Raw genomic sequence first — 144,179 nt, forward strand, 5'->3', positions numbered from 1 at the left:
GAAATGAGTTTGATCTAGATGAGCAGGAGCTAAGGAAAGAGAAGTGGGTGGCTTATAAGAAAACCTTGGATTTTGTGCATCAGTTTGATGCCAGCTATGACCCATTGTCTAGCTTTTTCCCACTGGAGGAGAAAATAAAGTTTTTGATTGTTTTCTTTGAAGATGTGATGCAGACACTGAAGGAGAAGAGGGAAGCTGTAATCAAGAGCAACCTTGAGAAGGAAAGAATGATCCTAAGTAGGACAGCTTCCAGTAAGGCAATCCCTCTTGGTGATTACACACTACATAAGAAATCCAGTTATAGTGTTTTGATGCCTACAACAGGGGAGCCCTCTACCTCCAAAGGAAAGAGGAAGATACAAGATGTCATTGACATCCAAGAAAGACCAAAGAAGCAAAGGGTGGGGAAAGAAGTACAATTAGATACACATTTGTATTCTCCATCCCAATCCCCTATCCATATAGGAAATGAGCAAGCAGCAGTTGAGCAACTCCTACAGTTAGGTAGTCTAGAGGAAATTGCATACACTTATGATGAAGTGGAGGAAGGAATGCAAGAAGAAACCATTGCTGCTGAAATGGATATGACTACCACTGAACTCAAAGGCCAAGAGTGGGATCCTGAGATGAAACAGTCAAGTAGTGCCTTTTTAGCTGATAACAATTTTGTCACATCAAAAGCATTTATGCAGTTTATATGGAAACAACACATAGATAAATATAATGCTAGATGTGAAACGAGAAAGGCTGAGCAGCCCAATAAAGATCCAGCCCTGGTGGAAGAGGAAATAAAACAAGAGATGATGGAAGAATTCAAAACCATCACCTCTGAGCAGGGAAGAGATATGGTAGCACAAGCTGGAGTGCTTATCTTACCCGAATTGGATATAGCAGATGCCTTGGTACTAGATGCAGTGAGAAAAGAGACTGAACCCATGGCGGGGATTACTTTCAATAAGGACAATGCTGCACTCATCATGTGGTCTCTCAAGAGAAATGAGAGTAAGAAAAGAAAAGACACCCCAGGGTCAAGTTACCTTGGTGGAATGATGGTGAAGAGAGTGCAGAGTACAGGGGTAGTGGAGGCTGCTAGCACTGTGTTAGAGACTGCAAAATTTAGTGTTGCAGTAGCAGAGAATGAAGCCAAAGAGAAAGAGGCCCTCCAAGTTAAGTTGGAAACAGTTTTGAAGGCTTATAACAATGCCAAGGAGGAGGTAAGAGGTAAGGATAGCATCATTGCCAAGCTGCAGAGCCAGTTGACTGGACAATACCATCAAGGTGAGTCTTCAACACTAATGATTTCCTCTTCTCCTGCAAGACCTCCACCTACCAGCCCTATCATTGAGTTTCCACCGTCACCAGCACCCTCCAGCTCTCAAATGGTTGAAATTACTCCTCAAGAACTTTAAAACTTGAAACAGGCTCAGGCCTTATATGCAAAGAAGTATGAGGAGAGAGTAAGAGCTGCAATTTCCAATTTTGCAGATACAATAAATGCCTCATTGCTCTACAACAATGTAGGTAAAATTATGGATATATGGAATGAGCTCAGGAGAGACAAGGTCGTTTTGACACCTATTTTTGATAAATGGAGGCCTAGGGAGCAAGATTTAGAGTTTATGTGTGTATCCTGCGATGAGGAAAGGGCCAATCCCATCATCAAATCCACTTCTGATGTCGCTAAAGTCTTAGTACAATTAGCAACAGAGGTGGATAATTTGGGTAGGAAGGTTAATTTCTATAAGAAGGAGTACACTGATCAAGTTTTTGAGTTGCTCCCAGGAGTTTTTGCTAGCCCGGATCAATTAAAGGACAAACAAATGTGGCTTAAGGAGATAGAAGCTAAATTGTCAGCAAGAGTTAAAGGAATTATTGATCTTGATGATGCTTCTTTCTTTGTTGTGACAATACAAGAGATAGAGAAAATTAAGTCACATTATGGTTTTCTCAATTCAGAAGTCAACAAAATGAGAAATTCTTAGAAAAGCTTGACTAAGACTAAAGATAAAGTGATTAATTTTTCATGGCCGACAGAAGAGGTGTATGGTGAGTGGACAACTAAATATGCCACCCATGATCTAGAATAGTTGGAGAGCGCCCCTGAAAAGGTAGAAGAGGTTGCAACTGAACAGCTTGTTGAAGGAACTGCAGAGGCTGAAAAGAGCTTGTAACTGTTTTTGCGAAAACCTTGTAACCTCTTTATTTTGAAAGAAATGATTGTAACAAACTCTCCTTGAGAAGTTCAAAGCTTTGTGCATCCATGTTTTTATAAATGGATACCAGGACTAGAGGAAAGGGGATCGCAAAGAATTGTAAGAAAACGTTGCAGAAATTTATCTGAGCTTTTCTAAGTCTAATGGAGAATACTCAAAATTTCTTGTAATATTTCTTGAGCCAAATATCAATATACAGACCATCAATTTTGAGTAAAGCTTTGTGTTGTCTTCAAGTGTTTTTACAAATTTGTTAACTGCTTTCATTCTGAATAATCTAGGGTTGTTCTCTTTGAATGGAATTGCAAAGCAATTTTAGTAGAAGTGTTCGTTAGCTTTTCTCTTTAGGAGGGAAATTAAAGATGCGGGGATCGCTTATACCAGTAAAATCTTTGGAAGAGATTTTGAATTTTGATGATCATAGCTTAATTTGGAATGCATAAATTCTTGTAGGTGTCAGGAATATACAAGGATTAATAGGAACCAAGCCAACGGGAAACATAAAGATATTTTGTTTGAGGAGTCTTATTTGAGTTTAGATAACTCTGTGACCTTGGATAAGGCACTAGTATTAATTGAAGTTGTTTATTGCATGTTTTGTTGATTGAAATGCTGAATTTAAGTACAGTTTCTATTCTTTGCTTTCAGTTGTTTTCAAGGTGAATATATCCACTAGTTTTCTGGACTGGTTTGTTGTGGGTTTATGTTTGAAAGTGTGAATTCAATTCACAAAGGTATACCCACCTGGGCTTTGAGTAAGTTTGAAGTGTAGAAGGTTCAATCAAAACCTTGTCATATGTTGTCTTGAGAATTTCCTTATCTTTAATGTCTCTTCTGCACCAAGTTTAACCATATTATTCTAAGGATGTTAAAGGGAATCAAATTTTGAAGACAACAAAAGTGGCGACTCTACTAGGGAGAGTTATAATAAAGATATCAGCACAGATCTGTGTTGAGGCTTGTAAAGAAAATTATTGTGTGTTTGTTGATAAGACTACTTGTTTTCATTTTTCCCATAGTTTTGTGGGTGGCAACTCTGTTACTTTTGAACCAGTCCTTGTGAGATACAAATTTTTCTGAAAGGAAGACAAGCGAGATGCAAGGAGCAAAAAAAACAAGATCATTCATGAAGAAACATCCTCGTGAAACTTTGCAAGAAGGTCTACCAAAACAGTCATGGAGAGGCCAGAAGAGATCTGTGTTGCATGAGCCATCAAATGTTGCTTGGGTGCAGAAAAACAATAATATTGGTAAGATGCCTGATCGACCTATTTATGCAAAGTCTAATTCATCTTCCTGAGATTCAGAGCATGATATTTTAGGTTTCCATTCGGGATTGTTTGGAAATATTAATGATGCACCTATTTTAAATCAAGATCTATCTTATGTTAGTTTTTCTGCAAAAGATAGAACCATTTCAAATGCAATTAGGCACTCTGTTCCTAGGACAATTGATGGAAACATTAGTCTGATTGACATAGATCAAGTTAATGCATCAGACTCTTAAGAAAACTTCCCTGATGAGGATAAAGTGTCTCAATAGATTGAAGATTTAAATAGAAGAGTCCATCATTTAATATCCTTAAGACCCCAAAAGGAGGCAAATAAGGAGAAGGAAGTTAAAGCCAAACTAATGGAAAGGGATAGGCTTCTTAGACAGATAGTTGATCTTGAAGTACTTGCTAAAGAGAAAGAAAAAAGTGATGAGGAAGGCCCTGTGATTAGAGAAATTCTAATTCCCAAAACTAAACAAGCTTGTAAGTCAGTAGCCCAGCCAACTAGGGAAGTATTTAATGACTCCCAGTTTCCTAAAGCCAATTTAGATAAAGGAAAACAGAAATGGGTAGATGATGGAATAGAATCTAAAACTGCAGAAGAGATTTCTCATAGGATTATAGCACATGAGAGAGAGATGGAAAGGATGAGGAAGGAAAATGAAGATCTCCAAATGGAACTGGAAAAGGCTGAGTTAGAAGCAGCGAATTAGGAAGTTAAAAGAAAGATTAATTACTTAAAGGCTCCCCCTATTACATTCCCATCAGAGGATCTTAGCAAGCCTAATCCCCAACACATTTCCTTTCCTCAGGTTAATACTCAACCTGCAGTACAAGCTAATATTGCCTCAGTAAGCCAAATACTTGTGAATAAACAATATACCCAAGCACCTCAATCGACAATCCCAAAAGCTAAAATGACCATGGGAAATAATAGTGCTATTACCCCTTTTCAAATAAGACCAATCAATTTAGAACAATATAGACAATTGTTCTTTGATGGGATCCCGGGATATCCAAATCATATTCCCACTGAGTTAAGAGACAGACTCCATAAATTTGCTGGGAACAATGCAATTAGTGTTGAGGAACATCTGAAATCTTTTGGGGATCTAATAAATGATTATGAGATAGCAGATGAAGATGTTATTATGAAACTGTTTGTTCAATCTTTGGTTGATGATGCAAGAGATTGGTACAGAGGTCTTCCAGTCAATAGCATAGGTTCATGGGAAGATTTTAAAAATTGCTTTCAAGAGCAGTATGGTGACAAGACTAATGTGAGTTTCATGCTAAATGAGTTCAACAATATTAGAAAATCTGAAAATGAAATCGTCGCTGATTTCAATGCCAGATTCCAGAAGGCCATGCACAGATTGTATCAAGTGATAAGACTAGATGATAACATGTGTCTTAATACATATCACAATGCATTTGATTCCAAAATGGTCTATATCTTGAGAGATAAAAATCCCCATAACTTGAGAGATGCTTTTAGAATTACCATAAATGTAGAAAGTAACAGAAAAGCATCTGGAAAATTAGGAAGAAGGATAGATGGTAGATTATGGCAAGAAACCAAACAACAACCTAATAAAGTTGCTAAAGAGGATGATAAAATAGAGAAATTGGTTGCTGCTATGAAAGATTTGACTGCCAAGGTTAACAAAAATGATAAACCTCATTATAACTGGCAAGATAGACCCCCTGGATTACATGATATGCCCTATAATACCAACTGGAAGGATGGTAAACCCCAAATTTAGAAACCCAAAATTACCCAAAGTCAAGACACACCGGATCCCTTGAAGGGAAAACTGTTCACAATATAGAAAATACTCCTTGGTGTATTGCTTGTGATGGACCACATTATCCTCATCAGTGTGCAGTGGCTCAAGCTCTTGAGGAATCTATGAGACCAGAAGCAGAGCCTGACATTAATATGTTTGAAACCATCATAGAAAGTGATGAGGAATCTGTGCAAAGTGAATACAGTGATGTGCTGGATAGTGAAAAGATAGTGCAAGGACAGTTATCCTTAGGTTGGCATCCTACATTGAATGTGGTGACAATTGAAGATGAAGAGGTTCATCTTAGGAGGCCTAGTGAGGAAGAAGTTATAAATCTCACTAAGGCTACAATTGCCAAAGCAAAACATAACTATAATCTAAGAAGCACTAAGAGAAACACTGATCAGGGTGAGCTGAGTTCTATGTTTGTAAAGGAAGTTAAAAAAAGGGGGGCATCAAGTAGTGCTACTACTGTTCCTAAAGTCAGTCAAGAGAAAGGAGAACAAGTTAAATATGTACATAAAGGCAAAGATAATAAAAATGTTGGTGATGTACAACGAGCAGAGACAGTGAGAAAGGCAAGTCAATTCAAAACAGAAAAAGTTAGGGTTAATACTGAAAAATGCATTAATTCTACATTTGATATGGCCCAAGCTTTAACTCAAATGAAAGTCACTGTTCCATTCATAGAATTGCTAAAGATTAAAGAACATAAGGATACAGCTTTGTCTTTATTCTCTATTATATCTGATAGTGACACAGTATTACCCACTGATTTAGCTAAAGTTGGAAAGGATCAAGAGTTCCGAACCCCAGAGGTTTATGTTGGAACCACTATCACTCAGGAGCCTTCTCAGGTAGATCCCTTCTATGTTACCTTGTTAGTCAACAACCGGTTGATTAAAAAATGCATGATAGATTCAGGAGCTACTGCTAATGTAATGCCCTATGGTGTTATGAAAGAATTAGGGTTATCAGTAACCACTGTGTATGGGAAATGCTATGCCATGGATAACAGAGAAGTACCTGTGATAGGTACAATGAAAGATGTAGAAATAAAAATAGCAGCATTTCTTGAAAACACTTACAAAATGGATGTTATTGTTACTGACACTAAACCCCACTATGGTATGTTACTTTCCAGATAGTGGGCAGCAGCAGTAGGGGGAAATGTCCAACTGGACTTATCTTATGCTACCATTTCTATTAGTGGTAATCAGGTCAAATTATACAGAGAGCCACGAGCTCCTAGGGTAATTGAAAATGTAGACCCTAGTATGCTTAATTGTATGATTGATGTAGATTTAGATAATTTTAGACTTCAACCAATTTCACCTCAATTGAAGAATACTGACCCTATTGTGATTGAGCTACAAGCACATCAGTATGGGTTGTGGCAAATGTATTTTGATGGAGCTTGCTCTAAAGAAGGATCTAGAGCAGGGGTTCTTTTTGTGTCCCCATGAGGTATAACTTTAAAGTACTCATTTTTATTGGCATTCTAGTGCACAAATAATACTGCAGAGTATGAAGCCCTATTACTAGGACTTGAGGTTGCAAAAAGGCATGGAATCCAACTGTTGAAAGTAATGGGGGATTCAGAATTGGTTGTTTCTCAAGTGAGATCTAAATATGCATCCAAGAATGATAGATTAAAGTAGTATAAGCATGTTGTTTGGGATGTTATTGAGCATTTTGATGCATTTTCTATTAATTGGATAGAGCGAGCAAAAAATATCCTGACAAATTTCCTAGCTAATGTTGCTTTGAAAAATGATGATGCAACACTAACCGGTATTTCCACTATGGAAATAAAATCTAGGCCTACTATTCCTGATAATGTGTACAATTGGCAAGTTTTTGCTGATGATGAAGACATTCTTAGGTTTATCCAATGTGTTGATGATTATGATGGACAAAAGATTGATTGTAATGCATTGGTGGAAGTGGTAGACAACAGAGAGACAGTGTTTGGAAATGATGTGGTCCAGTTGGAAACCAATGAAATACCTAAAGGGCTGGTGGAGCTAGAGAGCATGTTTAGTTATAATGATAGTTATTTAGATCAACAGTCTACCACCAAGTTCAAAGAGTTAGAGGAGGTAAACCTGGGGACAGAATCATCCCCTAAGTTGGTATATATTGGAAAGAAACTACCCCCTCATGTCAGGACTAACCTTGTTAATTTATTGAAAAGGTATAAGCATGTCTTTTCTTGGTCTTATGAAGACCTAAAGTCGTATAGACAAGATCTTTTTCAACATGAAGTTCCTTTACTTCCAGATGCTAAGCCTTTTAGACAGAAACAGAGGCCTATCAATCCCTTGTTAGAAACTAAGATGCAACAAGAGTTGACTAAATTGAGAGAAGGGGGGATTATCAAACCAATAAGGCATTCTTCATGGGTCTCCAATTTGGTCCCAATGAGGAAGAAGAATGGAGATATCAAATTGTGTGTAGATTTTAGGAATCTAAATGTTGCTTCTTTGAAAGATAACTACTCATCCCCAAATATGGAAGCCATGCTACAGAGAGTGACAGGATGTGATGTTTTATCTATGATGGATGGTTTCTTAGGATATAATCAAGTGTTGGTAAAGGAGTCTGAACAGTTTAAGATAGCTTTCACTACTCCATGGGGAACTTATGTATATGTGAGAATGCCATTTGGATTAAAAAATGCAGGAGCTACATTTCAAAGAGCTATGGATGTTGCCTTCAAAGAATTCATAAACATCATCATGGTGGTTTATCAAGATGATCTAACTTGTTTCTCTAAAAGGGGTGATGATCATTGTGGACATCTAGAGAAGGTGTTCAATAAAGCCTTGGAATTTGGTGTATCATTGAATCCCAAGAAATGTCATTTTGGGGTCACTGAAGGAACGTTACTGGGACACATAGTCTCTAAGGAGGGGGTAAGAATAGACCCTGAGAGAATTGAAGCAATCAATAGAGTGTCTGAACCTAAAAATGTGAAAGGTATCCAATCCTTTTTAGGTAAAGTAAATTTTGTCAGGAGATTCATTGCAAACTTCGTAGAGATAGTGAAGCCTATCGTCAAATTGCTTAAGAAGGATACAAAATTTCATTGGGATCAAGAAGCTTCAAAAGCTTTTGCTGAGATTAAGAAGGTAATCGAGGAGGCACCAGTGTTGAAATCTCTTGATTATAGTAAGTCTTTTTCTCTATTTTCTTTTGCTTCATATCATACGGTGGCTGCAGTATTACTACAAAAGGACAATGAAGGATATTAACATCCCATAGCCTTCTATAGTAAGTCTTTGCAGATGGCAGAACTAAAATATTAAACCATGGAGAAACAAGCTTATGCCCTAGTTAAAGCTGTTAAGGCTTTTAGGCCATATTTAGTGAATGCAAATATCATTGCCTATGTCCCACATGTTGCAGTTAAAGATATTTTGTCTCAGTCTGAGGTTACTGGGAAGAGATGCAGATGGATTAATAGAATTCAAGAATTCAACTTGGAGATAAAGATCACCAAATTGGTGAGAGGTTTAGGTTTGGCTAAGCTCATGACTGATTCGAATCTCATGAATGTAGAAATACACAATGTTGAGGTTAGAGATGCTTTGGTCACTAGTATTGAGAGGCAACCCTGGTATACAGAGATAATCCATGTTATGAGAGGTGATACCCTCCCAGAAGAAATGACATACAATCAGAAAAGAACTCTAAAACTCAAGTCCCAAAAATATGTGCTCATTCAGGGTGATCTTTTCTAGAGAAAAAGAGATGGAGTGTTACTAATGTGTTTGGATGAATTTCAAGCTAAATAGGTGTTGACTGAAATGGATGATGGAGTATGTGGAGGTCACTATTCTGCTAAGACTATTGCTAGTAAGATAATTCGAGCTGGGTATTATTGGCCCACCTTATTTAAAGATACCCATGCATATGTTTGGAGATGTGACCCATGTCAGAGATTCTCATCCAAGCTCAAGTATGAAGGAGCCTTACCCCTAAATTCAGTCTCTGTAGAAGCTCCTTTTGTCCAGTGGGGCATTGATTTTATTAGAAATATTGTTGAGAAGTCAAGGAGAGGTCATGGATGGATCATAGTGGCCACTGATTATTTCACCAAATGGATAGAAGCCATCCCTATAAGAAGAGCTACTAGTAAAGTTGTCATTGATTTCCTGATGGATAATATTGTAACTAGATTTGGAACACCTGCAAAATTGGTGATGGATAATGCCATGTGTTTCAGATCAGAAGAATTTGTAGGCTTTTGTACTAGTCATGGTATACTCATGTCATACTCTTCACCTTATCATCCTCAGGGGAATGGACAAGCAAAATCTAGCAATAAAAGCCTGTTGAATATCATCAAGAAAATCCTAGAAGAGAATAAAAGATCTTGGGATTAAAAGTTGAAGTTAGCTCTGTGGGCAGATAGAATAATAGTTAAGAAATCCATTGGAATGTCACCTTTTGAATTAGTCTATGGCGCCCAGGCTAGGTTGCCAGTAAATAACCTTCTTCCAGCGTATAAGTTTTTGCAAGATGAGGACATGGAGGTATCTAAACCAATGGAAAATAGAATGATCCAAATTGTAGAAATGGAGGAGCTTAGGACTTCTGCCCATAAGAAAAATCAGAAGATCCAGTTGCAGTCAAAGTATCTTTTTGATAAAAGGACATCACTAAGGATGTTTCAAATTGATGACATGGTTCTTCAGTGGAATGCAAAAGGACAGGATAAGGGAAAGCATAAGAAATTTGAATCACTATGGATTGGCCCTTTTGTGGTTTGTGACTTAAATGGGAAGGATTCATATTTCTTGAAGAATATGGATGATGAAATGCAGGAATTTCCAGTGCATGGACAATTCTTGAAGCATTATTTCTCTTAATGTTCATGCACGGTAGGTCCTTTGTTTGTACATATTTTGTTCATTTCCTGCTTTTTTATCTTGGTCTGTGTTTTGATCTATTCCTCCAGAGTTTCTGAGTTTTCTTGTGTTGACCTTGCGATCAACCATCCCCAGTCAGAGCCGTTGTTATCACTGATTAAAAATGGGCTTCTCTTTTCCCATGATTGGCTATGGTTTGTTCAAATCTTGAATAGGAAGCAGTTTCAAATGCTTTAGCTTTGTTCTAGACCTCAGAGGTTTAAGGGTTTTTTTTTTTAGATCCTCTTGTGTTTGTTTTAAACCTCTGATTTCTAATCTTTCATTACTTTATTCACTTAAGTAATGGGTCATGGGGTCGTAGGAAGTGTCCCCCCTTGTTGTTTGCCTAAGTGGTCATGTTAATTAATCAAAAAATTTATGCCTCATATGTTTTTCTCCTAAAGTTGTCGGGCCCAGTAACTAGTGCGCATCTCACGGATGGATCCACGGCTCGCGTTATTTCGCTAGGTGAAGTTGTGCATAGTTTAAAACCAGCGAAGTTGCAAAAACCACATGGCATGCCACATAGACGGTCCAGCTGGTTGTTGACAGCGAGTGAAATGGCGGCATGTGGCACAAGTCACAACAGTCAGCGGGTCATGATTAAAGGCTAAAAGGCGGGCCCCAGAGGTGAGTCAGGTCGCAGATGGAGATGACCTGGCAGGTACAGCTGTCAATAACTTACTGGGGCACTGTTTTTTTTTCTCAGCCAATGCAAAAGTGATGAGTCAGCTCTGAAGGTGATTGGGCGCCAGGTTTTCACAGTGAGTCAGCGGGCCCACCCCTCCTGAGAGCCTTTTCAGAATATTAAAAGCCGATCAACTTAAGAGATGATCCGACGGCCCGTGCTATTTCGCAAGGGTAAGATGATCATTCTTTATACCCCACGAAATAGCGAGAGTGCACGAGAGTCGTCCACGTGTTATGATGGCAGCTATGGAGGATACAGCTATTAAGAGTTTGTTGGGGCCCCGTGGTTTTCTCTCGGCAAATGAAAAAGTGACAAGTCAGCTCCGAAAGTGACTGGACGCCAGGTGTTCATAGTGAGTCAGCGGGCCCACCCCTCCCGAGAGCCTTTTTAGATGATTAAAAGCCGATCAACTTAAGAGATGATCTGACGGCCCGCGCTATTTCGCAAGGGTAAGATGCTCGTTCTTTATACCACACGAAATAGTGAGAGTGCACGAGAGTCATCTACGTGTCTGGTGACACGTGGTCTAAGAAGAAAGTTGTGGGCCCACCAAGGTGGAACCCATAGTATAAAAGAAAGACACGTAGCCAGTATCAAGTGGAATGCAAAGGAAATTTCAAGGCCACTGGTTGGGTGCCACGTGGTATCATATAGCCAATAGAGAAGCGGGACCCCATGCGGAGCCAAAATTGTTAGTTAATCTAACGCTTGATCAAGTTTCTTTTGATCGGACGGTCGACGCTATTTCACAGGACTAAGCTGCCCAATAGTTATGCTTCGCAATCCCAATCCCCTATCCATATAGGAAATGAGCAAGCAGCAGCTTAGTAACTCCTACAGTTAGGTAATCTAGGGGAAATTGCATACACTTATGATGAAGTGGAGGAAGGAATGCGAGAAGAACCCATTGCTGCAGAAATGGATATCACTACCATTGAACTCAAAGGCCAAGAGTGGGATCCTGAGATAAAATAGGCAAGTAGTGCCTTTTTAGCTGATAACAATTTTGTCACATCAAAAGCATTTATGCAGTTTATATGGAAACAACACATAGATAAATATAATGCTAGATGTGAAACGAGAAAGGCTAAGCAGCCCAATAAAGATCCAACCCTGGTGGAAGAGGAAATAAAGCAAGAGATGATGGAATAATTCAAAACCATCACCCCTGAGTAGGGAAGAGATATGGTAGCACAAGCTGGAGTGCTTATCTTACCCGAATGGGATATAGCGAACGCCTTAGTACTAGATGCAGTGAGAAAAGAGACTAAACCCATGGAGGGGATTACTTTCAATAAGGACAATGCTGCACTCGTCATGTGGTCTCTCAAGAGAAATGAGAGTAAGAAAAGAAAAGACACCCCAGGGTCAAGTTACCTTGGTGGAATGATGTTGAAGAGAGTGCAGAGTACAGGGGTAGTGGAGGCTGCTAGCACTGTGTTAGAGACTGCAAAATTTAGTGTTGTAGTAGCAGAGAATGAAGCCAAAGAGAAAGAGGCCCTCCAAGCTAAGTAGGAAACAGTTTTGAAGGCCTATAACAATGCCAAGGAGGGGGTAAGAGGTAAGGATAGCATCATTGCCAAGCTGCAGAGCCAGTTGACTGGACAATACCATCAAGGTGAGTCTTCAACACTAATGATTTCCTCTTCTCTTGCAAGACCTCCACCTACCAGCCCTATCATTGAGTTTCCACCATCACCAGCACCCTCTAGCTCTCAAATGGTTGAAATTACTCCTCAAGAACTGGAAAACTTGAAACAGGCTCAGGCCTTATATGCAAAGAAGTATGAGGAGAGAGTAAGAGCTACAATTTCCAATTTTGCAGATACAATAAATGCCTCATTGCTCTACAACAATGTAGGTAAAATTATGGATATATGGAATGAGCTCAGGAGAGACAAGGCCGTTTTGACACCTATTTTTGATAAATGGAGGCCTAGGGAGCAAGATTTAGAGTTTATGTGTGTATCCTATGATGAGGCAAGGGCCAATCCCATCATCAAATCCACTTCTGATGTCGCTAAAGTCTTAGTACAATTAGCAGCAGAGGTGGATAATGTGGATAGGAAGGTTAATTTGTGCAAGGAGTACACTTATCAAGTTTTTGAGTTGCTCCCGGGAGTTTTTGCTAGCCCGGATCAATTAAAGGACAAACAAATGTGGCTTAAGGAGATAGAAGCTAAATTGTCAGCAAGAGTTAAAGGAATTATTGATCTTGATGATGCTTCTTTCTTTGTTGTGACAATACAAGAGATAGAGAAAACTAAGTCACATTATGGTTTTCTCAATTCAGAAGTCAACAAAATGAGAAATTCTTGGAAAAGGTTGACTAAGACTAAAGATAAAGTGATTAATTTCTCATGGCCGATAGAAGAGGTGTATGGTGAGTGGACAACTAAATATGCCACCCATGATCCGAAATAGTTGGAGAGCACCCCTGAAAAGGTAGAAGAGGTTGCAACTGAACATCTTGTTGAAGGAACTGCAGAGGCTGAAAAGAGCTTGTAACTGTTTTTGGGAAAATCTTGTAACCTCTTTATTTTGAAAGAAATGATTGTAACAAACTCTCCTCGAGAAGTCTGAAGCTTTGTGCATCCATGTTGTTATAAATGGTTACCAGGACTAGAGGAAAGGGGATCGCAAAGAATTTTAAGAAAACGTTGTAGAAATTTATCTGAGCTTTTCTAAGTCTAATGGAGAATACTCAAAATTTCTTGTAATATTTCTTGAGCCAAATATCAATATACAGACCATCGGTTTTGAGTAAAGCTTTGTGTTGTCTTCAAGTCTGTTTACAAATTTTTTAACTACTTTCATTCTGAATAATCCAGGGTTGTTCTGTTTGAATGGAATTGCAAAGCAATTTTAGTAGAAGTGTTCGTTAGCTTTTCTCTTTAAGAGGGAAATTAAAGATGTGGGGATCTCTTATACCAGTAAACTCTTTGGAAGAGATTTTGAATTTTGATGATCATAGTTTAATTTGGAATGCATAAATTCTTGTAGGTGTCAGGGATATACAAGGATTAATAGGAAGCAAGCCAACGGGAAACATAAAGATATTTTGTTTGAGGAGTCTTATTTGAGTTTAGATGACTCTGTGACCTTGGATAAGGCACTGGTATTAATTGAAGTTGTTTATTGCATGTTTTGTTGATCGAAATGTTGAATTTAAGTACAATTTCCATTCTTTATTTTCAGTTGATTTCAAGGTGAATAGATCCACGGGTTTTCTAGACTGGCTTGCTGTGGGTTTATGTTTGAAAGTGTGAATTCAATTCACAAAGGTATACCCACCTGGGCTTTGAGTAAGTCCGAAGTGTAGAAGGTTCAATCTAACCTTGTCATATGTTGTCTTGAGAATTTCCTTATCTTTAATGTCTCTTCTGCACCGAGTTTAACCTTATTATTCTAAGGATGTTAAAGGAAATCAGATTTTGAAGACAACAGGGCCTACCCAGTTAAAGGCTACAGACTTGTCAAAGATGTGACTAATCAACAATTGTTTGATCTATCTAATAGCACAGACTGGTCGGTTAGATCCTTGATAGCTCATTCTTAATGCACTCTTGCATTACTTCAGTCTTCTATACATTCATATTCTTTTCAACTCCTCAACCACTTTAAACCCTAGTCACAACATAAACCCTTACAACAACAACCTAAAACCCTAGACGTGATGTCCTTTTAAAAGAGTCTGATTTCATGTTGGTCCAATAGGATTACATTTCAATTTCCTAGGTTCAATGAATCTAGACATACTCAGTAACATGACACAAGAAGCACCGCCAGTTGGTGGATTGGTAACTCATCACAAAATGCCGATTGGTAACTCAACACAGAGTATTACCGGTTCGTACAAAATACTAGTTGCCGATTTGACAAAAATGAAGACTGGTAAGAATGTGTTATGCCACTTTGCTCCCTCATACCACTTGAGATCTACGAACCGCTTGGGGTCGACATGTCGCTTTAGACCGGGAAACACATTCTGCAAAATCACCAATAGTCTAAAGGCTAGAATACAACATACTAGTTGGAACAGATACCAGTTGAGCTCTAGCTCATACATATAAAGGGGATCTTAATGAAAGTGTGTGTCCATGAATGACAATCACAATATAAACATCAAAAATGCCAACAGTAATTTGCCTGGATCAATATTTTCAAGATTTAGAAGCGTAAGCTATGCTCTCTAAGGACGAATGGTTGTCTTTGCAACAAGATTTCGATCTGTTTCATCTCGGTGCGGCCTGAGTTTTGGTCTGTGAAACCAGTAATTTTTGGTTCTCCTATTCCACAGGCAGAATTTCCCTTGTTAGTCGCCATAAAATTTTCACTTTATTTTTCCCCGGTCTAAGTTTTCGGCGGGCCCGGTTGTTTTCGCTTTTATCCAACAGTGCGGGGCACGAAGGACACTTGGCATCATGACGTTGCTCCCTTGATTCATTTTTGGCATCTAGTTTTTAAAGCAGCGCAATGGTGACAAATGGAAATGCATGCTGACTATTTTCAGCAAGCCCACCTGTTAGCGCAGTATGTGAGCGGTTTCTCACATTTGTGTCTTTTTCAGTAGCCCATCCACGGTTAGCCAAATCTTTTCAATTCATGGTAGTATGCAGAGTGTTGCAGGTGAAAAATGGAATTTCAGGGTCTGTTTTGTTGGGTGTGACCTCCATAGTGACACAGCATGTTTTTTCTATTCAAGGGGGTGATACCATTTTGGCATTTTGGGGGAGTTGTTTTCAGGAGCGGGAGCTCTTTAAATGCTATTTTTTCCCTTTTGCAAGGGGGTTCAGAACTTTGAAAAGAAAGACAATTAAGTTTGCTAAGTAGGAGTCTTTATTTCTAGCCATTTAAAATTATCATGGTTCTACTTGAGGAAGGTTATTCAAATTGTGCCTGCGGCCTTTATGATGCCTCTTTCAGTATGCTTTTGATTGTATTTTATGTGCCGTTGCATTAAAAATCCAGTAACTTTGGGAATATATCCATCTAAGATTTTGCTGATTGAACTATGTCTCGTACTTGTTATCTGGTAAATGCATGATGACTATTTCCTTATGTTGCAGATAAATTTGATTGTAACTTCTGATTATGTTCTTGATCTAGACTTGTAGATTGTTGAATGAGCTTATAGAAGTTGTATGTTTCTTGATTTCTATATGTTCATTGTCTTTTAATGATCTGGCGTATCGCCTCAGTAGTTTAGTTCTATTACTTTAAGGGTGTTTGTTTTCTTTCCCTTTTCTCAAAACCCAAGGAAGAGCTGACTTCTCAATCCCAGAGGTCATTCAGTGTAACCTACACAAATTGGTCCTCAGCATTGAATTTCCCATAAGGCTGTTTGTTTTCGAAGCAAAATTTAGAGTCAACAAGTACATTGGTGTTGTTTGTCTGAGACTGGTTCTTATCAGTTAGTCCTTGTAAAGATATTGTTGGCTGAGCTATGTTCACAATACGTGCATCAACAACTCTGTCGTTTGTGATGTTTTTTTTTATCTTTCATTATTTGTGCTGGTGGTTGGTCTGATATCCTTTTAGTGTTTCAATATCCCTTGTTCTAATAGGCCTTTCTCACATTTGATGCCTTTTTCTGTTATGTCTTTCAAATTATTCAGGCATTGCATTTGTAATGGATATTTAATCAGAGGCATAAGATTTTCATTAAAGATGTTTCCTTGTTCTACTTTAGGGATGTGACTTAGACATCTACGATATAGGCCTCTCCATCTTTGTAAGAATGTGGTGAAAGCCTCACCTTATTTTTTTTTCGTTGCACATAAATTCACTAATGTGATTGGATTATCTATGTTGAAGCCAAAGTTGGATATCAATAACTCAGCTAATTCTCCTCATGAAGTAATTTTTGGCGGAAGGTGTGAAAACCACTCTAATGATGTCCCTCCCAGGCTCTTTTAAAATAATCTCATCAAGTATGTATCATTATGAGCTACTTCAATGCATGTCATGAAGAATTCTCTTATATGATCTCGAGGATCTCCTTTCCCTCTATATTTGTCAAATTTTGGCGTTTTGAAATATGGGGGAAAAGGTGCCATGTATATTTTTCTGTCAAAGGTATAAGGACAAAGATCTTCCATGGTATAGATATTTTTATCATTCCCCGCTTGTATATTGGCCATTTTATTTTGAAGGTTCTCCATTTGTTGAGTCAGAAGTTTTTTTTGGGTTATTGGTGTGTTGACCTGATGAATGTTCCCTACAAAAGGAATAGTATTTGAGTACCTTTGAGCTTGTTGAAATGTAGACAGACTAGGGAACTATGTCCCATAAGTCCCAGTAGGCGGTGTGAAGTATACAAATTGTGGAGTAGCATTTGGTTGAGCCAAGCTCGTTGTCCCTGGATTCATATTCTAATTATTGTAGGTGGAACCAACTGAGACTGCTAGTTGAGTTATATTTGCCAAGGTAGTGGTGTGAGATATTGGAGCTTGCAGTGTCATATTTGTTGTTGTCCATATTGTAAGATTGGCACTTGGTGATGTCACTGTCGACTGTATTGAGGTTGTAGCCATATTTTCATTTTGAGATATACCTTGCATTGTTGTAGCAATTGTTCCTTGTGTCTGCATTGTAATGGGTATTTGAGGTATATTCTAGTTTAATATCACACCTTGTGGCAGTATTGTTGAAATATCTACCCTTGGCAGTAGCTTGGACCCATTTTGTACTAAGAGAGTGAGATATCTATCTCTATCACTATTAATGAGAGCGTTAAGAATCATTGTGAGATTTTGCCAAGATCTAGAGGCAATGGAAAACACAAATAAGAGAGAACAAAATGTATGATAGGAATAAACTATATTCTATCAAGATAAAATACTGATCAACTGGATCATCAACCATTACATACAATGAATATGAGCCTGCTTATATAGGCAAGGCTATATGGATATGTGAGAACACAAACATGACATGTGGCTCAATAAGAAACAAGGGTAGGTAGGATATAGATGTACTAGGTAGGAAAAATAATATAATATTCCACATGAGGTGGATCACCCATCGAAGGTGGAATGTAACAACAAGATAAGACCACAAAAGGTAGAAATTCTCCTACACACACTATCCCAATGTGGCACAAACACCCAAGTGTCTCATACCCAAACTACTATGATATGCATGTACCTAAGTAAACTTAAGTAAGGTGTAATAATATCCAACATGAATAATTAATTACACCAACACCCCCCCTTAAGTGCAACTTAGGGGAATGCACTTAAGTCTGCAATGCAACTAAACAATGCAAGATGGGTCCCTGCTACGAGGCCATGTTAGGTACCCATGTAAAAATGCAAATTCATTCAAACCAATGCAATGGAATCTCTCATAAAGTGGGGAAAGAGAGACAAACCCAATGGGAAAAAACCCTCCCCTAAAGGAGAGATGAAAACTATACAAGAGAACTTTCATAAAATCATGTGAGGAACAAAACCCCATGTGAGGAAAAAGTCCCCCCTATATGAGAGAAGAAGAAGAAGCTAGGTAGCCCCCCTCAATGTAGAATCTACACCAATGATAGAAGCTCAATGATGTATGAAGAAACTACTCCATGAATGTCGAACAACGTTCCTCCCTTTGGGAAGAAAAAAAACCAAAGGTGTATTCATGAAGTCTCCCCAATCATGAAGGGAAGATGTAGGAAAAATACTCATGATGAATGGAATCTCTGAAAACTGCTCAAGTGTCCCCATGTTGATGCTGCAAGATACCCCCTCCAAAGGTGGTAAACTGCTCCACACTGCTGAAAAAGGCACTCCAAGATCTAGTGGAGAAGAATGTAGTGTTGGCATATGATGAAACGGTGATAATGCATGTTTTCATTGATGTCAATAAGTGTTCAAGTAGGTGAACTGATATGAAGATCAGAAGCGGTTATGGTCAATAGGGATGGAGTGGATCAGTGTCAGCATTCACTAAGTGTGACTACAGGTTGGTAGTCTCAGTTCAGCTCTAGGGTTACCGGTTTGGCTTGTGTGGTGCAACTGATGATGTTTTGTGACCAGTTAGTCAAGGAATAAGGATAAGGATTGAGATACCACATCAGTTGTATGCACGTGAAGGATTTCTTTGTGGTTCTTGCATGTGAAGATTGAATGCATTGAATGCTTACCTCAGAAATGAGCATTTTTCTTAGCGGTGTGTGAAGAGCGCGTGATGGGCTATTGATTTTTAGATGCGGTTTAGATGATGCATAATGTCTTGAGATCTATTTTAGATCATTTGATTCTATGTAATGTGTTTGGATGGTCATGATTGGACCACTTGTAAGTGTAAACTTGAAATATTTAGGGTTTACAGTTTATGCTACCGATCTGTTGTTGTCTATAAGGTCAATGAGTTTTGTTATTGTAGTAATTGGGAAAAGTTGTATTTGTGTCTACATGTTGGAGATTTGATACTTGCCAAACTAGAGTGAGGAATCTGCAGAGTGTGATTGCAGAAGAGAGGAACTGAAAAGGATCTGCCTTAGCAAGAAGTGTTGTTATTAGGTTTGTGTTTTACCCGTTGTCTTCTAACCATTTCAACAGAAGGTAAATCCCTTGACTGGGTAGCTTTAACGGGATTTGCTGTAAATCCTTTAACCAAGTGGGTCAAGATTATTGAGTTATTTAAATCCTCTAGCAAGGTAACTCCTAACAGGGTTTCAACCTTTAACAGGGTATATAGCCATCCCTTAACTGGGTGATCCCTAATAGGATCAGTTCCTAACAGGACCTTTATTATAAAGTCTTTAACCGGACTAGGCTCTTAACAGAGCGGATTTCAAAAGAGCTCACAAATAGCTTGTGGGTATTCATTCCCATCGTGGTTTTTCCCATTTGGGTTTCCACGTGAAAAATCTATGTGTTATGGGTTGTGATATTTTCGTGTGATGATTGTGTGGTTTTGATTAAGTTAGATATGCATGCATTGTTAAATGGTTGTGGTATTATTGGTACAACTCATGCATGATTATATTAGTAAAGTAGTTATCAAGGTTTGAAATCTATTGAATGTTGTCTGATGTATTTTTGTTTAACTGGTATAGCTATGGTCAAGTTTAGTGGTGAAGACAACCGATCAGCTGTGTTTTGATATGACAAAGTGTTGAAGCAGTTTTTTTTGTGTGTACTGATTCACCCCCCCCCTCTCAGTACCGGTTAGGACCTTAGTAGTTCATCATTATTCATCAATTGGTATCAAAGCATATCCAGGTCCTCGGTGATATAAGCTTAACCGCTTGAGGCAAAAGATCATGTTTTAATGATGAAAAGGGAAGGTCCTAAGTTGAACAGGGACAACTTTAAAATATGGAAGGACATGATAATATATATCAAGAGTTTGGGTGCACAACATTGGAAATTTGTTGAGAATGCCTATGTAATCCCCTCTGGCACTCTAACTGACGATCAAAAAAGAGAGATACAAGAAAATGAGCAATTCATGTAAGCCCTTATTAGTAGCTTGTCCGATGTAGAGCTCATTTATGTACAAGATAAGGACAATCCAAAAAAGGTATGGGACAAACTGGAATCCATTTATGGTGGTGATGAACATGTCAAGTAGGCTAAGAAAGAAAGCCTTAGAGGAAAGTTTGAAGATATGAGGATGGTTGAAGGAGAGACCATTTAGTAGTATGGCATAAGAATCAAGACGGTGGTTGGAGAGATCAAGATCACTGGTGGAACAATTGATGATGCCACTGTTGTCAGTAAAGTTCTGAGATCACTTTTACCGGTCTATACAATCAGGGTTGTTTCCATTTAGGAGCTAAGGTCTATCGACAAAACCAAGGTATCTTTAGACTCTATTATTGCAATGTTGACTGCATATGAATTGAATAGCTATGATGGTAGTGTTCAGAAGATCGAGTCAGCATTTAGAGTGTCTGCTTCCTCCGCACTGACTAGGAAAGGAAAAGAGGTTAGTTTCAGTTATGAATCTAGTCCAAGTAGAGATATGGACGATGAGGATATTCTGATGAAGTTTGAAGCTGTTCTTGCCAAGAGACTTCCAAAAGGCATCAGAAAATACATAAGTAAGCTTCCTCTTAATTGTTTTTCCTTCAATAAGATAGGACATATAGCTGTTAATTGTCCTAACAGTGACATAAGGAAAAACCGAAGAGGTATAGGAAGTATAAAGGAGTAGGTAAGAGAAATTGTCTTGTTGCAGTGGATGGAGGTGTTACCGATAAGGAATGTAAGGATGAAGAGAATGAGGACATAGTGTTTGTGGTTGTCAAGGAAGAGTTGTCTAACAAGAATACCCTTGTCTCACATACTGACAACTCTAAGGAGTGGATCATTGATAGCAAGTGTTCTCACCATATGACCGATGACCGAAGAAAGTTTTTGTCTCTTGAAGAATATGATGGTGGTGTTGTCTGATTTGGCAACGATGCACTTTGCATGGTGAAAGGTAAAGGATCCATCTCACCAAATGGAAAGAGCAGTGCGGATGATGTCTACTGAGTGGAAGGGCTTAAGCATAATCTTTTGAGTGTTTCTCCACTAAACGACAAAGGACTCATACTGGAATTCAAAGGTGGAGTTTGTAGAATAATTGGAAAGAGTGGTGAACTTATTGCCACTGAGAAGCAGACCAGAGTAAACCTATTTCAGCTAAATGCTAAGATTAGTCAGTGTCTGATGGCAAAATTTGATGACAGTTGGATATGGCATAGGAGACTTTTTCATATAAATTTTGACAATATTGTAAAGGCTACTAAGATCAAGGCAGTAAGAGGATTGCGTTTGCTGAACAAACTAGAGAATGCCTTGTGCAGAGAATGCCAACTTGGGAAGATGTCTTCCTCAACATTCAAAGGTAAGTCTTTTCCGTGGAGAACTTACTTGATCTAGTGCACACTGATCTGTGTGGTCCGATGAACACTAGAATAATTCAAGGAGATCAGTACTTCATGATTCTTATCGATGATTGCTCAAGAGTGATGTGGGTCACATTCTTGAAAGACAAATATGAGGCATTTGGAAAGTTCAAAGCCTTTAGGGAATTGGTGGAGAAGGAGAGTGGTAGAAGGATAAAATGCCTAAGGACTGATCAGGGAGGTGAATTCACTTCTGATGAATTCAATAAGTACTACGAGGAGAACAAGATTAAGAGGCAATTGTCTCCCCCAAGGACACCACACTAGAACGACATAGTAGAAAGAAATAATGGGACTATGGTTGAAGTGGCCAGAAACATTTTGATCCAAGGAAATGTCACTCACACATTTTGGAGAGAAGCGATGAGCACTGCAGTCTATACCATGAACTAGGTACTCATTAAGAAAGGTACAGACAAAACCCCCTATGAGTACTGGAATGGGAGAACTCCTAATGTGAGTTATTTCAAAGTGTTTGGGAAAAATTCTATATCAGGAGAGGTGAGCACCTGAGTAAGTTTGATGCTACGTGTGATGAAGGAATATTTATGGGATATTCCACCAAAAGAAAATCTCTCAAGTGCTACAACAATAGGACTCAGAAGATTGTTGAGAGTATATCAATGTCAGGGTTGATGAATCCCCTGAGAAGCCTGAGGAAACTGATAGTGAGCAAACAAAAGATGAATTGGGTTTAGCCTTCTGGGAACCAGTTAAGAAACAAATAAGTGACAAACATTGCAAAGACCTCAGTGTTTCTGTACCGATAGAAGCTTCAGTGGGTGAAGAAGAAGATGAAGCAGAAAAAGAAGAGGAAAAGTAAGCGGAACCTACTACAGTCATTCCTAGGTATGTAAGACTGCATCATGATCTGAAGCAGATCATATGAGACAAAGATGCAGGAATACTTAGAAGGAGAAAGGTGAAAGAAAATTCTTGCATGATTTCAGAATTTGAGCCTAAGACTGCTAGAGAGGCACTTACAAATGAAGACTGGATAAAGGCAATGGACGAGGAGTTGGACCAGATAGAGAAGAATACAACATGGTCCTTGGTACCCAGACCAGAACACAAGAATGTCATAGGTGCCAAATGGGTCTTCAGGAATAAGCTAAATGAAGAAGGCACAGTGGTAAGGAACAAGGCAAGACTTGTATGCAAGGGATATGCTCAAGAAGAAGGAGAAGACTATGGAGAAATGTTTGCCCTAGTGGCTAGACTGGAAGGTGGCCGAATGCTATTTGCATTTGCAACATTTAAGGGATTTAAGGTATACCAGATGGATATGAAGTTTGCCTTCTTGAATGGAATCCTGGAGGAAGAAGTGTATATTGAGCAACCAGATGGGTTTGATTTGTCAGAAGATAGTGACATGGTGTGCAGATTACATAAGGCCCTGTATGGATTGAAATAGGCACCAAGGGCATGGTACGAACGGTTACACTCTCATCTTGTGAAGATATGATATCAGAGAACAAGTGAGGACAACAACATCTACTTGAAATCTGAAGGTGGTTAGATTTTGATATGTGAAGTATTTTTAGATGGTATAATCTTCGGTAGAGATGATGATATGAGTCATGCATTTGCAGATGAGATGAAAAAGGAGTTTGAGATGTCTCTGCTTGGAGAGATAAAAATTTTCATTGGTCTACCGATTTAGCAGATGAAAGAGGGTATCTTCATTACCTAGTCCAACTATATCAAAGAGGTATTGAAGAACTTTGGCATGGAGGAGAGCAAACTAGTTGGAACGCCGATGGTGACCGACTACAAACTAACAAAGGAGGATGATATAGTGTTGGTGGATGAGAAGTACCGGTCAATGATCGGTAAGTTGCACTATGTGGTGCACAACAAACCGGATATTGCTCATGCAGTGGGCATAGTGGCCCATTTTCATAAGAGTCCAAGAGAATCCCATTTGGTTGCGATAAACAGGATTCTTAGATACCTGAAAGGGATAGTTGATTATGGATTGTGGTATCCACACAATGATGATTTTGATCTAAAAGTGTTTACTGATGCAGATTGGGTAGGTAATGTGGATGACCGGAAGAGCACAACTGGTGGAGCGTTCTTCCTTGGTGGAAGACTAGTCTCATGGATGAGCAAGAAGAAGAGCTATATTTCCCAGTTTACAGCTGAAGTGGAGTATGTGGCAACATTTATAAACTGCACTTAGGCAATTTGGATGAAGCATGTACTGAATGGCTTCAAAGTGATTATATCTAAACCGGTGAGTATATTTTGTGATAATACCAATGCAATAAATGTTAGGTCCCAGAGACAACTGAGAGGGGGGGGGTGAATCAGTTGTCTAATAAATTCAATTCAAAAACCATTAAACCAACTTAATGCTTAATACTGGTAAACCAGTTAAGTATATTGGTAGACAGTGTTAATAGTAAATTGCTATACCAGTAAAGCTTAATGCATGAAACATAAACATAAAGTCATCCACAACACATAACACTAATATTTGTACGTGGAAACCCTGTAAGGGAAAAACCACAGTGGGAAACCTTACCCACAATTAGATGATACTAATGCAGATAGTAAGTGTACATAAATGGGGTCTGCGCATGCAGAAAGGCCAACAGCCTAGAGCTCACTGCTCAATCACAAAATGGGAGTCACACTAACTACAGTTGGATGATTAAATCCAATAAGAATGTACTACACAAAATAGCATCTTCATATGCTGGATTCAGTACTAGTGTAATACTGATATGCTTCTACAAAAACCTAGCTTGACCTTCAAATGATGTCTTCATGTATACCTCTGCTTAATCTTGCATATACCTTCTCACAATCCTTTTTCTTGCATTCCACATTCGATCTTACAAATAAGATCTTACATTTATACCATAACCTAAGACCAATTTTAGTAGGTTGGCTCTACAAGATATTACAATAAAAACATTTTATAAACAATATAATATCTGATGCAATAATTGATTGAACATGTCAGCTTAATGAATTTACAACAATAATAAATCATCTCCATAGTGTGCCATGCTGATCTAGAAAAGATAAACCTATCGGTGTAACCCTAGGTAACCCTGGACCTATTTGCTGGTAAAAGCAAATATGTAAATATGAATATACCAATGATTAATTCTTCAAAACAAAGTGTCCATACGATGTCTTCAACATTACCAAGTGTCTTCCAAGTGTTGGTGATCATTATATCCTATCCATGAACCATATACTAGTAATTGTGCAATAGTTACTTGCTTGTCAGTGAATGCTGCTGGATCTCCAAAGTGCTAGTGTTTTAGTAGGTGTTGACATCAATGACAAAACCATACCAAAAAACCAAAAATCTTCCCCTTTGGTATTGATGGCAACACAAGATGGAAAAACCATCAAAGTGCCAAAACAGAAATGCCAAATACCAAAAATCAACAATCTCTCCTAAACAACAATCTCTCCCCCTAGGAGCAACATGTGTTTATCCAAGGATTTTCAATACCAATCTCTCCTTAAAAGATAATGTGTTTTTCCATAGATATCTCACCCCCTTTGACATCAAATGCCAAATTTATAATAAAACCAAATTCATATACAAAATACCAATCAATTCAATATACCAACCAATACCAATCAATACCAACTACTCCCCCTGAGAAGTAGCTTCCTCATCAAAGACTGGAGTAAAAGATTTGTCTTTTAATTCTGCCAATTGATGACAATCATCAACTATCTAAGTCTCTACCAGTGGTGATATGACTCCAAGCTGATCTCTGAGATATTCAAAAGTCTCCTTAGGCAAAGGTTTTATGAAAATATCTGCAAGTTGTTCTTTAGTATTCACATAAACCAGTTTTATCTCATTTTCTTCAATTTTTTCCTTTAGAAAATTCAGTTTGATAGAAATATGTTTTGTTTTATAATGTAATACCGGATTCTTAGATATATCAATTGCTGCAGTATTATCACAATATATAGTGTAGTCACACAAATCTGTCCAGCTTAATTAAATAAATATTTGCTATTTATTTCATTAAAAATCCACTAGCCATCAGTTAATTAAATAAATATTTAATTAATTCATCTCCAAACATTCTCCTATTAATTAAATAAATTATTCAATTTATTTTAATTAATTCATTAAACCAAATTCACAATCAATTAAATGAATAAAATCTATTTATTTAATTAAATCCCCTTTTCCTCTTTTAAATAAATTAAATAAAAACATTTATTTAAATCATTATCCCCCCCACTTGCATTTTCCTACAAATGCAACTTGCACACATTTATTGAAATAAATGAATTTTTATTTTAATAAAATCCTATTTTTCCTCACCCACCAAATCCAATTGCATTCCTAAATCCCCTTCTAGATTCTTCTAACCCCTTCCTAATTAGCCTAATCCATCCCCTAATTATTGTCACATTCCTAAGCAAAATGGAGTCACTTCTCAAAGACTTCAAAAGTCTTTGAAAAGCATTTAATGCTTTGTGTGTTCAACAAATTAACCCCCAAAGTCTTCCAAGACCACTAATGGCTCTTACATGACCATTTATGGCTCTTACATAACCATTTATGGTTATTTCAAACTTGTCTCCCCAAACATATATTGTTTTGATCATGTTTATCCCTTTTTACATTTGCACAAGAGTTTATCCATTGGATAAAAGCTTTATTCTTTGAATAAAGAGTTTATTCATTCAACTAACCTTGACTTTAAACTCCCAAGGTCATATCAAGCATTTAATGCTTATTCCCTCTCCTCTCAACCTATCTCACATTGACACTTGTCATCCTGAGATTGGGTTAAAAGCCCTCACATGGATTTGAAATCATTCAATCCTGACCCTTGTTGAGATTGCTCAATCTCAACCATCCATTGCTCCATTTTTCTTATAAATAGAGCCCATTTCTTCATAATCCAGATTCTGAAAACTTGTATGCATTTAACCTATAGGCATTTTAGAGAGCATTTAGCATAGCAAACTAAAATCTTGTTATTTTGGTTAAAATCAATCATTTTTATAGCATCTAGTATTTTAGCTTTTCATTTTACATTTGGAGCAAAATACTAAAATCTCAATCCTCCATAAGCATCCATAGTGCAAAAAGCTACTGAGAGCTACACTATTTTGGAACTTGGAGAGGAGAGGAACAAGGGAGAAGGAGCTAAGAGCATGCTAAGAGGCATTTGGAGATGCCTTATTATCTTTGTTTCATTTGTTAAATATATTAGCATGATTTTAGTATCTCTTTTGATATGCCTGTTTAGATTAGTCTTTGATTGACTAACACTAACGATTTCTTGTGTCTTGTGTTGTTTGTCATTTGCTAACCTTGTCCATTTTGCAGAGCATCATTTGGTGAACCCGACGTGAATCCAAACACCAAAAAGATCATTTTTTTTTTAACCAATAACATGTTTGAATGTTGAAATTGTCACACAGGTTGCACTTTAGCGTTATTGATCTCGTTCTAGTGCTATTGATACTTGTTGTTCTAGCGCTATTGTTCTTACAATAGCGCTATTGTATCAAGTTTTAGCGCTTTTGACACTGTTTTGGCACGTTTGACACTGTTTTGGCGCTATTCACCCTGTTTCAGCGCTTTTGCCTTCTCTGTCTTTCTTTTTATTTTAGCGTGTTTGTGTTAAATAGTGCTTCTGTTCAAACACAAACTAGCACTATTGTAATAGAGCGTTGTACAAAGGACCTTGTAACCAAAAAAGTGAAGGTTTTTTAGGCTTGTGGAAGCCCCCCTTAGACATGGATTTTACTAATCGGTTGTTGTTTGTGCAGGTTTAAAAAACTCACCCTTTAAAATCACAAGCTTTATTTTGGTGTTTTAAAACTTGAACAAACAAACTTTCCTTATTTTAGTTAGGGTCACTTGTTTCTTTGGTGCATTAAAACTGAATAAAACAAACATTTGTTTTCTTACAAGTTAGGAAACACACTTCATTCGGGGCTTAAAATCAACACTTCTATTTTTCTTGCATCAAAAGAATTTACAATCCACACTTCTATTTTTGGTGCACATAAAATACACAATCAACTTGTTTAAAAACTTTTTGCAAAGCGATTTTTCTTTATACGTGCTTCAAATTCAGTTGACCAGGATTTCCAATTTCTAGATTACAACACATTTTGCCATTGAAGTTAAAAAGAACACCATGACTGTTGGAGCAACATCTCCAAATAGTTAGATCACATTGCAATGGCAGATTAAAAAGAACAAGTGCTTTTTGTGTTTGGCACGCTTGTGCAAAGAGTTGGTCGAGTGGTCCTACTTCTAACACACACTATCCTCTCCCTTGGCTTTCATGGTCCTAGGTGCAAGAGAAAAGTGTTAGTAACACTCAAAATTTTATCTTTTTAAGAGAGACCTGCCAAGAGACACATCACTCTTGGGAATGACCTCGCGCGGTAAATCCTTCGAGCCACTATAGAAATCAGGTGAGAGGGAAAGCTGTAGCCTTGGGTATAGCTGTTCCTACAGTGTAACTAACCGAAAGGACAAATGGGCCCCACCACTAGTTACAAGGCTCTTAAGTGAGTCACTACAGAATGAACTTATGTCCAAAAACATCGAACATGACTAAACACCTTTAAATAGTAGCCCACCCATTCTATTGATTGAGGATATTTGCGATATAATTTAGTGCAAGAGCATAGATGGTTTTTCTCCCAAGATACTCACCATACATATTTCCTTGAGTAGAAACATAGCTTTTTGAAAAGTCACTTGTGGCTTGATAAAAGTGGTGACTCCCCCATCATAGGGATCATCTATTTTTTATGCTCGTGCAAGACTTAGTTTATCACATCCTTACCTGCCAAGGCGGGATTCATAAGGTATGTAGTACCAAAGTTGAAGAAATATCAAGATGTGGGCTAAATTTATCACAACTAGTGTAATGTCCCCACTTTGAAATAAAATTCAATAACAAATGGTATCAGAGCTATGATCTTGCCATCCTGTAGGGTAAGATTGAATCAATGAATTATTCTAGTCAATAAATAGAGGCAAATACCATGATTGATAAGCAACGAGGGTTCCATCTCGTAAGATGAATTTAAAATATATTATTATCAGCCAAATAGATATTGAATGGGTATGACTTCAGAGTAATTCAAATTAGAATAGTGGATAACTAGGCATATCCATGTGGCATTTAAAATACTTATTATATATATATATATATATTAAGTTGGCATTTAAATTGAGAATAAATTAATCATAAATTCCATATGGACCATTAGTGAGGAAATGGGGTAGAGCAATGAGGTCAGTAGATGTTAGGCCTCTGTCAGGTACATCACCTGCTATGGTGACTGTAGGTCTGCCATTAGTGAGGCCAAGGGGGAGTAAACCACTCTTGGGCCTGATAAGCGCTATGGGCGTCTCGTTGTGTCTAAATATTTTCTCTTTCATTAATGGCGAATAGGGGGTTAAGCATAGTCCATTTAATTAATACTTGAGGCAAGTATCCAAACATTGTGCTATCTATCCTCTTTGTCGATATGGCTAATTAGACTCATTATATTTATTCCACTTTGAAATAAAATTCAATAACAAATGGTATCAGAGCTATGATCTTGCCATCCTGTAGGGTAAGATTGAATCAACGAATTATTCTAGTCAATAAACAGAGGCAAATACCATGACCGATAAGCAACGAGGGTTCCATCTCGTAAGATGAATTTAAAATATATTATTATCAGCCAAATAGATATTGAATGGGTATGACTTCAGAGTAATTCAAATTAGAATAGTGGATAACTAGGCATATCCATGTGGCATTTAAAATACTTAATATATATATATATATAAATAATAAGTTGGCATTTAAATTGAGAATAAATTAATCATAAATTCCATATGGACCATTAGTGAGGAAATGGGGTAGAGCAATGAGGTCAGCAGATGTTAGGCCTCTCTCAGGTACATCACCCGCTATGGCGACTGTAGGTCTACCATTAGTGAGGCCAAGGAGGAGTAAACCACTCTTGGGCCTGATAAGCGCTACGGGCGTCTCATTGCATCTAAATCCTTTTGATCTCACTAAGGAAGTGAATACGAAGAAGGATAATGCATACACAAATATTTATTGAAATTACAAGTCAGTATTGAATTGCATTATTAATGTGATTTTAAGATCACAAGGATTAGTCCCATAAAGAAACCATGGATCAAATCAGATCAGAACTATTATTAAGTTACAGGAAGTAACATCCTTGTTCTTGGTGGTATGCATGGGGATGTGTTTAATAAGTATGCTTAATATATGAAGCCCAATAATGTTCTTATGCAGAATAAATAGTAATATTAATATGGACTGCAATATGTATGACAGTCATACTTAATTTCATATATATATTCATAATACATAAGCAATTAGTATACGTATAGTCTAAAACATGTTATTACTATCAGTATTTAAGAAGTGGGGAAGGAGATGTCCCTAAACCCATAAGGGGACATTACAACTAGCCATTTGACCTTAGGGATAAAAAGTGTTTGAAGTGTGTTCATTTTAGTCAAGACCAAGTGCAAATTGAGCCGACTTTAGGCTTTGGAAATACACCTTTAAAAATACATCTAAAGGAAGGGTTATATACAAGTCCAAGGATTGGGTTGATCTAGACCCATACTCATTTGTGCCTTTTAGGCAACATTCTTGTGTTTGTGTGCTTGCTTTGTTTTCTTGTCAAAGAAACATCAAAAGAAAATCACTTCCAAAAACAAAGTATTCATCCAACCAAACATTTCTCAAACAACCAAACACATCAAAAACAAAGTGCAAACAACAAAAGTATCAAAACTTTATGACCATTCTTCACATCTTGCGAAAGAAGAAGCGTCATCAGAATATCAACTTGAAAAGAAGACCATTAAGCTCAAAGGCTTTGATCAAAAGGAGGAAATTCTTCTATATAAATAGACAAATCTTTGTCTCCCATAGAGTTTTTCTGCATCACATGCATCTCTACCTTCAAGGCAAAACAAATGAATTTGATTCAGAATCATTGAACCGCAGAGCTTTTATGCAATATAGAGCTTTGAGTTATCACAAAAACCAAGGAGGTAAGATTAATCCCAGCTTTTTCCCAAAAGTTTGTATCACATACAACACAGCTCAAGAAATACCACCAACACCTGAAAGAGAAGAGGTAGAGTTTGTCCCATTTGTGACACAAAGTTTTTATTGAAGTTGAAAACATTTCATCCATTATCTTACTCATACATCATCACTTCATCATCAATCCATCCCAGCTCTCAAAACATTAAGAGGTTCTTGTCCCAAGTTCTCTTTTAGATATTGCTTGAAATCAAACACATCACATCACTTTTTAGATTGTTTCTACATCTAGGATAAGCTCATCCTAAGAGACACATCTACGAAGGTTAAAACTAGTTCATGAGTGAATCCTCTCATTACTAGGTAGTTCAATCTGTAACACATCTTAGATTTCTCTACACCTTATCACATCAAAACTTATCAAACAAGCAAGCAATTGAAAGAAGGAATTTCAGTTACATCTACCTTAAAAAGTGCTAGAGATCCACGTACAACACAATTCACCAACCATCAATCTCTCATTTCATCAAAAACTCATCATCATTTTCACACAACTTCAACAAAAGCTTACAAGAAAAATGGCCCAAACCCGATCACAGTCACGGCAACGAGAAATAGAAATGGAAGAAGAAGAAGAGGAAAATCTCAATGAATTTCAAGAAGCACTTGGAGGAAATGCGAATGATGAAAACCCAAGTACTCCTACTCCTGCAACAATAGAAAGGGCTCAGCATAACCCTCTCTTTAACAGACTATTTGATGAAATACTCAGGAGCAATGCGGATACTCACTTTTTAAAGCTCGCTCAAGAAGGAGTAAAACTCCCCTCTGACTTTGATCTTGCCCAATTAAGACAAGCATTAGAAAGACAAAGTCGCCATGAAGAGGAAAGAGGTAGAGATCCCATCAGATATAACATTCCTTGAGGTAACCCACCACCTCCTCCTCCAACTAAAATGGAGATGTTGCGGCAACAAGTAGAGAATCTCTCCCAACAACTTCATAGTGGTGTCAAGACCAACCAATTCTCAGTCAATGACATCTATCCCTATCCTTTTGATAGGAATCTTTATATGCCACCCTTTCCACGAGGATTCGAAATACCTAAATTCAAAAAATATAGAGGAAAAAGAGATCCTCGTAATCATGTCAGAGAATTTCATTCCGCTTGTCTCGAAGTGGCATATGAAGACACATACCTAATGCACCTTTTTACCCAAAGCTTGGGAGGAACAACCACATCATGGTTTTCTTGACTATCAGGTGGCATTAGAACATTTGAGGAACTTATCCAGAAATTCCTCGCTCATTACTCTCATAACATTCAACGCCACATCACCATGGCTGATCTGTGCAACACCAAACAAAAACCAGGTGAACTTTTCTCAGTATTCCTGCAACGATGGTGTCAAATGTCTAACAGACGTTCTCTTCAGTTACCTGAATGAGAACTAGTGGAAATATTCATTTCCAACTTAAACAAAGAAATGGAATTTCACCTGGATGTCAAAGACATAGACTCTTTTAATGATATGATCACCAAGGGTTTGAAATGTGAACGGGCACTCATCAAGAAAGGACTCATCAAAATCTTTAATGAACCAAAGGATGGTCCTCGCCTATGCTTCAATAGTGATAAACCAAGCTTCTAGAATAAAAACAAGAATATCGTCAATGATGGGGTTGTGGATGCCAGAACTATACAAAGTGCACAACCTATGGTTCGATTTGTAGGACAAAATCCTCCACCTCAGAATAACACAAATGTTCCTTCCAATCAAGGTCACATCACATCTCACGATGAACCAAGACCTCATCAACAAAAACAAAAATGCACATACACTCCCTTAGGGGAACCCATTGAAACAGTATTGTGACAACTCATTTCTCAAAATTTGGTCACTCTCCCTAAAACATCAAACTATGAACCTCAGGTCAAACCTGCATGGTGGAGAGATACTGAACACTGTGATTTCCACCAAGGGAGGGGACACAAGACAAGTAATTGTCACCGATTGAAAGATCTTATTCAGGACCTTATTGACCAAGGAGAAATTGAAATAGAAGGACATGACAAAAAAACAACAAATAATGATCATCTAATGTTCAAAAATCCACTTCCATCACAAGATCAAAGGGGTCCTTCCACTTCTAGGTGAGGCACTGATACCACTGAGTATACACAGGCTGCATATAATTACACTGTAAATCATCTGTATGATGCCAGTGAACAAGTTGCAACTATAACCTTCAAAAATCCCAATTCAAATTGTAATGTTGCTACACGACGTGGCAAGGTCACCATAAAAGCAGCTCCACAAGGCACCACCTCCATCCCAAAGCAATACAATCTTGTGGAACAATTAGACAAAACCCCTGCGCTTATATCCATTTTAGAGCTTTTGCACCTATCACCATCTCATAAAACTATCTTGGATCAAGCACTCCAAGAGGCGTCAGTCCTTGCAAACCTGAATACAGACCAATTTCAAGTCATGGTTGGAAGTCTAAAGTCATCACCTTGTCTCACTTTTTCTGAAAGTGACAACTCTTCTTTCCAGCAACCTCATAACGCTTTGCTACACATTGAAGGCTTTATCAATCAACATAGGATCAAGCGAGTCTTGATCGATAATGGAGCAGGCCTGAATAAATGTACACTACAGTTGGTCACAGCATTGGGATATGCCACAGAATCAGTGGATCCTCGCAAGAAGATCACAATCAAAGCTTATGACGATGCAGAGCGTTCATCCAAAGGAGCTGTGGTACTACCAGTCCGAGTAGGCCCCATGGTAAAGCACATCATTTGTTAGGTTCTGGACCTTCCTCTGCCATACAATCTATTGTTAGGAAGACCTTGGATACATGCCATGCAAGCTGTTCCATCTACCTACCATCAATGTATCAAGTTCCCACATAACGGTGTAGAGATCACAATCTTGGGCGATGCAAATCCCTTTGTGTATTGCCATAATATCAGCCATCAACCAGAGATTACCATTCCTAATAATAGAGAAGCCATTTCCTCCACATCATATATAAGTCCCGCCTCTCTTGCCAGTTCGAACACCACTATACCAAAGCAAGAAAAGCTTAAAATGAAAATAGTAGAGGAAGGTCCTGGGGAATAGAACTTGAGTCAACTCTTTTGTGTGGGAAAAATGCCCACTTCTCCTAGAACACATGGTAAAGCACAATAGTTACTCCAGCAACCACTAATCACGCCAGCATGTGCTTTGATGCCTTTCATCCTTGGAAAGAGTCAAGAAGAAGAAACCCAAGATAAGGACTTAGCGGACTGGATCTATAAAGATCCCATCACCACTGATATACCGCAAGTTAAACTTCCTACAGATCAGTATGGCAAAGGTCTCCTCATTATGCAGAGAATGGGGTATGATGGTCAGAGTGCTATGGGATATTGCAAACAAGGATGACATGAACCTCTGCTACCGGAATTAAAGCCCAAAGGTAATACAGGCCTAGGCTTTGAAAAAGAGATCTTTCCTAAACTCAAATTCAAAGGAAAACCCAACAAACCATTATGTCAACCTACTACAAAAAAGAAACCTTTCATTATCAAACCAACATCGAGCACCATCACAACTACCCCACCGAGGCTCAGAATCCCAACACAACCATCACCACTGCCACTCATCCCACCAAACGAACCAGTAATCCCATCAACAACATCAGAACCCGCAGCAGCATCTATGGCACCAGCAGTTCCAACAGAAGCCACTGAGTCAATACTACCAATACTCCTTGTACTAGATTCTTTAATCCCCATCGACCTTCCTACAACACCGATCACTGCACAGGTACATCAACCAATCACACCTGCAGTATTTAACTCAAAAGACATCCCAGTATGGTATAGTAATCGGATGCTGGAAAGTGACTCAGAAACTGACTCACATGAGTGGGAATTTGATTCTGTACAGCTTAACACTTCAGATGAGGAAGACACATCACTACCTCCACCACACAAAGACATCCCTATTTATGGAGAAGCACAGATAAAGACCACTTGGGTTCCTGAACTGGAAACATCTTCCACAGACCCCATGTCTCATCCTACACCTGATTCTGACAGGGAGAGTACCATCAACGACCTTCACCATAACATCTTAACTCTCACTGATACATCTAACACACTTAACCTAATCGATGAAGTAATGCCCACTATCCACCCTGAACTCATCGAATGGAACCAACCAAATCCCCCATGTCTTGACTTCTTCCAAAATGATGAGGCCATCATTGACTTTTTGGAATTAAGGGATAACCTACCAAGCGGGGATCACAAAGTTGGATTCGCCATTGAACTTAATAGTGCAGCATACTTCAGGGCGAATGCCAAACCTTTCAGCTACAAAAATATAACAATAAAACATGGATCTTCCAGTGAAAACCACACTGTGGCACTGTTTGATCCAACAAAAGTAAAAAGAAAGAGCGTATCCAATGGTGAAAACCTCTCTGAGGCACCTGAGGATGAAGGGTTTGGCATTCTCCCTTATAGTGCACAATAGGAACGATCAACAATTCTCATCAAGGAAACCAAAGAATACAGTGTGAGGACTCCCGAAAATCCTCATATCATACATCTAGCATCTCTTCTCACTCCAGAAGAACAACCTAAATTTATAGAGTTCTTCCAGAAGCGTCAGATCAACTTTGCATGGTCATATGCAGACATGCCTGGGCTTGATCTTGATTTAGTCATGCATCACCTCACCATAGCAGATGGAGCCAAACCTGTCAAGTAGAAGCTTCGTAAGATGCATCCTCAAATTGCAGTACTAGTCAAAACATAACTCAAGAAACTCCTAGATGTTGGATTCATTAGACCAATTGATTATGCAGAATGGATCTCTAACATTGTGCCTGTCGGCAAACCAAAAGGGGGCATCCGCATTTGTACTGACTTCAGAGATCTGAATAAGGCCTATCCTAAGGATGACTTCCCCCTACCAAATATCAACATCATAGTGGATCTGACAGCAGGACATGCCATGCTTTCACTCATGGATGGCTTTTCAGGATACAATCAAATAAAGATCGCACCAGAAGATCAACATAAGACAGCGTTCACATGTCCATGGGGCACATATTGCTAGAATGTAATGCCCTTCAGTCTAAAGAATGCAGGAGAGACCTATCAAAGAGAAATGACCACCATCTTCCATGACATGATGCATACTATGATGGAAGATTATGTGGATGACTTACTAGCAAAATCACTCACTAGAGAAGGGCATCTCCACATCTTAGATAAAATCTTTGATAGATTGGAACAATACCATGTTCGACTCAACCCAAAGAAATGTGTCTTTGGAGTAACCTCTAGGAAGCTTCTAGGATACATTGTCTCAAGCAAAGGTATTGAGGTCGACCCAGCAAAGGTAAAAGCAATCATAGACATGCCACCACCAAAGAATATCAGTCAGCTAAGGACATTACAAGGGCGGCTTCAATCCATCTGAAGATTCATTGCACAATTGGCTGATAAGTGTCACCCGCTCACACACCTACTACACAAGAACATCTACTTTCAGTGGGATACCCGATGCCAACAAGCATTTCAGATGCTTAAAAACTATCTCATGAATTCACCATTGCTGATCCCACCAGATCCAAGTAGACCGTTGTTACTCTATATCTAAGCAACAAGTACAACATTGGGTGTACTACTGGCACAACATAATACAAAAGAAAAAGAGTGTGCTATTTACTACATCTCTCGCACATTGGTGAGCTATGAACTCAATTACATGCCTATTGAGCGAGCTTGCCTAGCAGTAATCTTAGCAGCTACTAAACTAAGGCACTATCTGTTAACACACAAGGTACAACTCATTGCAAAGGTTGATCCACTCATGTATTTACTCAGCAAAGCAGCTTTTACAGGTTGCTTAGCCAAATGGGTGATGATTCTAAGTGAATTTGACATCGAGTATGTGGACCGTAAAGCTATCAAAGGGTAGGTCATTGCAAATCAGTTGGTTGATGCACCACTCATAGGCGATCATCCTCTCATTTCCAATTTTCTAGATGAAGAGATATTCATGATCACAACAACACAACCATGGAAACTATACTTTGATGGTTCATACACTAGACATGGCTCAGGGGCAGGCATTCTGTTTATCACACCTCAAGGTGATAGAATCCCGAAGTCTTACAGGCTCACATTTCCATGCACCAACAACATAGCAGAGTATGAGGCCTTGATCACACGACTCAGGCTAGCCATACAATGGAAATTACAAGAACTGCAAGTATATGGCGACTCACAACTGGTCATTCGACAAGCAACTAATGAATATAAAACCAAGGATGATAAACTCATGCCATATAAGAAAATGGTGGACAAACTAAAATCATCATTTACTACAGTTACCTTTGAGCAGATGCCAAGAGATCAGAATCAAGTTGTTGACGCCATGGCTACCATCACATCTCTCTTAGATCTTCCACAGAATTCAATACGCTATGAGTTCTTGGTAGAACAGCTTTGGATTCCTGCTTATGATATCCCCGAATCCGAAATGATATGTTGCCTTGTCGGTTTTGAATCCCCATGGTACGGTGAGTTCTACACCTATCTCCGTGATCACACCCTTCCTCCCAACCAATCAAATAACTAACATAAAACCTTCATTTGCCAAACTGCTCGATATACCATTATTGTCGAGACCCTATACCGACGCAGTCTTGATGGTACTCTCCTTCGATGTCTAGAACAAGGTGAGATAACAAAGTCTTTGGAAGAAGTCCATGAAGGAATTTGCTGGACTCACTCAAGTGGTCCATCACTAGCCAAGAAACTCCTACGTAATGGATACTATTGGCCATCTATGGAAAAAGATTCCTACTACTTTATCAGAAAATGCAAGAAATGTCAAGTTCATGGCGACTTGATACATGCACCATCCCAAAAACTGCAACCAATCACAACACCATGGCCTTTTTGTCAATGGGGCCCTGACCTTGTGGGTAAGATTCATCCATCTTCATCCAATGGCCATAAATTCATTATTACCACCACCGAATATTTCACAAAGTGGATCAAAGCTGTTCCACTTACCCAAGTCACAGGCAAGCAGATCGCCTCATTCATCCTCAATTACATTATCTGCCGGTATGGTGTACCCATGTCCATCATCACAGATAACAGTCTTTCCTTCAAAAATCAGGATGTCCGTGAACTTTGAGAGAAATTTCATATCCAACACCGCTTTTCCACTCCCTATTACCCACAAAGCAATGGTCAGGCCGAAGCATCCAATAAAAACATATTGAGGATCCTAAAGAAGACATTCAATGATGTCGGCCGTGATTGGCATGTTCAACTGAATCCAGCACTATGGGCATATCGAACTAGCATTCGAAACCCTACAGGCGCAACTCCCTACTCATTGGTCTATGGTGCAGAAGCTATCTTGCCTATTGAGGTCGAGATACCATCATTACGGGTTTCCTTGCACAATCTCATCAATGATGAAGCCTACAGAGTATCCCATCTTCAAGACTTAGAGTTACTTGATGAGAAATGACAAGCTGCATACAATCACCTCAAAGCCTATCAGCAGCGCATGAGTAGAAGCTACAATCACTGAGTTAGATCTCGTACATTTGAGGTAGGTGATCTTGTTCTTTGAGAGAATCCTCGCAACCAACCAAACAAAGAACATTAGGGCAAGTTTGAATCAAACTGGTGTAACGTCATAAATTGTACGCACTTGCTAAAACAGTACAATTTAACACCTAGTTTAGCACCCGCCTTGGCGCAGTTGCATTTTGCATTGCATTTCCCCTTTAGCACTTAATTAATCAAATTAATTAGGTCTAAAGGTTCTATTTCATCATTTTCCACATCATAAAGTCAGGCCCTTTCATTAAAGCGTGCCCCTTTCATTTTATTCTTCCAATACACTACTTAATCAAAAACCCTAATTAGGCCCTATTCTGAGCTTGGGGGCTTGATTTCGGGGGTCAAAACATCTCGAAATCACCTGTAACTTCGGGATTCTCTCTAGAATCATCATATCTGACGGCCCTGAAAATTTGGTGAAAAGTTGTCAGGACCGTGGCACCCGGAGTGCACACGGTCCCGGACATTTTTCCCAAAATTTGAGTAGCGCGATCCAATCATAAAATAAAGCTTAACCCCAAGAAATTGGCGGGATATTCAATCTCTAGGTCGGCCAAAAGATGAAATTATGACCTAGGGTTTCATACATAAGAGCTCTCTTTCTTCATTTTGAGGGGATCTGATGGGAATTTTGTTTTTAGGAACCTCATATGCAGCGAAAGAGCAGATCTTTGAAGACTTCAACAATATTCAACATCCCTCTATCAAGCATTTATCAAATCCATTCATCCATTTAGGGCTTGGAAGACATTGAAGAACAATAGGAGATTACCGACTGAAGATTGGCTTGTACCCCTCCCTTGAGGGTTGGGTATGATTTCATGTTGTTTTCATGTCTTTGCATAAGCTTCAATATATCCTTCATTCATGCTTTAGATCACTTTGCATCTTGATTTAGAACATTTACATTATCATTTACAAGCAATTAGGGTTTACTTTCTAGGTTGCTCTAGTTTGCTTTCTTGCATTTTAGGACCTTGCACACACACTAGGTCTGCACACACATTACATTTTACAAAACAACTTGGCTATTCATGGAGGTGGAAATCACCGAAGCGGGGGTTTGACTAAGGCAAAACCCTATATAGCCGCCCATACACCCTTTTTCAAATATCAGTGCAGGTTTCGGGACTCGGACGACGCCGCAGGATACAGATCCGGAGAGAACAGGTCGAGACAACACTCTGCATCAAATTGCAGAGCAAAAGACTGGGACAGGGACGCTGGGTGCCCTGGTCCTACCAGGACAGGGGCGCTGGGCACCCTGGTCCCTGGGACAGAGGCACTGGGCGCCCTGGTCCTCTGGACAGACAGCATTTCCGACAGTTTCAGACAGTGTTCTAGAGTGCAAAACAGTGGTTTCAGGTGCAGAATCAGGACAGTGGCACCCACGCCCCCGTCCTGAACATTTCCACTCAGATTTTGACTCCAGGTACACATTTTCATTCTTGTCTTATCCTTGTACTTACAGCTTTCCCTTGTGTAAGTTCAATTCTGCAATCTTGTTGTTAGCTCATACTTGCATTTTAGGGTTAGGAATTGAACTTGCATAATCTTACCTTTCAATTACAACAAAGGAATAGAAATCCTAATAGGTAGCCCATGGCTCTCTCTTTCACAAAAAGAAGTAGCCAATCGTGTGATACCTCTAGGCTCTTTCGTATTCCGTAATGTGTGACAAAAGGTAGGATTAGGGCATGATAACCTAGTCTCGCTTTTTCCCCCACACAACTGGTTGGGCCCATATGTTGTCACTATTGTATTGAGGGCTGGGGCATATCAATTGGCTACATCAGAAGGAGAACCACTCGCAGATCCAATCAACAACATGCACCTCAAACGGTTTTATACCTAAGCTATACAGAGCATCAGGCTCCCCTGCATACCAGAAAATACCAAAAACATTCAGAAAAATGTCCTGAAGAAATACAAAAACATCAAAAAGAAAAAAAAAGTAAAGAAAAATCATGCATCCAAACGGTGAACAACCACTCCAGTGGCACCTTGGGTAAGTGCGATGGTGAAAACCTGGCAAATAGGCGCCATTCATAAAAGCTATGGCTCCATTATCTTTCTGGCTCATTGCGATCACATTCATACATACACACATCCATCCATCTAAACCATGGCTTGTTATTTGATCTGTAATCAAAGAAAGTACTTTATGCATCTTACATCCCGCTTTTTCATAATCATGTCTAAAACTTGGGGGCAATGCCCTTAAATCTAGATGATGGAAGTGGATTCTACATTACTGGTGATTCATTGGGTAAAGCATTAAAAAATGTCTCACAAAATCCAAAGCATTCAAAAATGTCGCACAAACTCCAAAAACATTCAAAAACATCTCACAAAATCCAAAAACATTCAAAAACGTCTCACAAAATCCAAAAACATTCAAAACAATCATCACAAACTCCAAAAACATTAGAAAACATAAAAAAATCAAACAAAAACATGGCAACACATTGTACATACTCATCCAAGTAGACACCAAAACAAACATTGACAAAAACTCGCACGATGATCACTTATCAAAAATTGACCAACACAATCAACATCAACAAATCAGAATTGTCTTTAACAAGGATGCATCCTTCCTTACCAAAACAAAGACAAAGGTGACGTTTTCTTTGACAAGAAAATTATGATTAAGCTATCAAATACTTGGTTGATTTGTCAGTACAATCATTCGTTTATCTGTATCGAGATCTTTCAGCATTATTTTGTATCGTTTGCACATTATTTCCGATGAAGTACTGGGGCATGTACTAATGGTGTCTATGTGGGAAGTTCACCAAGCTACGTGATATTATGCCAAATGCAGTCATAGATCATTATGGCTTGCTGACTATAGCGTATACCTCGACCATATGAGCATGAACTATTACCAAGGATCCTTATTCTTTATTCTTTATGTATATACTATTTGTTTGCAGGTATAATGCTCCTTCTTGGGTTCCCCCCCTCATCCAATTTGGATAAAGGTTTTATCTCTTACTACGGTATGCACTTGTCTCTGGATATAATCAGCCTAAGATCAAGGAGGATGATCCAAGTCATGCATGAACGGAGATAATCCTTGTTTGTTTCGCAAGCAATACTCTGGTCGACTTGACCCTTATATCAAGTCGTTAGTATTAACTTGCTATATAAAATCCATGTAAGGAATACTCAGGTCATCTTGAATCATTATGTCAAGATGCTTGTATTCTCTTCCAACATTTTAAAAAAGCTCAATGATGAAAATAGAGCACTATGGATCATCATTTCATCTCATCTGTTTATATATTGCATTCTGTTGCATATCACCCACCCATTCATTCATTCATATGTAGGATTTATATGCAAAATATGACCATAAAAGCTAGTCTTGGATACAATCACGACCGAGTACTCTGATACATCATCAATGCATCATGCAAATTCTCAAAAACCTTGCATTCCTCATGGTCATATCATCGTCGCATTTAGGTGCATCTTGCATTAAGTACATTCATGTCATTTTTAAACTTAAACATTGCATATAGTTCATTTTTGACATTAGTTTTCATTAATCATTTGCATCATTGCATAAATCATAAATAATTAGATTCATTCATGGGATCAAATTGTCATTGATTATATTAAACCATTTACTAGGCATTCATTTAGTGTCAAATATCCATCATCATTTCATCATTCTTTATCATTTATCCTTGCATACATTCATTAATGAAAAGGTGCATTCATTCATCCATTATTAAAGTATCTTATTATGCTCATTTTAGGATTCATTCACATTACATTCATTATCCTCTTTTTAATTGCATTAAGGTGCAGTTATTAAAACCATCAGTTGTAATATCATCATATTATCATTTTTACTTAAACATATTTACACATTTAGAATCATAAAACCATTTGTTTCCAAAAAACACATTTGTTCATACCATTTTATATATATCCATTTATACATATGCATTCATTTAAACATTATCCTATAAACATTTGTACTCCACATTTTGTTTATCCATATTACATTCATCTAAAAAAACATCTAGATACATATCCATACATAAACATCATTCATTCAAACATTGCATTAACATCATTGCATAATTATCTCATAATTATATCAAAATAGGAAACACCAAAAATCCTGTTCATCAATCATCATAAGCAACATCATCATCATGATATTACATACATAAAGCATTACATCAAAATCAAATAAATCATACACATATATCAACCTGCATTCATCTGTCAGTATCCAACATCATAAATCATCATAAAAACATGCATATAAGAAACATCTCATCAAATGCATACATATACACATATCCATCTAAGCAATAACTCATCATCCTGCATAAACATCCATGTAAATCAAATGCATATCATCAGAATATGGGATCTCCTCATATATATCATCTCATATATCAGAGTACAATGAAGTCTACAAAATCGACTACCAAGAGCCATCCAAGATACAGTCCAAAAAATAAACAATGATACAATACATATATGCAAAAATGCTCTCTCAAATGCCACTCTGGCTAGATGCTGTACCACCATCGCCACCTGCTCCCCCACTGGTGCCCACACCACCTGATCCATCTTTCCGTGGAGGCCTCATCAAACCACCACTCACTCCTGCATCCCTTGATATCTCCCTCCGCAGAGGACCCACCACACCCCCACTGCTCTGCACCCTCTGTGATCGCTCTGATCTAGCCCGCCGCATCTGAGAATAGCTAAGAGCTCACTGACTAACTGGTACCACTTGCTCATATAAACCCTGCCAGTAGTCTATCTCCGCTTGTGCTCGCCGCATCTCTCTCATCACCTCCCCCATAGGCCCCTGTGCTACTACTCCAATCCGGACTCTCTCCTGTAGCTCTGCTAATCTCTCCACTATACTATCCCTCTCCTATAGCACTACAGCTAGCTCTGACTCCCATGCAAATAGCTACACATCCCTAGCCACCACCTCCACCTCCAAATCCTCTACTCGGGTCTGCAAATGTGCTATCATATGATCTCAAAGATCTCCAGTGGCTCCCTCCTCGGTATCCATAGCAGCCTCACCTGTACCACCCTCTCCAGTAGCTCTCTCCCCTCTATCCATCGAGATCTCCCTCTCCATCCCCCTCCCACCCAGTCAAACTCCTCCCTATATCAGCGGTCCCTATGCTATCCATAGTGGTAGTCCACCTCTCCCTCTTTGCTGAATCCACATCCCCAACCCACCACCTCCTCCTTCTCCTCCTCCACCACCTCCTCCTCCTACCCTCGATCCTCGACCTCCTGTCCTCCTCCATCTCCGTCCCCTCTCATCCTCAAAATCTGGAATCGGCTCTGCTAGATCGGATATCCATAGGATCGGGTGCGCCGCCTGGTACTGCGTGTATTCATCTACTACTCCTGGATCCACAACCCTCGGTCGTATGTCCCATGATATCGGTTGTAGCAACCAAAACTCTGCCAATGCCTGGTCATATGGTAGCACTGGCCCCCATGCATACCTCTCCCGAATCACCCGTGCATACTCCCCTAATCCACTAGGTAGTCCCTACTGCCGTCCAAACTGTCTCAGAACTCTCCGAGGCACCTGTCTCTCCACATGGTACGTGGTCCTCTCAATGAGGAATCGGGTCATAAAAACATAGGGCAGTGTCTCTACATCATCATCCCATGGCTCACACTCCAAGTATGGTCGCCATATGACTGCATCTAGATCGTCCAGTGCCCGCCGCCACCACTCTAACTTCCCCAGGTGGGGCTGACTCATCATGTCGCTATGCATAAACATATAAGGCTGATCTACTGCGTGGAACCTCAGACTCACTGGTCGAGTCACTGGTAGGTGCTCCCAAGCCCAAATATGCAGCAGCATCACTCCCACTGCTAAGGAACCCCTCCCATGGTAAACCACCTCATGAAGCTCCTGGTACAGGTGCGCTAGCACACACGACCCCCACGCAAATCGAGTCCCCTCAGTAATCATCATCTCGATCACCTACCCCCACCCCATGGTGAAACCATGTGATCGCCTGTCCGGACACAGAAGTCCTCCCACGATACCTTATAGAACTACTGGTAGAGGATCATATAACGCAACTATCTCCTCGCAGACAATAGAGCCATCATCAATAAAAACATCCTCATCAAAGAACCTCTGAACTAGAAGGGTCCCCCAAGATCTGTCATATGTGACCAGCTCCCCCCAAATCAAAATTCGCAGGATGCGCCACACATCCTCTAGGGTCACTGTCATCTCCCCCTGTGCCAGATGGAAGGTGCACGTCTCACTGTGCCACCGCTCGACTAATGCTGTAATCAATCCATGATTCATCCAAATCATGAGCATGTGCATCACCTCATATAGTCCCGTCGCAGCAATACAATCTATCTCTGCCTCCGTCAATCGATCCCGCAACCCTTGTGTCGCTGGATGTCTCTCGCGTAACTGCAACACGCCTAGATCCTCTTGCACATGGACATTTATCAATCATCATCAGTTGTTTTGTTTCAAACTTTCTTAAGTTTCAACCTAGACTATCAACATATACTTTGATCAAGTATCTTCGGGTCTCAACAGGTAAGCAATCATGGCAACTTCGACTTCAACAAGCATTTATCCTAAAAATGACCTAAGTCTCATCGGACTGATATGGTTCAAAACAACTCCCACTTCACATTGCCATCCATCCATCATTGGCATCAAGAGATTTTCTTCATCCAAACTGGGGCATCTATTTATCCTAGAACAAAAGCGCTATTTTCCCCACAAAAGTGCTAGTTTCTTAACAATAGCACTACAACCCTAACAAAAGCGCTCAATCAGCTATCCAACAGCGCTCCAATTGCAAAAGCACTAAAACAACTACACAGTAGCGCTAAATAAGAACAATAGCACTCAATCTAGCCCTCAATAGCGCTTATTAATCAATAGTGCCTAAACATACATACAATAGTGCTAAAACATTACAAAAGCACTCAAACAATATGCCAATAGCGCCATTGCGGCACCGTAGCGCTAGTTCATTGGGCAATAGCGCCAAAACCATAGTTTCGACGTTATTGCTCTGACTCAACTTAGACTCAGCAAAAAGCCTATGAAAAATGCATAAAAATTCAAAATTCCAATTTGCGTACCGCTGGTCCGTAGTCGTCTGGTCACTGGAACCATCGGACTCGCTCAAATCTGTGCTTTGTAATCGGTACTGGCATCTTGACTGCTGCTCACTCCTCCAAAATGTCACTATCAGAGCTCTGGTTTATATACTAGTTGCGGTCACAAATGATCTTATTTTCACCCCTTTCACCCCATTTAAACCCTTCGCCATCACCATAACTTCCCCCCGCTCACCGCCGTGGTCCCCGTAAACTTCCCGAGCCCCCCATTTCTCCATTTTTCCCCCGATTTCTTCTATTTTTCACCCGTATTACTAACTCCTTCTCTTCTAACACCCTGCCAATTTTCATTCTTTTTCGAGAGATTGCCCAATTTTTTGAAATTTTTCGACCCATCTTTCGAGGGGGCATGCCACCCATTCAATTAATATTTTATGGGGCATTTCTTCATACCTATTTCTCTTTCTTTGAAACGACGTGATAAACCGCACCGTCTCAAAGAGGGGCAAATGTAGTCACACAAATCTGTCCAGCTTAATTAAATAAATATTCGCTATTTATTTGATTAAAAATCCACTAGCCATTAGTTAATTAAATAAATATTTAATTAATTCATCTCCAAACATTCTCCTATTAATTAAATAAATTATTCAATTTATTTTAATTATTTCATTAAACCAAATTCACAATCAATTAAATGAATAAAATCTATTTATTTAATTAAATCCCCTTTTCCTCTTTTAAATAAATTAAATAAAAATATTTATTTAAATCATTATCCCCCCCCACTTGCATTTTCCTACAAATGCAACTTGCACACATTTATTGAAATAAATAAATTTTTATTTTAATAAAATCCTATTTTGCCTCACCCACCAAATCCAATTGCATTCCTGAATCCCCTTCTAGATTCTTCTAACCCCTTCCTAATTAGCCTAATCCATCCCCTAATTATTGTCACATTCCTAAGCAAAATGGAGTCACTTCTCAAAGACTTCAAAAGTCTTTGAAAAGCATTTAATGTTTTGTGTGTTCAACAAATTAACCCCCAAAGTCTTCCAAGACCACTAATGGCTCTTACATGACCATTTATGGCTTTTACATAACCATTTATGGTTATTTCAAACTTGTCTCCCCAAACATTTATTGCTTTGACCATGTTTATCCCTTTTTACATTTGCACAAGAGTTTATCCATTGGATAAAAGCTTTATTCTTTGAATAAAGAGTTTATTCATTCAACTAACCTTGACTTTAAACTCCCAAGGTCATATCAAGCATTTAATGCTTATTCCCTCTCCTCTCAACCTATCTCACATTGACACTTGTCATCCTGAGATTGGGTTAAAAGCCCTCACATGGATTTGAAATCATTCAATTCTGACCCTTGTTGAGATTGCTCAATCTCAACCATCCATTGCTCCATTTTTCCTATAAATAGAGCCCATTTCTTCATAATCCAGATCCTGAAAACTTGTATGCATTTAACCTATAGGCATTTTAGAGAGCATTTAGCATAGCAAACTAAAATCTTGTTATTTTGGTTAAAATCAATCATTTTTATAGCATCTAGTATTTTAGTTTTTCATTTTACATTTGGAGCAAAATAATAAAATCTCAATCCTCCATAAGCATCCATAGTGCAAAACGCTGCTAATAGCTACACTATTTTGGAACTTGGAGAGGAGAGGAACAAGGGAGAAGGAGCCAAGAGCATGCTAAAAGGCATTTGGAGATGCCTTATTATCTTTGTTTCATTTGTTAAATATATTAGCATGATTTTAGTATCTCTTTTGTTATGCCTATTTAGATTAGTCTTTGATTGACTAACACTAACGATTTTTTGTGTCTTGTGTTGTTTGTCATTTGCTAACCTTGTCCATTTCGCAGAGCATCATATAGTAATAGGTTCCTTGCATTTTACCTTTATGTCTTTCAACATTTGCTTAACCAATAGTATGTATGTATAGTTAGTTGCTGCTGCAACATATTCTGATTTTGCTATTGATAAAGATGTACAACTCTGTTTCTTACTCAACCAAGAAATTAATCTCTTTCCAAGAAAGAATGCTCCGCCGGTGGTGCTTTTCCTATCATCCACATCTCCTGCCCAATTTGCATCTATGTATGCACATAGATCAAAATTTTCATCTCTAGGATACCATAATCCAAGTTTTGCAATGCCTTGTAAGTACCGAAAAATCCTTTTTACTGTTGATTCATGATTTTCCTTAGGATTACTTTGAAATCTTGAAACAATACATATTGCATTCATAATATCAGGCCTGGTTTGTGTCAAATACAGTAAACCTCCTATCATAGATTTGTATCTAGTTGGATTAACAGGTGTAGATTCATCCCTTTGAGATAATTTGTCATTTGTAGTCATAGGTGTGCTTACCGGTTTAGAGTTCTCTATCCCAAATTTCTTTAGTAACTCTTTCAGGTACTTGGATTGACTAAAAAATATACCTTTGTCAGTCTGTGAAATCTGCAATCCTAAATTTTTTTTAATTTCTCCAATCATAGGCATTTCAAATTCTTGCTACATTTTAATAGAAAATTCCTTACATAATCCATTTTCTCCTCCAAATATTATATCATCAACGAATACTTCTATAATAAAGATGTCATCATTAGTTATTTTATAATATAAATTATTGTCTGCATTTTCTTTAGTAAAACCAATCTTTAAAAGATACTTATCCAACCTTGCATACCAAGCTCTTGGGGCTTGTTTCAATCCATACATAGCTTTTCTTAACCTGCAAACCATATCATTGTCATCTGTCAAAGAAAATCCATCAGGTTGTTCAATATAGACTTCCTCTTTAAGATCTTCATTCAAGAATGCACATTTAATATCCATTTGATAAACTTTGTAGTTCTTGTGAGCTGTAAAGGCCAAGAATAATCTAACTGCCTCAATTCTAGCTACTGGTGCAAAGGTTTCATTGTAATCAACTCCTTCTTTCTGAGAATATCCCTTACACACTAATCTTGCTTTATTTCTGATAACCTTATCATCTTCATTAAGTTTGTTTCTAAATACCCATTTGGTTCCAATTAGATTTTTATCTTTAGGTCGGGGAACTAATGTCCAAGTATTATTTTTCTCAATTTGTCCCAATTCTTCTTCCATAGCTTTAATCCAAAATTTATCTTCACATGCCTCATTAACAGATGATGGTTCAATTTGAGAAATAAGACATACCTCTTCATTTTCCAATCTTCCTCTTGTCATAACTCCTTTAAATTTGTTTCTAATTATCTGATCTTCAGAATGATTCAATCTTACATACCGGGGTGTCTTAGTTTGCTGTTGTTCTTACATTACTGTGGAATCCTCTGATGGTACCGAGGTAGCTGGATCTTCATTTTGTATCGGTGGATTTAGTGTAGGTTCATTTGTCACAACTTTTGTTGCTGGTTCAGAGTCTATATACCTTGAAGTTCCTCTGAATTGTTCATCAATCTTTACATTTGTACTCTCAACAATTTTCTGCAATCTCTTGTTAAAACATCTATATGCCTTGCTCTTAGATGAATAACCAAGAAATATTCCTTCATCACTTCTAGGATCAAATTTGTCAATATACTCATCTCTTCTAATATAACATTTACTTCCAAAAATTCTGAAATACTTAAGAGTAAGAGTATTACCAAACCATAGTTCATGAGGGGTCTTACTGGTTTCACCTTTGATGTGAACTTTGTTGAATGTATAGATGGTTGTGTTGTCTGCTTCTCTCCAATACACATGGTAAATTGGCTTCAGATAACATACTTCTCACTGCATCCAAGATAGTTCTGTTTTTCCTTTCAACAACTCCATTCTGCTGTGGTGCTGATAGCTGTCTTCTGATTCCATTCACTTCACAGAATGTATTAAAGTTCTTAGATGTGAATTCTCTTCCTTGATTTGATCTTAAACATTTGATTTTCTTACTGGTTTCATTTTCAACCATTGCTTTGAACAGTTTGAACTTTCCAAGTGCTTCTGATTTTTCTCTGCGAAAAGTAACCCAACACATTCTAGAATAATCATCAATAACTAGCATGAAATATCTATCACCTTTTAAGCTTTTAGTTCTAGCTGGACCACATAAATCAGTGTGAATCAAATCAAGAGCATTATTGGATTTTTCTATAATACTTTTGAAACTAGCTCTAACTTGTTTTCCAAATTGACATTCCTTACATATTGTATTCTGAGGTTTCACAATTTTAGGTAGATCTCTAACTGCCTTAGAAGTACTGATCTTTACCATACAATCAAATTTTACATGACAGAGTCTCTTATGCCATAACCAACTTTCATCTATATGTGAAATCAAGCATGTCTTTTCACTGTTATTCAAATGAAAGTTATTACCTCTAGTCTGATTACCGGTTGCAATCTCTAAACCAGTTCTATTCATGATTTTGCATTTTCCATTCTTAAATTGTAACTGAAATCCCTTCTCAACCAATTGACCAACATTTAAAAGATTATGCTTTAATCCTTCAACATAGTAGACATTGTCAGTGTTATGCTTACCATCAAGAGATATTGTACCCTTACCTTTGATTGAACAGGCTTTGTCATCTCCAAGTCTTACTAAACCTCCATTGTATTCTTGAAAGTTCAAGAATTTACCTTTGTCTCTTGTCATATGATGTGAGCATCTCGAGTCAATGATCCATTCATCCTTTACTTCAACTTTAGCTGCTAGGGCTTGTTCTACCGGTTGAGTAGTAGGTGCTAGTTGATCTTCTTTTATAGCAACAAAAACCCATCCATTGTCTACTGGATCCTCATCAGAATCATCAGTCACACCTTCATCAGCAATATAACAAGATTTGTCTTTATTCTTCTTAAATATGTATTTTTGATATTCAGGATTAGGCTTGTATGTTCTTCTAGCTTCTTCTCTTAGTCTAGCATGTCTATCAGGGCATCTTGAAGCCATATGACCAATGTTATTGTAATTAAAACATTTAAAGGGTGCTTTACCTTCGTACTTACTTCCAACTAGACCTTTTGGAATTTTCCTTGCAAATAGTGCTTCAAGTTCTTCAAGCTCTTCATTCTCCTTCCTAGTTTCTTCAAGTTCTCTTGCATAAAAGACTTTCCAATCTGATTTGTCAAATGATGGAGCAGATGATGTTGATGCTTTAAAGGCCAAATCTGTCTTTATAGTAGCAACAAGACCAAATTCCTCAATTTCAAAAGCTAAAAGTTTTCCAATCAATGTATCCCTAGTTACTGATGTATTAGGCATTGTTCTCAACTCATTTATAGCAGTAACCTTCATTTTATATGCCGGTGGCAATCCTCTTCATATTTTTGAAACAATTTCATCATCATTCAAGGTTCCTCCACAACATTTAATACCCAAAACAATTTCATTTACTCTTTCCATAAAAGCAGAAATCCTTTCATCTTCTTCCATTTTCAGATGTTCATACCTGACTCGGAAGCTTTCAAGTTTTGCAATCTTGACTGTGGAATCTCCTTCATTCAGTGTTTCCAAATGATCCCAAATAGCTTTAGCAGTAGACGTATCTGATAATCCCATGATTTGTTGATCTGATAAAGTGCTCAAAAGTGCTTCTCTTGCTTTGCAGTCATTCTCCTCATCTTTAGCTAAGGTAGTTGGTGTTAGGCCCAATATTGAAAGCTAACGTACCGAGAGGGGAGGGGTGAATCAGTACTCCAAAACTTTTCTTCAATAATAACTTTATTGTTATGCATAAACCAAATAGTGTAGTAACATAATATAAAGCTAAAACAAATAGATAACAATCATACATGATTCACTCCATAACACATATATTTTGGTTATGCACAAACTCTTGGTTAGAGAGAAAAACTGCGGTGGGGATGGCACCCACAACTTCACTACTGCAATAATAAAGAGTGCTCGGTTAGAGCTACATGTTTAGCTATTTCTAATAGCTTACCCTGTTAGGAGTAACAAGATCTATTAGATCTACCTTGCTAAAGGATTTTACAACACTTCATCTAAATGTTGCACCTAGTTAGAGGCTTTACAATTTATAGACTTGATTAGAGTCTTTTACCCTGTTAAAGGTTTCTCTTACAACTTCAAAATATTACAATAAAATTATTACAAATATCTGCAACTTTACATCTGGAATGTTATAGCAGATTCTATGTGCTTAGAATAAGATTACCTTGCTTATAGCATACCTCGGTAACCCATATAGTAACTCAGTAAACCCTTATGTTTACTCTATTCTTCGATTGTTCTCTGAAAACCTTCTCGGTGACCTCTGTGTCTCTATAATAGTCTTCTTACACTCATGCACACACCTCTTTAACTCTTAACTCATGTTGTATAATCAGATCTCTTATGATGGTGATCCTTTCATTGCTTCGATCTTACAAACACGATTTATTGAATGAATAACCATGCCAATTATTTCATTGGTTAAATGACATCAAAATCATACACAATCTTTAAGTGCAATTTCTAATGTGATAATGGTTAGATATGCATTGATCTTGTAACACGTTTTCATATGCATGTCTAGGTTCAATGAATCTGGTAACACGTATCAACTCAGTGTGTCATCTTTGCTGCTCGGTAGACATGTAAAGATACTCAGTAGACAGCTCAGTGTATACTGCATTCTGTGATTGCTTTCTTCTGTAACCGACTAGACTATGCATACCGACTGAATATCTTGGTAATAGATAACTGACTAGAGTATATAGTATAACTTTGACATAAAACTAATGGCAATCTGATAAGTAGTAACAATCTCCCCTTTTGACATTAGTTGAGATGTTTGACAAAAACTACTTTCAAAGTTATAACTCAAAAATCTATATACTTGCAAAATTTGACTATACTAACAGTATATACAATAGTCAATAATATAATATATCAGTTATACTCCCCTTATTGATATACTGTACAAAACTCTGATTTTGCATGCTTGGTGATCTGTTCTGTACTTTGCTTACTGTCCTATATACTGTGCGGTTTACTGCTCTTGGATACTCTGCTTACTCTACTCGGTATACTCCCCCTATATACTATACTCTGAATACTATACCATTCTCTCAATACCGTATCACTATGTATTACTCCCCCAAGACTGTATCATATTACTCCCCCTTTTTGACAAACATCAAAAACTTAATTACCATTCGGGGGTGGTAGCTGATCAAAAATGGATTTATACTTGGTCCAAGTGTTGGTCAGAGCGACAGAGAGTACATCCTTTACATTGTCCATTAAATAATTGTGCACTTGAATATCAGCCAATAGTGATATTAAGCTATCTAGAGTGCTTCCCTCTTGAGTAGTAGATAAGTATGTGGCTCAGTTGATCTGTTCTTGGACCGATGAAAGATGTGGAAGGAATAATGTCTGAAGGGTCATTATGTCCATCCTGATCTCGTTTTCTTCATTTCTTAGGTCCAATTGTTGATCCATGAGTTGTTGTAACCTTGTATAAAAATTCTGAACTGAATTTGGCTCTGTGGTCAACTTTCTTGAGAGATCGGTTATCTCTTTCTCAATTGCCTCTATTTTATTCTTAATATCTTTAATGAATAAATAAAATGTGCTGAGTTTCTGAAATAAATAAAGAATGTGCTTGAGTTGAGGAGTCAACTTAGCAATAAATTTGACAAGTTTAACTTTGCCAATAGCTATAGCTTTTTGTACTTCTTCTATCATTTTTGCAGTGAGCTCTTTGTCTTTCAGCTTGCTCAAATACTCTGATGCATCTACTCCAAATGTCTCTATCTTTGTGAGGAGTACATCCAGTTGAATGTGGATGGCTACATCCGTTGATACTATAGCTTCAGGTAGCATATCTATTAGTAGTGCATTTACCTTCTGAAGTACTCTATTTTTCTTTTGAATGGCCATTTGCTTCTCTTGTTTGGCCTTTGCTTTGCACAGTTCACCGAAATCAATGAGTGCTTGCCCTTTCAATTTTGATATGTCTACATTGGGCAACACTATTGGTTTTGACAAATCAACTTTAAAACTATGCTTTTTCATTTTATTTTCTTTACCTTTCACCGATGGAACTAAGACAAGGGCTTGTCAGGCTTGATGACCCTCGGTAGGTTGCTCAGTAGAGGCAACACTTTGATCGGTTTCTTTAGCCTCTGTAGAGTCCTTTGGTGTCTCGGTACTCTTTGTCTCAGTTGCAATAGTCTCAGTGTTAGAAGGTGCTTGAGATGTCTGTTCTTGAGTAGTACCTTCTCCTGCTATAGACTTGTGACCTTCAGTGCCTTGATCTGTATCCTGAGGAGTTTTGGTTGAGACAGGTTGCTTGACCGGTGGATAAGGCTGAACTTGTTCTAAGACTGATTCACTAGATACAAGTTTTGCATATGCAGTGCCTTCTATCATTTCCTGTTCTGGTGCCTCTAAATCCATGACATCTTCATCTATTTGAATGGTGTTAGCAGGGTCTTGTTTGGTAGCATCAGGACCTTGCTCGGTGACATCAGGATCATGCTCGGTGACATCAACAATTTCAACTATAGCTTGCTCACCGGAATCCTTGATTTTGAAGATTTCCTGCCACTTTGCTTTTGTCTCATTTTCCACTTCAATATATATAGCCCATTCATCAGTTTTAAAGCTCTCTGTTTGACAAGAAACTTTGAGTTGTAGGTTGTTAGATGTTCCTCTATTTCAGCTACTGACATGTCAGGAAAGAGATGAACCAGACTTCTCTCTCTGATCTGTTTCTCTGAGTCCATTGCATACTTCCACCTATTATCAATATGCAGATATAGTTCATTTGGAAGTGACTTAGCTAGTTCCAATGGAGCTAATCGGAACTTTAGAAGTGTGCAGATGACAACTTCTTCAATTTGTCTCTTTTCATCATTGTTCCTGGTTTCATACTTGACATATCTAAATCCTCCAAATCCACCATATTCTTTCAGATTAGCACAGAAGTTTTCAACACTATGTATATTTACCTTCTTGCTCTTGACAATCTGGAATTTGCTTGCATCCTCTAATTCGGTATCACTAGACTCCTTTGCCAAAATGAGTCTCTGAGTAGATTTCTTGTATGTCTTTGTTACCTTGGGAGCAGTAACACTTTTTTTTTTCTTACTCGGTGAGGTTGCAGATGCTCTTGTGTTAGGTCATTTTACTGGAGGTGGAGTTGGTGAGGCCTTTGATGTGTCCTATTTCTTTCTCTTCAATACTTTTCCCTTAGGCAATTCGGTGCTCAGTGTTATAGCTGCCTCTTGGGCTTCAGATTCCTCTTCGGTAATGGCAATGGTGCCTTTGACAGGTGTAGAGGAAGATTCTTCTCTGAATTTCTCTGACAATGTCTTAATCATTTTTTATGCCTTTCTTGTAGCTTTGGGTACTACAATGTTCATCTTTACTTTTTCCTTTACTTCCTCATAGGTACCATACCTCAGCTTGGTATCATGTCTAGGCAATGTAAGAAATGCATCAATTTGTTGTTTTGTGATGTCAAAATCAATCTCGTAACCCATTGGTGACAAAGATTGAGTCCTTGGTTCTACAACATTCACATAATAGTAATCAGTGTCAACTTCAAAACATATATCATTTTTGTATTTCTCTACTAGCTGGGGTGGAATCCTATATCTGTTATGCATTTTCTCTTGAAATTTACTAAAGTAATCATCCATAATATCATTGAAATTATCACCTAACTTCTTGATGAAGTCATTTATCTGATGGGTGATTGGTCGGTGTAATTCCCAAACAACATTACCGACTGATGGAAAGAATTTTTCAAAATAGAAAAACATGCATACCAGTAATGATCCAAACTTTAGAGTATTAGCCGAGTTGTTCTTCTTTGGCTTCCTGATGGTGTTCAGATTTTCAAATAGGTTCTTCAGTAACACCTCACATAGATCAATTTTCATTCCCTTTTTCACAATTTTGTATGCCAGGTTTACTGCTGCACAGGGAACACTGTTTTCCCTTGCCGATTGGAAGAAACAGTAGCCCATTACTCTAATGGCAAATTTTAGTTCTTCATCAGTGACATTATTTAGTTTCAATCCTCTGCAATTAGATTCCACTCCGTTTAAACTAATCAATTCCTTTTGTGATATCATCTTCTGGGCTCGGGCATGATCATAGATAGGGTAACCGGTAATCAGATGAATGATTTCCTTAGTAATCTTAAATGGTTGCTCTTCTAGCCACATGAAATCATTGTGAACTTTGCTCAGAACAAACTTGACCCATTGGGGTTTGAACACATGGGGATAGGTTAGGGCTTCAGTTAATCCTTTGATTTTGATGTTCTCATACTTGCTATTCAATTTACCATCGGTACACAGCTCATCATAGGTGTCTTTGATTTCAACATGATCGAGTTCTTCAGCGCGACATTTGGTGAAGAATCTCACATCCTCGACTAGTAACACTCTGTCCGGGATGAGTGAAAAGGCGGTTTTGTCATCTGGTTCAAAAGTGACTTTGGGAGTCAAAGAGTATTTTAGTGAGGGCTTTTCTACATTCTTGACAACTATGGGACCTTGGATCTTGGGCACCATTGAAGATTTCAGATAAAAGCTAACAAAAGATCCTTAGGGTTTCAGGATTTCAAACAACTGACACTTTATACTTAGCAGACAATGGCAACTAGATAAGATCAGTAAACCAGCTTAACGATGTGTTGAGATTGATGTAAATACCTTGAATTTGCTTTGTAGGAGGTTTGATCACCTTAGATTCACTTGCTCTGCTTTCTCGAAAACTTGGTAAGTGAAAATGTCCATGAAAATGCTTTTAAGTACACAAAATATCTTATCGAGCTCTGTGCGGGTTAGGTCAAAAACATTAAATGCACTTGGTTCCTCTTTAACCGATTTACTCTCCTTTTTCCATTTTAACCGAGTAACCAAACTTCCTTTATTCACCGACTAGACAGGTTTCCTGTATTCACCAACTTGACAGACTTCCTGTAAAGTGCTTCAAAAGACTTTGATAGACTTTCAAACTTACTAATTGTAGACACCCAAAAATGGTCAACGCTTGCGAAGTCATACTTTAACATTTGCGCATTGCCTCATTTTAGGTTTTTGCGTCGCATTAACATTTCTCCTATGATTCGCACTTGATCTTTATCATTTGCGAGCATCGAGTCATTCTTCTGCATTCTTCAATCATCTCATTCTCGAATTTGGTCTTGTCGATAACATTATCCAGTCATGATTTTGATCGATTTTACTCTGTCGCATCAATGTGCGTATTCATTTGTCATCATTTTGGACATCGTCAATCCTAATTAGGGTTTTGTCCTCCTGTCAATCTTATCATTTTGGACATCGTCAATCCTAATTAGGGTTTTGTCCTCTTATCAATCTTGTCGATTTGTCATCAATCCTTCAATCTTGTCGTTTTAAGATCGATTTGTCATCGATCGTTGTCATGTTTGATCTTGTCATCTTGCGATCAATTTGTCATTGATCATGGTCGTTATCAATTTTATCATTTTGCGATCGATTTGTCATCGATCGTGGTCATTATCTTGTCATCTTGCAATCCATTTTGTCATCGATTCGTGTCCTTTTGTCAATCTTGTCATTTTGCGATCATTTCACTATCGATCATTATTTGTCTCAATTATGTCAATTTGGATCAATTTGTCATTGTTCCTCGTCAATTGGCGCATCTATCAATCAAATCATTTTGTCGCATTGGTCATTTATCAATTCAAAATCATGACATTAATTATCTTCAATCAAGACCTAATTGTCATTTTCGCATTTCTAATTCGTCTTCTAGGGTTTTATGATTTAGTCATTTAACCTAATGTGTCATTTCTTCCTCTAGGATTAAATAATTTACTTATTTATCCTAAGTCTTCTCATTACAATTAAATCTTTATTTAATTGGCTAATTATTCCTCTTTGTGAATTGATTAATAAATGAAAAATTATTAATTAATTCACTAAATCCTAAATTTCTAATTCCTAATTTTCATCAATTTCAATTTCCTATTTTCTTAATTTCTAATTTCTTTTCCCTCCTATTTCATCTCCTAATTCTATGGGAATGACATTTCAATTTGTCATAAATTGTCATAATTGACAATCAATCAATATTAACTATAGAATGTGTCATAATTTGTCATCAAATTGTCAATCAATCAAATTGTGCATGGAAAGTGCATAATTTGTCATAATTTGTCATATTGATTTGCAATTTCCATTTGAGTTGCATCATGCCAATCTTGTCATTTATCCAATTTCTCTATAAATTGGATGATTTTCAATCAAACCTGGTCCGAATTTCTATCAAACTACCGAACTTTCGTTTCTAGTACTCTTGAGCTTTTTGCTTTCAATTGTGTGAGCACTTGTAGGTGAGATCCACAAATCCATTGAAGAGGAAAGAACAACAATGGAGCCGCATGGAAGAAGCATATGGTTTGCATGATATTTTCTTTTAAATGCTTTGTTTTCATACCTTCATTGAATGTGCTTTGGAATTAGGTTCATTTCAATGAGTGTTCTTTTGATTATGTTATCATGTCTAATGTTTTGATTGATTTACCTATCTTGTGATGATTCCTAATTTCTATGCTACATTAACTGGTGAACCCAATGTGAATACTAACCTTCTAACCATCTTACTATGTTTGGAGTGCTTCTAAGCTGATTTGCAGGTCAAAAACTCAAAAACAAAGCTGTGCAGGGTATTCTGAAGACTTCTGCGCTTGTGTGAAGCATCTTGCGCTTGTGTTGAAACATCTTGCGCTTGTGTTGAAGACTTCTACGCTTGTGTTAGACATCTTGTGCCTGTGTCATGACTTCTGCGCCTGTGTAAAGTCCAGATCAGAGGTGAAAAATGCAGTTTTTACTTGAAATTTTTGATGTTTTTGCATTCTGTTTTCTGTGTTTTGGATTTTGGTACTAATTATTGGTGCAGGATCTTGGCATACGCATGACAAAGACTACAAATCAAACTACTAACATGTGTTATGCAGATTCGATGGTCAAAGACAACAAATCAAACTTCTGACATGTGTTTTGCAGGTTGCCTTGGATAAACAACCAAATCGTGTGTTTGAGTTTTTTAATTAGGCATTTAGTGATTTATAAATAGGTGGAAATGAACATTTGTTTGCTTTGTTTGTTAAGTATGACATTGGAGTAGGAGAGTATGCTCTCATCCTTCAAAGGGTGATCAGAAATCCAGATCTTCGATACCATGCTTGTGTTGTTGATTGTTTGTCTCCATTAGAGGGCCTGCCTTCCCGACCACTTTGCTTTAGCAAGCGAGTGATAATCATGAGAAGGGGACGACCCAAAGTGAGTAAGGCTAGAATTCCTTGGCATTCTAACTCACTATAAAAAAATACCTGATGGGCGAAAGCTTTGAAGGAAGTGTTACGTGGGAATTGCAGTTACTTGGGAAGTGATGACCCTTGAACTCTTTCTCATATCAACATCTAAGTAGGGCCTCTTGGTCTAAATCGCTCTTGCGTGACTACATTTGTTTGGTATCTTGATGGGCTTAATGTCTCAATCATGCTTGCATGACATCAAGGAGTAATGCTTAACAGAAATCCTTATTAAACACCTTGTTTTTAGAGGCCAAAAACCCTTCTAGTTGCTTGAGAAGGACAAATTCGGATACTTGGAAGAGATACTAAGTTCGCCATGGGGAGATTCCATGGGGACTGATGCTTGGCTGCCCTGAGAAGTGAGTGTCATGGAGGGGAGCCCGTGGGGTCAAGCATCTGTGTATTCTCCTTGAATCCCATAATGAGTCTACCTCTCAAGTACCTAATGTCTTTGCCTACCCTAAGGAATGTGGAAATGAGCATGATTTTCTTGAGTCTAAGTTATAACATCTTGTATTCTTTGATTGTCAAAAGTTGAATGTTATCACATTTCAAAAAGAAAAACACATTGATCAAACATAAGATTTAAACACAAGAGACATTCATCCAACAAACATTCAACAAGATTCAAAGATCATCCTTCAAGCATGGTTATCCAACATTGGTCAAAAACTTGTCTCAACTCTTATGTCACTTACGTTTAGGTTCATCCTAGTTTGCATTTAGCAAAGTCATTGTCAAGTATCAAGGTTAGGTTTCACCTAAGTCATACTCTTTTGCATATCAATAAAAGTCATCCATTTGCATATGTCCTCTTGCATTAAAGTCATACCATTGTCATACATTCATATTTCCATACCCTAAGTCTCTTCATTAAGCCTAAGTCATTGTCATATCATATTAAGATCATTTGCATATTAATTATCCTTTTGCATATAGTGTCAAACCTAGATCTTGTCATACTTGAGTAATCCAAATCTTTGATAAACCCTAAGTCATTGTTGGGAAGTCTAGACATTATCAAACTTTTGTCCTTTTGTCATCAATATCATTTCGTCAAACCTAGCTTAGTATCCAAGCATATAGGGGAGACATTGTCATCTTGTCCTTTGCCATTTAAGTCCTTTTGTCCTTTGAGGTCTAGACATCATTCCAATATCCTAAGGGTCTCTCTTAGATTTGCATTCCAAAAGTTTGTCAAAATCTTCAAAAAAACCAAAAACATAGATTGCATTTTCATTTATTTAGGTTGCATTTAATTGCATATCATACATTATACTTGAAAAATTCCAAAAATATTGCATTTGCATAGTGACATGTCTATTGAAACAAGGTTCCAAGCACCAATGATGCAACAAAGTTTGACATATCAACCGACAATGCAATCAAATTTTAATCCAAGGCAATCACAATTATATCCAACCCAACAACAAGGCAATATCGGTCAAACTTATCATGATGATTTAAATGTCCAAATACAAAAACTAGAGGAGAAACTAGCTCAAGAAAAGGAGATATTGGAGCAAAAAGTGATAAACAGTGAGAAGATAAGATCTCAAATGTCCAAAATGTTTCAAAAATTTCCAAGTCAAAATCCAAATTTTGAGCCAATTAATGTAAGATCTCTTCTTGAACGATCAGACATACCAGCTCTCCTCTCCCAAATAGAGATGATGAAACAATTACAAGAAAGGAGACAACATCAATTTCAACATTATGTGCCTCCACAACAAGAACAAGAAGGTGTTTACTATCAATCATATTTCCAACCATCACAACCAATGACACAACCAATTGTTCAACATATGCAACCAACACAACCAATGGTTCAATTTCAACAATATGTCCAACCAACTATACAATGTCAACAAATGGTTCAACCAATGGTGGAATATCAATGTCAACAACCACAATCACCAATTCAAAAACAAAACTTGCAACATGCACCAAGCCGAATTTTGAACATGTCAAACCAAAATGATCAACATCTCGTTCAATATCAGAAAATGACATCAAATCAAAAACAAGTTCAAGTTCAATCAACATATCAATGTCAACAACTGCCACAAAACATTCAAAAACAAAGGTTGCAACACACACCAACCCAAGTTTCAAACATGTCAAACCAATTTGATCAACATCAAGTCCAATATCAAAACATGACATCAAATCAAAAACAAGTTCAAATTCCAAGTCCAATCATGTCAAAACCTAAAAAGAAGGGTGGCCTTATTGCAATGCTCTTAAGGAAACGACTAAGTGAGTCTTTTGAGGAAGATAAAGATAATACACTTATGTCTAGCAATGCCTCATCCCCCCGCAAGAAAATTGACTCTCCAGTGGCATCTATCCCTACACCTTTAAAAGTTTCACAAGAACCTTCCATATTGTCCTCATTAAACAATACACCCAAGGCTGCAATTATCCAAGAGCTATCCATAATTGATTGCCAAGATAATCCAATTCATGATGCACATCCTTGTCATGTTTCAGAAATACAAGACCCAATGCCACCATGCACTTTATTGCCATTACCTATTTTAGAGGACCCCATTCGAAGTCCCTCTTCCTCATGTTCAAGCATTGATTCCTTGCTAGAATCCATCGCAAATGTTCAAAGTGCATCCCCTTCATGCCAAAGCATTGATTCCTTGTCAGAATCCTCCATGCATATCCAAAGTCCAACCTCATGTCAAGAGGATAATTTAGAGCACGAAGAAATGAGTCCTAAAGCAAATCAAGATCAAGATCTTGAAACCTTATCACCCCATCCAATTGTTGACCAAGATCCCATTTCCCCAGACACTCATAATGATTCCCCTATTCTTGTACATCCTATCCAAAGTCCTATTGGCACTCCATTCCCCGGGCAAGATCAAGATATCCCAGTCCATTCGATCCCAAAGGATCCCATTCCATTTAATGAGCAAAATGTCCTTTCAAATCCCATTGACATTCCACTTCCTCAGAAAGATCAAGATATCCCTTCCATCCTTTCCGATGATCCCATTGAAAGTCAAGAGCAAAGCACCTTTAAAGAAGATTCCAATGATCTTCCTCCTTGTCAAGATCAAATCATTCCTTCAGATCCTCCACAAGATCCACTTGTCCCTCCATCTCCACGTCCTAATCCCGCATATCCACTCCAAGATTGCATTTCTTTTGACGATCCCATTATTTCTTCCATTCCATCTCTTGAAGAGCCTATCATTGAACCATGTCTACTACACAATCCTATTCCCCCTCATGATCCTAATCCCCCTCATGATTCTAACGTGGCAGTGCAAGATGTTCATGAAACCCTGACATTAACAATGGGTTCTTCCACTTTGGTCCAATCCGATCCACTTCAAGATCTCATTATTTCTCTCATATCACATCCACCTCATAATGAACTCGCGTCTTCTTCGTAAAGAAAAGAGTATCCTACAAGTCAAGATATTGATAAAGGCAAAGGAGTAGACCTTCACAAGCAAGAACCCCTTTATATCAAAGAATATACTAATGGTCATGGCTACAGAGCTCACACTCAAGGTGTTGGTATCCCTTCAAAGTCAAAATCCAAATGTCCACCTTCCCCATCATCGCTTCCATCCATTCTAGGTCCCTATATCCCTCCATCTCCTATGCAACATCAACAAAGGCACACATCTTGGAGAACCTTCCATCCAACCCACATGCCTCCATATCATTCCCGTCCACACCAACATTCATTCCCTCCTCCAAGCAATTTGGATGCCAAGTATAAAAGTCATAAGTCTAGCAATCCACATGTATTCAAAGATCAACATGTCCAATCTAATCGACATGTCAAAACAAAGAGCAATATGATCTATAAAGAAAAGGAAATATCCAAAAGGCCACAAAGGCCCACTGAGCAAAATAAAGCAAAGTCAAAATCTATATGGGTTCCTAAATCCCTAGTGCAAGAAATGCACTCCAAGGAACCACAAAAGCATGAGAAATCAAAAACCATGTGGATCCCTAAGAAGCTCCTTGAAGCACAAAAGCCTAAAGAAACATCCAACTTGGCATCCAAAATTGCTATTCCTCCATCCAAACCTTCCAAGTCTATTTCTCCACCACCTTCTTCATCAATTTTGGGCCCTTATGTCCCAAAATCCCACGCTATTCCTCCATCAAAATCTCAATATCCAAAACCCACTTTTCCTCCATCAGTCCATCACCCCTCAAGGTGTGTGCCAATGTCGATCTTGCCTTCATTTCCATCCACTCAAGCCCAATTCTTCCAATACCCTATCCATTATCCAATGCATATTTTCCATCCTTCCATCCAATCCTTTGCATAAATCCTTGCCTTAGTGTCATGTCATTTTCCATGTCCTTATCCTACCAACATCTTTGAGCATACTTTTAAAGGTCATGGTCTTTTTTTTTCCAGGCTACTATCCAAACAAAAAGGCGCTTGAGTCCTTCTTCCATTCCCTATCATGTGTCCATCTTCTTCTGAAAAAGTCAAAATACAAAAAAAAAGTGAAAAAAAAAAAAAGAAAAAGAAAAAAAGTAAAGAAAAATAATTCGTCCACTGGTGAAAACTTGGCAAACAGGCGCTTTGGGCAAGTACCATGATGAAAACCTGGCAAACAGGCGTCATGCGTAATTTATGAACTTCTTGCACACCACACTTGGGGGCAGGTTTCCTCCTTCATATCCTATTGCCCTTCATTATCCTATCATATCATGTCATACCCTTCCATTATCCTATTGTCCCTCATGTCCAATTTCCCTTTCCACCTTTGATCTTGACAAGGCTGACGATCATCATGAGCATCACACATCTTGTTTGCAGCTTTCAGTCTATCATAGCTTTTGGTCTTTATCCATTTGCTTATTATAACTTTCATCCATATTCCCTGGCTTATTGCAACTTTCTACCACTATCCTGTAGCCAATCCTGACCTTCAGTCCATGTCCCTTATCCATTCTTGGTCTTGCTTATCCTATCCATATCTTATCACTATCCATACACTCTTTTTCATTCCTTGATCTTGATCTGACATAAGGACGCAAAATTTAAACATGGTTTCAAAAACCTCTTGACATGTCCCTCATGCCATGTCACTGCTTTACATTGTCATATCCAGTCTCTTGTCCCATCATGCCATAGCCCTTGGAAATTGCATCCGTATTGTCTCCATGATAAAAGGCCTTTGTCTTCCCTCTATCCACCATCATTGCAGCAAGCCTATTTATTCACCTATCATATTCCTTGCCTTGCTAGACACTGGGGGCAAAATTTGAAAAAATTCTTAAAAATCGAAAAATGTCCTGAAAAAAATCCTAAATATTGAATAATGTCCTGAAATAATCCAAAAAAATTGAAAAATGTCCTGAAAAAAAAAAAAGTCAAAAAAATCAAATAAAGTCCTAAAAAAAATGAACACAAAAAAATTGTAAAACTCCAAAAACCAAAAACAAACATTTTGCAATAACATTGTTCCTTTTGTGCATCGACAGATCACTGAGTATACATTCAACGACACTCGCAATCAAACATTGTGTTTTAACTAGAATCATGCATTAACAGATGAACCTTTTCAATCAACTCAAACATTCAAACTGATCCAAATTGTCTTATCAATCAAATATCAACATCAAAATCATTTGTCCTTGTCGCATTATCATGGGTCTTATACAGGGTGTGGTATACTCGAAACCAGACTATGTCCTGTCTTAGACGGGGTACCGCATTTTTCCTAAAACCAGACAGCATGATCGTCCTATCAGCACGTTCAACTTTTGACAATAAAGATCAAGATGTTTGTTTGTTTGTTTGAATTTGCGCATCTTACCTTTTTATTGATTTATCTTCGATCATGTTCCTATGTTGCTCGATGATGTCACTGAGTGATTTAGAGTGACCGGGATGGCTCATGATCCTTTTCTTTTTTTGATTGTGATTGTCATTTGTTTATGCTGTGTCTGTCTTATGCAAATCGGGTTGCATTTCAGCTCTGGCCTTCAATGCCATGATGCTACGCATCCATTTTGCTAAATAAAAATAAAGGTTCTCACCTACAAAGTGCATTACTGAAAGCAAGTTTTCATCATCTCTAACTGTCTTCTATCTCATTTCTTACTAACATTTCTTCTGTCAGTCCGGATAGTCAGTTCGGTCTAGTGCTCCGATATCCAAGCACATATGCTGCATCCTGCATTCATTGGTTAGTACATTTGCATTCCATATTCCATCAAGCATTTTATCCATTTCATTTCATAAATCCATAAAAATACATCCATACATGTTCATACAAAGTGCATAAGTCATCCATACATGAAAAATAACATCAGTCATAACACATTGCATCCATAATATTGATGCATATAATATCACATATCATAATAATGTCGGAGTACAAAATCGGACTGTCTGTCCTAAGTATGGCCCGCAGGCTGACTACAAAATGACAAACTACATAATGTCCACTGTCTGTTATACGGAGCACGTGCCTCTGTCACTGGGTGCTCCCTCTGTCCTCCTCATCCCTGCCATGTCTCGCAGATGATGTCCCTCCTGGTCCTGGCTATGGTGGTCTCAGCGGTCCACTCCCTCCTATGCTGCTCAACGACCTCCGAGAGCGTGACCTGCTCTCTGTCCTCGATCGTGCCCAATATGAAGGTGCTCTCCGCTCCGGTGGAACTGCACCCTCATATAGTGTCCTCTAGTACAGTCTCTCCTCGCCGGTCTCTACCAGCATTTGTGCCATCTCCCGTGCACTGGCATCCCTGATCGACCCAATGAACTCAGTGACTCTCTGTCCCTCTCGTTGTGCCTGAGCTAGTGTTGTATCTCGTTCTGTCCTCAAAATGGCATTCTGTCTCTCCAATGTCGCAATATAATCCTGCTGGCTCACTATGGTAGCCCTGTACATGTCCATCTCCTCTGTCCTAGCTGTCTCTGGTTCTATGGGAATATCCTGCAAAGTCTCCTGATCCGCTGCGTCTGGCTCCTCATCATCCTCCCCACCATCATCTCCCTCATCCTCCTCATCACCTCCATCAGCTCCGTCCTCATCTCCATCACCCTCATCCTCATCATCCTCATCATCCTCCTTGTCCTCATCATCTCCCTCCTCTCCTGTGAGTGGGAAGTCCTACTGTCTCCTCGGTACTGGAATGTCAAGATCGGTCAAAGGCACTAGCCATCGCTGTGTGAACCATGTCTCATACTCCTCTGTAGTCCCAGCATCCACCACATCTGACCACCACTCCCACTGTCTCTGCTGTAACTGTGCAAAGTCGGCATATGCTGTGTGTGGCTGAATCATACTACCCCACTGACTCGTCTCTCGGTGAGATCGGGCAAAGCATGCAGTCCTCCAAGGTACATCCTGTGTCTCTCCAAACTGTCATCTGACCCTCTCTGGCAGGTACAACTCAATCACTCTCTGGCGGTTCACTGGTCGCCCAATCAAGTACCTCTCCTGTCTGCAGTATGGTAGCTCATCCTGATCATCTGACCATCCGGGGCAATCTCGATATGGTCTCCATATGAACCCTCTCAATCTATCTAGCTCATGTCGCCAGTATAATATGTATCCAAAAGGACCCTGTCTCAGTGCTCCACCATAGCTGTACACATATGGTCGGTGTGGTACAACCTGTCTATCTGTAATCGGCCAACATATGGCAATATGCTCAAATGCCCATACCTGAAGCAATGTGACTCCACAGCTTAGAGTCTGCACTCCCTGATACGCTATCTGATGCAGCTGGAAATATAACATAGTGAGTACACATGGTCCCCACGCGTACACTGACCCCTCTGTCACCATCTGCTCTAATACTCTTCCCCAGCCAATAGGGAATCCATGTCCTCGTCTGTCACCTGCTAGAAGACATGCTATCACCACTGCTATCACCCCACATCGCTGCTCATACTTGGCCGCCATAGTCTCCCAGCGAATCTCCCTCTTGACAATGTCTAGATCATCTGCGTCACACTCAAACAGCCTGCATAACGCATCTCTACTTGTCACTGGGTCGTACTCTATCATCTCCCCATGTATCAGAATGCGGAGAATGCGCCATACATCCTCTAGAGTCACTGTCGCCTCGCCAGTCGCCAAATGGAATGAGGAGGTCTCTGAGTGCCATCGCTCTGCCAATGCGGTAAGAAATCCTATGTTTGCCCTAATCTCGGGCATATATGTGATGTAATACAATCCCAGTCCAGCTAATGTATCTCTCTCTGTGCTCCTGAGTCTATGTCGTAGCATGAAACAGTCAGGTCGATTCTCCCGCGTGCTCAATGGATATTGTCGAATCTGCATCACAATCGGGGCATCATTTTGTCAGTTTTAGGGTTTGTTCTTATGGGTTGCATATCCTCATTTTCATACCAAATCGGGGTGTTTTTCATCTACATTGACCTATCCCACCCTTGTCCCCCCTTTTCAGGTCATTTGCATGCAGTTTCAAGTCAAAACTAAAGTTTTTCTGAACACTTGCGCCTGTGTAAGAGAAACTGCGCTTGTGTCAGCTGACTTGTGCCTGTGTCTTCCTACACAAGCGCAGAACTCCTTACACAAGTGCAGGTTTAGATGACACAAGCGCAGATGTCAATTTTGGTATCCCCTGTGGGCCCTGCAATGTCCCGTAAGCCATCAAAATTCATGAAATTCAAAACATGGGTTTTTGAGATACATACCGCTGCTCCTGCATCCTCCGGTCATCTGAATGTGCGTACATGTTCTCCAAGGTGATCCACCGTTGGAATGTTCGCCATCTGTCTGCAAGTGTCCTTGTCCAGAGCACCAAATCCTCCTCTTTAGCTAGTACAAATGAGTCATTTTCACCCTCTTGGTCTCATTTATAGCTCTTTGTCATTGCATAGATGGACATGCGTCCTCTCCATCTTATGTTGGTCGCGGTCTTATGCACATTAAATTGATTGTTTGTCATGCATCCGATCTTTGATTGTCAGTCTGTTCGATCCTGTCATTTTTATCGATCAATTGGCCTCTTTTCTGCATGTTTCCGGCCAATTCCTCGAGGGGGCATGCATATGTCATTATTGTTGTCTGGGGCATTTTCGTTATTGTTCTTTGAAACAATGCTTAAAATCGCATTGTCTCAAAGAGGGGCAAAATGTAGACACCCAAAAATGGTCAACGCTTGCGAAGTCATACTTTAACATTTGCGCATTGCCTCATTTTAGGTTTTTGCGTCGCATTAACATTTCTCCTATGATTTGCACTTGATCTTTATCATTTGCGAGCATCGAGTCATTCTTCTGCATTCTTCAATCATCTCATTCTCGAATTTGGTCTTGTCGATAACATTATCCAGTCATGATTTTGATCGATTTTACTCTGTCGCATCAATGTGCGTATTCATTTGTCATCATTTTGGACATCGTCAATCCTAGTTAGGGTTTTGTCCTCCTGTCAATCTTATCATTTTGGACATCGTCAATCCTAATTAGGGTTTTGTCCTCTTATCAATCTTGTCGATTTGTCATCAATCCTTCAATCTTGTCGTTTTAAGATCGATTTGTCATCGATCGTTGTCATGTTTGATCTTGTCATCTTGCGATCAATTTGTCATTGATCGTGGTCGTTATCAATTTTATCATTTTGCGATCGATTTGTCATCGATCGTGGTCATTATCTTGTCATCTTGCAATCCATTTTGTCATCGATTCGTGTCCTTTTGTCAATCTTGTCATTTTGCGATCATTTCACTATCGATCATTATCTGTCTCAATTATGTCAATTTGGATCAATTTGTCATTGTTCCTCGTCAATTGGCGCATTGGTCATTTATCAATTCAAAATCATGACATTAATTATCTTCAATCAAGACCTAATTGTCATTTTCGCATTTCTAATTCGTCTTCTAGGGTTTTATGATTTAGTCATTTAACCTAATGTGTCATTTCTTCCTCTAGGATTAAATAATTTACTTATTTATCCTAAGTCTTCTCATTACAATTAAATCTTTATTTAATTGGCTAATTATTCCTCTTTGTGAATTGATTAATAAATGAAAAATTATTAATTAATTCACTAAATCCTAAATTTCTAATTCCTAATTTTCATCAATTTCAATTTCCTATTTTCTTAATTTCTAATTTCTTTTCCCTCCTATTTCATCTCCTAATTCTATGGGAATGACATTTCAATTTGTCATAAATTGTCATAATTGACAATCAATCAATATTAACTATAGAATGTGTCATAATTTGTCATCAAATTGTCAATCAATCAAATTGTGCATGGAAAGTGCATAATTTGTCATAATTTGTCATATTGATTTGCAATTTCCATTTGAGTTGCATCATGCCAATCTTGTCATTTATCCAATTTCTCTATAAATTGGATGATTTTCAATCAAACCTGGTCCGAATTTCTATCAAACTACCGAACTTTCGTTTCTAGTACTCTTGAGCTTTTTGCTTTCAATTGTGTGAGCACTTGTAGGTGAGATCCACAAATCCATTGAAGAGGAAAGAACAACAATGGAGCCGCATGGAAGAAGCATATGGTTTGCATGATATTTTCTTTTAAATGCTTTGTTTTCATACCTTCATTGAATGTGCTTTGGAATTAGGTTCATTTCAATGAGTGTTCTTTTGATTATGTTATCATGTCTAATGTTTTGATTGATTTACCTATCTTGTGATGATTCCTAATTTCTACGCTACACTAATACATCTTAATTATGTAGATTTTGATGTAAGTACATAAATAGAATAGGAACTGTTAAGATTTTAACCTTCAAAGAATGCAGTCCCTTCATACCTTTATCGATTAATTTGGAATAGGTGCACCTAACTCAGTAGGTAAGGTGCTTTCTTTATTTGACACAATTTCCTTCTTTTTCCAAATCATCTTTAATTTTTCTTTTATTTCTTTAGTTTCTTTTCTAGGTTGATCTCTGCAATCTCCAGCTAAGTGTCCTACTTTGTGACAATGAAAACATGCCATACCAGGACTTCTCCATGATCTTCGGTTGTTCATTCCAAAGCTTATAAAATAGTTGGCACTTATATGTCCATATCTTCCACAACATTCACACCATATCCTTGTATTGTAATCCCATGGTACTGCAGAATACTGTCGGTAAGGATCTGTGTGAGTTCGGTAACCTCTAGCATTTGCTCGGTGTGCATACCACATATAGTTCTTTTGCTTAAGCCAACACTTCTTGGTACTATGTCCATATCTATTGCAGTTTTTACAAAACCCTTTGAATTTTGCCTTCTGATAATTGTTAACAGACTTCGTCCTACATTGATTAGATGTGTGACCATATTTATTGCAATTGTAACAATAACCATTGGACTTAGTGACATATGGTTGCTTACCTTTTCTGATTTGGCATATGTTGGTAGTGTGACCTTGATTTCCACAGTAGTTGCAAATAGGCTTCTTTCTTTTGATGTTATTCTTGTTTCCAGCTTGCTTTGATGATTCTCCTCTCTCGGTAGTATGAATTCCTTTCTGGGTAGAGACTTTTCCTTTGTAACTGAGTCCTACATCTTTGTTGGGTCATCTTGTATTCAGTTGCTCATCTAACATTTTTTATGCTTCATAACTCTTCTTCGATGTTTCTTTGGATTTATTCTTTGTTTCAAGTTCATCAGTTAACTTTGATACTTCAAGTTTCAATGCTTGATTCTCATCATTCTTCAGAATTGCTTCATGATGTGCATAACCTAGTTGATGTGATAGGTTTTTTTGAATTCTAGTTAACCTTGTGATTTCATCATTCTTATCAGATACTAAGACTTCAAGTTGTTGTTTCTCTCTCTATAGATCTCTTGCTTTATCCTCAGCTGTCCTCAATGCATCAAGATTTTCAGTCATCTGTGTGCTGAAATGTTCATGTTCTCTTTTCATTGCTTTCAGTTGATCAGCTAGTGCTTTGTTTTTTTCTTTCAATAATCCAATCATTTCTTCAATCTCTTCAGATATACTATTCTCAGATGATGTCTCAATTTGTTCCACTAACTCTTGAGAGTCCTGCAAATCATCAGATAATCTTGTTCTCACTTTCAGAGATTTTTGTATTTGTCTTTGCATGTCTGCAATCACTTGATTAGCATGATCCAGCTCTTCTTATAGATACACAATCCTCCGAGATTGTTTATAGCCTTCCATTGATAAGATCTTTCTCTTTAGGTAGTCAAACCCTTTTCCAAGATTCAAGCTCTGATACCAATTGTTAGGCCCAATATGGAAAGCTAATGTACTGAGAGGGGAGGGATGAATCAGTACTCTAAAAGTTTTCTTCAATAATAACTTTATTGTTATGCATAAACCAAATAATGCAGTAACATAATATAAAGCTAAAACAAATAGATAACAATCATACATGATTCACTCCATAACACATATATTTTGGTTACGCACAAACTCTTGGTTAGAGAGAAAAACTACGGTGGGGATGGTTAGAGCTAAATGTTTAGCTATTTCTGATAGCTTACCCTGTTAGGAGTAACAATATCTATTAGATCTACCTTGCTAAAGGATTTTACAACACTTCATCTAAATGCTGCACCTGGTTAGAGGCTTTACAATTTATAGACTTGATTAGAGTCTTTTACCCTGTTAAAGGTTTCTCTTACAACTTCAAAATATTACAATAAAATTATTACAAATATCTGCAACTTTACATCTGGAATGTTATAGTAGATTCTATGTGCTCAGAATAAGATTGCCTTGCTTATAGCATACCTCGGTAACCCATATAGTAACTCGGTAAACCCTTCTGTTTACTCTGTTCTTCGACTGTTCTCTGAAAACCTTCTCGGTGACCTTTATGTCTCTGTAACAGTATTCTTACACTCATGCACACACCTCTTTAACTCTTAACTCATGTTGTATAAATAGATCTCTTATGACGGTGATCCTTTCATTGATTCGATCTTACAAACACGATTTATTGAATGAATAACCATGCCAATTATTTCATTGGTTAAATGACATCAAAATCATACACAATCTTTAAGTGCAATTTCCAATGTGATAACGGTTAGATGTGCCTCGATCTTGTAACACATTTTCATATGCATGTACAGGTTCAATGAATCTGGTAACACATTTCACTCGGTGTATATCAACTCGGTGTGTCATCTTTGCTGCTCGATAGACATGTAAAGATACTCGGTAGATAGCTCGATTTATACTGCATTCTGTGACTGCTTTCTTCTATAACCGACTAGACTGTGCATATCGATTGAATATCTCAGTAATAGATAACCGACTAGAGTATATAGTATAACTTTGACATAAAACTAATGGCAATATGATAAGTAGTAACAGTTGGAGCAGTCTGACCAGCTACAGCAGCAGTATAACCATTCTTTGTAACTTCCTAGATGTCTTTACCAATGCAATTCAGATGTGTCTCTATCCTAATCTTCCATATCTCATAGTTGGTTCCATCAAGTTTAGGACTGTCCTTCCTAAAATCATTAGTAGTCATTAGATCTCCTCAAGTTGTTAAACTTTTGCAAAAGAGGACTAAGCTCTGATACCAATTGTTAGGTCCCGGAGACAACTAAGAGGGGGTGGGGGGGGGTGTGAATCAATTGTCTAATAAATTCAAATAAAAAACCATTAAACCAACTTAATGCTTAATATCGGTAAACCAGTTAAGTATGTCAGTAGACAGTGTTACCAGTAAATTTCTATACCGGTAAAGATTAATGCATGAAACATAAACATAAAGTCATCCACAACACACAACACCAATATTTGTACGTGGAAACCCTGTAAGGGGAAAAACCACGTTGGGAAACCTTACCCACAATCAGATGATACTACTGCAGATAGTAAGTGTACATAAATGGGGTCTGCACATGCAGAAAGGCCAACAGCCTAGAGCTCACTGCTCAATCACAAAATGGGAGTCACATTGACTACAGTTGGATGGCTAAATCCAATAAGAATGTACTACACAAAAAAGCATCTTCATATGCTGGATTCAGTACCGGTGTAATGCTGATATGCTTCTACAAAAAACCTAGCTTCACCTTCAAATGATGTCTTCATGTATACCTCTGCTTAATCTTGCATATACCTTCTCACAATCCTTTTTCTTGCATTCCACATTCGATCTTACAAATAAGATCTTACATTTATACCATAACCTAAGACCAATTTTAGTAGGTCGGCTCTAAAAGATATTACAATAAAAACATTTTATAAACAATATAATATCTTATGCAATAATCGATTGAACATGTCGGCTTAATGCATTTACAACAATAATAAATCATCTCCATAGCATGCCATGCTGATCTGGAAAAGATAAACCTACCGGTATAACCCTAGGTAACCCTGGACCTATTTGCCGATAAAAGCAAATATGTAAATATGAATATACCAATGATTAATTCTTCAAAACAAAGTGTCCACATGATGTCTTCGACATTACCAAGTGTCTTCGACATTACCAAGTGTCTTCCAAGTGTCGGTGATCATTATATCCTGCCGGTGAACATTATATCCTGCCTGTGAACCATATACCAGTAATTGTGCAATAGTTACTTGCTTGTCAGTGAATGCTGCTGGATCTCCAAAGTGCTAGTGTTTTAGTAGGTGTTGACATCAATGACAAAACCATACCAAAATACCAACAATAAATATTTGAAAAAATCTGGTATTGCATGCTAGGACCAAGCATATTGAGCTTAAGTATCATTTCTTGAGAGAAAAGGTTCAGAATAAAGAGGTTGTGTTAGAACATGGTTCCAGTAAGGAGCAACTAGCAGACATATTCACTAAGCCCTTACCGAAGACTACATTTATCTATTTGAGAGGTGCATTAGGGGTTCTACCCCTTCATGAAGTAAATTAAAGATGTGTGCTCCACATCAGTCAGGTACTATCATGTTAGATCTTACAAGATTGATGTGTTAATAGATGCTACTCCATAGGGGGAGTAGCATAGTGGAGCCCGGAAGCTTGTGCCTCCACTTTGGCATTGTTGTCAAAGGGGGAGAAGATATATGTTTGAAGGTCAATATGCAAAGGGGAGATGAAATAAGTGGTGTGAGAAGTGATTGAGCAAAGTGCACACTGACCAGTCCAGGTGGTGGTGGTGATCTTTTAAGTTGAACTGGTATATGTTATTGAGAATGGTGTAGATACTAAGCAATGATACACTGAGTATTGCCATCAATGCCAAAGGGGGAGATTGTTGGCATATGATGAAGTTGTGATAATGCATGTTGTCATTGATGTCAATAAGTGCTCAAGTAGGTGAACTGGTATGAAGATCATAAGCGGTTATGGTCAATCAGGATGGAGTGGACCGGTGTTGGGGTTCACTAATTGTGACTATCAGTTGGTAGTCTCGGTTTAGCTCTAGGGTTACTAGTTTGGCTTGTGTGGTGCAACCGATGATGTTTTGTGACCAGTTAGTTAAGGAATAAGGATAAGGGTCGAGATACCACGTCAGCTATTTGCACATGAAGGATTTCTTTGTGATTCTTGCACGTGAAGATTGAATGCATTGAATGCCTACCTCAGGAATGAACATTTTTCTTAGCGGTGTGTGAAGAGCGCGTGATGGGTTACTGATTTTCAGATGCGGTGAAGATTGGATGATGCAGAATGTCTTGAGATCTATTTTAGATCATTTCATTCTATGTAATGTGCTTGGATGGTTAGGATTGGACCGCTTGTAAGTGTAAACTTGAAATATTTAGGGTTTACGGTTTATGCTACCAATCTGTTGTTGTCTATAAGTTTGATGAGTTTTGTTATTGTAGTGGTTGGCAAAAGTTGTATTTGTGTCCACATGTTGGAGATTTGATACTTGCCAAACTAGAGTGAGGAATCTATCGAGTGTGATTGCAGAAGAGAGGAACTAAAAAGGATCTGCCTTAGCAAGAATTGTTATCAAATCGGTGTTTTACCTGTTGTCTTCTAATCATTTCAACAGAAGGTAAATACCTTGACCAGGTAGCTTTAATAGGATTTGTTGTAAATCCTCTAACCAAGTGGTTCAAGGTTATTGAGTTATTTAAATCTTGTAGCGAGGTAACTCCTAACAAGGTTTCAACCTTTAACAGGGTATATAGCCATCCCTTAACAGGGTGATCCCTAATAGGACCGGTTCCTAACAGGACCTTTATTGTAAAGTCTTTAACTGAAATAGGCTCCTAATAGAGTGGACTTCAAAAGAGTTCACAAACAGCTTGTGGGTATTCATTCCCACTGTGGTTTTTTTCATTTGGGTTTCCACATGAAAAATCTGTGTGTTATGGGTTGTGAGGTTTTCATGTGATGATTGTGTGGTTTTGATTAAGTTAGATATGTATGCATTGTTAAATGGTTGTGGTATTATTGGTACAACTCATGGATGATTATATAAAAAAAGAAGTTATCAAGGTTTGAGATCTATTGAATATTGTTTGAAGTATTTTTGTTTAACCGGTATAGCTATGGTCAAGTTCAGTGGTGAAGACAACCGGCCAACTGTGTTTTGATATGACAAAGTGTTGAAGCAGTTTTTTTTTGTGTACGGATTCACCCCCCCCCCCCCCCCCCTCTCAGTACCAGTTAGGACCTTATTATTTCATCATTATTCATCATGTAGAACAATATCCAAAGACTCACATATCTCCTCAAAATATAAAGAGACCTCTTCCAAGTGTTGTACAAAAGTATCTACAATCATGTCAACCTCTAAAGAATGATCATATAGAGAATGCACAAGAGGGTCAAAGTGTTCCCTCGCAACAATCTAAGAAGGATCATCTTCATCAAAGAGAAGATGAATTTCATCAATGATGTCTCCCAAATCTGCAATGTAGGACTCCACAAACAAACCTGCAATGTCTATCAAGTAGTCATCTCATGAAACTGAAGCTGGAAGACATCAAATATTTTGTTGCATTGAATCACAAGAAGGCAAAATTGTCGCACTAGCTGCATCATCATGTGCAATAGGTGGTGTGATATCAATAGGATGAGATTAAATAGAAGGCTCAAGAACGGGGTCACATGTGAGAATCCCCATGTTCACATACCCAAATTTCTCCTCAAAATTTGAATCATCAACATAGGAAGATTCAACCTCATCAATAGGACCAAAATGTGAAAAAGAGTAAAATCGAGATGCATGATCAACCACCCCAGTCACCATGATAGCTCTAGTCTCCAAGTCTCTAATGATAACTGAATTAGGTGCGAACTCCATAGTTTCCTACTTGCCCCATGTGTGATTTGATAGATGGAAAGAAGATTGTTTGTCAAGTGGGGTACACACAACACATCATTGAAGGAGTTATCCCCAATGGAAATAGATCCTTTCCCAATCACATCCATGTATGTATGATTTCCCATAAAAATATTTGGCATGTGGCAAGGCTCAAATGAAGAGAACATAGACTGTGAAGATGCCATATGATGAGAAGCCCCTAAATCTAGAAGCCATGTCCCTGAATCATGACTTGTAGTAGCGAAAAGAGCTTGTCCCTTTCCTTTATCTGTCCCAAAAAAGTGATCCTTTCCTTTATCCTTGGAAGAAGAAGTATATGTAGACATTCTAGAAGGTAGGTTGATTTTGTTCTTCTCAAGAAGATTCTTCAACTCATCAATATCCTTCTTGTAACAATGATGTTCATCATGTCCTGACTTCTTGCAATATGCACAAAAAAGATTGTCCTTATATGATTTCCTCTTAGGTGAGAATGGTGAATTACCTTGTTGTGGAAAGGATGATTATGCTCCATCTTGTTGTGGTTTTGACTTAGGTTGATTTTGATTCTTGCCTTTTCCTTGATTGCTTTGATTCCCTTTATCAGCCACCAAATCTTGTGATTTTGAAGATTTGAGAATCCCCATCTTGGTCAAATTAGATTTCTCAAGTATCAACATCTCCGTAAATGAATCAAATGAGGGAGAAGTGTATGCGGAACCTTGAGCTAACCTATGGGTATAAAAGCTAGATACAAAGGTTGCATACTTTGAATGAAGCTTGTCCAACAAGTTATAAACCAATTGATCATCCTTTTTGTCAATTCCACAATCCTTTAGCTTTGCTCTTAGCTCAATTGCTTTTGTGACATAATCTTGGATTTTATCAAAATCCTTGGGATCCAAAGTTGTGAGTTCACTATCAAGCTTGTAGCGCTTAATCTCATCAACTTGACCATACAATTTCTCATAAATATCCCAAGCCTCTTTAATTATAGTACACTTATTGATGTGAAAAATGAGGTCATCTAATACATACTTTCTAAGAGTTCCAAGTGCCATAGCATTCTTAGTAATTCATTCAATTTGAGCATTACGATCAGCCTTAGGATCAGGTGGTGTTGTTATAGTTTCATTCACATAATGAATGAGTCATTTTTCCATTAGTTTACTCCATGCCTTTATCTTCGATGAAGCATAATTATGAGGAGTTAAAGGTGAAAAGTTAGGAGAACCCATAGCACCAAAATGAAAAAACACAAGATAGAGAGAGTCACATCACACAAGACACCCCCCCAAATTACTCAATCAAGAAACCCCCCCCCCAAAATGGTGATTTGGCACTTTATACTTAGTGCATATACAATGGGCCACTTACAAAAAAAGGCAAGGTGGACTTCTGATTTCAACTTTACAACTTCTCAAAATGAGATATAAGAGACTTCAACAAATACTGCTAGTGATCTAAACTGAGATCCAAGCTAAATACAAGTACCAAATAGGCCAAAAAATGACTAAATATTGAAAGTGCAATTTCTACTCAAAATCATTGCAAACTAATGGCAGATTATGAAAGTAGACAAAAAATTATGCACTTTCAAAAAAAATTGGCACCTGAAAAGGTGTCCATATGAGCCCAAACGAAGCCTCCAAAGTTGTAAAAATTGGGATTTCACGATTTCAGAAAAACCTGTATCCAAAAATTAGAAAATTTTTGCACCACTGTACAGATCACGAAATTCTACCCCAAAACAAAAAAACTTTCTCCAAAAAAGGAGTCTGGATGAGTGAGATATCACTATTTGAAAATTGCCTGCAAAATTATAATTTTTGGAAAATTTACATTGCAGCTTCAAATTTCAAATGCCTCTAGATTTGGCCTTCGAAGTCCGATTTGGATGAAACAAAAGGAAAAACTGACTTTCTTGAACGTCCTCAATCCAATGGTGACCTCAGATTTGACCTATCAAGCTTCAATAATAACCTGCTAGAAAGCTCCAAAATGCAAACCCCAAATAACATCAAATTTCTCTCAATTAGCAAACCAATGGCACTCTAATGGCTTTGATACCATGTGAGATTTTGCCAAGATCTAAAGGAAATGGAAAGCACAAATAAGAGAGAACAAAATGTATGATAGGAATAAACTGTATTCTATCAAGATAAAATATTGATCAACTGGATCATCAATCATTACATACAATGAATATGAGCCTGCTTATATAGGCAAGGCTATATGGATATGTGAGCACACAAACATGACATGTGGCTCAATAAGAAAAAAGGGTAGGTAGTAAATAGGTGTGGTAGGTAGGAGAAATAATATAATATTTCACATGAGGTGGATCACCCACCGAAGGTGGAATGTAATAACAAGATAAGACCACAAAAGGTGGAATTTCTCCTACACACACTATCACAATGTGGCACAAACACCCAAGTGTCTCATACCCAAACTAGTATGATATGCATGTACCTAAGTAAACTTAAGTAAGGTGTAATAATATCCAACATGAATAATTAATTACACCAACAATCATTAATGTTGTAGGATCTTGTTGGGTTGCTTTGAGATCTTCCTTTGTCAAATTATGTCATATTTCATCCAGGGAAGGCATCTTGTTCAGGTTTTTAGACATTGTTGTGGGTGTGTAACCCCGTTTTTGTTATTGTGTGGATAGATCCATATTCCATGTTGGGTTGACCAAGGGGTCATTGTTAGGATCCATTTGATTTTTTGCCTTTTGAGCACGCGTTAATGGCATGAATATTGCTTTGTAGTGATCTTGACTCTCTAAGATATGTATGCAAGACCTTTTTAAATGCAACTACTTATGCTTCTATGACTTCCTAAATGCAAACAATGTGATCTATGAATGAAGGCTTGCTATCTAGGATTTTGAAATTCGGACACGAGATTTTCAGCGTATTGTCGGAAAGCTTCAAACTCAGTCTCTTCTTTAATTCGGTTTTCGAGGTCTATGTCTATTTGTACTGATTTTCAAACTTCTTCATCTATGATAGCCTGGACTATGTCGTATTGTTTTTGATCAATTATTAATTCCTCAGCAAGGGTATTTAAACTATTAATTATTTCTAATTGAATGTTGTTTGCCCCAAGATTTGGTTGTTCAAATGGGAATTGATCATTTCCTTTTAGACCCATGCATTGAAGATTACTATGCAAACAATGCAGACTCCAAAAATGAATGAATGATACCTAAAATGATGGACACTTTTTCTTTTTCTAACACGGTTTGAGGAATGTTGATATGGTCTTCTCTACCAATTGTCTAATGGCTTCTTTTTCAGCTGCTCTTTGTATCTTTTTCCTTAGTTTCTCATCAAGGCGAACAAACTTTCGGATTTTATCATCTATGACGGCCTCAACTGTATCATATTGGGCATGATTGATTCTTACTTCCCAAGCGAGGTTATCTAAACCACCAATTATTTTTAATTGGCCAGTGTTTGGTCCAAGATTTGGTTGTTTGAATGGGAATTCTCCATCTCCTTTAATACCCATGGACTTAAGTATGATTCCTATAGTCGAACGTGACACTAATCTTGAGGTACTTTGGTGAAATGACTTGTGTGAGGACTTTGTGTGATGATTCTAATGGAACTTCTACATGAATTAAATACCTAGGACCTGTGATCACTTGAAAGTAACATTTTCATCAATTTTGAATTTGTCCAAAAGGTTTGGTTTTGACGTTGGTTTTGTTGTTGGCACTTGTTTTTTTTCTTGTTGAACACTGAAACTTTTGACTTTGTTTTGATTTGTATCTTCCAATGTTTTGAATTTGTTGAAGTATATAAAAGGACACAACAGTCACATCAAAAATAATAAAACTATGAATATAGAAATTGTTTAGGAAAGTTTTTCAGATTTCCATGAATGTTGGAATCTTTTTCAAGACCCCATTTTGTTTTCATTGTATTTGGATAATTTGATATCAGATAGACTCTCCTAATGTCAAAAGGTCACAAGTATTATCACAGCCCACATCTTGATACTCTGTCAACTCAAACAGTCATGTCACACCCTAGGGTGCGCCCATTTTTTTGCCTTTTTCTGGAAATTAGATCAAAGAAGATTTCTCCTTAATTGGTCTGTTATCCTGTGAGATTTATGGTGAGTCTCTTGGGAGCAAATTCTTCCTCACCCTTGCACTATGATAAAACAAGTGTCTAGTTATTGACTTGTCTTGGCTTTTAATTTCTATGGTGTTTAGACAGGGTTTCATTCAAGTGGTCACAATTAGTAGCGTTTTACACTGTGTTGAGGGAAGTCTCCCACTCTATAGAGGTTACGCTCTACAAATTTTAATGTACTGTATAGGCATTGATGGAGGCATAACATCGTTGTGACAGCATGTAACATAGGCATTGATGGAGGCATAACATCGTTGTGACAGCATGTAACATAGGCATTGATGGAGGCATAACATCGTTGTGACAGCATGTAACACTCGTCGCATATGATTTTCATCACATACACATTTTATTATAGTGGCTTGGATTACTTGGCTTTAGTCATTGGACACTTAGGTCATTCCCCTCTCACCGACCTTAATGGCACCCTAAGGGCAACTCGGGAGGGCAGGCCTTCTAAAGGATTTAATTGCAAAAAATAAAGGAAAGCATGAATGAAGAGAGTCTATTTTTTTGATCACCCATTGAAGGGGAGAGCATAATACCTATCTCCTCGAAGACACAAAAAACAAAGTTCTTTTTATCCCTTCATTGCAATGATTTTCTATTCTAAGTGGAGATGTTGCTCCACACAGACATGGTGTTCATTTTAACCAGCATAGCAATGATGAAATTTGTTTTGTTATTTTATTAAAGAAGAACCAAAAAGAAGTGTTTCTAGGCCACCCCTATAGAAAAATAATAATGTTAGTCAACACACGGTCGACTATCTAGCCTAATTTTCAGGTTATAGAGTTCTGTCTTTTCATAGACAGAAATATATCCTGGTAAAAACCAGAACTGTAACAAAATAGAAAATAAAAAATTGAATCTATCAAATGCAACTAAACTACTAATCAAATGTGAACTGATATCATATCAAATGTGAAATGACAAACCATCAATTATGAATTATTATATAAGCAATTGCGATATGATGACTGATCAATTGCGATGTGATGTGATAGCAATTACGACTTTTTTTTTTTGTATTTTGAATTTTTTTTATTTTTTTTGGATTTTTCAAACTTTTAACAAAAAAACAGAAGAAAAAGACAAAAGATAGAAGTGTTATTCTGCAATGATATTGTTCCACACTACGCAAGACAACACATCGATTTTGTCAAAGAATTTGTATTTAGTTAAAAAGTGATGGATGGTTCTATGATACTGAGCGGTCTCCTCTTTTTCTTCAATCTCATGGAGCTCCCTTTCAGCCTTTAGAAGTCTTTGATAAGCCTTTTGTTGTATCCTATTCTTCTTTACCTTTCTTTCACCTTAAATTCAGAATGCCACCTTTCCTACCATTGGATTAGATACATTTTATATGCAGAAATCAACTTTTCTAGAGTTTGACAAAATTTTAGGGTTAGATGTGCAAGACAAAATCAAGCAAATACGACACAAAAATTTCTTAATATGCAAAATTTAAGAGCAATTGTGATGTGTTTAATCAATTGCGATATCCTGTCTAATCAATTGTGATATGATGTCAGGGCAATTGCGATATGATATCAGCAATGCAAATTTCTGCGTATTCAATTGCGATGTCCAATTTCCTGTGCACGTACGAATTTGTAAAACATGTCAAAACAAAAAATAAAGGTCAGAGTGATTCACGTTGGGTTCACCAAATGTACTCAGGTAGTAAATAGGCATAAATTGCATAAATTAAATTATCAAAGAGCCAATCACAACTCTAAATCCAATTATTACTCCTAAATAACAATGAAATAATACAATTATCAATTGAATTGAAACAATCTATCTAAGACTCCCTCAATTGACATAGCAAGGCTTCCATTTCTCTTCTCCATTGTTGTTGATGTAGGTAGCTCTCAGGTATTGCACTTGATTTCCTGCATAACATAGACAACAATATTGAAGACTGTGATTCTAACTTGAAAATGAGAAAATGATGTTGAATTTATAGATTTTCAACACAAAGGGGGTGAGAAATAGAACTCAAGTGCTGATCGATAGATAACTGAAATTGATTGATCAGTGAACTCAATTGATTGATTTGTTAACTCATTTGATTAAGTAGTCAACTAGATTCATTGGAGAGTGAACTGAATAGATGGATTAGTTGACTGGATTGATTGATTATAAGACTGAATTGATTTTGAGTTAAAAAGGATGATTGATGAGTTAACTGAGTTAACTGATTAGACAACTGATTTGATCAATTAGTCCTGATTTTAGCATGTGTTGTAGGAATTTGAATTTGAATTTGAATTTGGTCATTTGAATGCTGAAATGCACATGAAATTAACTGAAATTTAGATTTGGGGAAATATGAATTTGGAAATACAAAATTAAATGAAACGAAGTGAAATTCAAATTTGGGGAAATATGAAATGAAATTAGATGGAATTAATTGGAATTATAATTTGGGGAATTGGAAGAATAATTAATTAATTTAAATAATTTAAATGAAATTATTTAAACTTAGGAGATTGAATTAATTAAATAATAAATATTATTTAACTAAGGAAAAGGTTGTAATTAATTAAATAATTGATATTTAATTAATATTTGAGATATGGTTAGCTAATTAAAAGAATTTGAGAATAGAAATAGAATAAATAGAAGTGTTGAAATGCGATGCTTAGAAGAAATATTTAGTTTAATCAAATAATTAAAGAATTACTTAACTAAATAGATGAATAATTAGTGTAGAATTAATGAGACAGTTTTAGGTGTCTATAGGGATCATCCTAACATTCTTAATTCATTCAGAATTCAATCTAGCATATTTGTGTGTAGATTGAATCTAGTGAATTATCCCTTATTTTCCTAATGTAATGGTGAAAAGTGCTTGAAGGATAATCAATAGTGAAACTCTCATCTCTCTTTGAGGGAAAGGGTATTTTTCTTCTTGATCTAACACTCATCATTTTCCCACCATTACAGTTCTAATGATTTTGATCTCTACCATAATGTCTCATTGGTGTGTTTGTGTTGTTTGCCTCTCTCATGCAAGTGCCACAATCTGAGCTCACATTTTCGGCGCCCACTGTGGGGCTCAACCCCATTTTTTTTAAACATTTCTATTTTATTTTTTGCAGGATTCATGCCTATAGGTTTTAAACACAGAATAGCGCATACGACGAGTCTTTTCACGCATAGGACGGTTCTTTTCGTGCATACAACAGATCTTACAACACATACAACCTCTATTATCGTGCATTTCATTAATTTTTTATTGCATGTTTAAACTATTTTCCTCGCGCATTCAAATGTTCTTATTGCACATTTAACTATTTTTCTAGTGCATTTAACTATTTTGGTAGCGCATTTAACTATTTCTATAGCACATACGACTATTTCTGTTGCGCGTATGATCTCTATTTTTGCGCATATGAAATAGAGGCATAAATTTGTAATCCGATGTTGAAAAAAATTAGGCCTGTAGAAGCTCACCTAAGGTTTTTTGGATTTTGCTAATGGTTTTCTTGCAGGCTTAAAGGAGTTAGGATAGGATTTAGTAGTTTCTTTTCTAAATTTTCTTTTTAAGTTGGTTAAAAATAACTCATCTTCCTATTGGTATAAAAAGAACTTCACACCTAAATTTTGGGCTTAAAATGAATTAAAACTTTCCTTTGGGCTTAAAAAGAACCTCATTGCAAGGCAAAAAGAACAACAAAATCACACTTTGCTTTCTTGCAAGTTAGGATTCACACTTTAGATTTGGGCTTAAAAGGAATCAACAATTTTTCAAGTTCTTGAAAAAGGATTAAAAAGAACAATCAACTTTATTATTGCAAGTTAAAAAGAACAAGCCACAAATTGTTAATTTACCGAGCAATTTACTTTCAAACAAAACATGCTTTCATTTTGTTTACTAGGATTTCAGTTTCCTTGTTAGACTAAAAATTGCTTTGTGGGATAAAAACAACACCATGCTTGTTGGAGCAACATCTTTAAATAGGACTTAGCTAACCATTGCTTTGAAACAAGTTAAAAGAAACTCTGTCTGCTTTGTCTTAAGTGGTAGGTATATGCTCTCCCCTTAATTGGGTGATCAAAAAGCCAAATCCACTTTTTCGTTGCTTTATTTACTTTCAAGCATTTAAACCTTTAGAGGGCCTACCTTCCCAAAGCCTCGAAAAGGATAGTGTGAAGGGTATGACCCAAGTGGGGAATGACTTTATCGCCAAGTTTACCAACCCACTATAATCAAATGTGGAGGCTGATGAAAATCCCCTACAATGGAATTGTGTAGTTGATAGCTTTCCCCTAGTATCCTTGTGATGTGAAAAGCCTTTGTTCTAAAGGTTGGGAACCCTCTTAATTGAGTTTATCATTTGCCGTGCCAAATGAAATCCTTACTATGAACCTTAGCATTAGAAGATTTGAACCGAGTTAGTTGCCATACATTGACAATATCATAGTGCAAGGGTGGGGAAGAATCCGCCCCCAAGCTCACTCACCATATATCTCCCAAGATAACTACTCAACTGTGAAGCAATTCACTTTGGGTTAATTTATGGCAAAAGGGGCTCCCTCTAGGGGGTGACAAGGTTGTTTGAGCTGAAGAAGTATCGAGACTAGTGGGCTATGATATTGTCAATGACCTCTGAATAAAGAGTCTATCTGATGTTTCTTTTGTTGTAAATCAAACCAATGATAATATCGAGGATTTGAAAACATCCTCACAAAACATACACTCAATGTTTAGCATAGGAATGACCATTGTTTTCATGTGTGCTATGCATTCTTGTCATCAACATTAAAACATCTTGAAAGTTACAAAATCAACCAATACAACAATCAAAGTTCAAAACAAAGAGCAAAGAGAAAACCTTAGAGAGAAGAGAATTTCCAAATCTAGCTAATCACCCTTAGAAAGAGATATCAAATCTTCAACTATCTTGAGATCAGATTTCATCCAACAAAATTAAGGAGTATCAAAACAGTGATTAAAGGTTCCACCATCCAATGAATGCTATCAAAATGATTCCTACTTAGGTTCTCAAGTTGTCAAATTAAGTTTCTACATCATGAAACTTGACTCATATCATTTGACACACTTTTTCGTAGAAGAAAATCAAACTAAACTTCTACTTGACAAGTAAACTTGAGTTTCCAAAATGAAGTATCCATATCCAACATCAACATCAACTTTCATCATTTGTGTATGAACACTCCCCACATTTTTAGAAGAACTCTTCATCAAAAGACTAAGTTGAAGAAGAGACAACCTAGTTCTAAGGCACTTATCAAGAGGAGTAAATTTCTCTATATCAACTGTCAACTCTTTACATCACATCGTGCATTCTTGCATCATATGCAGTTGTATATCCAATGAAAAATCAATGAATTTGGTAGTGAACCTTTGAGAAATGGGGCTTACGTTCAGAAAGTGGTATTCAACCAATGCCTTAATAGGGGAGGAAGGATTAATCTTGCCTTGTTTCCAAAGTTTCTTATCACTTACAACGAATCTCGCCTGAGCCACCAACTCCCCCAAGAACCGCAATAGAAGAAGAAAAATTCACTACTGTAGAGATATATCAATGCCCATTGTTACTCGATCTTAGAGAAATAAAAAGAAGGAATCACAACCAGAATCAAGCATGAGTCGTATATTGTCCAATCCTTTTGATGAATATGTAAATATGGGAGAGACAAAGATCACCGAAGAGCTTCTCCAAGAATTTCAAGAGAATGTGGCTTTCCAAAAACTCATAGAAAGACACATAGAAGCAGATAAGCAAAAATATCTACTCATGCTAACTAGTAAAGGAGTCAATATTCCTAAGGATTTTGACACAAAAAATTTAAGGAATTCATATGAGATAATTTCATGAACAAGGGCAAGAAACTATGCTTACAATCAAGAACAACTGAGAGAAGAAGAAGCACATGGTCAAGAAAATGTACGCAACCAAGATCACACCCATGAACAAGATAACACTCACGAACAAGACAATACCCGCAATCAGGACAATCTTAATGAACAAGGGGAAATTCCCCATTGAAGGACAAATGTACCCCTATTTGTTCTTAGACAACAACTCCAAACACTTCAAAGACAAATGCAAGACATGCAACAAGGAACCACGGTACAATACTCATTAGACGAATTGTGTCCTTATCCTTTTGATAGGAGATTGAACATGGTATATTTTCCCCCAAATTTAGATATACCAAAGTATGACAAATACAATGGTAAGAGTGATCCTCATGATCACGTTTGGCAATTTCCTACTATGAGCTTGGAGTTTTCTCACAATGACACATACTTAATGAGATTATTCCCAAGAATTTTGGGAGGGAAAACAATGGAGTGGTTGTCAAAACTCACACCTCTCATCAGATCATTTGATGAATTGATGAATAAATTCATAACACAATACTCCTATAATATCCAACACGTGATCACCATGCTTGATGTGTGCAATACAAAACAAAAGAACAATGAAACATTCATGATGTTTTAACAATGATGGAGGCACATGGTCGCAAGGTACCCACGAGATGTGCCTGAAAAGGAAAAGATGGAAATCTTCATAGACAATCTGAATAGTGAAATTAGTTATCATCTCAAACTACAATGTATACCATCTTTGGCAAAATTAATAGAGAATGGTATCCAAGTAGAGGAGGCTTCCATCAAGAAAATAACCTTGAAGTTATTTAAAGAAGGTGTTAGTTCATCAAACAATAACACCTTTAACAATCAAAATAATAACAACAACTCAGACAAGTCCAGATTTTGGACAAGAAACAAAAATGTTTTTCATGATGGGGTAATCGATGCCAACAATGTAAAGTCTAAACAACCAGTGTTGACTTTATCTAGAAACCCACCATCCAATAATGATCAAAGAAGTGTTAATCAAGGTACTAACACTTATCAACGAAATACCAACCAAGGAGATTCAACGTCAAACAACAAAAATCACCAAGGCAACAACAACAACAACCAAGGGAACAACACAAACCAAAGAGGCAACACTAATACTTTCCCATATCGACGAATATACACACCATTAGGAAAAACCTTGGAATCAACATTTCAAGAACTATTGGCAAATAAGATCATCGCATTGCCAGCCACAACCAAGTTTGAACCCCATGTCAAACCACCATGGTGGAATGACACATTATTGTGATTATCATCGAAACAAGGGGCATAACACAAATGATTGCATGAGGTTGAAGAGCATAGTTCAAGACATGATAGACAAGTGAGACATAACGGTTGATGGTCATAAAACTAATCGTGACCATGAAGATTTCAAAATCCTCTTCCTAATTACGACAAGGGAGGAGCATCAACGTCAAACAACACCAAAGGAGCTCGTATTAATCACATATACAAAAAACATCATCAATCACATATCAGCATATGACAATCAAGTGAATGTCATAAAAATTAAAGACAAACAAGAACATGTGTCGATAAATGTGACAACAAGAGCACAGAAATATGTCTTGAAGGGGAACGTATCAACCGCAACAACTCTCCCCAAGACTCCATATAACTTGGTCGACCAACTACGGAGAACACCCGCTTAGATATCTATACTTGAGTTGCTCAAACTTTCACCAAAACACAAGGATATCTTGGAGAAAGCTCTTATCGAAACATTTGTTCCAAATGATCTGGATATTGATCGACTCCAAGCCATGGTGGCCCATATGACGGTGCTCCATATCGAAGTCTTAGTCTATAAATATCAGGTAAAAAGAGTATTAATAGATGGAGGAGTTGGTCTCAATATATGTACTCTAAAGCTTATCTGTGCATTGGGCTTCTCTGAGCAGTATATTGATCCCAAAAAGAAAATCACTATCAAAGCCTATGATGATGAAGAAAGATTATCTGAAGGCACTGTGATACTACCCATTTGGGTAGGTCCTATATAAAGAGATGCCATGTGCCAAGTCTTGGACATAGACTTGACATACAATATACTATTAGGTCATCCATGGATCCATGAAATGCTAGCGGTACCTTCCACGTACCATCAATGTATCAAGTTCCCCTACAATGGACATGAAATTTCAATATCTATAGATAATAACCCTTTTCAGTACTACAATGCTATTGGGGCAGCTCAAGATAGCCTGGTTCCACACAACAGGGAGAACCAAGCTTCCTCAGCATACAACCAGAAAGAAGAACTCAAGTCCATATCCTTGAACTTCAAGCAAAAGATGAAAATAAAGGACCAAGGCATGGGGGAGTACTCTTTTGAACCAATGTGTCTATCTAAGTTGCCAACTTCACCAAAGTCTTATGGACAACCTTCCACATCAAGAAATCAGGCAACACAACCAATCACAAAGTTTGATGGTAAATTTATCCAAATGGGCACACTGGCTAAAGAATCAGAAGATAAAGGCATTCTTAGTTGGCTATACAAGGATGAGGAAGAAATCAAAGCTGCTACCCTAGAAGTGGTCATACCAACGGAACAATATGGCAATGGGTTTAGGATCATGCAATGTATGGGATACAAAGGAAAAGGACCTATTGGCAAGCACAAAGAAGGCATCATAGAACCCATACAACCTCGTTCACAATTTGCAAAAGACAAAACAGGACTTGGGTATGGCCAACATGTTCTGCCTATACCAAAGAGTGCTCATCATCGAAAACCACAATGGAAAGAAAAGAAAAAATATAATGAAGAGTCATGGCAAGAAGCACTGAACCAAGCAGTAGAAAAGACAAGGAAGGAGAAAAAGCATGAAGAAAACAAGAGACAACAAGAAGAACTCACTATTTAAAGGGAGGAAGCTTCTTATAAGAAAGTGCATCATGTACAAGAACCTGATCAAACCAAGGCTAAGTCGCACACGGAGGAAATTTCTACTCAAATAAAGGAAATGGTATATGAACAAATTCAAAGAGTACAAGCAAGCACCAATCCCGAATTAGAACAAGCTACTAAACTTGTGTCAATTATCAGTGATATTTTCTCACCTTACAACATACCTGTCAGGTTCAGCGAGGTAATTTGTGATAGTGATTCTGAAACTGACTCCAATGAGTATGAGTGGGATAGTTGTTTTGATGTTACTGAAGATATTGAGGTGGACACAATTCATGCATACTCACCCATTTCTCACAAGGGACAAGGCTCAAGATCTCGACCGTTTGAATTCAGACCACAACATATCTATGAGGCTAGTGAGAATGAGCAACAACAATACAAACAAGGCAATGTCAAAGAGAATATCATTGAAGACCTTGGGAATATCATAGACCTCACTAATATCCCAAACAACTATAACAATGTCTCCATCATGACACTTATGACAGCTGATCTTAACCCACCAAATGACTCCCTACCACTCATATATCCTAACCTCACAGACTAGGAAGAACCCGAACATCATGATATACCAATATTCCCAAATGATGAATCAATTGTCTAATACCTATGCTTAGTCAACCCGAAAACATGCTCCACTAGTGAGCCGCATAATAATATCTACAATCAGGGGAGTGCCAAGTTTCTCAATCTCAAAAACAAATTAAAAAATGGATCTCATGGTGAAAACCATTTAATGGAAGTGTTAGATCACAAAAACAAAAAAGTAAAAACAAAGGACGTATCTGAAGATGAAAACCTTTTTGAGGCACCTGAAGATAGGAGACTTGACACTCTTCTTGAACATTACTAGGAGAGGTCACCAATATTGATTGAGCTAACTCAATCCATAAATATCTGCACTGAAGCAGCATCCAAAACCATACATCTGGCAGAATCACTCACAGAAAAAGAAAAACCAGATTTTGTCAAATTCTTCAAGGAGAAGCAAATCAATTTTGCTTTGTCTTATGCTGACATGGCAAGTGTAGATCTGAATCTAATCATGCATCACTTGTCCATCGCTCCTAGAGCTAAACCTATCACACAGAAATTAAGAAAGATGAATCCACATGTGGCATTATTAGTCAAAGAAAAATTGAAGAAGTTATTAGATGTTGGATTCATCCGACCTATAGACTATGTCGAATGGATCTCAAACATTGTACCAGTTTCCAAACCTGATAAAAGCATAAGGATTTGTATAGACTTCAGAGTCCTCAACAAAGAATGTCTAAAAGATGACTTTCCTTTGCCAAGCATCAACACCATTGTTGATCTAACAACAGGGAACACAATGCTATCTCTCATGGATGGCTTCTCTGGCTATAACCAAATCAAAATAGCTCCAAAGGATCAAGATAAAACTACATTCACATGTCTATGGAGAACATATTGTTGGAACATCATGCCTTTCGGCTTGAAAAATGCTAGTGCAACTTATCAAAGAGCCATGACATGATGCATACTTTCATGGAGGATTATGTGGATGATTTGTTAGCTAAATCATTCATAAGAGTTGAACAAATATACATCCTAGATAAGATCTTTCAATGATTGGAGCAGTTCAATGTTAGATTAAACCCTAAGAAGTGTGTCTTTAGGGTCACATCCGGCAAAATTTTGGGCTACATCATATCAGAAAAAGGCATCGAAGTAGATCCAGCAAAGGTTTAGGCTATCATGGAAATGCCACCTCCTAAAAACATTAGCCAGTTACGATCTCTGCAGGGCAGGCTACAATCCATCAGTCTATTCATCACTTAGTTAGCAGATAAATGTCTTCCATTCAATCATCTGCTTCATAAAAATATACCTTTCAGATGGGAAGACAAATGTATAGAATCATTCGACCATCTCAAACAATATCTGATGAATCCACCAGTTTTGGTACCACCAATAGTGGGCAAGCCACTCAGCCTATATATATCAATAGAAGTATCATTGGGGGCACTTCTAGCACAAGAAGATCCAACAGACAAAGAAAGGGCTATTTATTACAGCAGTAGGACTTTGAACAGATTTGAACTCAATTATACATTTATTGAAAAGGCTTGCTTAATAGTGGTGTTTTCTTCTTAAAAGTTCTGCCACTATATGTTAGCCCACACAATCAAGTTGGTAGCAAAGATCAATCCTATCAAATATCTACTCAGCAAGGCCACTCTCACAGGAAGATTAGCTAAATGGGTCATTATCCTAAGTGAGTTTGAAATTCAGTACACAGAATGACGAGCTATCAAAGGACAGGTAATCGTAGATCAACTAGGAGAGCACCACTACCAGACCAACACCCACTACAAATGGAATTTCCAGATATGGATGTACTCACTATCACACCCAATTAATGGACCCTATACTTTGATGGATCCTATACACAACATGGATCGAGTGTCGGCATCCTTTTTGTCACTCCAGAAGGGCACACAATTCTGATATCTTGCAGACTAATGTTTCCATGCACCAACAACATTGTTGAATACGAAGCCCTGGTAATAGGAATCAAAGTAGTTGTAGAATGGAGAATCATAGAATTAAGAGTCTATGGGGATTCTCAATGAGTTATCAATCATATCAATGATGACTATCAGACAAAAGATGATAAACTAATGCCTTACAAGAGAATGATGGATGACTTCAAAAAGTACTTTGGGCACATCACCTTTGAGAAGATTCCAAGATTGGACAACAGAGTTGTTGATGCAATGGCCACTATCGTCTCGCTTCTACAAATTCTAGATAAAAAGAATCGTTATGAATTCCTGGTGGAGCAATTATTTTTCCCAGTCTATGAAAATTCCACATCCCAAGTCATCTATGCCCTAACCGGTTCTGATTTCCCTCTATATGGGAAGATCTATGACTATCTCAAAAGCAATACCCTCCCACCTGGCCTCTCTTGCAACCAAAAATGAAGCTTCATCCGACAAGCTGCCCGCTATACCTTAACTGCAGACATACTTTACCACTGAGGTCTAGATGGTACTCTTCTTCAATGCCTCGATCAAAATGAATCTGACTTTGCCTTATATGAGCTTCACAAAGGTATTTGTGGTACACATTTAAGTAGTCCTACTCTCACCAATAAAATTCTGAGTGTGGGATATTACTGGCTGAAAATGGAAAAAAATTCCTATCAATTTGCTAGGAAATGTCCTAAATGTCAAATTCACGGTAACCTCATACATGCACCAACACAGGAGTTGCAACCATTCACCACATATTGGCCTTTCTATCAATGGGGACTTGATCTACTGGGAAAGATTTGTCCTTCCTCTTCAAATGGGCATAAGTTCATTATCACCACCATAGATTACTTCACCAAGTGGATCGAAGCAGTCCCAATGACCACTATGACAGGAAAGCAAATCTCATCACTCATCCTCAACTATCTCATTTACAGATATGGCATTCCTAGTTCCATCATCATAGATAATGGGTGTCCTTTCAAGAATCAAGATGTGTAAGAGCTATGTGAATGACTAAAAATCCAAACATCACTTTTTAACACTGTACTATCCACAAGGAAATGGCCAAGTGGAAGCATCAAACAAAACAATCCTGAAAAACCCTCAAGAAAAAAGTGAATGATGTTGGCAAGGATTGAAATATACAACTCAATCTGGCACTTTGGGCCTAAAAAATAAGCATCCGCACACCTATAGGGGCTGCACCATATTCATTGGTGTATGGTTTAGAAGCAATTCTACCTCTTGAGGTAGAAATCCCATCTCTCTGAGTATCTTTGAAGGGCCTCATACTAGATGAGGAATATTGAGTGAACAGGTTGCAAGAACTAGAGCTTCTTGATGAAAAATGACTACGTTTCTATGACCATCTCAAGGCATATCAGCAACAAATGTGCAGAAGCTATAATCACAAAGTCATCCCAAGGGATTTCAAAATTGGTGATCTAGTCCTAAAAGAAACCCCCAGAAATCAGCAAGACTGAGAGAAAAAAGGGAAATTTGAACCTAACTGGTTGGGACATTTGTCATCATATCAACCTATGGATCAGGAGCATACCAGTTCTCAACTTCAGAAGGGGATGGGCTCAATGAACCAACCAACAACATCCATTTGAAGAAATTATACAATTGAGTCGTCCGATGCATGGATCAAGCAAAAAAAGCAAAAAAATCAAAAAAAGTATCAAAAATATTCACTAAGGTGAAAACCTAGCAAAAGGCACCTTGTGACACAAAAAAACAAAAAAAAAAAAAAAAATTAGAAAAATACAAAAAAAATGAAAAACAAATCAAAAAGTGCAATAAAAACAAGTGGTGAAAACTTGGCAAGAAGTGCCACTTGTGAGAGAATGGCTCCTCTATCTATCAGTACTTATATCATATCTTTGATCCATCTAGTCTAAGCCCATAGCCATCACAAAACACTTATACATGCCATATCATCCTGGACACACTTAGCGTAGTCATTCTCCCTGATAATCTGAATCATATCCAACCATGGCTTGGTGATCAGTGTAAATATCCATATCAAGTACTATATAGAGTGGGGGCAGGTTTGTAACCTCGCTGGGGGCATTTTGCCTTGAGGGTTTTTGACATTAGACCAAACACGTGGCAAGACAACAAGGATCAAAACAACCAATGAATGACAACGGCAATGCAAGAGGCTAATATCATAGAATTGAACTAATTGAACAAAAGATCTATTGGCAAGATGTTTTACTTGACAAGAATACATTTCAAATAGCATGCATGCTTACTTATGGTTATTAATTTTTTCTTATCATATCTCCTGAGTGACTCAAGGATGTTTCAATGACTAGAGAAGCGAGGAAGGAATGTGATGTTTTATTTGTCTATTGTTTGGGAGTAAGGTCTTCTATGCAAATTTGTCTTAGGACATGATCAAGTAACATATCACTGAAGACATTTCCAATTTGTATAGGACAAAGGTTAACTCTTGTCTGTTTTACGCAAGCAACACTCAGGTCATCTTGGTTCAATTATACCTTGATGCTTATGTCATCTTGCAATATCAAAATCCATGTAAGTTATACTTAGGTCATTATGGTTCAATCATACCATGATGCTTGTATCAACTTTCAACAAATCAAGACCCGATGATGAAAACAAAGGAAGCATTGGCACTTTGATAAACACGGATGGCAATATTAAGAACGAGAATGCATATTAACGCTTTGCATTAGCTACACATCATTATCCTCTTAATCTTGCATTAGTTGCATATCATTATCATATTAATCTTGCATTAGCTTGCATATCATTTTAAGATCATTAATATCATAACATGTTAATCTTGCATTAGATTGAATATCATTGTTGTTTTCACTTTGCATAGGGGTTTCATATAAATCATTAGTTGCATTCTCATAATCATATTAGGTTTGCATTATCATTATCATTTATACCATGTTAAAATCTTGCCTATAGTACATTCTTTGCATTAGTACCATTATCATTTCATACATCTCATTTTCAAGATACATCTCACATTATCATTATCATTTCATACATCTCATTTTCAAGATACGTCTAACATTATCATTGCATTTCATACATCTCATTTTCAAGATACATATAACATTATCATTGCATTTCATACATCTCATTTTCAAGATACATCTAACATTATCATTTCATTTCATACATCTCATTTTTAAGATACATCTCACGTTATCATTATCATTTCATACATCTTGGTTTCAAGATACATTCACAAATCAAAATCATATCATTATCCCAATGCATCCCATACATATCATCATACCAAGAATATGTAAACATTCTAGATTGCATTATCCCTCGCACACAAAAGCACAAAAAAATAGGTTTGCAACATTAGCACAAATCATGAGCATCTGCAATCATTAATCCAATCATCATGTGCATATCACCTTCCAAACATATAGTACATTACAATCATCATATAAAGCATATAAATCACCCACAACACACACATCCCATCATTTGCATCAACATCTACAAAAAATCATCTAGATCAAAAGTATATCATATAACTCATCGAAATCAAAGTATTTTCATCCATAACATATCATAATATATATGTGTGACCACATGTTGATCCAAAGGAAAAACAAGGATATCCGTCAGAAACATATCGTCGATGAGGTAATCAAATGACCAAAGTCCCTAGATATATATCAATAACAAATGTTCATTATATCACATGGCATCAATATCAAGGCAATCCATAAACATCAATAAGATCATCAAAACACCATATGAGAACATCACTAAGTAGCATATCAATAAGATCAAAGTACAACAAAGTATCATATCAAAAGGTTGTCAAAATACAAAAATATATGTACATCAAGGTACAAATACAAAATCTTGGATCATGATCACAGCACAGGATCAACCTGACCACCTCTAGGACTTGTCGGTCAAGAACTCGAGCTACCCGCACCTGTGCTACTACTAGAAGCATCCCTCCTAAGACCCATAACCCCCTCATTGCCCCTCTGTCTCTAAGAAACCTTTTGCCAAGAACTAGAAGCATAGGTAGGAGCACATCGTCCTGGTAGCACAACCTGAAAGTATAGAGTCTTTTAATACTCTGCTCGCCTTATCTTCTCAATGAGACTCTGGATGGTGTCCCCTGTAACACCCTGTCTAGCTACCTGTTGCAATGATCACACTATCTCCTATGCCTGGCCACATCGCTCTATCTATGTATCCTACTCTAGTGACACTATCACCACCTATCTCTGTAGTTGTGCAACCTATGCCTGGGCCTGTGTGAGCTGACCATGTACCCTATGCAGCAAGGATTGTAATGTTGCTATTTGTGCCTGCTGCTAATGAGGAGGCACCCTATGGCTGCAAAGTCTATGGATCCTGCATACCAACTTGTCAAGGGGCGGGAGGGGGCATATCATTCCTCCTTCATTGGGCCAATGGTTGCACATCCTCCTCCTCTGACTCCTCCTCCGCTGCTACACTAGCCAATCCCACCAAACCTACTCCTCCACCAACCGCCTTAGACTCTATATCCTCACTAGAAGAATCACCACTCTCCTCCTCAGATCTGTCACTATCTGATCCCTCTTCAGCCTACATGATAGCAAAATCCTTTGCCTGCAACAACCCATCCCACCCAATGTCACCCATCCTCCATCCTCCTCCTCTACCTCTCACCACTCCTCTACCCCTCACCACTCCTCCCTCATCAAAACCTCCTACCCCGCCACCACCTCCTTCCTGACCATGTCCAACCGCAACACCCACAACAATCCTACCACCCCTCCTCCCTCTACCCCTTCTCCCACTGCCACCACCTCTGCCTTGATAATCATCATAGAACTCATCCAGTATAGGAATCGACTATCCTGGTCTGTCAATCAAGGAAACCTGTGTGTTAAAAAGTATTGTGTATACTCCACAGTCATCCATGCATCTGCTATATCCTCATACATGCTCCATACACAAAAAGGAAAATAATAGAACTCGGCCTAGGTTATTGCAAAATCCAATGTGGGCCACCACCCTGTCCTCTCCTTGTGTACTCGAGCATACACAGTCATCCCCTGCGGCATTGGCTGCACATGCCCAAACTGTCGGTAGATCCAAGGAAGGATAAACTGCTCTATCACATATGTGGTGTGTTCCAAAAGGAATCTACTCATGAATAAATGTGGCACCTCAAAAGCATCTTTCAGTCATGGCTCACACAATCGATAGGGCCTCCACACCACTGCATCCATATCATCCAAGGTCTGCCTCCAATACTTTAACTTCCTGAGCATCAACTGGGAAGCAACCTGGTTGTACATCATCACAAAAGGTGCCCCTACTAGTCTAAACCTCGGCCCAAGTGGATGGGTCACGGCTATGTGCTCCCATGCCCAAATCTACAGTAAAGTGCATCCGGAGGCTAGATTGACTGCATCATCGTAAACCACCTTATGAAGCTCATGATATAAATGGGTGAGAAAACAAATACCCCATGCATATCATGTCTGCACCTACACCATCTGTCAGAGCACTTGACCCCATCCAACTGATAAACCATTTGACCTCCTGTCCAGAATTAGGAAGCTGCCAATCAAACCTACCAAAACGGAAGGGAGTGGGCCATAGTTGTCTACCATATCCTACCATGCCACTGATTAACCTACAATATGGGGATCGGCAAACACCTCTTGCAGAGCATCGGTCCCACCGGCCTCCTCCACACTATACTCCACAAGCTCACCTGTAATCAAAATTCGTAGAATCCAATAGACATCCTCCAACATCACTGTGATCTCACCCATCTATTAATGAAAGGTGTTATGCTCATTATACCATCTCTCAGCCAACGCGGTGAGTAGTGACCTATTCTTCTAATAGGGCACACTCAATCGATCTTGCATCACAAAATTCTTTGAGAATTTCTCCCAAAGCATGAGCACTCCTCGATGGACCTATGTCAATACATGGATATCATCCTATCAGATACATCTATCCTGCGCAATCTGGTAATCAAAAAATCAAGTATCCAATCAATCAATCATGTCTCATATCGACAAATCAGACTCATATCGAAAAATCAGGACCCATATCAAATCAGACCCATATCGAAAAACAATTGACCCATATCGAATCAAACCCATATCGAACAACAATTGGCCCATATCGAATCAGACCCATATCAAAATTAGACCCATATCAAAATCATACCCATATCGAAATTAGACCCATAACAACAAGTTGACCCATAACGACAAGTTGACCCATAACAAAAAATTGATCCATAACGAAAAATGACTTATATCGACAAATCAGACCCATATTAAAATCAAACTTATATCGCAAATAGACTCATATCGACTTTGACCCAAATTGATCTAGACCAATAATTGAATTAACACAACAGGCTCATAATGATACACATCAATTAACGACCAAAATTAACACATTTGATTCCAAATGACACTTTCACAAGGTGCAAAACTTCATAACAAATCTAAAAATCAAAATTGCACATGTTCAAATTTTTTTTTAAAAAACACAAAATGCTCATTGTCTCATATGTGCCAAAAGAGTCATCAAATGCGCAATTTCATATGCATTATTTGATCCATCATATGCATGATTAAAATCATCAAATGCACTAAAATATATGCTATATGCACAACACAGTTTCTTATATGTGCCATACTATTTCACATATGCGCTAATCTACAACTTCTATGTGCTAATCAAAAAATCATATGCGCAAAAAGAAAAATCAAATGCACAACAAAATTTATCTCATGTGCTAAAGGAAAAATCATATGCACGAAAAAAGGGGCAAAAAAAAGAAAAACCCGTGAAAACCCTAACTAGCTCGAAAAATTCAAAAATCTTGCAAAAACGCCTAAACTCTAAGCTAAAAATTTATAGGTAGGGTTAGAAAATCGAACTCATTGGTGGGCCATATCCGCTGGCCTCTCAAAATGATGAACTTGCTTGAAACGGTGATGATGATAGGAGGGTGCCATCTCCACTCTCTCTCCTCCAATCTCCAATGCTCCCTAGACAAGTGTGCAAATGAGGTAGAAATGGGCCCTTGGAGGCTTATATAGCCCATGCTGATGCAGGCGGTTGTGATGCCTCGGTGGATGTGTGGGGCATGTACGCACTATACCCACATAGTCTTCAGTCTATTTTTCCATATCCTTTTTAATAATTCTATCGGGCGATAAATTATAAAAAAAAAAATTAAAAACCAAAAAAGATCAACATTTTTTTCAAATTATTGTTGTACTTCATGCCATCTCCTCGAAAACGCAATTTTTCTCAATTTATTGACTGAGGGGGCATATCATCATATCAGCTTCATATCGACAAAATCACATCAGCGCTTCATATCGAAATCATTTTTTCATATCCAGGGAATCAAATCGACAACTTTGGAAACAACATTATATTGCAAATTTTTTATGACAAATCGAGCATTTTTCTTTGAATCAACATGTGGTAACACGTTAACTCAAAAATGGGCAAAATGTAGACACCTAAAAGTTGCACAACAAATTAAGTGAATTTTATTCGTTTAATTATCCTTAATACTTCCAATTAATTAAATTAAGATTTAATTAATATCCCTATTCTTCTAATTGACCATTAATAAAATTAAATATTTGATTAATATTTCCCTTTTTCTATCTAGGCCATTTTTTAATTAAATTCAGATTTAATGAAAAATCCCCCTCTAAACCATTTTTAATTAAATTCACATTTAATTAAAATCCCCTTCTAACCATTTTTAATTAAATTTACATTTAATGAAATTCCCCTTCTAACCATTTTTAGTTAAATTCACATTTAATTAAAACCCCCCTTTAAACCATTTTTAATTAAATTCACATTTAATTAATATCCCCCTCTAAGCCATTTTTAATTTACATTTAATTAAATCCCCCCTTCTAGCCCATTTAATTAAATTTACATTTAATTAAAACCACCCACTTGCAAAATTAAAGTTCGTTGTGAGGCCCTACCCCGATCCATCCTATCTCTTCAGCTATTTTCATTTTGGAACTATTTTAGATGCTAGTTTTGACACACTATGGATAGAGAACTTTACATGGTCCCATGATTTTGGTAACATTGATATATATGGATGCTTCATTTCTATGCCTTGTGGATTATAGAATATTATATGATTCTAGATTAGGGTAATATTGTGATGATGCAGGTTAGTATCTGAATTTCAGAATTTGTTATAATGTTAGAAAAAGGTTTGCATATCTTGTAGATGGATCAAATTTTGAGGATTATAATAAATTGCTTTGATTTGTGATAAATCGTATTTTATAATGACGAGCCTTTGCAGAATGAATGTATTGTATTCTGATTATGTGTTATATATTATATGAGGTTATTTGGGAAGTACTAATGCTTTAATTGAGATGTGCAGGAAATTATCCATGTGACCATGGAAATATTATGGAGAATCAAGCCTAGGCCAATGTGCGTTAGTAAAACCAGGGGTTGTCTATTTGGAGAGACAACACCCCGTATGTACTGTATTTTATTCGTAAATGTAAAATGTTGCATGAGTGTAAATGGTATTTATTGGATTGTTAAATTGTGTAAGGGACAATTGCCATGTGTGTATTGTGATGTGGAATTATTTTGTTGTGTCACTTGACACCTATGTAGTATGTTGTGTTGGCAATTTGTCATGTCACCTTTTTGAGAGTTTCATTTTTTGTTAATTGTTATATCTCCTAATTATCCTTGAAGGAACCAAGAAATCTAGGTTAGAGAGCCACAAGGAAGGTCAACTCAGAGTTGACCCGTAGGTTAACTTCAGGTGGACTTTCTGAAGGTCAAATCAACTCCTAGAGTCAATTTTAGAGCTTTTCTATTAGGCCTCATGGGGTACCTATGGGTGAAGGCCAAAATTGGCCATGTGTCTTTCCCTTAGGACTTGTTTAACCACCCAAAAAAGTGGTTTCTTCAAGATGGACGAATTCCATCTATAGGAGTGCCATCCTTGGTAGGATAACCTTCTTGGAGATAGTAATCCCTCTTCCCCATTTCCATTTCCCTTCTCTAGGTACCTAGGTTAGGGAGGATGTAAGACCTAGGGAAGACCAATCCAATGGGGGATCCCTCACTCTATCCAAGAGGTTGGAAGGAGTGAGAGAGGCCTTCTTAGGCTAAGAATGGAAGCTTAGTGAGCTAATCACCCACTCTCCATCCTTGGAGATTTTTGGGAAAAACTTTGGAGGAAAAACCAGTTTTAGGAATAGAGGAATTTGGGGGCCAAAAAATTGCAGAAAGTTGTGTGAATTGGGCAGCTCATCTCCAACTAAGTCTAACATACCTATTGGCAGATTAAGTTGGTTGTATTCTCTTTGTTTATGTTGTTTAAATTGTTCCTTATTTTGAAAGAAATGCTTGTGAAAAGAGTTGTGTATATGTAGATTGTTGTAGAAAAAAAAAGAGAAATGTAAGTTTCATTTTTATGTTTTTTTTTGTTTATGTGTTCTTGCTTTGGGAGTGTCCAAGATCTCCTACTCTTGGGGGAGTAGGATGATCTTGGGGTGGAAGAAGCATGACAGCCTTGGGTGAGAGGCTCTCCTTAAGGAGAGTGATCTCAAGGATGTCCTTTGTGACCCTTGCTACATAGCCTTGTGTATGCATTTGGGGGTCATAAGGGGAGAGAATATGGCTTTGAGCCTTTGGGGGGCATAAGGTGTGTGGGATGCATCTGTTGTGTATTTTGTGTTGCCATGAGGTGGCTTGGGTTGTATTTTGGCTGCAGTCTCCCCAATGGTACTTGGTCCACTTCCACTCGTAGATTGATCATCACAAAATGTGGTGAAAGTGTAGCTTGGGATGGGAAGGTGTATGTTTGAGTATTTGCCCTATTGTTGTGTTGTATGCTTGTTTGTAACCTGTCTAGAACTTGATTCTCCTAGCTCGAGGGTGGCTTCTGGTAAGCCTAGGCTGGGAGGTGAGCATCCCATGGTCACAGTCCTAAATCTTACATGCAGGTGGCTTGGGAAAAAGACTAGGAGTTGTAGTTTGTTTGGTTGCAGATATTTCAGATTCAGATTTCTATTTAAATGCAGCAAAGCAAAGAAAGAAAATGTAACTTTATGATTTGTAGCAAAAAAAAAAGAAAGAGAAAGTGCATATGTAAATATAGGGTTTAAGTTGATTCTTTTTTTCTGTTTAAATAAATGTATTCTTTTATTCTCTGTGTAAAGATTAAGAAAAGGGAAGACTGGTTAGATTATTCACCCATTTTTATATATGGGCTATTGTAACTTATTATTCTGGAAGGCAATGTAATTTTTATTTAATTTTTGATGTCTATGATGTTGCTGTAGACCACATCTAAATCTGGTCTGTTAACTTGTTTAGTTACTGCAAAATTAAAGAAAAGGAAAAAAAAAAAAAATGCATTAGGTTTCATGATTTACTTGCATAGTTCAAATTACTGTTATTTTATGACTATAAAAAAAAAGAGAACTAGTATTTTTATTGCTGTAGAAAGTAGTATGTAAGACTGCTAAATAAGAAGATAAACAAGACCTATTCTTAATGCTGTTAGAAGACTAAGAACAGAATGTTTAATGGTTAAAATCTCAAACCATATAAGGGTTTTCAGCCCTATTATTTCAACATTTATTTATATATATCTATAAATATATAAGTATATATATTGAAAAATATATACCTATATATATAAATATATATATAAACTGCTATATGTGCATACCCCTGCAACAACAAAAGAAGAGATGTATTCTGAACTTGTGCATCCCTGTTACAGAATATATAAAAGATTATATACTACTGTGTTAAAAATAATTCAGAATAAACTTCCTAATCCTAACCCTATATATATATATATATATATCCCTGCGTGGGAGAAATATATGTATAGACTTGAAACATGACAATGGAGATATACAAATACATATATAAAAATATGTATATTGATTTATATATATATATATACCTAATGACAAATTTTTTTTTTTAAAAAAATATCATTAAAAAAAAAGGGATCGTAGCACTGGCCGAACCACTGTGTGTAAACACAGTGGACGGCTCTCAGGCCACGCCACTGTGTTTACCCACAATGGATGGCACGGGAAATGCCAAGCCACTGTGTGTAAATACAGTGGACGGCGCTCGGGCCGCGCCACTGTGCTTACCCATAGTGGACGGCATGGGAGGTGCCGCCACTGTGTGTAAGCACAGTGGACGGTCCGCGGCCGCCACTGTGCTTATACATAGTGGACGGCACCGCCGTCACTATGTATAAACACAGTGGCGTCCGGGAGAGCCCCGCGCCGCCTCCTCCACTCATCCCCCCCCCCCCCCTCTGCGAAAACCGCCGCCTTGCCATGGCTGTCGTGCCCTAATCTGCCTCCGTACCTGCACTCATACTAAACAAAAAAAGTAGTATAATAGACCCTAACCCATTTCGGGTTAGGGTATAAATTAATAAGAAATTTAAACAAAGGGTAAATAAATAGAAATGCAACCCTAACCCAATTTTGGGTTAGGGTTGGCATTTTTAAATAAAGGATTTCTTTATTTAAAGGGGAAAAAAAAATTTAAAATTAGAGAGGGGAGTTTATTTAATGGGAATTTTAAACTTTGATTTTAATATATATATTTGGGGTTATTTTAATAATGGAATTATTATATGTCCATTTATTCTTTAAGGGATTAAAATTTTAATATAGTAAAATTAAAGGGATTTAAAAATGAAGGGATTTTTATAGTTGGATACACCATACATTAAAACGATTAATTTATTTAATTAATCAATAGATTTTTCCCAATATATTTGGACGTTAGGAAAATTTAAAAGGAGAAATTGTGGAATTAATTTTATGGACCATAAGCCCTTGGTGACCAGTTTGGGCCGAATTTAATTAAATCATCATAATTAAGGGGTTAGAAAAATTAGAATTGGCTTTAGCTTATTGTCGGTCTTAGTGGGCAAATGACCTTATAGAAATTCGAACCCTCATCGGTTGGATTTAAATAATAAATTTTGCATGAGCATCAATTAATTATTGGTATTCTCATTATATGAATGGGAATGATTAAACTCACGAAGATAACCAATTAACCTTTGTTTTTAATTAGCGACAACTTGAGTTAGGTAATTGAGCTAGCCAATAATCCGTGATACTAATTTAATCTTCACTAAACTAGTTGCTCGTTCGAGTTGGTTAATTAACCCAACCTTAGTAAACAATTTTATTCTCACCCTAGATAAGACAAAACTCTAATAAAGTTAATATTATTATTAGGATATATTGCGAGTTCTTGATGTCAAAAAAAAATTGTTGTTCCGTTTTTGTGCCCTAAAGTTTGGGCACGACATTCGTGTTTAAATAAATCAATATTTATTTAAATCTTACAAATGCAAGTTGCAACTAATAATTAAAATAAATTAATTTTATTTTAATTAAATTCATTTTTCCCCACCCACTTGCAAAATCCTACATCTCCCACTTGCCTCCTAAACCTCTTCTAGAGCCTTCTAGGTTCTTCTAATCTTATCTTAATTAGCCTAATCTATCTCTTAAACATTTGCACATTCCTTAAGAGAAGTCACTTCTCGAAAATGCCTCAAAGTATTTGAAATGCATTAAAGGCTTTATGTCCTCAACAAATTAACCTTTAAAGTCTTCCAAACCATTAATGGTTAAATCAACCCTTCCCACATGGTTAGAGACTTTCTCTCTAACTTAACCCTCAGCTAACCCAAGGGTCTCATCAAGCACTCATGGCTTTGACCCTAGTTATCTTATTACCCCTTGCACAAGAGTTTACCCCTTGGGTAAAAGCTTTATCCAATGGATAACTCTAACCTAACCTTAACCCTTACCTCCTGAGGTAACCTCCATGTCTTCTCAGGCATTTAATACCACTTACATCTCCTCTCAAGCAACCTCTTGTTGACAATTGTCATCATTTTATTGGTGAAAATTGTAAACATGGATTGAGTAACTTTCAATCCTAGCCCTTGTTGAGATTATTTAATCTCAACCCTTCATTGCCCTATTTTCCCTATAAATAGAGCTCTCATTCTTCATTTTAAGATATCCAAGTCTTTGTGCATCAAACTTATAGTCTCATTTCATCAAGCATTGTTAAAATCTCTTTAATAATAGTAATTAGATCATTTAGTTTTACATATATCATGTTAGCTTCATCTATATGCTAGTTTAATGCCATTTTAAACCATTTTCATGCTAGTTTTAGCTTCATATCAATATCTTGCATCATAGCATTATCTAAGTTTCATATCTAGATCATTCACTAAGATCATAGTTGTATCCATTTTGATCTTAGAATCATCACATATCCCTCGTTCTATTGGTTGTCATCCTATAGGTCAAGTGCTCTTCCAAGCTGAGAGCCACCTTGATTTGAAGAATCCTTGGAGATAGAGAACAATGAGACGTGCTTAAGATATTTATTATTTCACTTGTTTTTTCTAATGATTTTGATCTCTAACATATTGTCTCATTGGTGTGTTTGTGTTGTTTGCCTCTCTCATGCAAGTACCGCAATCTGATCTCACAATTTCTACATGAAGTTTCCTTTGGTTCTCATCAAGTAACTTTCAAGGGAGCTCAAAAACTTTAGTAGTGATATCAAGCATTTTATCTATACTTTCTTCCTACTCTTCCTACAAATCCTTTATCAATTGCTCAAGAATATCTTTGTGATGCTTCACCACTTCCTATTGTTCAATCTACATTCTCTTGGTGGGTATTACTCCACTATCCACAAGAGCTTCCAATTTGAAATCCTTTAGCTTTAACCAAGCATCAAGGTCTTTTTCCTGCTATATATAGGAATTTGGAAACCATCAAAGCAACATAAACATTAGCCTAGCTCAATCACGAAAGCTAAAATGCAGTGATAACAATCCTAAAAACATTAAATGAAAACATGAAAACAAGACATTCAAAATGAAATCTAAGCAAACCAAATGCAGATGTCTCCTTCATGTGGCTCCATTGTCCTTCTTTCTCCTTCAAATTGCTTTTGTTTTGTGGATCTCACCTTCAAGTGCATAAGTATAATATGAAAGCAAGATTGACAAGACAGCATAAAGATACTAGAAGCGTGATTGATTCGGCCAGGGACTTTGATTGAAGAAATTCATCCAATTTATAGACAAATTGGAGAAAAGATCAGATTAGCATGAAGAGATTTGAAAGGAAATTTCAAATCAAGAATGACAATTATGACAAATTACTATGCAAGATTGATTGATTGATAATTATGACAAATTATGACAAATTTCTATGTCAAAATTGATTGATTGACAATTATGACAAATTATGACAAATTTGCTATGTCATTCCCATGAAATTAGGAGAAATATTAGAGAAAATAGAAAATTAGATGAATTAGAAATTAGGAAATTAGGAAATTAGAAATTGATGAAAATTAGGAAATTAGAAAATTAGGTAAATTAACTAATAATTTTTCATTCATTAATTAATTCACAAAAAGGGAGGAATTAGTTAGCCAATTAAATAAACATTTAATTGTGACAAGAAGACTTAGGATAAATAAACAAATTATTAATCCTTAGAGGGAAAATGACCAACAAGGTTAAATGAACAAATCATGAAACCCTAGAACATGAATTAGAAATGCAAGGACGACAATTAGGTCTTGATGAAAGATAATTGATATCGATTCGATTTGATCATGATTCTGACTGACAAAGGACCAATGCTGATAAGTGATTTGATTGATAAATGTGCCAATTGACGAGGAACAATGATTAATTGATCCAAATTGACATGATTGAGAAGGATGATGATCGATGACAAATTGATCGCGAGATGACAAGATTGAAAATAACAACGATCGATGACAAATCAATCGCAAGTCAACAAGATTGAAAATAACAATGATCGATGACAAATCGATCGCAAGTCGACAAGATTGAAAATGACAATGATCAATGACAAATCGATCGCAAAATGACAAGATTGATAAGAGGACAAAACCCTAATTAGGATTGACGATGTCCAAAATGATAACAAATGAGCACGCACATTGATGTGACAGGATAAGATTGACCAAAATCATGACTGAAGATTGTTGTCGACAAGACCAAATTCGAAAGCGAGGCAAATGAAGAATGCAGAAGAAGGACTCGATACTTGCAAATGATAAAAACCAAGTGCGTGACATAGGAGAAATGTTAATGCAATGCAAAAACCCTAAAATAAGGCAATGCGCAAATGTTAAAGTATGATTCCGCAAGCATTGAGCATTTTTAGACGTCTACTTTTTGCCCCTCTTTGAGACAATGCGATATTAAGCATTGTTTCAAAGAACAATAATGAAAATGCCACAAACAATGACAATGACATATGCATGCCCCCTCAAGGAATTGGCCGGAAACATCCAGAAAAGAGGCCAATTGATCGATAATAATGATAGAACATGATAGGAGCAAACAGACTGACAATCGGAGACCGGATGCACAAAGGACAAGCAATTGAAGGTGCAAAAGACCATGACCAGCATGAGATGGAGAGAGTGCATGTCCATCTATGCACTGACAAAGATCTATAAATGAGATAAAGAAAGTGAAAAGAGCTCATTTGCACTAGCTAAAGAGGAGAATTTGTTACTCTGGAAAAGGACACTTGCAGAGAGATGGCAAACATTCCAATGGCAGATCACCTCGAGGAACGTGTACACACCTATAGATGATCGGATGATGCGGGAGTAGCGGTATGAATCTCAAAAACCCATATTGTCAATTTTATGAATTTGACTTGCTTGCGGGACATTGCGAGGCCCACAGGAAATGCAGAAAGTGACTTCTGCGCCTGTGTGAGTGCATCCTGCGCTTGTGTAGGGTACACAGGTGCAAGTTGATACAACATAGGCGCAGTTGTGCACTGGGAGCTCAAATTTGGTCAAAAACAGCATGCGAAGGGTCCAAAAAGGGGGATAAGGGTAGGATAGATCAAAATAGATTAGAAACACCCTGAATTGGACATGAAACAAGGAAATGCATCCCATAGAAGGAAACCCTAAAACTAACAAAGTGTGCCCCAATTGTGATGCAAACTCGATAGTATCCATTGATCATGCAGGAGAATCAACCTAACTACTTCATGTTACGACATAGACTCAGGAGCATGGACAGAGATACATTAGCAGGACTTGGAATATACTATATCACATTCATGCCCAAGATTAGGGCAAACACAGGACTACTGACCGCATTGGCAGAGCGATGGCATTCGAAGACTTCCTCCTTCCATCTGGTGACTGGAGAGACAACTGTGACACTAGAGGATGATTCAGCCACACATAGCATATGCCAACTTCACACAGCTACAACAGAGACAGTGGGATTGGAGATCAGATGCGATAGATGTCGGGATGACAGAGGAGTATGAGCGATGGTTTGCACGATGACGGATAGTGCCATTGACAGATCCTGATATTCCAGTACCGAGGAGACAGGAGGACTTCCCACTCGAAGGAGAGGAGGAAGGAGATGATGAGGATGAGGAGGATGAGGGCGATGATGAGGATGAGGGGGATGACGATTATGAGCCAGATTCAGCCAATCAGGAGTCATTGCAGGATATACCCATAGAGCCAAAGACAGCTAGGATAGAGGAGATGGAGATGTGTAGGGCTACCATAGCGAGTCAGCATGATCACATTATGACATTAGAGAGACAAAATGCCATCTTGAGGACAAAGAATGATCAGTTCAAAGCAGAGATAGCCAAATTGACAGTGGCTCGAGATACCGCGATAGCCCAGGCACAGCGAGAAGAACAGAGAGTCACTGAGTATATTGGGTCGATTAGGGATGCCAGTGCATGTGAGATGGCACAGATGTCGGTAGAGACCAGAGAGGAGATACGCCATTGGAGGACACTATATGAGAGTGTAGTTCCACCAGAGCAGAGAGCATCGTCATATCGGGCACGATCGAGGACAAAGAGTAGGGCACACTCTCGGAGGTCAGTGAGCAGCATGGGGGTGAGTAGACCTATGAGACCACCATAGCCAAGACCTGGGGTAGGAGGGACATCATCCTTGAGACATGGAAGGGATGAGGAGAAAAGAGGGAGCACCCAGTGACAGAGGCACATGCTCCTTAAGACAGAGACATATGTAGTTTGACATTTATGTAGTCAGCCTACGGGCCATACTTAGGACAGACAGTCCAATTTTGTACTCTGATATTATTTTGATATATGATATGATATGCATCAATATGATGGGATGCAATATGTTATGACTTATAGTTATTTTCCATGTATGGATGGCTTATGCAAGGTTTTATGTACCATTTTGGAACATGTATGGATATATTTTTATGTTTTTTTGATGCATTTATAATATGAAATGGATAAAATGCTTGATATGATGCTCGATGTGATGTTTGATATAATGCAAATGTACTAACCAATGAATGCAGGATGCAGCATATGTGTTTGGGGAAATCAGAGCACTAGACCGAACTAACTATCCGAACTGACAGAAGAAATGTTAGTAAGAATAAATGAGATAGAGGACAGTTAGAGATGAAGAAAAACTTGCTTTCAGTAATGCACTGTGTAGGTGAGAACCTTTATTTAATTTAGCAAAATGGACGCATAGCATCATGGCATTGAAGGCCAAAGCTGAAACACAACCCTTTTTGCAAAAGATAGACACATCGCACACAAGGAATGAGTGAAGCATCCCAGGGTGCATACATCAAGGGTCAAGGTATGTGTGGCGTTCACAAAGCGAACGTACTTATCACAGACACCCAATGATATAGTTGCCCCAGTTTGTGACAAACATTCCACAAACAGCAATCACAACAAAAAAGAAAGGGACCATGAACCATCCGGGTCACTCTAAATCACTCAGTGACATCATCAAGCAACATAGGAACATGATCGAAGCCAAAGACAAATCAATAAATGATAAGACACACTAATTCCAACAAGTCAAACAAACATCTTGATCTTCATTGTCAAAAGTTGAAAGTGTTGATAGGACGATCATGCTGTCTGATTTCAGGGAATGTGGTACCCCGTCTAAGACAGAAAACAGTCTGGTTTCGAGCATACCATACCCTGTATAAGACCCATGATAGTAGTGAAAAGGACAAATCATATTGATGCTGACGTTTGATTGAGAAGAAAATTGTGATCAGTTTGAATGTCTGGTTTGATTGAAAAAGTTCATCTGTTTATGCATGATTTCATTAAAGCACAGTGTGTGATTGTGTGTCATTGGATGTATACTCAGTGATCTGTCTTATGCACCAAGAGGATATATTTTTTTTTGTTTTGCTTATCGAGTGTGTACAATTTTTTTGTGTTCATTTTTTTTCAGGACTTTATTTGACTTTTTAGGGATTTTTTTCAGGACATTATTTGATTTTTTGGATTTTTTCAGGACATTATTTGATTTTTAGGGATTTTGCCTCTAGCGTCTAGCAAGGCAAGGAATATGACAGGTGAATAAATAGGCTTTCTAAAATGATGGTGGATAGAGGGAAGACAAAGGCCTTTTATCATGGAGACAATGCGGATGCAATTTTCAAGGGCTATTGCGTGATGGGACAAGAGACTAGATATGACAATGTAAAGCAGGAACATGGAATGAGGGACATGTCAGGAGGTTTTTGAAACTATGTTGAAATTTTGCGTCCTTATGTCATATCAAGATCAAGGAATGAAAAAAGAGTGTATGGATAGTGATAAGATCTGGATAGGATAAGAAAGACCAAGAATGGATAAGGGACATGGACTGAAGGTTGGGATAGGATACAGGATAGTGGCAGAAAGTTGCAATAAGATAGGGAATATGGATGAAAGGTTGTAATAAGAAAATGGATAAAGACAAAAAGCTATGATAGACTAAAAGTTGCAAACAAGATGCATGATGCTCATGAAGATCCTCAGCCTTGTCAAGATCAAAGGTGGAAAGAGGAAATGGACATGAGGGACAATAGGATATGAAGGTTAATGATAGGGGTGCGATAGGAGAATGGAACAATGAAGGACAAAAGGATATGATAGGATAAAACATGTCCCCAAGTACGGTATGCAAGAAGTTCATAGATTACGCATGAAGCCTGTTTGCTAGGTTTTCATCATGGTACTTACCCAAGGCGCCTGTTTGCCAGGTTTTCACCAATGGACGAATTATTTTTGCTTTACTTTTTTTTCTTTTTCTTTTTTTGTTTTTCACTTTTTTTTTTTTTTTGATGACTGGAAGATGGATTTGACTCCCCAAAATATGTTGTGGAATCTAGGTCAATAGCAAATCCTGCCTTATGATCACCATGTGGTATGCCTTCCCGTAGTCCACGGAATTCTGCAATTGCTTCATCATTTTGAAAACAATCCAATGTGAGTGGTTCTTGTTGGTCATGTTGGATAAGCTGGGGATAAATGAGGGGCATGTCATCATCAGTTTTAAGGAGAGGGAGGACTGAGATGGTAAAGATGTATTTTGGATATTGAGATTTTGACGAAGGAAAGGCTTGGGATTTTGGGACACAAGGGCCCAAAATGGATGAAGAAGGTGATGGAGGAACATATTTGAGAGGGTTGGATGGAGGAATAGCAACTTTGGATGCCAAGTTGGATGTTTCTTTAGGCTTTTGTGCTTCAAGGATCCGCTTAGGGATCCACATGGTTTTTTATTTTTCATGCTTTTGTGATTCCTTGGAGTGCATTGCTTGCACAAGGGATTTAGGAACCCATATATATTTTGACTTTTGTTTTTGAGCAATGGGCCTTTGTGACCTTTTGGATATTTCTTTTTCTTTTTGGATCATATTTTTCTTTTCTTTGACATGTTGATTAGATTGGACATGTTGATCCTTGAATACATGTGGATTTCTAGACTTATGACTTTTATACTTGGCATCCAAATTGCTTGGAGGGGGAAAGGAATGCATGGATGGATATGAATGAAATGGAGTTCTTTTGGATGGATGAAATTTACTCAAGGATGTGTGCCTTTGCTAACCTTGCATAGAGGACGAAGGGATATAAGGACCTAAGATGGATGGAAGGTATGATGGGGAAGGTGTATGTTTTGATTTTGATGGAGGGATACCAACATCTTGAGAGCGAGTTGTGTAGACATGACCCTTAAGATCTTTGACATGAAGGGATTCTTGCTTATGGAGATCTACTCCTTTGCCTTTATGAATATCTTGACTTGTAGGATACTCTTTTCTTTGGGAAGAAGACGCAAGTCCATTATGAGGTGGATATTAGATGAGAGAAATAATGAGATCTTGAAGTGGATCGGATTGCACCAAAGTGGAACAACCCATTATGCATGCCGAGGATTCATGAATATCTTGCACTGACACATTAGAATCATGAGTGGGATTAGGATCATGAGGGGGACTAGGATTGTGTTGTGGACATGGTTCAATGATAGGCTCTTCAAGAGATGGAATGGGAGAAATAATGGGATCATCAAAAGAAATGCGATCTTGGAGTGGATATGCTGGATTAGGATGTGGAGATGGAGGAACAAGTGGATCTTGTGGAGGATCTGAAGGAATGATAGGGTCTTGTGTTGGAAATGAATTTGGAAGGATACTTTGATCTTGACAAGGAGGAAGATCATTGGATTCCTCTTTAAAGGTGCTTTGCTCTTGACTTTTAATGGGATCATCGGAAAGGATGGAAGAGATATCTTGATCTTTCTTAGGAAGTGGAATGTCAATGGGATTTGAAAGGATATTGTGTTCTTGGATAGAATGGACAGGAATAATGGAATCATTGTGAGTTTCTAGGAAGATGAGATCCTGGTCAACAATTGGATGGGATGATAAGGTTTCGGGATCTTGATCTTGATCTGTTTTAACATGTGTTTCTTTATGCTCTAAATTATGCTCTTGACATGGGGTTAGACTTTGGATATGCATGGGGGATTCTGACAAGGGATCAATGGTTTGGCATGAAGGAAATGCACTTTGAACATTTGTGATGGATTCTGGCAAGGAATCAATGCTTGAACATGAGGAAGAGGGACTTCGAATGGGGTCCTCTAAAATAGGTAATGGAAATAAAGTGCATGGTGGCATTGGGTCTTTTATTTCTGAAACATGACAAGGAGGTGCATCATGAATTGGATTATCTTGGCAATCAATTATGGATAGCCCTTGGATAATTGCATCTTTGGGTGTATTGTTTGATGAGGACAATATGGAAGGTTCTTGTGAAACTTCTAAAGGTGTAGGGATAGATGCCACTGGAGAGTCAATTTGCTTATGGGGGGATGAGGCATTGCTAGACATAAGTGTATTATCTTGATCTTCCTCAAAGAACTCACTTGGTAATTTCCTGAAGAGCATTGCAATAAAGCCACCTTTCTTTTAAGGTTTTGACATGGTTGTATCTGGAATTTGAACTTGTTTGGGAAGAATTTGGTCTTGGTTTGATGTCATGTTTTGATTTTGAACTAGATGTTGCTCAAATTGGTTTGACATGTTCAAAATTTGGCTTGGTGCATGTTGCAAGTTTTGTTTTTGAATTTGTGATTGTGGTTGTTGATATTGATATGTTGATTGAACTTGTTGATATTCCACCATTGGTTGAACTATTTGTGGACATTGTATAGTTGGTTGGACATATTGTTGAAATTGGACCATTGGTTGTGTTGGCTGTATATGTTGGACCATTGGTTGTGTCTATTGGAAATGTTGGAGCTGTTGAACAATTGGTTGTGATGGTTGAAAATCTAATTGATAGTAAACACCTTCTTGTTCTTGATGTGAAGGCACATAATGTTGAAATTGATGTTGTCTCTTTTCTTGAAAATGTTTCATCATCTCTATTTGGGAGAGGAGAGCTAGTATGTCAGATCATTCAAGAAGAGATCTTACATCAATTGGCTCAATCTTTGGATTTCGACTTGGAAATTTTTGAAACATTTTGGACATTTGTGATCTATTCTTCTCAATGTTTTTCACTGTTTGTTCCAAAATCTCATTTTCTTGAGCTAGTTTCTCCTCTAGTTTTTGTATTTGGACATTTACATCATCATGATAAGTTTGATCCAAGTTCTGAGACATGTAGAGATTGGATTGACATGATTGATTGCTCAATTGTGATGACATGGCTTCGTAAGAAGGTTGAGACCTCATTTCAACAAACATGTCACTATGCAATGCAATATTTTGTTTGGAATTTTTCAAGGATGATGTATGATATGCAACTAAATGCAAACTAAATAGACGAAAATGCAATCTATGGCAAGAATGCAACCTATGTTTTTGTTGCTTTTCGAGATTTTGGACAAATTTTTGGAATGCAAATCTAAGAAAGAGACCCTTAGGAAACTGAAATGACGTCTAGACCTCAAAGGACAAAAGGACCAAGTGACAAAAGTACAAAATGACAATGTCTCCCCTATATGCTTGGATACTAAGCTAGGTTTGACCAAATGACATTGATGACAAAAAGACAAAAGTTTGATAAGGTCAAGACTTCCTAACAATGACTTAGGGTTTATTCAAAGATTTGGATTACTCAAGTATGACAAAACCTAGTTTTGACACTATATGCAAAGGGACAATTGCTATGCAAATGACTCTAATATGATATGATAATGACTTAAGCTTGATGAAGAGACCTAGGGTATGCAAATGTGAACTAATGTTATGAGGACAAGGATGCAAATGCAAATGTATGACAATGTCAACCTTAGGTTTTGCCTTAGGTTGAATTATGAAATGGTATTGCTCTAATGCAACAGGACACATGCAAATGGATGACCCTTATTGATATGCAAAGGAGTATGACCTAGGTGAAACCTAACCTTGGTAGTTGACAAAGAATTTGCAAAATGCAAACCTAGGATGAACCTAAATCTAAGTGACATGAATGTTGAGACAAGATTTTGAAAAATATTTGACAACCATGTTTGAAGGTGTTTTGAAGTTTGTTGAATGAAATAACTCTTGGGTTTAACCTTGTTTTGAATCAATTTGTCTTGTTTTTGAAATGAAACACAACTCAACTTTTGACAAGTAAAGAAGACAAGATATTTTAACTTAGACTCAAGACAATCATGCACATTCACACATTTCTTATGGTAGGCAAGGACAGTAGGTACTTGAGAGGTAGACTCATTATGGGATTCAAGGAGAATACATAGATGCTTGACCCCACAGGCTCCCCTCCACGGCACTCACTTCTCAAGGCAGCCAAGCATCAATCCCCATGGAAATCTCCCCATGGCGAACTTAGTATCTCTTCCAAGTATCCAAACTTGTCCTTCTCAAGCAACTAGAAGGATTTTTGGCCTCTAAATACAAGGTGTTTAGTAAGGATTTCTATTAAGCATTACTCCTTGGTGTCACGCAAGCATGATTGAGACATTAAGCCCACCAAGATACAAACAAATGTAGTCACACAAGCACAATTTAGACCATGAGGCCCTACTTAGATGTTGATATGAGAAAGAGTCCAAGGGTCATCACTTCCCAAGTAACTGCAATTCCCACATAACCCTTCCTTCAAAGCTTTCGCCCATCAGGTATTATTTATAGTGAGTTATAATGCCAAGGTACTCTAGCTATACTCACTTGGGTCATTCCCTTCTCATGATTGTCACTTGCTTGCAAAAGAAAACAAATGGTCGAGAAGGCAGACCCTCTAAAGGTAACAAACAATCCAAGCCATGAGAATGGTATCGAAGATCTGGATTTCTGATCACCCTAAGAAGGATGAGAGCATACTCTCCTACTCCAATGTCAAACTCGACAATCAAATAAAACACACATTCATTCCATCCTACTTAGCAATCATACTAGGTGCCTAATTATGAATCACAAACACAAAAGTTCGGTTGAAATACAAGGCAACCTGCAAAATCACCAAGTTAGAAGTTTGATTTGTTTGGTCTTTGACTAGCGAACCTGTATAAGATTTGTTAGTAGTTTCACTTTTGTCTTCGCCATCCGTAATGCCAAGGTGTTGCACAGAGAATTAGTACCAAAGAAAAGCAGAATGCAAGAAAGAGAATGAAATTTTTTATTTTTATTTTTATTTTTTTTTGGTTCTATATATATAGATTGGACATGTTGATCCTTGAATACATGTGGATTAAGTTAAGGGATTTTTTTAATTTTTTTTCATTCTCTTTCTTCCATTCTTCTTTTCTTTGGTACTGATTCTCTGTGCAGCACCTTGGCATTATGCATGGCGAAGACAAAAATGAAACTACTAACAAATCTTATGCAAGTTCGCTAGTCAAAGACCAAACAAATCAAACTTCTAACTTGGTGATTTTGCAAGTTGCCTTGTATTTCAACCAAACTTTTGTGTTTTTAATTCATAATTAGGCACCTAGTATGATTGCTAAATAGGATGGAATGAACATGAGTTTGCTTTGATTGTTGAGTGTGACATTGGAGTAGGAGAGTATGCTCTCATCCTTCTTAGGGTGATCAGAAATCCAGATCTTCGATACCATTCTCATGGCTTGGATTGTTTGTTACCTTTAGAGGGCCTGCCTTCCCGACCATTTTCTTTCTTTTGCAAGCAAGTGACAATCGTGAGAAGGGAACGACCCAAAGTGAGCACAGCCAGAGTACCCTGGCATTCCAACTCACTATAAATAAATACCTGATGGACGAAAGCTTTGAAGGAAGGGTTACATGGGAATCACAGTTACTTGGGAAGTGATGACCCTTGAACTCTTTCTCATATCAACATCTAAGTAGGACCTCACGGTCTAAATCATGCTTGCACAACTACATTTGTTTGGTATCTTGGTGGGCTTAATCTCTCAATTACGCTTGTGTGACACCAAGGAGTAACGCTTAATAGAAATCCTTACTAAACACCTTGTATTTAGAGGCCAAAAATCCTTCTAGTTGCTTGAGAAGGACAAGTTTGGATACTTGGAAGAGATACTAAGTTCGCCATGGGGAGATTTCCATGGGGACTGATGCTTGGCTTCCCTGAGAAGTGAGTGCCATGGAGGGGAGCCCATGGGGTCAAGCATCTATGTATTCTCCTTGAATCCCATAATGAGTCTACCTCTCAAGTACCTACTGTCCTTGCCTACCATAAGAAATGTGTGAACGTGCATGATTGTCTTGAGTCTAAATTAAAATATCTTGTCTTCTTTACTTGTCAAAAGTTGAGTTGTGTTTCATTTCAAAAACAAGACAATTTGATTCAAAACAAGGTTAAACCCAAGAGTTATTTCATTCAACAAACTTCAAAACACCTTCAAACATGGTTGTCAAATATTTTTCAAAATCTTGTCTCAACATTCATGTCACTTAGATTTAGGTTCATCCTAGGTTTGCATTTTGCAAATTCTTTGTCAACTACCAAGGTTAGGTTTCACCTAGGTCATACTCCTTTGCATATCAATAAGGGTCATCCATTTGCATGTGTCCTCTTGCATTAGAGCAATACCATTTCATAATTCAACCTTAGGTTTTGCCTTAGGTTGACATTGTCATACATTTGCATTTGCATCCTTGTCCTCATAACATTAGGTCACATTTGCATACCCTAGGTCTCTTCATCAAGCTTAAGTCATTATCATATCATATTAGAGTCATTTGCATAGCAATTGTCCCTTTGCATATAGTGTCAAAACTAGGTTTTGTCATACTTGAGTAATCCAAATCTTTGAATAAACCCTAAGTCATTGCTAGGAAGTCTAGACCTTATCAAACTTTTGTCTTTTTGTCATCAATGTCATTTGGTCAAACCTAGCTTAGTATCCAAGCATATAGGGGAGACATTGTCATTTTGTCCTTTTGTCACTTGGTCCTTTTGTCCTTTGAGGTCTAGACATCATTTCAATTTCCTAAGGGTCTCTTTTTTTAGATTTGCATTCCAAAAAGTTTGTCAAAATCTTGAAAAAATAACCAAAAACATAGGTTGTATTCTTGTCATAGATTGCATTTTCGTCTATTTAGTTTGCATTTAGTTGCATATCATACATCATCCTTTTAAAATCAAAAAATTCCAAAAATATTGCATTTGCATAGTGACATGTCTATTGAAACAAGGTTCCAAGCACCAATGATGCAACAAAGTTTGACATATCAACCGACAATGCAATCGAATTTTAATCCAAGGCAATCACAATTCTATCCAACCCAACAACAAAGCAACATTGATCAAACTTTTTATGATGAAACAAGTCTCCAAATACAAAAACTAGAGGAGAAACTAGCTCAAGAAAATGAGATTTTGGAACAAAGAGTGAAAAACATTGAGAAGAATAGATCACAAATGTCCAAAATGTTTCAAAAATTTCCAGGTCAAAATCCAAAGATTGAGCCAATTGATGTAAGATCTCTTCTTGAACGATTAGACATACCAGCTCTCCTCTCACAAATAGAGATGATGAAACAATTTCAAGAAAAGAGATAACATCAATTTCAACATTATGTGCCTCCACAACAAGAACAAGAAGGTGTTTACTATCAATCAGATTTGCAACCATCACAACCAATTGTTCAATAGTTCCAACATTTCCAACAGATACAACCAATGGTCCAACATATACAACCAACACAACCAATGGTCCAATTTCAACAATATGTCCAATCAACTATACAATGTCCACAAATAGTTCAACCAATGGTGGAATATCAACAAGTTCAATCAACATATCAATGTCAACAACCACAACCAAACATTCAAAAACAAAGGTTGCAACACACACCAAGCCAAATTTTGAACATGTCAAACCAATTTGAGCAACATCTAGTTCAAAATCAAAACATGACATCAGACCAAGACCAAATTCTTGCCAAACAAGTTCAAATTCCAGATACAACCATGTCAAAACCTCGAAAGAAAGGTGGCTTTATTGCAATGATCTTAAGGAAACTACCAAGTGAGTTCTTTGAGGAAGATCAAGATAATACAATTATGTCTAGCAATGTCTCATCCCCCTGCAAACAAATTGACTCTCTAGTGGCATCTATCTCTACACCTTTAGAAGTTTCACAAGAACCTTCTATATTGTCCTCATCAAACAATACACCCAAGGATGCAATTATCCAAGAGCTATCCATAATTGATTGCCAAGATAATCCAATTCATGATGCACGTCCTTGTCATGTTTCAGAAATACAAGACCCAATGCCACCATGCACTTTATTGCCATTACCTATTTTAGAGGACCCCATTCGAAGTCCCTCTTCCTCATGTTCAAGCATTGATTCCTTGCCAGAATCCATCACAAATGTTCAAAGTGCATTTCCTTCATGCCAAAACATTGATCCCTTGCCAAAATCCCCCATGCATATCCAAAGTCCAACCCCATGTCAAGAGGATAATTTAGAGCATAAAGAAACGTGTCTTGAAATAGATGAAGATCAAGATCTTGAAACCTTATCATCCCATCCAATTGTTGACCAAGATCCCATTTCCCCAGACACTCGCAATGATTCACTTATTCCTGTCAATTCTATCCAAGAACATAATGTCCTTTCAAATCCCATTGGCATTCCACTTCCTAAGAAATATCAAGATATCCCTTCCATCCTTTCCGATGATCTCATTCAACGTCAAGAGAAAAGCAACTTTAAACAGGATTCCAATGATCTTCCTCCTTGTCAAGATCAAATTATTCCTTTAAATCCACCACAAGATCTTTTTGTTTCTCCATCTCCTTGTCTTAATGCTCCATATACACTCCAAGATCTCATTCCTTTTGATGATCCCATTATTTCTCCCATTCCATCTCTTGAAGAGCCTGTCATTTGAACCATATCCACTACACAATCCTAGTCCCCCTCATGATCCTAATCCCCCTCATGATTCTAATGTGTCAGTGCAAGATGTTCATGAACCCTCGACATGCATAATGGGTTCTTCCACTTTCGTGCAATCTGATCCACTTCAAGATCTCATTATTTCTCTCATATCATATCCACCTCATAATGGACTCATGACTTCTTCTTAAAGAAAAGAGTATCCTACAAGTCAAGATATTCATAAAGGCAAAGGAGTAGACCTTCATGAGCAAGAACCCCTCCATATCAAAGAATATACTAATGGTCATGGCTACAGAGCTCACACTCAAGGCATTGGTATCCCTTCAAAGTCAAAATCCAAATGTCCACCTTCCCCATCATTGCTTCTATCCATTCTAGGTCCCTATATCCCACCATCTCCTATGAAACATCAGCAAAGGCACACATCCTTGAGTAAATTCCATCCATCCAAAAGAACTCCATTTCATTCATATCCATCCATGCATTTCTTTCCCCCTCCAAGCAATTTGGATGCCAAGTATAAAAGTCATAAGTCTAGAAATCCACATGTATTCAAGGATCAACATGTCCAATATAATCGACATGTCAAAACAAAGAACAATTTGATCTATAAAGAAAAAGAAATATCCAAAAGGCCACAAAGGCCCTCTGAGAAAAATAAAGCAAAGTCAAAATATATATGGGTTCCTAAATCCCTTGTGCAAGCAATGCACTCCAAGGAACCACAAAAGCATGAAAAATCAAAAACCATGTGGATCCCTAAGAAGCTCCTTGAAGCACAAAAGCCTAAAGAAATATCAAAATTGGCATCTAAAATTGCTTTTCCTCCATCCAAACCTTTCAAGTCTATTTCTCCACCACCTTCTTCATCCGTTTTGGGCCCTTATGTCCCAAAATCCATAGCCTTTCCTCCGTCAAAGCCTCAATATCCAAAATACATTTTTCCTCCATCAGTCCATCATCCCTCAAGGTGTGTGCCAACGTCAATCTTGCCAACATTCCTATCCACTCAAGCACAGTTCTTCCAATACCCTATCCATTATCCAATGCATATTTTCCATCCTTCGATCCTGTTGATCCAATCCTTTACATAAATCCTTGCCTTAGTTTCATCTTATTTTCCATGTCCTTGTCCTACCAACATCTTTGTGCATACTTTTAAAGGTCATGGTCCATTTTTTTTTCAAGGCTACTATCCAAAAAAAAAGACGCTTGAGTCCTTCTTCTATTCCCTATCATGTGTCCATCTTCTATTGAAAAAGTCAACATACAAAAAAAAAAAGTGAAAAAAGAAAAAGTGAAAAAAAAAAGAAAAAAGAAAAAAAGTAAAGAAAAATAATTCGTCCACTGGTGAAAACTTGGCAAATAGGCACCTTGGGCAAGTACCATGATGAAAACCTAGAAAACAAGCGTCATGCGTAATCCATGAACTTCTTGCACACCACACTTGGGGGCAGGTTTCCTCCTTCATATCCTATTGCCCTTCATTATCCTATCATACCATGTCATACTCCTCCATTATCCTATCATTCCTCATGTCCATTTCCTCTTTCCACCTTTGATCTTGATAAGGCTGAGGATCTTCATGAGCATCATGCATCTTGTTTGCAGCTTTTAGTCTATCATAGCTTTTGGTCTTTATCCATTTGCTTATTACAACTTTTCATGCATATTCCTTGGCTTATTGCAACTTTCTGCCACTATCCCTTAGCCTACCCCGACCTTCAGTCCATGTCCCTTATCCATTCTTGGTCTTGCTTATCCTATCCATATCTTATCACTATCCATACACTCTTTTTTTTGTTCCTTGATCTTGATCTGACATAAGGATGCAAAATTTAAACATAGTTTCAAAAACCTCTTGACATGCCCCTCATGCCATGTCATTGCTTTACATTGTCATATCTAGTCTCTTGTCCCATCACACCATAGCCCTTGAAAATTGCATCCGTATTGTCTCCATAATAAAAGGCCTTTGTCTTCCCTCTATCCACCAACATTTCAAAAAGCCTATTTATTCACCTGTCATATTCCTTGCCTTGCTAGACACTGGAGGCAAAATCATAAAAATTGAAAAATGTCCTAAAAAAATCCAAAAAAATCAAATAATGTCCTAAAAAAATCCAAAAAAATAAAAAATGTCCTGAAATAATCCATAAAAAGTCAAATAAAGTCCTGAAAAAATGAACACAAAAAAAATTGTAAAAACTCGAAAAGCAAAACAAAAAAAAAATCCCCTTTGTGCATAAGATAGATCACTGAGCATCCCTCCAACGACACGCAATCACACATTGTGCTTTAAAGGAATCATGCGTTAACAGATGACCTTTTTCAATCAAACCAGACATTCAAACTGATCACAATTGTTATATCAATCAATCAACATCAATATCATTTGTCCTTGTCACATTATCATGAGTCTTATACAGGGTGTGGTATACTCGAAACCAGACTGTGTCCTATCTTAGACGAGGTACCGCATTCCCTAAAACCAAATAGCATGATCGTCCTATCAACACTTTCAACTTTTGACAATGAAGATCAAGATGTTTGTTTGACTTGTTGGAATTAGCGAGTCTTATCATTTATTGATTTATCTTCGATCATGTTCCTATGTTGCTCGATGATGTCACTGAGTGATTTAGAGTGACCGGGATGGTTCATGGTCCCTTTTATTTTTTTGTTGTGTTTGTTGTTTGTGGAATGTTTGTTACAAACTGGGGCAACTATATCATTGGGTGTTTGTGATAAGTACATTCGCTTTGTGAACTCCGCACATACCTTGACCCTTGATGTATGCACCCTAGGATGCCTCACTCATTCCTTGTGTGCGAAGTGCCTATCTTTTGCAAAAAGGGTTGCGTTTCAGCTCTGGCCTTCAATGCCATGATGTTATGCATTATTTTTGCTACATTAAATAAAGGTTCTCACCTACAAAGTGCATTACTAAAAGCAAGTTTTTCTTCGTCTCTAACTGTCCTTTGTCTCATTTCTTCTTACTAACTTTTCTTCCATCAGTTTAGGCAATCAGTCTAGTCTAGTGCTCCGATCTCCAAAAACATATGTTGCATCCTCCATCCATTTGGTTAGTACATTTGCATTACATCAAGCCTCACATCAAGCATTTTATCCATTTCATATTATAAATGCATCAAAAACACATAAAAAAATATATCCATACATGTTCCACAATGGTACATCAACAGTGCATAAGCCATCCATACATGGAAAATAACTATAAGTCATAACATATTGCATCCCATCATATCGATGCATATCATATCATATATCAAAATAATATCGGAGTACAAAATTGGACTGTCTGTCCTAAGTATGGCCCGCAGGCTAACTACATAATGTCACACTACATAATGTCAAACTACACCTGTCTCTATCCTAAGGTGTACGTGCCTCTGTCACTGGGTGCTCCCTCTGTCCTCCTCATCCCTGCCATGTCTCAAGGATGATGTCCCTCCTGTCTCAGGTCCTGGCTATGGTGGTCTCATAGGTCCACTCGACCCCATGTTGCTCACTGACCTCCAAGAGTGTGGCCTTCTCTCTGTCCTCGATCGTGCCCGATATGATGATGCTCTCTGCTCTGGTGGAACTGGGCTCTCATATAGTGTCCTCCAATTGTGTATCTCCTCTTTGGTCTCTACCAACATCTGTTCCATCTTACATGCACTGGCATCCCTAATCGACCCAATGTACTCAGTGACTCTCTACCCTTCTCGTTGTACCTAGGCTATTGTTGTATCTCGAGCCACTGTAAGTTTGGCTATCTCTACTCTAAACTAATCATGTTCTATCCTTAAGATGGCATTCTATCTCTCTAATGTCGCAATGTGATCATGCTGACTCGCTATGGTAGCCCTGCACATCTCCATCTCCTCTATCCTAGCTATCTCTGGCTCTATGGGTATATCCTGCAATGACTCCTGATCGGCTGAATCTGGCTCATAATCTTCATCCTTATCACCACCCTCATCCTCCTCATCCTCATCTCTATCCTCATCATCTCCATCCTCTCCAGCGAATGGGAAGTCCTCTTGTCTCCTCGGTATCGGAATATCAGGATCTATCAATGGCACTGGCTATCATCATGCAAACCATCGCCCATACTCCTCTATCATCCTGGCATCCACCACATCTGATCTCCAATCCCACTGTCTTTGTTGTAGTTGTGTGAAGTCGGCATATGCTATGTGTGGCTGAATCATCCTCCCCCACTGACTCATCTCTTTGTGAGATCGGGAAAAGTGTGCAGTCCCTCTCGGTACATCCTGCCTCTCTCCAAACTGTCGTCTGCCTCTCTCTGGTAGGTACATCTCAATCACTCTCTAGAAATTCATTGGTCGCCCAATCAGGTATCTCTCCTATCTACAATACGATAGCTCATCACTATCATCTGACCATCCAGGGCAATCAAGATATGGCCTCCATGTGAACTCTCTCAATCTGTCTAGCTCATGTCGCCAATACAATATGTATCCAAATGGACCCTGTCTCAGTGCTCCCCCATAGTTGTACACATATGGTTGGTGTGGTACTACCTGTCTCTCTGTAATTGGTCGACATATGGCTATGTGCTCAAATGCCCATACCTGTAACAGTGTGACTTCATAGCTCAAAGTCTGCACTCCCTGATATGCTATCTGATGCAACTAAAAATATAGCATAGCAAGTACACATGGTCCCCATGCGTACACAGTCCCCTCTATCACCATCCACTCTAGCACTCTTCCCCATCCAATAGGGAATCCATGTCCTCATCTATCTCCTACTAGTAGGCATGCTATAACCATGGCTATCACCACATATAGTCGATCATACTCTAATGCCATGGTCTCCCAGCCAATCTCCCTCTCTACGATATCCAGATCATCTGCGTCGCACTCAAATAATTTGCACAAAGTGTCTCTCCCTATCACTGGGTCATACTCTATCATCTCTCCATGAATTGGAATACAGAGGATACACCATACATCCTCTAGTGTCACCGTCGCCTCTCCAGTCGCCAGATGGAATGAGGAGGTCTCTGAATGCCATCGCTCTGCCAATGCGGTAAGTAGTCCTATGTTTGCCCTAATCTTGGGCATGAATGCGATGTAGTATATTCCAAGTCTTGCTAGTGTGTCTTTGTCTATGCTCCTGAGCCTGTGTCGTAACATGAAGTAGTCAAGATGGTTCTCCAGCGTAATCAGGGGATACTGTCGACTCTGCATCACAATTGGGGCACATTTTGTCAGTTTTTAGGGTTTGCTCCTATGGGCTGCATTTCCTTGTTTCATGTCCAAATTAGGGTGTTTCTAATCTATTTTGACCTATCCTACCCTTATCCCCCCTTTTCGGATCATTCACATGTTGTTTTTGACCAAAATTGAGTTCCCAGTGAGCAACTGCGCCTATGTGTTGTATCATGCACCTATGTTGCATCAACTTGCGCCTGTGTACCCTACACAAGTGCAAGATGCACTCACACAAGCACAGAAGTCACTTTCTGCATTCCCTATGGGCCCCGCAATGTCCTGCAAGCAAGTCAAATTCATGAAATTGACAATATGGGTTTTTGAGATACATACCACAACTCCCACATCGTCTGGTCATCTGTAGGTATGTACACGTTCCTCGAGGTGATCTACTATTGGAATGTTCACCATCTCTCTGCAAGTGTCCTTTTCTAGAGCAACAAATCCTCCTCTTTGGCTAGTGCAAATGAGCTCTTTTCACTCTCTTTGTCTCATTTATAGATCTTTGTCAGTGCATAGATGGACGTGCACCCTCTCCATCTCATGCTAGTCGCGGTCTTTTGCACCTTTCATTACTTGTCATTCGTGCATCTGATCCCCGATTTTCAGTCCGTTTGCTCCTATCATGTTCTATCATTCTTATCGATTAATTGGCCTCTTTTCTGGATGTTTCTGGCCAATTCCTTGAGGGGGCATGCATATGTCATTGTCATTGTCTGGGGCATTTTCATTATTGTTCTTTGAAACAATGCTTAATATCTCATTGTCTCAAAGAGGGGCAAAATGTAGACGTCTAAAAATGGTCAACGCTTGCGGAGTCATACTTTAACATTTGCGCATTGCCTTATTTTAGGGTTCTTGCGTCGCATTAACATTTCTTCTATGTTGCGCACTTGGTCTTTATCATTTGCGAGCATCGAGTCCTTCTTCTGCATTCCTCATTTTTATCGCTTTCAAATTAGGTCTTGTCGATAACAATCTTCAGTCATGGTTTTGGTCGATCTTATCCTGTCGCATCAATGTGCATGCTCATGTATCATCATTTTGGACATCGTCAATCCTAATCAATGATAGAATTAGGGTTTTTGTCCTCTCGTCAATCTTGTCATCTTGCGATTGATTTGTCATCAATCGTTGTCATTTTCAATCTTGTCATCTTGCGATCGATTCGTCATCGATCCTTGTCCTCTTTTCAATCTTGTCATCTTGCGATCAATTCATCATCGATCCTTGTCCTCTGATCAAATTGTCATCAATCTTGTCATCTTGCAGTCGATTTTTCATCGATCGTTGACATTTTCAATCTTGTCATTTTGTGATCGATTTGTCATCAATCGTTGTCATTTTCAATCTTGTCATTTTGCGATCGATTTGTCATCGATCGTCGTCCTTCTCAATCATGTCAATTTGGATCAATTAGTCATTGTTCCTCGTCAATTGGTGCATTTATCAATCAAATAATTTGTCAACATTGGTCCTTTGTTAATCATAATCGAATCGACATCAATTATCTTTTGTCAAGACCTAATTGTCATCCTTGCATTTTCTAATTCATCTTCTAAGGTTTTATGATTTAGTCATTTAACCTTGTTTGTCATTTCCCCCTCTAGGTTAAATAATTTATTTATTTATCCTAAGTCTTCTTGTCACAATTAAATATTTATTTAATTGGTTAACTAATTCCTCCCTCTTTGTGAATTAATTAATAAATGAAAAATTGTTAATTAATTCACTTAATTCCTAATTTCTTCATTTTCTAATTCACTTAATTCCTAATTTCCTCATTTCTAATTTCCTAATTTCTAATTCATCTAATTTCAATTTTCTCCTATATTTCTCCTAATTTCATGGGAATGATGTAGCAAATTTGTCATAATTTGTCATAACTGACAATCAATCAATTTTGACATAGTAATTTGTCATAATTGACAATCAATCAATCTTGCATAGAAAGTGTCAATTTGTCATAATTTGTCATATTTGTCATTCTTGATTTGAAATTTCCATTCAAATCTCCTCATGCTAATCTTGTCTTTTCTCCAATTTGTCTATAAATTGGATGAATTTCTTCAATCAAAGCCCCTAGCCGAATCAATCACGCTTCTAGTACCCTTATGTTGTCATCTCGTCTTGTCAATCTTGCTTTCATATTATATTTTGGATATTGAGATATTGACGAAGGAAAGGCTATGGATTTTGGGACATAAGGGCCCAAAACGGATGAAGAAGGTGATGGAGGAACAAATTTGAGAGGGTTGGATGGAGGAATAGCAACTTTGGATGCCAAGTTGGATTTTTCCTTTTGTGCTTCAAGAAGCTACTTAGGGATCCACATGGTTTTTTATTTTTCATGCTTTTGTGGTTCCTTGGAGTGCATTGCTTGCACAAGGGATTTAGGAACCCATATATATTTTGACTTTGCTTTATTTTGCTCAGTGGGCCTTTGTGACCTTTTGGATATTTCTTTTTCTTTTTGGATCATATTTTTCTTTGCTTTGACATGTTGATTAGATTGGACATGTTGATCCTTGAATACATGTGGATTTCTAGACTTATAATTCTTGAGAAAGAAGGTCAATTCAGACTTAACATTATTCAAATTATCCAACAACTTAATGGAAGAACTTAACATATGTGTACCCTATGAAAGCATCATGTCAATCCAAGCACTTCTTTACCTCCATTGTGCACAAATATGGTCAGTCCTCTTGATATCTTCTTCATCAACAGATGAACCTACTAGTTCAACCACCTTTGAAGAATAGGTTATCTTAATTATAATTGTAGCAAGTTGCTCTAGTTGAAGCTTGAGCCTATCCTTGATTTTCTTGTCTTTGTCATATCTTTCAATAAGAGAATCTATGGCTACATTTAAGTCATCTTTGACAATTTCATGTGTCTTATTTCTTATCTTTATCCTTGTTACCACATAATCTAAAGCTTTAATTTATTCATCATTTTGTCTAGTGGAGGCACAACTACTTCTACTTTTTTTTTACCTGCCTTATCTACCTTCACCCTTGAAAGTGTATTAGCCAACTTTGAAACCTTTGGATTTGTAGGAACGATTTGGCCAAATTCAAAGTCATTTAGGGAGATGGCTTGCTTCCTTCTTTTATGTGTTACTAATTGTAACCAGGGATGAAAGGTGGAATCTATTTCAGCACTTGTAACCACTGCTTGAATAGATGTAGTTTGTTGTTGTGCAAAAGTTATCACAATGGGTGTGGTATTAGTCATCATTATAGATGGGGTTTATACTATTGAGACATTAGGAAAGGATTCAAACATAAACTTATCAAAATTAGTCATAGTAGCATCAAGCAGAGTTGCAGAGACTTCAGATAGGCTAGGAAATGAAGAAAGTGAAGAAAAAATAGTTTCAATATTATCATGACGAGTATAAAAAATGGACCCACTAGTGGTAGAGGAATGGATGGATTGAATTAAAACTATAGGTGCAATAATAGAAATAGTAGAGGCAATTGGTATAGAGGAAACAACAAAAATGGAAGGCAAAGATTGTTCATTAAAAACAATAGGCATAGAAGGAATAGATTGCACACTAGTGAAATGAGGAGCTACTACGATAGCAATAGGAGCATAGATACTTGGAGCAACCTCTAGTGTAGATCCTTGTCCTGATGTAGCTAGGGGTTCTAGTAGATCCTCCTCTTGGAATTATTCCTCTTGTTCCTCTCTTTCTTTTTCACCTTGGCTTTCGACTTGTTCCTCAGTTTGTTTCTCAACTTGTGTGGATGTTTCTCCTTGTTTTGCACCTTTATTTTTACCCATTATAAATTTGTACTTTGGTGTCTTCTTGGGAGTAGAGACATCCTCCTTGTTCTTGGTTCTCAATTCATATTTATTGTTGATAGGTCCTATTATATCTTCTTTTGAACCTATCTTGAAAGGTTTCAACCTAATTCCCCTCTCTTGCAACCAAATATTTGTATTTATAAGAATAGGTTGAAATATTTTCCTTATTGAAATTGACTAATTTTGAGACCATTAAATTAGAGGGAGAGAAGTACCAACAATATTCTTCTTTTCATAGGTGGGGCCTATGATATCTTCATCATCTTCCATGTCTTCTAGAATATCTACAAGCTCTAGATTCTCAATTTGTTCTAGAGTCAGTCAGTTATTGTCCAACTTTCTCACATCTTTGGATCTGTAGTCAACCCATATGTCCTCGATCCCATGAGCATGAGTAAAGCTTTACTTGATCTTATCCTTCATTCCTCTATAATAAAAATCCTCTCTTCTCTTGAACTTCTTCATTGTGACCCACTGCATTTCTATTTTCATGGCCTTGGCTTTGTAGAATGTTGTCACTGAATATCTACCAATGGTGAGAGGGAATTTGAATCTATCTTTGTGTGATCATGACTGCTTTCCATGCACAATTATAATCTGGCGACACAACTCCATTAGAAAAATATTGTCACTTGGGTACCTGATAAGCATGTATGAACAACCTTCAAAACACCTAATCCTGATGTATGTAAAGGTTGGAAATTGGAGGTACATACAACCATAATTTTTGATAGTTTCCCATGCCTCATCTGATACCTTTTTCTTTCAAGTTTCTTATCCAACAAACACATGTAGGAACCAATGAAGGCATCGTTAACTCTTCTAAAAAAATGTATGCCTTCTTTTAGAGTTCACTGAGAAAAGTATCTGAACACATGAACTTGCCTTCTATCACCCTCAATGGTGAAACCTAGAAAGTGCCTCATCGAACAAGATTGAAGTCATGTAAAACTTTAGGTTTGTTGTGACCTTTGAGAGTTGATCACAAATGACATAAAGGATTTGTTTACCCAAAAAGATCTTTGGGTGACCTTTCATGATGGTATTAATGTATTGGTACATCCTTTCCTAAAAAATGTTAGGCTTAGGAAGGCCTTTAACCCTATTGAGAAGGGTTATCCAATCATTAACGTCCTCCTTGAAATAACTTTGGTACTAATTTTTTGGTCGCCTAGTGATTGTTTGCCTAGGAGTCAAGAGCCAATTTATACTTATACTTCTCTTGCATTTGTCTCAAAACTTGTTATAGTTGGCTTGTGATGATTCCATAGTAAGATTAATATATTCATTTGTAAGTAGGCATTGGAATATTTTATCAAAGAAGTCTTCATCCAACTTTATGAGTACTTTACCATCTATGTCCTTTACACTTCTCTCTTTATCAAATCAAGTGGTTGCTGCTACAATAAATTTTGGATCATGTGCCAACATGAGAAATGAAGAAACTAGATGGATACCACTGTTTAAGATGCACTGCATATGAGATGGCACTAGTTGTCGGTTTATTCTATCTAGGAACTCTAACATGTTGACATGCCCAATCTCAGTATCTTTAATATCATTGACATTGGATGACACCAAGCTCTCTAAAAACACATTTTGGTACTTGTACTTCAATGGTTTTTTTATTGGAGAGGACTCAGACATCTCAGAAGAATCTGCAAAGTTGTTTCGATAATTTGCCAGAATAAAAATGCATATCGGGGTTTAAAACCCAAATTACATGCAAGGGTGGTCCATCACATGTAAATCAGAGTTTAAAAACCAATTGCACTTATAACACTGAACATTATGTCCATCGGGTTTTAAAATTCGATGTACACTTGTGGAAAGGCAATATCATGTCCATTGGGTTTTAAAACCCAATGGACACATACTTGTGATTATAGTGCAAGTTAAGGTTCAAACCCCAATCTACACTTGGTAAAGATTGCTCTTGTATAGGTTGTGGTTTGAAACTTCACCTGCATTATGGTAGATCGGTTAGTGATGTGGTTCAAGGTTTAAACCCTGAACCACATTGATTGCAAGACAATGTAGTTCGGGTTTCAAACCCCAAACCACATCAATAAAGATGTGATGGAAAGTATGTGTTGGGAGGGCTTTGAAACCCAACCAACACGAAGGTTAAATCACATGTTGATCAGGTTCCAAAGTCTGACCAACACATACATTACAACAGTTGTGGTATAGAAGGTGGGGTTCCGATTTTTAAAACCAAACTGCACCAAGTGAAGGATATTGGGATGTAGTTTGGGTTTTGAAACCCCAACTACACCTTATGGATAAACCATTGTGTGCCAAAATTTGGTTGATTTAATTTGGAATGTGAATCTTGAATAATATTGAAACTTTGATTCATGTTGTTTGGGGTTCAATTCTCAAACGACATGGCTAAAATAAGGAAAGGAAAGAATAGAAGGTGGGGAGTAATCCACACCTTAACACCCCAAAAGGAAAACTAGAAGAGAAACTTGAAGGAATAAGCCCTAAAGAAAAATGGGAAAGAAAGAACATATTTACAGAAAAACATAAATAAATAGAGATAGGTACCTTGAAATAATGATGATAATCAAGGCAAAAAATCTGCTTCAATTTGGCCATGAGAGAGACAAGGGTGGCAAGGAGCAAGGACATGCAAACAGGTAGAGAAGAGGATCATAAAAATGAGATAAAATGACCCTAAGCATTGATTAAAACCACTTAATATCCTAACTCAGAGTTGCATTAATTACAAAATGTGTGAAGTCGGGACATGCACTTCGGGTTTCAAAACCTAAAGTGCATATTCATAAGTGACAAATATGTATTTTTGGTTTTGAAACTTGAAGTACATATGGCTCTGAATAGTATGTTTTTTGAGTTTCAACACCCAAAATACATATCAAAGTAAACAAAATAAATGCAATTTTGGGGAAAAACCCTGAATTTACACAAAAATAGAAAAGACTAACTCTATAAAAATGATTTTTGCAAACTCAAAGGACCAAAAAGGGATCCATTCAAAATGAATTTTGAGGGATCAAACCTACACACAAATAAAATGATAGTCTCCTTATAAAGAATTCTTAGAAGATGTGAGCTACAAAATAGGCAAGTTTCATAGGGGTTATCCCACAAATGAGCAAGCAGAAATTGGGGATAACAACACTTTTGTCAAACATGGAGAGAAACCTTGAAAAATTGATTAGAGAGGAGGCAATCGAAAAATAAACAAATCAAAAATAAAGTAAAACAACAGGAAATATTTTTTGGGTGGTGTTGATTGCTAGTTTATCTAGGTACTCTTGCACCACTTTATGAGGGATAGTGGGCACCAAAGTGGAATGGATGAACAAATCACAATGCTGGAGGGAGATCATGGTTGGATGAAATTCAACCTCAAATTAATGGCATTAATATCAATTAAATTCCCCTTGAATTCACATAGGTGAGGATTATGCCATTGCCACGTGTAGGTTACCTAGAGTGAATCCAAATTTACATAGATGCACAACAAACAAATATCCCATTAGAGTAATGAGGCATCCAATTCAACTAGGTCATGATCTTGTGAACTATGAAAGGGTACAAAATGAAAGCATTGAGTTGAGTACAAAAATAAATTTATGTTGGGAAAATGGTGTCTCAACCTTGCATTTACATGAGGTTACTATTTATAGTAAGTTTTTATTTGAGCACTAAATGGTGCTAAATTCTCCCCAAAGCTTTAGATTGGCTAGATAAGCATGCCGGTAAATTTTTGTTGCAAGATCATAGCTAGTTTGAAGATATTAAAGTTTCCATTTTTGGAAGGTGCAATGAAAGGTTTAAATTTAATTTTGAGGACTTTAGACCCTCTAAAATACCCTGAAAAGTGGTCATAACTAGTGTAGCGGGTTACGAGGTGATAGAGCACTTCGCGAGCTTTTTGTTGCTTCAAATGTTTTGTCAATCAAACATCCGGTTCACAAGTTATGGCCTTTGAAAGTTTGGACTCCTGAAATAGGAAATATAAATTGCATCGAACACATAAATGAGTCATAAAAGGGAGGAACACATGTTCATGTGTGTTTTGACATGTCATAGGGCATCTATATTTGAGATAAGGTTGGCTCCACTTTATTGGGTGGTTTAGCCCATGGTTTTGTAATACTGTTTGACAGTTTCATGTATTGCATCTCCTATATATGAGGTGCATGAGATAGAGGTTCTGTGTAAGAGTTTGATAGCTATTGAGTTACCTTTGAATCTTTGGTTGGTGGTACTCCTATAAAGAGAATACTCTGCAAGTATATTGTAATATGTTATTGATTGTTGAATAATATATTGAGTTGCTTTTGGAGTGTGGGGTTTTTCTCTCGAAAGGGTTTTCCCCATGTAAATCACTGTGTTGTGGTATGCATGATATTATGTTTATTTCTATTAATTTTTTGTAACTATTGTAATGATGTGTAAAATTTTTGCATTACCCTCCTCTCAAGGTTAGTGTAGGAATTTGTTCTGCTACTTAACTTCCTTACAATTTAGAGTAGCTAAATTTCTACAATAAATAGAGAGAATATTGTGAAGCATTATTTTAAATCTCATATCATGTCAAAGATTCAGAGATATGCATATTAATTCCTACATATCTGGAATGAGAAGTCATTTTTCACACATTTGTGGTGTCTTTCAATGAGTGTGGAGTCATCTTCAACATCCAGTGTCAAGCATCTACCTACATTACATGCAACAAATTATGGAGGAGTTGCATAGTCTCTCATTTCTCTCCTATTGTGGTAACATTCATTATAAACTATACATAGAAGTAGTCCTTGGGGATTCATGCATCATGAATCCTTCCTTCTATGATCTATTTTCTTCACGTGTGCATTCACATTGTAACATTTCTCTTTTAGAGAGGATTTTTGTTCCCATTAAGTTTTTTTCTTTACTCTATTTTATGAGAATTTTTACATGAGTGCCTAATATGGCTAGTGTCTAGGATCTATCATTATAATATACATTACTCCCTAAGTTGCAGTTAAGGGGGGATGTTAGTGTAAATATTCACATTCCTATTCACATTGTTTAAGTCTCCATTTATAATTTTTTAGAGATTGTCACACCTCATGTGGTTGAGACATGTGTACTTACTTAGTGAGACACCTCTTGCACACACTCATGCCACTTGCTCACACAATTTTCAAGTGTGCTCACAAGTGTCCTACATATGCAGGGGTAGTTAGTCATTATCTCCTACCTTCTGACTTCACTTTCTTGCCTATATATGTAATCCTACTATGTGCATATCATTTAACTCCTTGATAATATTTGTTTGAATTTGTGTGCTCATAGTTTGCAGAAGTTTGGTTTTTGCTTATTGATCTTGAAAAATCTTACCAACTAATAATGATCTTTAAGGGAGGCTCTAGTTAAGTTTCTAAAAATAACATGAATTTTTATTTCTACATGCTTCTTCCTTTAAGAACTAAATGAGATACCCATAAAGAGTGTTTAATTGGAAAAATGATTTTATACTAAAATAACATTGTTAACCCTTAATTAGATATTCTATCTCAAAATTGGTATGCATTTGATTTTATCTTTCTAGTTTAAATTTCAAGAGAATGTTATGGTGTGTTGAATTACCCCCTTGTTATATACTTTTAGTTCTTTACAATTCTACACAATGACTTGATTATACTTATCATAAAGATAGACTAACATATTTATTTCCTTTTGCAACAAACCTTGTCAAAATTTATTATTCTTCCTAGCACTACCTCTAGTTCCACATAATTCCATTTTATTAGTAAATTTACTTTTTCCCCTCTTTGCATCATTTGATCTAAATAGTTTTTCAAGAGTAATGATTTTTTTTAGAAATTAGTTTGAGTTTAATAGGAGGATTTGATCTCCATATCCTTTATCTATCTTTAATTGTAGCTAATTTGCAAATTTTCTTGATTTTTGGAAACATAATGCTATTTGTGTGTCACTTCCAAACTCTTTTCAATAATCTCTGATGTCAAAAATTGCAAGCTAAATGATTAAATATTATATTATCTTAATTATACATGATATTCTTATTGAATCAATTTGAGATCCAATATAAGCCATATGGTTTTCTTCTATATTTTAGGTTTTAGTTAGCTAAAACTTCAAATATTCAAATATCTCTAATAGACCCCATATTTTGTGTCAACAAGAACTCATTTGAACATTATTAGTGTTTGCAAGTATTTTGAACTAGTTAATGACAAGTTTGGACTAGCTCAAGGAAATGTTCAAACAAGGCATTGGTCAACCTTGGTGGAATGTGTTCTTGAGCTTTCCTACATTGGTTATCTATTAGACAGTTCAAATAATCGGAAGACAACTGAGAGCGGGGGTGAATGAGTTGTCACATATTACCAAAACATTTAGCAATTACAACTTTAATACTAGAACCCAGAACATTAATACCGGAATGCTTAAACCAAATACTGGAATAGCCATTAAACCAATTAATTATAAACAATAATCAGAGAATAAATACCATCCACATCACACCAAGATTTATACGTGGAAAACCCGGTAAAGGGAAAAACCACGGTGGGAAGCCTACCTATTCAGCCCAACAATAAGAATAATAACTCTAGTTGAAGTCTCAACCTAAAGTTTGGTCATTCATTTGGTAAAGTCACTATTTCCATAGCTAGTGATTGTCAACCCAGGGACGTAATACTTGAAATGGGTCTACACTATATATGCACTAAGTTCCTACGACAGCTAGTCTGCATTACTGCAGCAACTAAAATTGTGCAGAAAAGATAAGCAAGAATTGAAACTATAGAAAGGCTACAAGAAAACTTTTGCATAAATTCATAAAAGCAATACTGGATAAATTCAATGCTGATAAACAGAAATTACTCTGTTTTGGTTTGGCTACAGGAATAGTCAGTGGATATGTTTTCAGTGGCTGCAGGAACAGTCAATGCAAGAACATCTACTGCAGCTAAGGAAAGAAAAATAATCTTAACAAATGCATAGGAACACTCACTAAATGGGCACCCTTGGATGAGTGATACCAGGCTTCCCAAAAACAACTCTAAAAACTCATAATAACATATTTGTATACATCATTCTTTGGAAGTCATTACATGATTCAATATGAAAAGAAAACTCAAAAATACTTAGGAAAAGATCCTCGAATTTGTTTCTTCTCTTTTTCTATCTAACCTCCGAGAAGATAAAGAGCTTATTATTAAAAATAAATCATCTACAATAGACAACACAAATCACACAGAAAAGAAGAGGTGAATGATTGACCGAGAAAGGAGATAGCTGGAGTTATGTTGCAGGAAACACGGATCTAAACCAAACCATAGTCATAACATACTATGGCGGTATTTACAACTTCAATGTCCACCTAAGTTAGACATCGGTAGTATCGCTTGATTGCTCTGCTTATGTCATTCCTCACGCTTCTCAGCTTTTCTGCAGTTTGATCTTTAGTCATCTTCTTGAGTATCCTTTACTTCAACTGGCATGAAAGGTGAACATCCACCGCAACATAATTTATTCCCTGCACTAAAAAAGAAATAAAATACAAGAACATACATACGCATGTTATTTAATCAAGACATCTATTAATTTCACATATGATATTTCCCTAAATAATCCGCATGGCAACAGGAATAAATCACATGGTTGTAGGAATAAATGACATGGCTACAGAAATAAACTGGCAAAGATAAAATATGATTTAAAAGGTTCAGGCTAACAAATGGAATGCATATAGTAAACTTCCAATACATCACTACTACTATGCACACCAAAAGATGACAAAAACTCGAGTTCTGAGGATAGAAATATGACAATGTCTTAACTCATCATGCCCCCGAACTTTAAGAGCTTGTTAATACTATAGCAAAAGAAAAAAAAATTATTCTTGCACTAATTCTTAGATCACCAATGGCTCCTTGACCTGTTCCTCCTGAAGCTAAATTCTAGTAAAATCCCTTCATCTTTTCCAGCCTGGACCATCTGGTTGATTCTTCTGTAATTGCTTCATAGGGCTGATCCATAGTCTTACATCCCAATAGTGGCCACATAAGAATAGGAGGTTGAAAGATCAGTGGTAACCAATTATTGGTCTTCTCTCTGCCCAGTTGTATATATTTGGGGGCTCTTTGCATAGCTACCTGAAAATTTTGCAGTGAATGAGGTTCTCCCTACTTCAATTTTTCTGGTAAGTTATTCCAGCGCTGAGTTAACCCATCTATTGCAGTTGCACTGTCAGTTTGAATTAAATGCTCATATGCCTGGTATATTTCCTCCCTCATTAGAAGCACTATCTTCCTAACATCATCTCTTACCAGTAATTTCTATCATTCATAATAAAGAACTCTTGGCTCTTTTTCTTCCTTCCTCAATGGTAATGGACAATCAAATTCAAAATCTTTGTATGCTCTGGCTTGTGTCCCCATGATGATCTTATTTTGAATCCATGACATTAAAGCTTTTATATTGATATCACCAATATATAACAAAGGATTCCACTCTCTATCTGAGGGTACAACATAGTTATGTAAATAAAATTCATATAACAAATTCTTCACAGTTGTTGGAGAAGTCTGGTAAGCATAATAAAATTCCTCAGGGGTTTCTAAAGAGGGGCTAAGGTCCCTGACAATGCGGTTCAATTTGAAATTTAAATACCGCTCCTTTAAATGCAAAGCATAAACCCTTGGAGGTGCCCTACATTGCATCAATTCAGGGACCATACTAGTGATTGTTTCAACCTTAGCCTCTAATTCTTCAATTTTGTTATCCCTCTTTTCAATTTCTCTTTGTTGTTTGTCAATAACCCCTTGCAATCTAGCCCTCTCTATTTCCCATTGTCTATAAAATGTTAACGAAATAGATAAACTACTTAGGGATGATGGAGGTCTAATAGGTGTTACATTAGGCCATGGAATCTCTTCAACAAGTTCTTTAAGCTGCTGTGGAATCTCTCCAACAAGTTCATCAAGCTGTTGTGGAATCTCTCCAACAGGTTCCTCAAGTTAATGTGGAATCTCTCCAATAGGTTCCTCAAGTTGTTGTGGAATCTCTCCAACAAGTTCCTCAAGCTGCTCTGGAATCTCTCCGACAAGTTCTTCAAGTTGCTCTACCACATAAGCAATATTTGACAGTCTATCTACATCACCTTCTTCCTGGATTTCAACATCTACAAGGATCCCTTCTTCTGGTGTTTCCATTGAAATAATCTCTGTCAGATCACTTGTTGGACGAGCCTTCTGGGTCCTACTCTATGTTCTTCTCACATAAACCTTTGGAGTGGTTGCAGGAATGGTTTCTACCTGTGGCTCTACTACATGAGTTTTTCTTTTTGACCTACGCCTCCTTGCTACAGGAGAAATTTAAGTTGCATGCGGCTGAACCATAGGTTCTTCATCTGTTTCATTTATTTCCATTTTCTTCCCTTTTCTCTTAGCAATTGGTGAATCTCTTTGAAGAGAAGTGGAGGGTTGCTCCACATTTGCCTCAACCATCTCTTCTTCCATAATAACAGTAGCTCCTTCGACAACGAGCAAATCATTCTCTACAGAAACTATGGGAGAAGAAGGTTCTACAATATTTTCTTCTTCAACAGGAGCATCTTCAACCCTAAACTACAATATGTCCTCAAATACCCCCCATTCCATCTGTGAAATGTCTCTGAGAGAATGTTCTACAAGCAATTTAATCAAACTATGATGGCTGACAAAATGACTTCCATTCTTCTGAGTTTCTTTGGCACTTGTGGAAATGAGGTGGTCTAGAAAATTAGGGACATTCACCCTCCGCCCATGTCGTAAATGACTAAGTAATTTAAAATGTGGTGAATGTAGATTTAAATACCTCCCTTCGCAAGTAATATATTTCATGACATATAAAGCTACCTGGGGCCACTCTATTGGTAGAGAAACCCTCCTAGTCCCTTGCTTGTCCACCGTTAGAGGTCCATCTGTGGGAAGTGTAAACTCTACCCTGGCGCTCCTTGCATCTTTTTATTCTGGAAACAATTCTCCTTCCTGAAGCAACCCTGTAACTTCAGCTATCCGCTACTCCATAGCAATGACCCTCAAACCTTTAACCATAGCTTCTCCTTCATTGAAGGAATGCATAAACTCTGCGACAATTTCTTCATTAAAATCCCTGATTTTCAAAAAGTAATCAATCCAGCCATGGTGCCTAAAATAATGCTCACAAAGAGCATCCTGCAACAATGCATCATGGACTGTTGCTTCATGGTGGATTGGATCTCCACCCATTTCTTACTCTATTAGTATAGCACACTCTGCAGCTGAGAAATGGAGAACCAAAATATCCTACAAACTTGAAAATTGAAAATTCCAAACATATCTGCAAATTCGGCGGCCAAATTTGGCGGCAGAATTTATTACTTCCTTGCATGAAAGAATATCTTGTTAAAAAAATAATGGCAAGCAATCAATTCTAAGTACCGAAAAGGATGAATAATTACTAACTTTGGAAACCGAACCATAAAACACCCCCCCAGCTTAACTTAGCACGTGTCCACACAAGCTGACGAGATTTAGGGGAGTGTACGCAGATTTAGGAAGGCAATAATCATAATAAAATCATAAATACGTAATTAAAATAAAATACAATAGGTACAGACCTGCAGTCGTACTAACATGATGATGAAATGAAGTGAAATGATAGATAAGAAAATGAGATGGGATGACGTGGATAGAATTTTATTTATGGAGAAGAATATTCCCATAAGACATGGAAATATTATTGTGAAGCGGCAAGCATGTTCACTGCAGTGGCTGCAGGAACCTTACCTTCATTACTTTGCTCAATTGCAGCAGGAGCTTGATCAGTTGCTGCAGGAACCTTATCAGTTGCTACAGGAACCTTATCAGTTGTTGCAGGAACCTGTGTTTCATCTTTTTGGGCAAATTGCCGCAAGAACTCCTCCTTAGTGGCTGACTTATGATACAGACGCAATCGGTGACCATTCACCAAAAGCTTAAACCGAACAAGGTCAATTGTGGTCAAATGAATAGCTCCATTATTGAAAACTTCTATCTCATATGGACCTAACCATCTGGTTTACAACTTTCCCATAGTATCTTTATATCTGGAGTCATACAATAGTGCCCAGTCACCGGCTTTGAACTTCTTCTCTTTGATATATTTATCATGCCACTTTGCTCTCTAATTTTGGATCAGTTATGTCTGTTGGACAACTATTTAAATATAAGGCTCCATATTTAGAATTTTTCATCCAATTTTCTGAGTCTTGTTATTACTTTCTTGCTGAGAGTGATCTCAATTTAGGAATTTGAACAAGGGAATTGAGAGGAGAGCGATCGGCTACAGGAAAGAACCAAGTTTCCTCTTATTTTCTCACCACCTGGTTCCTTCTCTCTATTCGACTGGTAATTGTATTGTTATTAGTTTTATTTCAGATTTGACTGTTATTGAAAATATTGATTGGTTTGATCTAATTATTTGATCATTAGGAAATATGATTGTTTCTCTTTTATTGTCCTCCACATCTTCTCTCCTGTCAGAATATCCTCTTTTATCGCATACTCTATTAAATAATGTCTTCTCCAGGAATAGGAAATTGTTTTCAGATTTTCGGTCTAGTGGTTTATCATTATTTGGGTAGGCGTTAATCCCTCCACCACTTTCTTTCTCTTCTTCCATTTACAAATAATATAAAAAAAAGAGGTGTTTGCTGAGGCGAGCTCCTTCACTCTCAATGCCTCCCTCTAACCTGCAGCCCAAAGTATCCTCTGAAAGGAAAAAGGGGAGGTGTTTATGCTCAAATTCAATAGACATCATTGCTGATTTTCCATAAACCATCTCAAAAGGTGTAAAACCAATTGGTGTTTTCCAAGTTGTTCTGTATGCCCAAATTGCTTCTGAAAGCCTATGAGACCAATCTTTTTTTATGAACAGATATTGTTTTAGTAAGAATAGCCTCAAGCTCCCTATTTGTAACCTCTATCTATCCATTAGCTTGTGGATGATATGGAGTAGATTTCCTGTGCCTTATATTGTATTCATTGACCAAAGCTACAATCAATGTTGAAGTAAATTGTGGGCCCTCGTTTGAGACAATTTCTCTTGGTACTCCATATCTTGTAAATATCTCTTCATAAAGAAACTCAACCACCTTATTATCTCTTGCATGTGTCATAGCACGAGCTTCCACCCATTTTGTTACATAATCTGTACATACCAAAATGTAGGATTTACCATTAGAAGGTGGCTCAATTGGGCCAACAAAATCTAATCCCCATTTATCAAATGGTGCAACTGATATTTGTGGATATAATGGCATCTCATCATATTTAGTAGGTCTTCCCATATGATGGCATCTGTCACATTTTCTTGTATACTGTGTCGCATTCTTGTGTAATGTGGGCCAATAGTACCATGTATTTAATATTTTAAGTGTTGTTCTTTTGGCAGCAAAATGTCCTCCACATGGCTCATCATGACATGCATGCAGGATATCATATATTTCATTGTCCCTTACACATCTTCTCATGACTTGGTCAGGCCCAGTATAAAACAAACAATCAGAAATTCATGAGAAGTTAAAACTTTTTCCTACTAACAACCTTCTTTATTTAGGAGAGAAATGAATTGGCATTTTAGCAGCAGCTAAATAGTTGGCAATATCAGCATACCAGGGAGTGTGAGCTTGTATAAGGAATAAATGTTCATCTGGAAAAGCATCATCTATTACTGTAGAATCTTCTTGTAACTAAAGTGTTGAAAGATAGTTTGCAACCACATTAGACTTCCCTGGTTTATCAACAACTGTGATATCAAATTCCCGCATCAACAATAACCAGCGAGCTAATCTACTAGTAATTGAAGGCTTATTCATAAGATATCTTATTGCAGTATGATCTGTATGCACAAATATGGGATATCCTATGATATAGTGCCTAGATTTGTTGAGTGCATATATAACAGCTAACATTTCCTTTTCAGTGACTGTGTAATTCAACTCAGGTCCCTTTAAGTTTTTGCTAATATAATATATTACACTTTCCAAGTTGTCAATCTTATGTCCTAATACTGCCTCTATTGCATAATCAGATGCATCTGTATGAATTTGAAATGGTAAAGACCAATTTGGACCTTTAAGAACTAGTGCTTGGGTCAAGGCATGCTTAAGCTTCAAGAAAGCTTCATTGCATGCAGAGGTCCATTTAAATTTAATATCCTTGGTAAGCAGTGAATATAAGGGACTTGCAATTTTGCTGAAATCTTTGATAAACCTTCTATAGTATCTAGCATGACCAAGGAAACTTCTTACATCTTTTTGCTTCATAGGAGCATTAATATGTTGAATGACTTCAATTTTTGTTGGGTCCACCTGTATGCCTTTTATAGAGATATGATGACCAAGGACTATTCCTTCCTGCATCATGATGAAGAATTTCTCACTATTTAATGATAGACTATATTCCTCACATCACTGCAAAACTTTTTTTAGGTTCTCCAATGCCTGTTCAAATCTAGAACCATAAGTTGTAAAGTCATCCATATAGATTTCCATGATGTCTTGAGAAATATCAGAAAAGATACTGATCACTGCTCTTTAAAAAGTGGCTAGAGCATTACACAACCCAAGAGGAAGAATAGAATATGCATATCTGCCCGAAGGACAAGTAAATGTTTTCTTTTCTTGATCCTCCAGGGCTATCTGAATTTGATTGTAACCACTTAATCCATCAAGAAATGAAAAATATCTTTTACCAGCCAAAGAATCTAATACCTGATCCACAAATGGTAATGGAAAATGATCTTTTCTTGTTGCTAAGTTCAAGGCTCTATAATCAACACATACCCTCCATTTTCCTCCTTTCTTAGGAACTATTACCAAAGGTGATACCCATTGGCTATCAGAGATAAGATAGATAAACCCGGCCTTCAACAACTTCTGCAATTCTTCTTTAACTATTTCTTTTAGTGCAAGATTGATTCTTCTTTGTGGGTATCTGAGTGGGCAACATTCTTCTTTTATATAGATACGGTGGGTGAAAACTATGGATCTATTCCATGCATATCCTTGTAATTGCATGCAAAAGAATTTTTATGACATTTCAGCAAGTCCATGAGGGCTCCCTTTTGAGTATCTGAAAAATATCTATTGATATTCAAACATTTATTCAAATCAACTTCTATCTTGGTAGTAAGATCAATCTGGGACATATCAAAAAAATGAGAAGTATAGACTTCCTGCGGCAATAGAGTATGCAATACATCAGTGGCTGCAGGAAAGTCTAAATCTGCAATTTTTGGTACCAACTTCTGCAATTGTTGTTCCTGTATCAACTCATTTATCAGAATTTGATAATGAATTGAGTCTTCATCATGTAATTGCATAAATGGCCCTTGATTAATCAACATAAGGTGATTAATAGAGTCAACTTCCTCAGATTCTTCTCCCAAAATAGGCCAAATGGCTTGTTGTTGATCCAACTGGGGTTTTGCAGGAGAATACAAAGCTAATGTTTTTGTAGAGTTCCCATCTGAAATAGTCATATCCCCTAATCTACATCCAATACATGCATCAGTCGTGGCAAGCCAAGGTCTTCCCAAAATCATCGGATATCCTCTCAGTGTTGCCTTTGGAGATAGAATCATAAAGTCTGTAGGGTATTCCCAGGAATCCAAAATAACCACCACATCTTCAACCATACCATCAGGTCTCACTGTAGAGCTATCAGCAAGCTGTATAATTATGGGTGTAGGCCTTAGACTATTGATTTCAATTTGTTTCATTACTTCTCTTGTCATCACATTAATGGCTACCCCTAAATCAATTAAAACATTTCTTATCTGACTGCCATTAATGACTATACTTACAACAGGACTACCTGGATCAGAATATTTTGGAATCGCAACCTTGCCTAACATAATATCTACCAGTTGACCCATAATATGCAGTGTTTGTGGATCATTCTTCTTCCTGCTAGGCTTTTTTAAACATGCTTCTCTCAGTGCCTTACTATATATAGGAACATCTTTTATTGCTTGCAACAATGGAATTTTAACACAAACATGTTTGAGTTGATCTATAATATCAAAACCTTGCTCTTGTTCTGTGAGAACTTCCTTTTCTTGCAATCTCTGGGGAAATGGCGGTAATAATTGTTTCTAAGGTGTTGCATCTATTAGATTAGAGATTTCTTGTTCTTCTTGTACCTCGATGATAACTGGAGGAGATGGATTAGGCAGAGTTGTCCTAGATCGGAGGTGAATATCACTTAGGGATAGAGAATAGGTTGGGTATTGATTAAGATTAGCTGAATAAGCTTGTTGTTAGGCATTATTGCAGGCGGTTGTGGCTACTGACTCGGTTGTTGATAACCAGAAGATTGGGCAGTCCATGGCTCACCCCCCCTCCATTGAGGAGTAGGTTGTCAATTCCCTTGAAACTAACTTCCTTGGCCCTGAGGTGGATACCAATTCCCTTGTGGTTGCTGCCACTGTAGCATTTGATTAGAAAAATGCTTCCCTTGGCCTTGAGAACCATACCAGTTTTGATAATTACCAAAATTTTGAGCATATGGTGATTGCCATTGGTTATTTGGTACATAAGAATTTCCACTATAACCAAAAAAAGAAAGTGGATCCGGAGGCATACCTTGTCTTTGGAAATTTGGCCTCCT

Source organism: Cryptomeria japonica, chromosome 11 (assembly GCF_030272615.1).
Source record: "Cryptomeria japonica chromosome 11, Sugi_1.0, whole genome shotgun sequence".
Taxonomy (NCBI): Eukaryota; Viridiplantae; Streptophyta; class Pinopsida; order Cupressales; family Cupressaceae; genus Cryptomeria; species Cryptomeria japonica.